The 130,409-nt window shown below is 41.2% G+C and overlaps 1 protein-coding gene across 1 annotated transcript; it reads left to right on the plus strand.

The window, feature by feature from the left end:
* Nucleotides 1-46,607: 46,607 nt before the first annotated feature.
* On the plus strand, nt 46,608-119,371 carry RASEF (RAS and EF-hand domain containing). The gene is made up of 17 exons (XM_046664688.1): nt 46,608-47,276; nt 77,435-77,581; nt 81,311-81,401; nt 87,618-87,713; nt 90,442-90,519; nt 92,581-92,696; nt 94,764-94,832; nt 96,461-96,545; nt 97,751-97,839; nt 100,994-101,228; nt 101,536-101,673; nt 101,790-101,937; nt 103,201-103,282; nt 104,523-104,637; nt 108,788-108,907; nt 111,324-111,400; nt 116,095-119,371. The coding sequence occupies exons 1-17, from the start codon at nt 46,846-46,848 to the stop codon at nt 116,198-116,200; spliced, it is 2,223 nt and encodes a 740-aa protein (XP_046520644.1). The 5' UTR covers nt 46,608-46,845; the 3' UTR covers nt 116,201-119,371.
* The last annotated feature ends 11,038 nt before the right edge of the window (nt 119,372-130,409 follow it).

Below are 130,409 nucleotides of genomic sequence, written 5' to 3' on the forward strand. Positions count from 1 at the left end.
CAGTAGCTATCGTTCTCCCACACTCTGGGGAAGGAATTACCCACCCACCTAGTACGATGACCAGTAGCAGATGGCACCTGCACAGAGGTGCTCCAAACTTGCAGGATTACAAAGGGACTGATGAGGTTTGACTTCTGTGCCCTGAAGGCTGACCAAGTCAAGGGTGGGCGGAGTCCTCTGATAAGGTGGCATTAGAGGCCTGTGTCTGGTCTCTCAGGGCAGCTGCTGCCGCTCCCACACCCTACAAAAGACATTTAAAAGGATCCTCATGGACAGCAATGTGGGCTTCTTCCATATTTCTGAGGTGAAGTGATTTGGAGGGTGACAGTTTTTATTCCTCTAATTTGAGTCTGCTTCTGATTTGTGGACATTCCAAGAGCCTGATGAGTCTCGCCCAGTGTGGAGACCAAGGTGCGTTGGATTTTATGTACAAACAACTTCTGGACAAATACAACTTGTATCTTGGTCACTCCCTGTAGAGAGAGGATGCTGCCTTCTCTCCAACTTTTTGTTTGTTTTTTAAATAAAATTACCCAATGTTATCACCTTGGGAAAGTCTAAATGAATAGTACATTAGATGTGATCGTGTGTTAAAAACATGGCAGCTGATGGCTCCAAAGTGAATTGGGAGTTTGGTACACTCTCAAGAATCTATTTGAGACATCCCCAATTCAACCAACTCTCTTCCTTATAATTTTATAAATCATGAAGCATAGGAATAAGTTCATATCTTGTTTTTGGAAAGAGCAGCTGAGAGACTCTAGATATTTGCTTAAGATGGTGCTTGTTTCTGGTGCCTTAGAATTTCTACTTTATAAGGAGAAAAATATTCTACAAACTGATCCAGGTAATTGGTCTACTTGTTATGAGGAGGAAGTATTATTAGAGGGAATTTAATTTGTTTGCAGAATATTTATCCTTTTACCCATTGACATATTACTCATTTTTTCCTCAAAACTTTACTTCTCTTTGAAGCCATGTTTGACTAGTAGGAGGAGAAAAAACCATGGGAGTCATATAGACCTGTTCATTAGTTATGTGAATTTGGGACAGTTATGTACTTTCTGAACTCTAGTTACGTTATTTATAAAGTGTGAGTCATAATGATTATCAGGGAGAGTGTTTGTGAAAATTAAGAGATAATATAAAACTCTCAGTGGCTAGGATTTAGTATGTGCTCAATAAATGCTACCTTGTTTTATTGATTATTCCCCTCTGTGAATGTCTGTAGCACATAACTTTATTTCCCAGCATTTCTATTTATTTACTTATTATTTATTTATTTATTTGTGGAAGATTAGCTGTACGCTAACATCTGCTGCCAATCCTCCTCTTTTTGCTGAGGAAGACTGTCCCTGAGCTAACGTCTGTGCCCATCTTGCTCTACTTTATATGTGGGATGCCTGCCTCAGCATGGCTTGATAAGCAGTGCATAGGTCTGTGCCCGGGATCTGAACCGGCGAACCCCAGGCCACTGAAAGCGGAATGTGCGAACTTAACTACTATGCCATCAGGCCGGCCCCCCAGTATTTCTATAATGATAACCTTGTCTGCTTAGACAGCTTTTAAAGCAAGAATACCTTTTGCATCTGCAGGATCTGGCACAATGCAGGAAATAATTTGGGGAAACACCATGAATCCCAAGGTCGACAGCCTGTGAATTGTGTAATAGCTTGTTTGGTAGAAAAACACCAAGGAGCATAGCCCCTGTGATAAAAAAAAAAACAAAAAACGCTGTAGCTGGCCAACAATAACCTCATCAAATTGAATTCTGATTGGCAAAGCATACAAGTAAATTAAAAAAGCTAACATTTCTTAAATAAGTTGGCAGCAGGCTGTGGTTTCTCTGAATTATTTCAAGTCTTTTGAATTATAGTCCTTGGACAATTTTGACATAAGTCAACATTAAGTGGAAAGATAAAACTAGAAATGAAGTCTTGGCAGGGAATTCCAAAACGGTTCCTTTTGCCACAGTTTCAAAGCTCACCTTCACTCACTTTGGAATGTTAATGTCAACCCTCTGGTTTAGAAAAGGTCCAGTATATTTTTTTCGTTTCTTTGTTAAAACTGTTACTATTTGGATATATTTTCTACTACTTGTTTTTAATGCATAGGTTTTTTTTTAATAGTTGTAGCTTTTTTATCTTTAAGAGCATTTTACCAAAGATTTTCCTACACTATTGAAAACTTGCCATTAGCATCATTTTAACATTTGCAAAATTTATTAGCCATCTCTCAAGTATTGAACAGTTAGAATGTTTCTAACATTTTAAAGTAAATGCTGTCTCAATGATACATCTTTTTCATGGAAATTCCTACCGTCCCTTCAACAACTGTGCATTTAGGCCAGAATCTCCAAAGTGGGATTTCTGGGTCTAACCACATGAAAAAACCTTAAAATCTTGACTCACATTTCCACATGTTGTCAAGGATTGAACTAATTTATACTCCATCAGCAGTGGAAGAAAATGCCTGTTCCTCATAGCCCTGCCAATCTCTGTTCTCGGTGGCCAGGAGGGGAGTTGAGAGGTGGGGGCAAAGTGAACTCCGCTGATTTTATAGGGAAAAAAAGATGTTACACTGTTGCATAATTGCACAACCTCTTTAATACTCCTGCTTTGATTATTTGGTTTTATCTTTATCCATATGTTAGCTATTATTTGTACTTCGTCAATTGTAAATTTTCTGTTCAAATCCTCTTAAAGGCATAGTGGTTTTTGTAACAAAGAAATTTCATTCATTAATTTTAAGCTAAAACAGTTCTTTTCTATCCAGATGTCAGATTATTATATCCATATTTTATTTTACTTCTTATCTATTTGTTGCAAATTGACTCAAATCTGTTGGGATATTAAATACAATGCTTATTTTTATTTATTTCTTTCTTTTAAACAATTTGTTTTAAAGATCTTTATTTTTTCCTTTTTCTCCCCAAAGCCCCCAGGTACGTAGTTGTATATTCTTAGTTGTGGGTCCTTCTAGTTGTGGCATGTGGGACACCGCCTCAACGTGGCTTGATGAGCAGTGCCATGTCTGCGCCCAGGATTCGAACCGACGAAACACTGGGCTGCCTGCAGCGGAGCTCGCCAACTTAACCACCCTGCCACGGAGCTCCGGAACTTAACCATTCTGCCATGGGTCCAACCCCCAATGCTTATTTTTAAAATATAAGAACAATGTATCTTTTAAAAAATTAGAACGTACAGAATTAAACAAGGAAGAAAATAAAAATTGCCCTTAATTCTACTACCCAGTGATGAGCACTGTTTATAGCATATGTATTTCCTTTCAGTCCTTTTCTATGTGTGAAAAAAAATGTTTTAAAACAAAACCATGACCACAGGACACAGTTGTATGGTATTTATTTTCACTAACTAAACTGGGAAGAAATTCTCAATTTAAATATCCTTTGAAAGCATAATTTTTAATGGTTGCGTAAAATGAATGTAAAAATTTACCAACAGATGTTTGGGTGGTTTCTAAATGTTTGCTATTACGTGTAATATGATGAAAAATCTTAGGACAGAGTCTTAGAGATGGAATTACTGGATCAAAGGCCTGAATGTAAATACTGCAAAATAGCTGTCTAGAAAGTGGTAACAATATGCGTTCCAGCAGACTGTAAAAGTATAATCTAGCCTCGTTTTGCTAACATTGAGCATTACTTTACTTTTAAATAAAAAAATTGCTTCTTTGACAGATTTGTTACACATTATGATTTTGTTTTGCTGGTCTTTGATTGCAAAGTTGAACATTTATCAGAGCATATATTTATAGTAAGTATATTGATTATTTGCCTCTTTTCTTCTGTGGAATACATGTTCTTATTGTTTTCACACAAATATTTCAAAGGTTTTATTTCTTTTGAGAGCTCTAAATATAGAGGATATTAACCGTCTAACACAGCTATTGCAAGCATTTTTTCAGTTTGCCATTTACAGTTAAAAAGTTTTATTTATCTTCAGAATTATAAAAATTATTTAGTCCTATATTAATGTCCTTTACATTTCCTCCATTTTTTTAAATTTAAAAAGGTTTTGATTCCCCAGAAATTAATTAAATATTCACCAACTTTTTCTATTTTAAAATATTTTTTCTCAATTAACTCAAGATATTATTCTTTGGAAACTAAAAATGTACAAAGAAATCTAATTATATGTATTCTTAGCACCCCAAATTATCTATTAATATTTTTTCATTCTTCCTTTTTCTTATCTTTTCAAGGAAAAAGTCATCTACTTATGATTTTTATGCTCATGATACATGATTTATTTTGTTTTTCTCCATATTTGGAGGATTGCTGAGAATTCTCAGCATTTTGTTGACAGCTCGAATTCTCGGGGTGTGGATGGGGTTAGGGACCAATCATACCAGTCCTTCTCTGCTCCAGAATCTATTTCTTCCTTTCAAAAGCTTTTGAAGTTTATTGCATTACATGACCTTGTTTTCTTTTGGTTGCTTTTTTCGGTTGAAGAGTTTTAGACGTTTTCATCTTTTTCATGTTTTTGTTGCTCATTTCATTGGCTAATGGGGAAAAGAGATTCAATGTTATAGTTACACCCCAGAAAGTCCCTTCTCACTCTTATTTTTGTCACCAAAGGTGAGGATTTGGTATAACTTCTGTGACCTGGGCCAATTTTCCAATAGTACTGGCTAGACAGTATTAGAAATATTTCTAAATAGCATCCTGTTGGTTTGGAAAGCTTTTTTTTAAACAGATAATAAGTTTTCCTCCTCATCAGAATATATTTAATGGCTATTCTATTACATTAATTTGTCTGTCAATTATTGTGCTAATATCCCATTTTTTCTATTATATTTTTATTAAATTTTCTGGTATATGAAAGAAGCTAATTTTATTTTTAAACATTTTTTTCCTATTCTTCCCTGTTTGCTATTCTAGATAATACTTAGAATTGTTTTCTCAATTTCCTTGAAAAATTCTCTTTGAAATTTTCTTATTAAGTTTTTTTTTAAACTTCAAGTTATTTGGGAAGAATTGATATCTTGTCAGCATTTGTAAACATCTGCTGTCTGCATTTTGTCTGCGGATGTTTTTCTCCTTCATTAATTCTTCCATGGCATGCAATTTGCCATTTAATCCATCAACTGAGTTTTAATTTTAATTATTACATTTTCATTCTGAGAAATTTTCTTTTTTTTTTCCAAATCTGCCTAACCAAGTTTAATAGTTTCTTATGTGCTCACACTTTCAATACTCTCTGTTATTTCTTTAGTTATTTTATGCGTTCTTATTTTGTGTTCTGCATCTAAAATTCCAGTACCTGCAGGCTTTGCACATCTGACTTTGCTACTTCTTGTTTCTGGCAATTCTTGCTCAAGGTGCCTTGTTTCCTCATGTGGTTTGTGATTTGTAAATGTCAGCTTCTGTTTCAAGCTCCCTTGGGAACACCTGGAGCACTAGGTGAACGTACATTTCTCCAGCAAGGATGTGCTTTTTCCTCTTCCTAGTTCCTAGAATATTGCTAACCCAGAATCTCTTTAAAAGAAATTCTGGACTTAGGGCTTTTCAGAGCAAACAGGTGATACAAATTTAGGCCACAAAGTAGTGTGAGGGCCAATTTATGATTATAAATACTCAGGGGAGATGAGCAGTTTCTGTGGTGTCTTCCTTTGGGGGTGAGCATGATTTATTCTTTGACTGAAAGTGGAGATGTTTAGGATCCTGGCTCTGTGGGCATATTTCTCTTCTGACTTCCCTCTTGTACACACCCTAAGCTTCATATCCTGTCTTCTGTGATACCTTTAAAATATAAGGTTTGAGGCAAGTACCCCCACCTTCATTCTAAATCAAGTTGCTAGACTCCCCACATAGGACACAATGAGAGAGTGTAATATTAGTTTGGCAGGATTGCAAACACCGACTCTCAGCCTTTATGAGAAGAGGAGGTTGAAGAGCTGGGAGAAGGAATTTTTTTTGGAAAAAGTTATTGGTATCCTCTGATGGGACAGGGAAGTGCCCCTCAACCTCAAGTCAGGTGGGAAGCAGTGGTGAGAACCACCAGGAGAGTTTGACCCATGTCCCCTATGGTTTAGGAGCTGTAGGGACTAATGTCTGCTTTGTATTCTTTTGAGTCCATTGTAGCTCCTCAATATGGTTGTTTTGATAGTCATCATCTGTCCACACTGAGACGGCCACTTTGCACGAGCTGATGGATGCCAATTGCTCTGAGGCCTTAATAATGGTAACTGCAAGAAATGAATACAACATCTAATTTTCTTTAAAAATATAAGTGTGTAAGCAATAAAATGCTTTTTTGGATAAACTTATAGGAGTTCAATGTCAGCACAGATGTGTGGATTCTTATCAAATTGATACAAAAAGTAGCAAAATGGACAGAAATATGTTCCTTACACTTTGGAAGTTGATTCATGGGAATTAGAGAGATTTAGCTTCTTGATGAACCCATAAAATCTTTCTACTGTTGGGGAAAAAGCATTCACTCTTATTGAGGGGAGAATGTAAAACATTGCATCTGGGAAGAAAGTATGATGGGCTAAAGTTTGAACAGTGGTAGAAATGACAATTTTTGATTAACAAATTGTCACCATGGGGTACATTCCTTCAATTTTTGGCAATTTGAAATTCCAGGATTAATCAGCGTTTATAGAATGCCACCCACTGATCGCAGAGCAGGAAAGAAGGCAGCAAATAAAAATTGTACAAGGAGCATTACAACAGAGATCATGCTGATTAGAGTGTCTTTATTTCATGTGAAGACTTTTTAAAAATTATTCAAGAATTAGTCAAAACATGCCATGTCTTCATCCAATGACTTCTGTGAGTTCTTTCTTTCAGGACAATAAATGGTGTTAACAAGCTGGCAGGCCTCCCACAACTAGACCTTTGAGAGATGTTGTGTGAGCACATTACTATGAAATCACAATTACAGAAACACAGGGAGTGTTCCCCACTCCTAAGTGTCTTTTTTCTGCAATGCAAAATAAATCAAACTATCACACTGCTCCCAGGAAGCCTAAACCATTTATAAAATAATGACTTTTGTTTTTATAAATTGGTTTAATTTGTTCATTTTCTTTATTGCTTATTAGGTTCCTACAACATATAAGGTGCTGCAGGGACTAAGGAGATGCACAGGCGCTGGTCCTGCTGTAAAACTGCTCACAGCATCCACATACGCTCCATCGTTTGGTCCACATGTTTTCACTTCCTCTATATTCTTGGTCTATATTCTTCCTCTATATTCTTGGTCTATTGAATAAACGTGCCTATATTCTTCTTATGTGAATGTGACACTGCTCACTCCTCTGTCTGTAATCTATTGTTGGTGCTTTTTTCTAGTACTGAGGCTAGGAACTGCCAGTTCATCACTTCTGGTGTCCTTGGTCTACCTCGGTACCAAACTATATATATTTTCAGAAAGACTTCTCAAGGCTAAGGAGTATATTGACTGTCACCTAGAGGGAAAACAAAATTGACTGATTGATACAGGATTGGATATTGGGCAACTCTGTTATTGGCTATAACCATGAGTAGTTCCACGGAGCTAACAAGAATGTGAAATGGGAGTTCAGTCATTTGCGGTTCAAAGAAAAGAAAGCCAACCTGTGGATTGTTCTCAGTAGAGTGGTTGAATAATTTGTGATGAAAACTTCAGACAGGGGGTCTTAAGTTGGGATTGTGACTGTGCTTCAGAGGATACATGAACTTCCTGAAATTATAAATAACATTTTATTTTTAAGAAGTTGTGTGTTTTCTTAAGGAGATAACCTGTAGCTTTCACTGCATTCTCTAAGACAATCGTGAATCCCTAAAAAAGTTATGAACTATTGGACTAGGTCAGGATTTGGTGAATTTTTGCTGAAAATCCCCAGATAGTGAATATTTTAGGCTTTGAAGGACATACAGTCTCTGTAAACAAATGGGTGTGGCTGTGTTCCAATACTTTATTTGCAAAAACAAGATAACCCAGGGCCCGGAGTTCTTCAACCTCTGCCTTAGGCTATGATTTGGTAACACGGAACTTTCAAAATACTGTGCTGAAGTACATTCATTTTTTCCCTTTTATAAAAATCATATTTAATATATGAATTGTATTTATTTAATTTTGTTTTTTCTTTCTCATTGAAGTATAATGTACATGGGGTAAAATGACCAAATCTTAAGTGTACAACTCTATGAATTTTTACATATGAAAACACCCACATAAACACCCACATCAAGATACAGAATGTTTCCCTCACTCCATTAAATTCCCTCATGTTCCTCTTTAGTCATAATCTTCTCCCTCTCCCTGCAAGTAACCACTCTTCTCTCTTCTATCACCATAGTTTAGTTTTACCTTTTCTCAAACTTTATTTAAATGAGATTATAGAGCAGTATGTACTTTTTTGTGTGTTTGGCTTCTTTCACTCAACATAATGTTTTTGAGATTTATCTGTGTTTTTGAACACACACAGATTTTTAACATAGATAGCCTGGTTCATTTATATTGTTGTTCCTAAAGACCCTACTTGCTTAAATAACAAGAATTTGTTGGTCCTTTTGGTGTTTGTAATGTTAGACTAGGAGCCACAAGAAGATGGAGGAGAATTCCTGTTTCCACCCTCCTACCACTTAGTTTTAAACCACAAACACAGAAACTGCAATTCAAGAAATCTTAGTCATAAATTTAAAGGTTTAAATGTATTCTTAACAAGTGAGGGCTCTTTTTTCTCTTTACCTTCAGATCAGAAGAAACTACTTTGGTTTTATGCTACCATTGGCCCATAGAATTGTGAGGAAATTTCTAATGTCCTTTGGTCCAGTGCTTCTCAGACTTTTATGTATATATGAATCACCCGAGGGTCTTGTTAAAATGCAGATTATGACTCAGTTGGTCTGGGTGGGGGGCCTGAGAATCTGTACATCTGGCAAGTTCCCACATAGTGTTGATCTGCCTGCATGTTTCACACGCTTTGAGTAGCAGGGTTCTCCTCTGGTAATCATTATTGATGTGGTTTAGACCAGAGATGATGCTATCCAAGGGCAGTGACAGTGAAAACTCAGAAAGAAGTAAGATATTTATGAATTAAAATGGGTAGAGGTTGCTGAGAAACTGGAATAGAGCGTGAGGAACAGAAGATACCAAGGATGATTCCTAGGAAGCTGCTAATGGAATTAGATAAATCCGGATTGCTATCTAGCTCGGGATTGCTTCTGGCTCTGGGTCTTTTGCAGCCATGGGAACTTAAGAATTCTGCTTCCTGCTGGAGCAACATATATTGTCCACTATTTCTATGTCTAAACTTTAAAGATCTGAACACTCTTTGTTTTCCTCTATTGGCTTTATTGTGGATTTTTTTTCTCTAGTTGGTTCTTGTGCTGCTATCTAACCACTTCTGCTTTTATGTAGCAAATATTGGCATAACATATGCTTTTAGATCGTTAACACATTTTAGGGCTATGATCTTCAAGTGGACTCATGTCGTCTCACCTTCCACTGCTGTCTTTGTTAAGTAAATATTACTTCATCACAGACACATTTTTAGACCCTCCTACAACAGGAAGATATTTTTACAAAAACATCTGATTTTGATTTTAGTCTGTTGCTTCAGCTTACCGACAATCATCTCCAGGAACTGTTGTTCACCACAGCTCATATTCATGTATATGTTACCTCTCCGCTGAGCCCCAAACGCACCCATGTTAATTATTTAGGGACTTCAATTACACAATGATTGTGCTTACTCATCCCATATTTTATAACAAGCACAGCCTAAATGAAGAGTAGCAGGTTGTACAGCTCTTTTGCCTCTGATACCTTTCCTCCCCTTCTCCACAATTCCAAAGCTCTGTTTTCAGATGCTTATGTAAATAGTACATTTCCATCACAAGCTCTTAGTTTTATCTTTTAGAAAATTGTGTGTATTTGAAAAATCGCTTGCATATAGAATGATATTTGTAACATACAATTTAAAAGATAATTATAAGGCATAAAGACTAACTGGAAATCACTCATGTACCTACCACCTATCTTAAGAGATAGATTATCATCTGTTGCATACGAACCCTCTATGCACATCACCCTGCCTCTGGAATAGACCATCAATAGCCTGACTTTGTGAGAACCATTCTCCTGCTTTTATTTACAGTTTTTAACACATATGTATGCATCCTTAAAGAATAGCTTAATTTGGCCTCTTTTAAAATTTTATATCACTGGAAGCATTCTGTATATGTTATTTCGTGATCTGCTTCTTTTGTTTAATATTGTTTGTGAGATGCACTGATGGTAAAGCATATAGTTATGGTGCATCCATTTTAATCAAAATATAGTATCCTATTGCATTGATACATTACACTTTTTGTATTTATCAGGTCTGTTATTGACGGACATTTAGGTTGTCCAATTTTGGCTTATTACAAGTAATGCTTCTATGAACAGACAGAGAAAACTTGGAAATGAATGTTATTTGGGGAGGAAAGATTTGAGAATTTTCTTAGCTATACTGAGTTGGAAGTGCTTTGGGATATAAGTGGACATGTTGAGTAGGTATTAAGATGTAATATTCTGGAGCTCAGAGCAAGATCTACCTGGAGATGTAAGTCTGAAAAGCTACGGCCATGGTTGACATCCAGAGAGAGATTATAGTGTGAGGGGGAAGAGGGATCTTGCCCTTAGCCTTGAAAAACTCCTGTAGTCAATGATCAGGTAGAGGAAGCTGAGTTTGCAAAGACACTAAGAAGGAATAACCAAAGAGATAAGAGGAAAACCAGAAGAATGTGGGTCTTTTCTAAAAAAAGGAATAAAAAAAATAGAATGTTTTAAGAAATAAGCAATGGTTAACAGTGTCCACTACTGCTTAAAGTATACAAAACGAGGATTTAAATAGGTCTGTTGGATTTATCTACTAGCAATCATTAGTGACCTTCATGAGAGTTGTCTTGGGGGAGTAACAGAGTGAAACACCACATTGGCATGAAAATGAATGTATGAGAAATAAGAAAATGGAGATAGAAAATAGAGATTTTGTCTAAAAGGGCAGGAAAGTGAGATCAAGTGATGACTGGAAAGGAAAATGAGGTCAAAAGAGCCTTTTGGTTTTTCCTTGATGAGATTTGAACATGTTCAATTCCAGTGGAAAGGATCCATTTGAAACAGAATGATCAGATATATGGCAAATGTATAGGCAAGGTGTTAGATGGGGTAGAGAAGGGATTGGTTGGGTCAGGGGCCTAGAAGTATCAAGCAGAAGGGATGAGAGTGGAGAAGAGAATGGATGACCAGAGCCTCATACTTCGGGTATTCCTGGTGAAAATGCATGGTGGGTTTTCAGTTAATGTCTTTGAGGAGAGTTGGCACTGGGCCTCACGTCCAGATGACTTTACTTAGATGAGGTTAGTCCCAGCAGCTGCAATTTCTGCAGTCACTTGGCCTTGGGGGGCTGTTCTTCTGGGCTGCAATCTTGCAGCCAAGGCATGGGATGGTGTAAAACCGTTACTGTTATTCAGCCTACAACCAAAATTCCTGACTATGATTATTTTCAGCTTTTATATCCTAGCATCATACTCACTTGCGATAGCTGGCTGGGATCTATAATAATGCCATCACTCACTTGCATAGTGTTTACAGGCTTTAGAACAGTTTTCAAGCACATGATCCCATTTAACACCATGCATTTTTCTTTTATAAACACAAAGCTTTTCTCTTATGTATTACTTGAAATTCGGGGAAAACTTGGCTGAGAAAGGAGAATTTTATTTTGGGTTAATAATTTTAGTTAGGTTAACTGGTTTATCAAGCGGGGACAAAAAGCACATTGAGGGGGATTAAGATTTGAAAAGTAAGCTTGGGGAGTGAGAGATAAGCTGTGCCCCTTGTCAATTTTCCGTGACCCTGAATGGGTGAAGTTGAAACTAATTTTAGCAGGTGGGCCTTCACACTGTTCTCTAGACTTGATGATGGCTTCCTTCCAGTCTTTATTTTCTCACTTTTAACATAGTGCTCCTCAGGGCAGGCATCTATATTCTCTCATTTAGCTTTGTGACTCTTCAAGACTGGGGGTAAGTGGCAGATATTGTGAATATTTGACTGGTAATGTAAAGCTCAGTTTGGCCTTGGAAGTAGCAAAAAGAGGTAGCAAGAGCATAAGATTTTGAAACTTAGCTTCTTACAGATGCTCAAGCATGAGCAAGCTACATAACAGCTCCAGAACCCCATTTTCCTCCCTGTTAACAATGAACATTATGAAACCCATTTACCTGGAACAAGGCAGACGTTCAATGAATGTGAGGCTTTCATTTCTTTCTCTTCCCAGCACTACTGTTTACACTTGGTGCTAATGTTAGGTTTCAAAGTGTAGGATGGGTGTAAAGAGGTCTTTTGTCCAAGGCAAACTAACCTTGGGAGTGGGCAAGTGTTAAATAACGTGACCTGTTTTATTTTACACTTTCTGGATATCCTGATGCTACTTTGAGCAGTTAAATGTTCTTAGAAAGCAGACAACATTTTACTATCATTGTAGGCTATATTAAAGTACACAAAGTTAAATGAGAAGTTTGAAAGTTGGTGCAGTCTACCAAGAATTTAATCATTTGGGAAATGCAGAATTATTCGGTGAAAGGAAAGAATTTTTCAGGATTCATCACTGAGATTTTCTTTTATGGGAAGAAAAAGGAAATAATTTTTTGTAGTTTGGGTGGACTGATACCACCAAGTACATGTGTGTGGATTCAGCCTCTCTCCTTTCCTCCAGCAGACACATTAATTATCGTGTGCTGTTGTTCCATGCAGCATTTTGATTCAAAGGTCTCTTACCTAGCCCATCTCCTTTTATTGCGCAGACTGACTCAATGTTTCTACAATCTCTTTCAGTGACTTTACAGATACCATGAAAAGAAGACTCAGAGAATTGATTCTTTTTTTTAATTTCCTCTGTTGATTGGCTTATAGTTATGGTTCATGGATTTTTTTTTTTTAAGTAACGAATTTGGGGAATGTTTTCTCAAGCAAAAAGTTGGACAATATGGAAATACTTACGTAAACCCAATACCTAGAATGTGCCTAAAGAAAAATCCGTTGAGTCCATTAAGATCAACATATTTTCCTTTCTCTTCTGTTGACAAGTCTTACAGAAATTATCACACCAAGATTTCTGAGTGCTATTTGGAGGGTTCTTTCATCAGCTTGGCACAGATAGAAATGTCATCTTGACCTTGTTTCTGAAGGATGTTTTAACCTCACTAATTAAGCAACCTCCACCACTATTCAGTGAAGCTCTCTTGAGAGTGAAGGGCCTTTGATTAGGGAAATTCCCTAATTGGATAGGACCTCTCATCATAAAACAGTCATAACATGTTGATTATAGTTTTACCATTAGGAATTCCATTGCTTAACATAAATGGATTATAATAAGAATTTGATTAACCAAAGTCAGTTTTAGCCTGGAGATACTTGGAACCATTGAAAAGATCAAGTTACCTTAGCAATCCAGGAGTCTAAGGAAAGATTCATGATAGCAAAAATAAACTTTGTACAACAGAGTTTGGGTTTTTATAGAATAGCAATCTTCCAGTGATTGCTAAAGTCTAATACTTCTTTTCCCTATCTCTCCCAACTTGCATTTAAATTTTTTATTATGAAAATATTCACAAATACACAAAAGAATAGTATAAAGAATTCCCTTGTACTCATCATCCAGCTTCAAAAATTACTAGTATTTTGTCAATCTTGTGTCATCAATCCACTTTTCGGTTTGTTTGCTGGGATGATTTAAAGGAAATCCCAGATAATATTATTTCATTCACAAATACTTCAGTATTTGCCTCTGTCAGTCTATTTTTATGCTGTTAAAATAACTATAAATGCTAAAATTTACACAGTGTTTTATAGTTTTAAAGTGCCTTATCTCAGCTGGTTATCATAAAAAGTTGATATATATCACTATTGAGAAGATTGAAAAAAACCCAGAGGTTTTGAGTGGTTAAATGGCATTCTCGGGGCCTACTGAATAGTGACAATGGATTTCAAACATATGTCTCCTACAAATGTTTAACTCAGTTTTACACTCTGTAGCATATATGACGATGTTAAGTAAAAGGCTATATTCCTTGGGGATTTGACTTCAACCACCATGAGCAGAGGCTTCCTTCTTTCGATAGTGTCTTACCTGGGGACCAACTAAAGGAGGTTGAGGATAGCCAGAAGACAGTGGCCACTGGAGGTGTGTATGAAGCATGTCTTTATTCTGATGCTTTGCTATCCGGGGCCTTGCTGACCCTAAGGAGACTGTCCCTCCCAGGGCTCCATTTCCTAGAGATAGTTAAGGACTCATCTGCAAGTGTCATCCTTCACACAAGTGAAGTGTTTTCATATGCAAACCAACCAATCCAAAGCCCATCCCCCCCAACTACCTCCTTTACCTACCTCTTCCACTCCAGGCCACTCTCTGCCTGTTCTAGTAACCGCAAGGCCAGGTACAAGACAAATGGGGACACCCCCTGTGCCCTAGAGCCCTCCAAAATTATTCCAACTAGTCAATCCTAAACCTGCTTACTGTGCCTCACCCATTCCTTCCTTGGAAACCACAATAAAGGCTCTTGCCCACATTTTTCCCTTGCTCCCTCTGCCTCTTGACTGACCCTGGTGCTCCCCCAGTGGCCCACTGTGGTGTGGTGTGCCCCCTCCTCTTGGGAACTGTGAGTATAATGAACTCTGTTTTCAATGGCAGTCATCTCCTGATCTGTTGGCCTCACCATACCTGGATAGTAATAAAACCTACATTTTAAAACAAGATGGTAAAGGCTGAGTAAAATCTCTTGGGACTAATGTCAAGGCCATGCTGCTGGAAGACCTTGACAAGCTTAGTAGGAAACAGGTGAAGGTCCCAGGTCAGGTAATCAGGTTGGAGATCTAACTCCTCTGTAAAAGAATCACAATAGGGGACAGGCAATGAAGTCAACAGCACACGGAAGACATCATAACTGAATGGCAATGGGAAATCGTTCAGTCATCTTGCTGGCTTTCTGAGGTAAGCTGGATTCCAGGGGGAATTATGTTTCTGCTTAGATATGAATATCATCTCAAATACATTCCCTTAGGACTATAGGAAAGAAGTGTTCCTTTGCACCCTGATGTTGATGCCTCCCCAGTATTTCTTCCCTTGGGCTGCCATTCCTGCTGGTCCTGTATTACCTACCCAATCTTGCAATAGTCAACAGCGAAGGACTACAGTCATGCACTGCATAATGATGTTTTGGTCAATGATGGACTGCATATATGATGGTGGTCCCATAAGATTAGTAGCATATAGCCTAGCTGTGTTCTAGGCTATACCATGTAGCTTTGTGTAAGTACACCCTATGATGTTTCATAACAATGAAATCACCTAATGACACATTTCTCCAAACATATCCCTGTCATTAAGCAATGCATGACTGTATATCTGAGGCTCTCGGTACTCGACTCCACCTCAAGTACTTCTTCTCTGAGTCTCTAGTGCTCAAGCTAACTCTTACATTTCCAGCTCACTTTCTACCTTAGGTAGAATTTTACATCAGACAACATAGAGCTGTCCAAATCCAGTATCTTCATTTTGCAGATGAGGAAACTGAGCGTCAGAGAAATAAAAGACTGGTCCTAAGAACACGGGCTGCAAAAAGGGGAAGGCCTTTTGACACTAAAGGACACATTATCTTGCTATGCTGATAATTTTCAGTAATATCTGACTTCTATTCAATATAGACCATGTCTCACCATAACAAATTCCAGTGGACTATGAATTACTTGGCTATAGCACAATCAACATAATAAATATTTATCTAGATAACTGGGAAATGATTTCCTTATGAAAAAATGTTCTTATAATGGTTTATGTCATATTTGATTTTAATTCAGATGCTGTAATATGCTGGATTTTTCTTTCTGACTTCTGCTTGCATATACACAAATACACTCAACACACAACCACACAACATAAACACACCCCACATCCAAATACTCACTCTCCTATTGCCGTTAACAAAAAAATTCTTTAACTCAAATTAACCTATATAGATGGATGCAGCAATAAATTAATAGGCCATATGTTAAAACACTTCACAATAACGCATTAATTTTAATATGAATTGATTTTAAATAATGTCCTAAAAGTCTACTATCAGTTTAAAGAGGTATTTTATTATTTTGTGCTGGTTCTGAGAAATATATGATTAAAGCTTCATTATTTAGTAATGAACTCAATTATCCAAGATGTAATCATGGACCCAGGACCCACGCGCCTTTGTTAACTACTAAAGTCACCTGGACATGATTAGGAAGATTCCTGAGGTCAGTGATTCTTAAGCTAGACAGCCATGAGAATCACCTGGAGGGCTTGTTAAACCAGCTTGCTGGCCCCACCCTCAGAGGGTCTGATAAATTAGGTCCGGGGTGGGCCCCAGGTATCTGTATTTTTATCAAGTGCCTGCTGATTGAGGAACCACATTTGGAGAGCTGCTCTCTTAGTTAATCGTTTACCTGAAAGTCATACAAAAAAAGGAGCTGGTGGGAGTTTCCTGATTCCTTCAGAGCCAACTGATAGGTTTACAACCTTACACCAAGAGAACAATGTTATTACCTATTATCTTCCCTGTGCCTTTACTATGACCTGAAATTTTCCAAGAAGAGGCTCCTAAAATACATGCAAGTAGCAAACCAAGTCAGACAAATAGGTGATAAATATGCAATAGCGCCAGCTACTAGAATAGATACAGTAACACCTGCAAGCCTTAAGGCTTTTAGGCAATCTGACAGGTTTTATACGTCCAGTAATTTGAGAATGAGGGACGGTTCCAAATTCTTGTGCACTATCAATTTGTAAGAAATGTGAAAATATTTTTGATAAACCTCCACTAGCACTGAGCATGGCTATCCTGTAACTTAGGTGTCACTGGCACAAACTAAGGTACTGCTGCTTCTATTGTAAGCTGCCTTTAGCCATATATGCTATTGCTATTTTAGCGCATTGATATTGTCGATCCTCATTATTCATGGATTCCATATCTGTGAATTCGTCTACTTGGTAAAATTTATTTGTAACCCCCAATTCAACACTCGTGGTGCTTTTCTGGTCGTTTGTGGACATGTGCAGAGCAGTGACAAATCTGAGTGGCCCAAGGTGTGTGTTTTCAGCTGAGACCCAACAGGACAAGGCTCCGCCTTCTTCTTTCAGCTCTCTTACTGCAAAGAAGTATCCTTTTTGTGGTCTAGTTAGCCATGTTTTTCACATTTTGTGCTTTTTGTTAGCAATTTTGCTGTAAATGGCCCCAAAGCATAGTACTGAAGTGCTGTCTAGTATTCCTAAGGGCAAGAAGGCTGAGGAGTGCCTCATGGAGAACATCTATGTGTCAGAATAGCTTTGTCTAGGCATGAGTTATAGTGCTGTTGGCCACGAGTTCAATGTTAATGAATCAATAATATATATCAAAGTAGGTGTCTTTCAACAGAAACACAGAAAACCAGGTAATGTGTTGATCAGTTGATAAAAATGTTATGATCAGAGGCCCACAGGGACCTAACCTTGCATTTCACCTGGGAGCAGTGATTGGGTATTTGCTAATCCAGTGTTTGCGGCAGCTTTATAGAACATAACTATCATGAATAAGGAGAATCAGCCTGGCTTGAATTTGCTGAGGATACCACACTTAGTGAATTTTATTCATCCGTTGATTAAATTTACCAACTCATTTCATGTTATCAGCACTATACATTCACTTCTCAAATATGACATTAAAATGCAGATTTTCCACATGAATAAGTAAAAATGTCACTCAGGTGACTTTAGGGATCTGCTTATGTGCAATGGATCAGGGAGCACAGTATGATATTTTACTGACTTTTTTTTCCTTTCTTAGTCTTCACAAAATAGAAGTATTTGGCTGTCTTGCTCTTACCACCAGGAGTGTACATTCCCTGGCCCTACAATGTCCACACCTACGGACCCTGAACGTCAGGAGAGTCCCCAAGGTTTCTGAGGCCTGCCTGGTCAGAAGCCTGGGGAACTTACAGGAAGTCACTGCGCTTAATGTTGCTGGCCTCAATATGGTGAGACTTCTTGGACTCTGATTGACTTTTTCATTGGTGTCTATATTCCTACGTTTTCACAACATAAAACTAATAATGCTTCCATGGCTATCCTACCCCATCATAAGTAATGCTCTGAAATGTGCATTTACGGGGAGAAAGAATCGCACAGTTCCTGTGTGATAGAAAGAGTTTGAACATTGGATTATGCCTACTCAAAAGAAGAAATATTTGAGACTGGAAGAGTAAATATGACCTCCCTAAGGAAACACTGCTATTTTGTTAGGGAGTAGGTTATAGGATCTTTTGCCACTTTTGTAACTGAACTAATACTTAACAGTAATTCAATCAAACTATTGAACAAATAAGAGATACGGATAAGAGCTATCATTTATTAAGCCCTTCCCATGTTCCAGAAACTGTACAAGGCACTTGTTACATACATTATTTCATTAGCTTTCCATCTTCCCTGTGTGAGAAGTAGCATTATCCCCACTTACAGGTAGAGTCACTGAGGTTTCAGGAGTTTAAAGAGATACAGTACAGGTCACAAAGCTAGGGGGCCTGGACCCAGGTTTGCTGATTTTCCCTCACTATATCACACTGGCTCCCATCTATGTGGAAGGAGAGGGAGTCTGACTTCTCGCTCCAGATATGATCAGCCAAATGTGATGTGACAATGGGACACAGGCTGATTTTCACAAATTGAATGCTGATTGCAATTCTGTGAACTTGGAGTGGACAGTACTTCTGGCTGAGAATGGATTGTCTTCCTGCTTTTTGATACTGGTTGATTGCAAGCCAGTGAAAGGATGTTCTGACGTAAGCAGTTGAATTAAAATTTTTAAGTGCTTCGTTTTCTCTTTTGTTAGCTTCATCTTGGGCTCTGAAGTGTTCTTGCCTTGAACACTACTCTGAATAAGGTAATGAGAGAAGAACAATATGACATTTCTTTTTTTTTCATCAAAATATCAAGTGCTTGAAAGGAATTCTCCATTAAAAGTTGACAGTCTGCTCTCAGCTTGCTTAATGATGTATTTAGATATGTTTGGGCAAGTCTTTCACAAAATCAAAATTTGGTGAAGAAATAAGTTCTCATTCTTCACCTCTTATTATTCAAAACAGCAAACTCACTTGGCAACAATAGCTTAATCTTACTCAATTTCTAGGCATTCACATCTAATTCATGAAGAGCTCCTACATTAGCCTTATGTATGCCATGTTAGATTCCTTGATATCCTAAATAAGATGATGGGTGCTGTACAAGGGCAGAGCCTATTGCTCAAATTATGTGAGTCTGGTTTAATAAATGCTGTGTCACTATAATTTTTGAGGTTCCTTAGTTAATCTAAGCACAATATGGGATAAGCAATTCCATGACTCTCTAACTTATATATTCAATGGGGATTCCGTAGATTCTGGCACTAAAACAGACATGCAAGATCACAGACTTGGAGCTCAGCCACAAAGGTCTTTGGGGCTGTAGATGTTGATCATGAAGCAAAGCACAGTTCCTGGCACATGGGCAGTGCTCCGTAAATTTACGTTAACTTAACCCCTGGGGTGACACCAGGCTACAAAGGCTCTATCACAGTACATGACATGTCAGTTGAAATTTGCTAAATCAAATCTCATTTTGCATGCATAGCAAGGGCTTGTTATATGTAGGATCTGTGCCTGGAATTATTTGTACAATGAGTAGCTACTTCCTACTTTGCCTATTCCGTAAGTTTGACTTTCTCTTATATAGGGTTTCCTTGAAGTGTGGATCACTGGAGTGTATGAGAAAATGACTTAGCATAACTAGTATCCTAGACAAGATCTCTCCTGTGATTTTCCATCTTTTTATGTCCTGGAAAGTCAAAGACCCTTTATGATATTCTCTGGATGTCCATCTTTGCAGAAAGTTCTTAAGAGAGTCACCATGAAGAAGGGCATTCCCTCTTTGCTCTTGAGACCAGCCTCTGAGGTCCAGATTGAGTCCAAGGTTTGCAAAGTGGGCTTTTGTACTCACTTCTTATATAAACAGCATAAATGTGTATAGGCACCTAAATCAGACTATAATGGGTAAAGGGAATAAATATTACAGCACAATTATAATACATCATAAGATTAGACAGATAGATGATAGAACACAGATCAATACAGATATATGTAAAGACAAAGAGATGGATAGTAAGAGTGGGTGAAGGATGTAGAGAACTTGATTTCCCCTCTTTGTGGGTGTGTACATTGGTGCATATACGAAAGAATAGGGCTTCTAAGATCCTGCTCTGTTATAAATAATGAGAGGGAAAATCTGGGTCTGTTCAGTGCCTAGCACCATCCTAGTTGTAATTACGTGCTTATGAGTGATTTTTTACAATGATGATATTAGGGAGATAAATGAAATCTTCCTATTAATAGAGTACTACATAGTCATTAACATGATGGTTAAAAATTAAAAACATAATGAGCAGTGGTTAAGATAAGCAGAAAAATCACATAAAATCTTGGGGTTAATCTTATATTTGATTTGACTTTCCTAAGTTTATCAGGTTCCAGCTTGGTACATTTTGACCCTTTATAACACTTTTCAGTTTCTCAGTGCTTCATAACTCATTTTACTCTAGTAATAATTTAAAACTGAACCTACTAGGCCTAAACTTGTCATTCATTTTCAAATCTTCTAATTCCATTTTATATCATCAGTTTAGCAAGGTCTCCTTTGCTGATTTTATTAATCAGCTGGCTGACTCATCAGTTCTCAACTGAACGTGCACTACAAAAAATACAGGTGTTGGAACCATCAGCCCTAGATTTGACTGTTAGCTTTGCCATTTACTTAGGGACAATCTCAACAAGATGTTTAACTTTCAGACCCACAATTTCCTTATTTGTAAAGTGGGGATATTAATATCTATTTTGTAGGACTACTGCAAAGATAAGAGCTAGTGCGTATAAAGTGCCTAGCTCAGAAACTGACACGATTTAGGTACTCCTCAAATGAGAACTATTAATAAGCTGATAATGATGATTATAATGCATCTGACAAAATGCACATTTGTGTCTCTAACACACTTGATCTATTGCCCTGTTATCTCTGTGCAGAGAGACCCGTGCTTGAAAATAAATTCTTGATTGTTTCCTCCTATAGGTGAGAGATCAGATCATCCATCTCATTGTGATGCAGTGTCCTAAAGTGGACAGCCTAGTCCTCAACTCCTGCTCTCATGTAACAGACCTGAGCTTGGTGGAAATCAGCACCTATCTGCAAACCCTCAGGCACTTCCTCCTCTGTGAGCATCCTACGCAGATCCGACCACGCCAGTCACATTGTTCTTCTGGACTGTGACTTTGGTTTTTAGATTTTCTTTATTTAAACCACCAGAATGGCCAGTACACTCTTGTTGATGGATGAGTTAGAAGCCAGGATTCTGCCTACTACACTTTTGTGCCTCGGCAGAGCAGCCAGCATCATTCTGTGAAGCGACCTCACTCATCAACACTGACTGGAATGGAATGAGACAGAAAGGGATAGATGCACAGTCTGGGGATGTATGAGATTTTGTTTGACCAAAGATTTTTTTTTAAGGAAAAATTTAGGATATGATTTCAACAACAGCTGTGACTATTCTAGATTCCTAATGGGCCTGTCTCACAATATCATTAAATGGTTCTACTGCTTCTTCCTTTCACCATCACATATAGGCAAGAGCTGGGGTGATGTGATGATGGGAAGAGGGTCGAAGAAGGCAGAGCAGTCAGAGAGGAGATGCCCTCCATAACAGAGGCCCACTGACCCAGGAGTATTCACCAGAGAAAGGTGTGGCACTTCAGGAGGTGGTCTAGAGTCTGAGTACTATTTATGTAATTTATTCCCATATCATGACCCTTTTCCTCACTTTCTTTTAACCCAGAATTACAGAGCTGCAAAAAACATGGAGAACAACCTCCTATATTTATATAATGTGATATTATTAGTCTCTGTTCTAGTTACTATTCTGCATAATAAACCACCCGGGAATTTAGTGGTGTAATAACCATTTTATGAAACTCACAAATTCTGTGGTTTGTGAATTGAGACAGGGCATAGGAAGGATAGCTGTCTCTTTCCACATGTCTGGGGCCTGTGATGTTGTGATTTATAATAAGAAATATATATTTGGGCTTTGACCCAGTTCCTGGCACAGAGCCCCTAAGACCCTTGGAATTTCCTGTGATAAAAGTGATTGGGGTGTCCTTTGTTATGTTAATGAGGTGACTAGTGGAAAGCCCTTACGTACCCTAAGGTTGGGGGCTTGCTGCCAGAGGAACCAAGCATGTGATTAGAAGGTTGGAACTTTCAGGCTGACCCCTAACCTCCGGGAGGGTGAGAGGGGCTGGAGGTTGAGTCAATCCCCAGTGGCCAAAGATTTAATCAATCATGACTATGTAAGCCTCCATAAAAATCCAAAAGGACACAATTTGGAGAACTTCCGGATTGGTGAACACTGGGAGAATTGGGGAGAGAGGCACATCCGGAGAAGGGAGGAGACTCCGCACCCTTTCCCCATGCCTTGCCCTATACTGACTGTTCCATCTAACTGTTCCTGAGTTATATGCTTTTATAATAAACCAGTGATCTAGTAGATAAAATGCTTCTCTGAGTTCTGTGAGCTGCTCTAGTAAATTAATCAAATCCAAGGAGGAGCTGTGGGAACCTCTAATTTATAGCCAGTCGGTCAGAAGTACAGGTAACAACCTGGACTTGTGATTGGCATTCTGAGTTGGAGGGGGCCACTGGAACCTCCAGTGTGTAGGTGGTCAGTCAGGTCAGAAGCACAGGTGACAACCTGGACTTGCGACTGACATCTTAAGTGGGGTGCTGATGGGAAGGGGAGGGGCAGTCTGGCAGGACTGAACCCTTAACCTGTGGAACCTGATGCTATCTTGGCTAGATAGTGTTAGAATTGAGTTGAACTGTAGGACACCCAGCTGGTGTCCCACAGAACTGCTTGTTGGTGTGGGGAACACCCCCCTAATATTGGAATTGGGTCCAGAAGCTGTTTAGTCCTCAGCTGGGAAGACTCAAAGGCTGGGGTGACTTAAATGCTGGGTCTAGAATTATCTGGAGGCTTCTTCACTCAGATGTCATGGCATCTGGACAGGGATGACTTGAACTCTGGACTCAGCTAATGTCAACCGGAGAACCCACACACGGCCTGTCCTATGGTCTGGGCTTCCTCACAGCCTGGCAGCCTCAGGATAGCGAAACTTCCTACATGGCAGCTCAGGCTCTAGCATGAGTATCCCCGGAAACAAGGAGGAAGCTGCATCATCCTGTAGGAACTAGCTTCGGAATTCGTGTAGGGTCATCTCCTCTGTACTCTATTGATTGAAGTAGTGACAAGTGTGCCCAGTTTTACAGACGAGAGCACACAGATCTCACCTCTCAATGCCAGGAATATGAAAAAAATTTGTGGTGATTTTAAAAAAATGGCCACTGCCCATTCCATAGTTGAGGTACCTGAGAGTCAAAAAGGATCACTAACTTATAACTTCTAAATTAATGATAGACTTAGAATTTTTGAACTGAAGAAAACCTTAAAGATCCTCTAATCCAAACACTTGTTTAAAAAATGAGGATATTATCGAGATACAGAGAAGTGCAATGACTTGCCCAAGCTCACACAGCTAGGCAATGGCAAAGCGGGATTCAGATCCCCAGTCATCTGACTGACAAGTGCTCTCTCCACCACAGTGAATGGGTATTAGCAACTGAGCAACACACACACCAATCAACTCTCTCCGTCACAAAAGAGAACTCTGGGATGGCAAATGACACCAGCAGTGGCATCAAGGACTATACAAAATAGGCACTCCCGCCATTACTGAAAACCTGTGGGACAGAGTAACAGCTGGGAAACCCATCAGTCTGCCACCTGTCTAATAAGATTGCCTTCTGTTTGATTAGCACTCACACAGATACATGTATAATCATCATAGCGACTCTAAATGATAAGCATTTATTCCTTTTTCTTCCCTAAGGGAAACCAGGGCTCAAAGAATTAAGTAACTTGCCTAAATTCCTTTAGTTAGTAAATGGCAGGGTAGGCCTCTACATCAAGTCATCTGGCTGCATATCCTATGCTATTTTTTCCTAAGTGGGAAAACTGTTTTAATCTTTAATTTGCAACATAAATAGATAGGGGTACCCTGGTTCTGTGAAAGCTTGCAGTCTGAGAGGGAAGGGAGTGAATGTCGTGGAATGCATCGTAGAACAAGGATGCAAAGCCAATACTTTTGACCCCATCATCTGAACCCATCTAGCAAACTTTCCATTTCTCAAGGGTGTCCTCTTCCCTTTAGAAGAAGGAAAAGGGAGTAAAAGGCAAGCAACTCCATTCCTGCTGCCAGCAACACAGCCCTCGATACAGGCTCTAACCGATGACTCCCATCCAAGCCAAGCAGAGGCTTTCAGAAATGGGTGTTTGCTTTCTTGGAGAAGCCAGGCAGGTAAAGTGTGGTGGTTTTTGGAAATAAGACCCTAGAAGAGAAGACCCTGGAGGTGATTTTTATCTTATAAACTCAAAGCGTCAAAAACTTTCTCCACAGGGTGAACTTAAGAGATGAAGGAGGAAAAGAGATTAAGAATATAAAATACAAATAATATAAACAATACAAAAGTAAAATAGTTATTATTATTACTATATCTGTATAGATGTTGGTTTACAAGCTCTTGCCTATTATGAAAGCTGAAGCTATTTTTGCTCCTGTAAAAATGCAACAATGATTTCTCAAATAGTTTTACATTTAGAAAAGTCTTCATTCTATTTCTTCATTTTGATACTTAAAATACTTAAATGAAAGCAGCAAAAACATTTGAGCTTTATTTGAACTTTGCTCATGGAAATGTTGTTTATATTATCTTTTTAAAATAACTTTTTAAAACACCTTTTTAAAATAACTCTCATGATCAGAACATTCTATGAAAATTTAGGTAAGGCTAAACTTGTTTAGATATTTAGAGCCCATGGTACTTCACCAAGCAGATGTGGGGAGCACAGACGACAGAGCTTTTTGTTTAGGAAAGTGAGACTTGGGGCAATGCACAATGTGATTTGAATTGCACTGATGTATATCTTCTTTATAACATCAAAGTCCACTGGAGTTTCCTCTCAGCTAATTAGTTAAATATGAAGCTAATGTTTCTGCACATAGAATCCCACCAACTCTTGTCCTGCTAGCTAGGAGAGGGGAAGCTGGGTGTGCCCATTTGTGAAAAGGCCCTACTAAAGCCTTTTTACTTAAATTCTCCAGGTATCTCAATGTGAGTGGATGCCGACAGGTCACCAATGCAGGAGTCCACGCATTGGCAAGAAGCTGCCACCAGCTCAAGTATCTGGACCTAAGCTCCACAAGGAGAAGCAAAAGAGGATAGAACATTAGCAGATTATCTTTTTTTAAAAAATCCAGTTGCTTTAATAAAACGAGTCGTTAGTTATGTATATATTTAAGTTTAAGGAGATTTAGCCAATCAACTGAGGGGAGAATTGTCTGCTGAGAAGGATATACACAAATGGTATATTGTGTATAGTCTGTTGTGAACTACTCCACAAGCTTGGAATTAAAATAGTGTCATATTACTTTACTTTTCTGACTAATTGCTTGTTTAAGCAATTCCTGTCTCTTTTATAGGAAATCCATTTTCTTCCTCTTTATTTTGCCTCCTCACTAAATTATCCTGCAACTCTGGGGGCTTACATAGTCTAAAGAGGATGGAAGGTCTATCCAGCTTCACCCGAGTGAAGAGACTGGAAGCTCATGAGTCCACTACTGCTGTTACTTCCTGCTTCCACAAGGTGGGGGATGCTGAAGACTGGTCCTTCCTGGTTCAATAGATTCCAGGGTCCTCTGCTGCAGAAATGTTATGGATCCAGATCTCTACTGAAGCCAGCTGAGTTCTTGGAGGGAGAATGGTCTCAATACCTCAATTCTAAGCAGTGAGCCTTAAGACTGGGATCTCAGGATTGTTCCTATTGATATTCAGTTTCTTCAAATACCTTATGTAGCTACCTCCCAGGGTATCACTTGACTGATACAACTGGTTCTGACACCTGACAACTTGTGGTTCCTGAACCACCATCTTTCTTTCCTTCCCAGGCAGCATTTCTTTTTAAACCTCAAATCATAATTGCCCTTCCCCAAGATATTGGAACTAATAGACCACTCTTCCACTCGAGACTACTTCAGTCATTCCAAAGGGCCCTACATTTACCCATCTGAGGGAGATTCTCAACTATGCCTGGACACAGGGCAACCTTCAATAATGTTAACTAAAGTCAAATGTACAATGTAAGAAACAAGTAATTGTAAGTATCATTGTCAGAGTGCATGTCATTCCTGTACGTAACGTTAATTAGCCGGAACCCTTGTTAAAACAGCAACATATATTCAGCTATAATTGATCCATTTAACATTTAGAAGTGCCAGCCCCAGGGCAAGAGGTATTTGCTAACCGGACTCTCCTTTTTGAATATCTTCATTACGTTTTGGTCACATTTGTTGATTATCAGGATTCTTTACAAAGAAAACTCAGTATTAAGGAAATATCTTGATTTTCTGTGTCTCTCTCCCTTTTTTATTTGCTGAGGAAGATTAGCCCTGAGCTAACACCTGTGCCAATCTTCCTCCACTTTATATGTAGGCCGCTGCCACAGTACAGTTGATGAGTGGTGTAAGTCCATGCCCAGAATTTTAACTGGCGAATCCCAGGCCGCCAAAGCAGAGCATGCAAACTTAACCATATGCCACCGGGCCAGCCCCTCCAGTGTATATTTTATACTTATAATGCATCTCAGTTAAGACTAGCCACATTTCAAGTGGTCAAGAGTCACATGTGGCTAATGGCTATGATTTTAGACAGTGCAATCCAGAATGACAGAATCTTAGAGGACAGGAATGACATCTCAGACAGTGTGTCTGCATTAGTCTTTGGAACACCAGTCCCACAAAGCACCTGCGGAAAAAATAGTTTCATGTTCAGGTAAATTTGAAAAATGCGGTGCATTATCTTCTGTGTAGAGATTTATGATAGGTGACTTGTGTATCAAAGTCACTGAGAAGTCCTGCAATAAGGAAGTTTGTTAAACATTGTTCAAACCAATGTTATATAACTTACCTGATTATGAGACTTTCTTTGGTAAAACATCAGTTAACATTCAAGGAGATATCATTCTGTAAATACACTTTCAAAATGCTATCTCATTGTAGAACATTTTATTATCTGCCATTTGGAGAGAAATGGTTTGCTCCACATTTGAAGATTTTCATAACTGAAGTTTTCCAAGATGCATCAGTTAAAACTGGCAGAGCAAAAACCTTCAAAAATGTGTCCCTCCAACAAAGCAACGAAAAACTGGCAAAAATTGTCAACCAACTTTTTCAGAACTCTGACCTGAAGTAACCCTGGGTGCATTTATGCAAAACTAAAGAGTTGAATCTTTGTAAGAACAGTGAGCTTTGTAAGTATTTTAACTTACCCTAGTCCCATCCTCCTTCCCCAGCTCAGTGGTCACCTTAAAAATAACAGCCCACGTTCCTGGTACTGGAAGGAGCAGACAGGACCTCATTCCCAAAGAAGTGTCATCTTCTGGGCCTCTGCCACTTACTTCTTTCTCTAGATGCTAGGGAAATCTTTCTATTTCTTGGGCATAGCTTTTTATAAGTCATTCTATATGGTTTCTTGAGCTCCTAATGATGTAACCCTCTCAATTTTACCATCTCTTGGGGTTTCTAGAAATACAGTTTTTGTTTTATTTCAAATTTATCTCACCTCCAGAGAGCAAAGAAATGGTGTGCCCAGAACCACTGCTTCCTTATGGCACTCTGGCCTTGTAGCACAGTCTAGCATAGGCTAAACCGCTTCTAACCTAGGGTGTGTGTAGTCTGCTCAGATTGCCATTACAAAACACCATATGGCTTAAATAATGTAAATTTATTTCTCACAGTTTTGGAGGCTTGGAATTTCAAGAAAAGGGTGTCATGTCAGCATGGCTGGGTTCTGGTGAGAGCTCTCTTCCTGGCTTGCAGATGCCCACCTTTATGCTGTATTCTCACATAGTAGAGAGAGAAACCAAGCTCTCTGGTGTCTCTTCTTATAAGGGCACTAATCCTATCAAGAAGCCCTCATCCTCATGAACTCATCTAAATTTATTTACCTCTCAAAGGCATCATCTCCAAATACCACCTCAGTGGGAGTTAGGGGTTCAACTTATGAATTTGGGGGGGGTTGTCCAATCCATACAAGGGTGACTTTCTGATTTTTGTCTTCAGCGTTCCTGCTGTTCCTCCCTGTAACCTGGCTTCTACTGCAATACCCACCCCTTGAGAGTCAGATATATATACTTCTACCTTACTGCATTCCTGGGACCCAAGCTAGTCAAGAGATTTCACAAAATACTTGTTTTAAGTGATTCTGAATATTCTATCACAGCTACTCTTTATGGTAGCCAGCTTCCAAGATAGCCCCCAAAGGTCCCCAGCCCCTGGTGTTCACACCCTTGTCATTCCTTCCAACACTGTATTAGCCTTGGTCTGTGTAACCAATAGAGTACAGAAGAAGTGATGGTATCTCACACTTGAGATTAGGGGATTAAAGACAATGGCTTCCACCTAGAGTGGCTCTCTCGCTGTCTTTCTGTCTGTCTCTCCCTCTCTCAACACATCCTCTAGGGGAAGCCAGCTGTCATATCATAAGGACACTCAGGCATTCTATGGAGAGGCCTACATGGTGAGGAATTAAATTCTGTGGCCAATGGCCAGTAAGTAACTGAGGCCTACTTGCCAACGATAATGTCAATGAGCCTGGAAGCAAATTTTCCTACAATCGACTCTTTAAATGAGACTACAGCCCTCCCAACAGCTTGACTACAGTCTCACGAGGCACCTTGAGACAGAACCACCCAGCTAAGCTATACCTGGATTCCTGACCCAAAGAAAAAGAAATAATAATACATGGTTATTGTTTTAAGCTGCTAAATTTTAGGGTAATTTGTTAAGCATCAGATAACTAATACACACTGGAAAGTGTTCAGGGCTGGTATTATTATTTCCACTTACTGAGTAGGACATTGATGACCTCTGAGCAGTTGCTACCTAAACCCATATATCAAATCTGGTCCCTTTGATGGATGTATATTTTAATAAATATGTTCTTGAGCTCTGAATGGCCATCTTGTAAAAATATGTATTTATGACATTTATTTTTGTTCTTATCTCGCTGTTGGACTTTTCCAAATGCTTGAAGTTGCTGTATACAGTGCCTATGATTTTAAGAGATTAATTCTACTTCTTCGCATCCCTCATGACACCTAGCACAATTAGTACACCACAAGGTCATTACTGGGCAAGCTCTAAATAATTATGGTTTACTTAAAGCATCTTCTTTGCCAAGGACACTTGAAAGCTTTTTTTAAAGACAAAAATACGAGGGGCCGGCCCAGTGGCACAGCAGTTAAGTTTGCATGTTCTGCTTTTTGGCCGCCTGGGGTTTGCCAGTGCGGATCCTGGCTGTGGACATGGCACCGCTTGGCACACCATGCTGTGGTAGGCGTCCCATGTATACAATAGAGGAAGATAGGCATGGGTGTTAGCTCAGGGCCAGTCTTCCTCAGCAAAAAGAGGAGGATTGGCAGTAGTTAACTCAGGGCTAATCTTCCTCTAAAAAGAAAAAAGATAAAAGTACTGAAGAAACATAGAGGGGGTATTGGTTTGGAATGTGTGCAGTATGTAGGGTCACAGCCACATCATTAATTACTGTTTGAAGCTTTACTTTTTTTTAATGATGCTTAAATTATTTGATATCATGAAAATTGAGATTTTTATATCTGTAAAACGATAATTGTTTAGAATAACAGAATTTATAGAAAATCAACTTCCTAATGATTATAAGAGGTCAAATGATTCCCCAGGTTCCAGATATTAACATTATTGCTATTTTTAGTTTGCAGCGAAGTGCTTACTATACATATTTGAATTTCACTTATAAATGTCTGACTGAAATATAATGAAGAAAACAGTGAATCAAGGGAATGCAGGGGCTAATGATAAGCCACTGTTAGATTTTTACTACTGATTTGTCTGCTGAGACAAAAGTGGCTCCCTTGGGTGATGTAGAACTAACCAAAGTGTTGTGACTCAGCCAGAACCACATTTGTCCCTGGGTTACCAATGGCGGTGGGCTTCCCTGAATGACAGATAGATCAGGTCAACTCGCTAATGAGGAGATAATCTTCATTTTAGAAGAAGGCTGTGTCTCTAATTACACAATATGCAACAGAGGCTCCAGAGAGAGCTTCTTAAGGATAGAATGCCGCCAACAGGCAGAAGTGAAGACACTTTTTTTCATTCTGGCTTGTTTCCAAAGTCAAAGATCACGCTAATTACAGTGCAGAGGCGAGAATGACCCCAGATTTAAGAGCTTATTTTGCTGCATTTTCAATATCTTACTGACACTGAGATTCTAAGCCTGGTGTTTCCTGGTATCTATGGCAACATCCCCGTTTTTTGTTGGCTCTCCTGGCACTCTCTTACAGGATTATCCACTTCATGCTTCCTCAGTATCTTCCATTTATATTTTCCTTCCATATCCTCAATAAAACATTCAATTGATTCAGATGTGAATTCAAAACCAGTCACACTGCATTGCTTATTGCACCCAAGCCAGAACTTGAGGAGTTTAACCTACAGCAAAGCGATCAGGTAGGTAAATACACAACAGGCACCCGGACCCTTGGGTCTCATTGTTTTACGACAACTCTTGGAGCAACGGTACCCCTTGAGCAGAGCCTGGTCTATTTTCACAGGATTTACTCAATTATGAGAGAAAAGAATGCTCTATTTTAAAAGTGATAGTGATGGGGTCTTCCAATGGTGGTTGAATAATTCGAAAGAAACATATCACAGCAATAAAAAATCTGTCCTTACACTGCCTTCCTCACACGAGTGAATTTGTTGTCTTAGAAGAAAACATGAAACACCCTTCCTGTGCTCATGCAAACACTCCATAGAAACCTGTGTCTGCATCCTATGACGCAAACATGAGGTTTTTATGTTGTCATCTAGGTTCAGGCCAGAAACAGACAAGAACAATTATACAAAAACGGAGTCACGTCCACTCACTTACCCATAGACTGTCAGGAATGAGAGGCAGAGTCCTTTTTGGTGTGAAGCTATATCTAACTTAAATAGTCAGGAAAAGACTTATAACATTCTTGTGTGAGTAATCTGAATCGTTTCTTTCATTCGAGAGGCTGGATTGACTTGGAGTGTGAGCCCAACTTTGAAGCCCAACTCCCTGGTCCCAAACACAGCTCTTTATTACCTGTGTGACCTTGGGTAGTCACTTAAACCTCTTTGTGCCTCATCTGTAACATGAGGATGAAAATAATAGCACCTACCTCAGGATCACTGTGCAGACTGAGTTAACGTAGGAAAAGATTCAGGAGTTTGACGGATAGAAAGCCCTCTGTAAGTGTTAGGCATTATCACTTATTTATAATACTATTAAATTTTTCTTTATTCCATATAATAAGTATTATTCACTGTACATAAACTTCTGCTACTGATTTAAAGAAAGGTGGTTATTTTTTATTTTAATAAGCATATATTTAAAAAGAAAGTAAAACTTAGTATTACTCAGTTTGAGTAAACCCATTATGAAGAATTTCGAATTTTCATAATTATTGCATGAAAGACTTCTTTCTTAGTTGGCACCAGTCTAATCCCTCACTAGAACCTAATGAGATATCAGAATTTCAGTATTTATAGATATTACCATGAAATTTAAAGTACCTCCAATTTTTCTGTTATTAATTCAAAATTATAGAAAATGTCCATTTTAAAGATGAGGACAGCAATGAGGGTTCTGTGTATGAATAATGTTTCTTAACATTGAAAGGCATAGATTTCTTACTAGATACATGTGTTCTCACCTTACAGAAACCTGGAGAATTACTTTAGAGGAAGTCAGTGGAAGCTTTTCCTTGCCCTTGTTAGTATTAAGAAGCACCCTTCTTTGCAACAACGTGGATGGATCTTGAGGGTGTTATGCTAAGTGAAATAAGCCAGATGGAGAAACCAAATATCGTATAATTTCACTCATATGTGGAAGATAAAAAAAAAAAACCCAACAACACAAAATAACCTCATAGATACAGAGAACAGACTGGTGGTTACCAGAGGCGTAGATGGGGTGGAGGTACGGCGAAAGGGGTTAAGGGGAGTATTTCTATGGTGACAGATGGAAAGTAGACTTTTGGTGGTGAACACGATGCAGTATATACAGAAGTCGAATTATAATGATGCACACCTGAAATCTACATAATGTTATAAACCAATGTCACCTCAATAAACAAACAAAAATCACACAAAACAGAAGCAACTTCCCTGGGAGGCTCTGTGAAATGTTCAAAATCTCTAACCCAGGTCATCTTTGACTGTGTACAGGCCACAAATACCATGCGGTTCCATCATCTGAGGAGCAAAGATCATAGGACTAGGATTTAAATTTGAAAGGTGCTTGCCTTTAATGGTGGCATGGCGATCTCTATATGGGACTATCTCACGTTCTGTGTCTACTCTTCTGAGATTGACGACTGTCCCCTTTATGCAACAGGTCTGGGGACGTGGAAATGTTGGCTACAAACCACTTCCCCTGAGTTCTCCTCTTTCTTGCTATTCTCCACTCTCAACTGTCTTCCCACAGTCCCCTGATTTTTGTATTGAAATATGGTAAGTAGTCTAACAGAAGAGTTTGAAATGAACAGAATTAATGCTTTGGGAGGGCATAAATATAATACTGAACATGGATTTTAAGTCAGAAGTATTAAATTATTTTTAGGAAATTCAACCTGAAGGCCAATTACAAATGTTGCTTAACAGAGATTTTTGACTTTTCTGCCTGTCAACTTATTTTCACTAATTTGTGTCTCAGAAGCATAATTTGTTGAGGTCGGTGCAATTGTTGAGAATGATTCTCTGGCATCTGTATGTTTTTAATCATCACGTCACCAGTGAATCTATTATGTGGCCAAGGCTGCAAACCATTGTTTGAGGTCAGCGACTCTCAAATTTTATGTGCATCAGAATCACCCAGAGGACTTGTTAAAACGCAGATTGGTGAACCCCGTTCCCAGAGTTTCAGGTTCAGTCAGTCAGGGCTGAAGCCTGGTGATGCTGATGCTGCTGGTCCAGGAGCCATCCCTTGAGAACTAGTGATCAGCTTATACAGAGATCCCCCATCCTGGAAGAGAGCATTTAGCAATCCTCTTAAGATCTAGGTAAACGTTTGCTTAAGGTTATCAAAATTCCATGCCTATGATTTGGACAAATTCTGGGGTGGGACTTACGCTCTCATGTCCCCTCCTGCCTCCTGGGCTCTGGCTCCCTCTCACATGGTCAATGTTGACGACTCCTCTTCTTCTAGTTCCTTTATGAGCAAAATAAACCTCACTAAAAATGTTTCAGGGAATCCTAGGAGGGGCTTACATCACAGCTAAGAAAACACTTTCACAAGCCCTTCAACTGTCTCAGTAATAACTTTCACCTTGCGGGCTCCATCCTCTCTCCATTTTTCCCTTCTCTCCTCTGTCTTCCTCACCTACCTGTCAGGAGGAAGAAAAACCTGTCCCTGTCCATGAAAAGCGGCAGAACCGTCACATATTATTTTGCAGATTCTTTTCTCCTATAAGAGTCTATCAAGATATTATCCCAAGCAAAGATGGTTCCCTTCCAGGAGTAATTCTGGTGCCAGATGTTAAGATAATGATTACTTTCACTTCATTGTTATTAAATACACATCACTATGATAACACTGTAATCATTATCTGGACTTGTCTACCATTAGCATTTCTCTAAGATTCTCAAAACGAAACTCTGATATCTTTAGATCTTTGCCCTTGTTGTCTTTACTCTTTTGCTTGATTTTTATGGCCTGGAAATTTTATGAGGTGTGTTCATTGTGTGTCTTTCTTGCAGGAAGTTCCATTTGCACTCTCAGCCTGGTTGGGAGGGCAGCAGCAGTAGGGGAGGGGGGGAATGGGGTAGGGTTAGTGGATACGCAAGGCCAGGGTAAATTTAAGGGTTAAATTTTTGAAAACTTTGTAAAAAGTGCATTTAACTATATTTAGTCTAATAATTTTTCATCCTCTTTTTCCTTTTCAGAGTTTGTTCATTGGCTAATTATTGTCATAGTAGTTTGGAGTGTGTGAAACTCAGTTTCCGCAAGAATGTTATCCTGGATGTGGTTAAAAAATTTGGCAAGAACTGTAGACGGTAAGACATTGATTTTGCCCACTTTTGTCTCTTTCAGTCTCAAATGTCATCACAAAGGATGAGGAAATTTGCTATTAGCTGTGCATTGGTTTCTGTTTATTTATAATTCCTCATGCTTGTTTCCATTTTATTAACATAGTGTTCTAGCAATCATTCACTATTACCCAGAAAATAGCTTCTGGTAACTCATTTAAGACTGAACCAAGTTTTCGTGACCTCTCAAATAGCAGAAAATGTATTAGTTCCTTTGTACTTTGGATTTCACAAATAAGTTCATAAAAAATATTTGGAGAAACCTAAATGAAATATCTTTCAGTTATGTTGGCCTTTGTCCTTGGAATACCATTTACTAGAATTATACACTAATCCAGGGAAAGAAAAACATTTCTGGAGTGATCCAAGTTGAAGTTACCATTTCAAGTGTCCTATATTTGAAAAATTATTTGATTAGTCCTAGTCCACTCTGTGAAATCTGAGCATTTTGAGTGAAGTCTAAGATTTTGTAATGACTTAATCTTATGAACTGGAGAAATGCATAGCACAAAATACTTTCATGTGGAGTCCCGGACTTTTGTTGGTTTCAAAACAAACAAAGTAATGGAACAATTGGAGGAAGTTTAGTTTGCCAATTGTAAACATCTTATAAAAAGTTAACCAGTAATTTGGTTATTACTAGAAAGCATGAACCGAGAGCTTGAAAGATATAATGAAATCGACATTGTTTTTAAAAAAAATCCTCTCTAAAGGTATGGCATTTCAACAAATATGTTGGTGGGCAAAGAAATCTGTTTTTTTTTTCACTAGCTCATTGTATGATACAAATGTGACCTCTTAGTTTGTTTTTTTGTCTTTAAAGCTAACTTTCTTGTTTACTGACCCATCTTCTATAGCATTAAAGACTTTTAAATTAAGGAATACATGTAACACCATTAGAAATCCTGATTCTGTATTTCCAATTACTACATTAATAAAAAATTAGTGTCGTAGTTCATCGCTAACTGAGACTCTTGGGTATTGGTAAAAAGAGCCTGATTTGAATATTTCACCCTTTGCATACTAAATCACTGAATGCTTTCCCAGGGAACAGGACTGGTTTTAGAATTTTATAGATCTCTTTCTGACTGATCTGGTTTGTTTCACTTTGTACTTCTGGGAACAGGAGCTTTAATCTTCTTTAGTCTAAAAAAAGAGATTAATATTTTAACATCTCCTCATATTACAGAATTGGGAACTGCCTTCATGTTGCATAGAGATGTACATTTCTCCATTATTCTGGATGAATATAAATGTCTCTCTGATCTAACAATACAGACGCTGCATTCCCTGGAGCTAAAAGTAATTTTTGAGGGTTTGAGATCAAATTCATAGGCTTCACTAGGAAGAAATCCATTGTGGTCTTAGAACGTGATCTGTCTGTTGTTGGAATAAGGTTTGGGAAAAAGCTGAGTGTATCCTAAGTAGCTCTGAAATAATTAGTAAATTAATAAAAGGAAATATTGACGTAGTTGTCATTCCACTATCATCAAAACATTAAAATGAACATAACTACCTAATAGTTGTTTAAAATTATTTGTAATTTATAAATCCTGTCTACTTTCAAAAAGGCTTTGGGATTATTTATAGTTAAAAACACACATATATTACACACATATAGCTAAGCAATTCAAAGTTATACTAAGAAAATATTGGACCCGAAACCAGCCAAAGATAGAGCAGAAATGGAATTGAGGTCAAGCTGAGTACTATAGTTTAATACTAAATGTAAGTTGGAATTTGGTGGCAGGTAAGGCAAAACGGGAAACACCATGAAATCATGGTCCTTTTGCTTTTTACAAGGAGGCCTGGCATTTCTTCATAAAGGACAAAATTAACACATTCTAGAAGACTTTATCATAGGATCCTTCTATAATACTGAGAAACTGAGGAACTTAACAATAGTCAGACAAAAATGCACAAGATTCTACAGATGCTGGCGAGCCAGTATTTTCTTGTTTTTAAAAATGTGAAATAAGTTACCAATGATAGAATTTCTAAACTCTTCCTTGATCTTATCACTATTCCCTTGTGATGACTTGACTTCTTTCCCTATAGGTTGAATTATTATATTTTTATTGAGTTTGAAGAATTTTTAGAGGCGCTGAAGATAGAGGACTGGTTTGAAAAGAAGGAGAGCTTTGCCAATGCATTAAGTTAACTTGCACTAAGAGAATAAGCAAAACACACCCTACCTTCACTTCTTCATATAGAGCAGGGTTGGCAAACTTTTTCTGTAAAGAGCTAGAGAATAAATATTTTAGGCTTTTCAGGTCATATGTGTCCATTGCAACTACTCAGCTGTGCTCTTGTAGTATGAAAGGGAATGGCTATGACTGTGTTCCAATAAAACTTTATTTATAAACAGTGAGCATCTCTCACAGTAGAGCCCAAAACTCTTTCCTTTGGAACACAGCTGGCCTTTAACTTCAGATATTCTCATCACTCCTTCCCTAATGTGACAAACTTAAAAAATATACCTGTTATTCTCAAGTTTGATGCTATCTTTCTCTTCTGAGAAACACAAAGGTTATTTTACAGGCTTTTCATGCATGTATCATGCTTAGAATCTAGACTCCATTGTATCTACTCCACATAGTCTGTAGTCTTTTCTCTTCTTTTTTTTAGATTAAAGATTCTCCATCTCTATGGCTGCACCATCACTTCTGACCTGTGTGAAATAAAAGAAGTTTACAAAAGAGCCAAAGTATTTCATGACATTTCTGCACTTACCTGCTAGCATTTTCAGAAAAATAGAATTTTTAGCAACAAAGACTTTGAAAATACACTTAGCTAAATATGCCCAGAAATTTTCCCAAAGTGAGGTATAAATTATTTTTGAGTTTAGATGGAGATAATCAAGGAATAATTGCATGTGAAATTTTGACATCTCATACAGAAATAATACATTTTTGTACAGCAAACATCTCCCCCCCCCCAAAAAAATGATAAAATTAAAAGTACAAATTTTAAATACTGGTATTTGCTTACTTGCTTGTATTATTTGTTTGTAATGTAAACTTTTACCTGAGATTACTAATTGGCATATTGCAATCTACTTCATTCACTTGGTGTATTACGAGAGAAGAATATGCAATCTACATTTCTTTAGTCACTCAATGTATTATGAAGGAAGAATAAAACAGATAACTCTGAAAGGAATAGTTCTCTTTCATATCCAATAAATATTCAATTGTATGCACGGTGGTTTTATATGTACTACAGCAATGTCAAATGTGGTGTTGATTTCTGCAGGATTTGTGTCAGGGTATTACAGTGGCTTCCAGGTAGCACATGTATCCCATGGGTCCTTTCTCAAACTGTAGACAATGCCACACCCTTGGACTTGAGTCTCTGTAGAGAATATTCCACACCAAGGAAGTAGTTGTGCCCTGCCTTCAGCTGGGGGCAGGTGCTGAGATGAGGATTCATGTGAATGTGGAAGGTTGGAAGACTGGGGTAGGTAGAACTGGGAAGGGAAGGAGGATAAGCAACAGTGCAACACCGACATCAAGCAATGGCACCCAGTGGGTGACTTTATCTCAGTCCCACTGCCGAAGACTGTGCAGGTCAACCTCAAGAGTTGTTTTACATAGAGGGCAAGGGAGCTGGGGTCATTATCCCAGCATTCATTGTTCAAGGTCTACTTCTAGAGGAGACACAAACTGCCAGGCACAGGCAAAGCAAACTCCAGCAGCTTGAGGGCAGTCCTCCAACAGATGACACAGGGTCTGGTTGTAGGGTGGAAATGCACAGGGATCAGTAGGTACGGGGCAGAGCAGGATAGCATCTACCACTGCAGCAAATTTGAGTCAGGTGAGCTGGGTTGGAATACTACTTCTACTAGCTGTGTCATTTTAGTCCTACTGCTCGATCTGAGCAATATGAGAGTTTTATGGTCTCTAAAATTGGGAAATCTACCTCATGAAGGATGTTTAAAGGATTAAGTATGATTGCATTGTGGCAAAACAGGGAAAGGATCCTGGGCAGAGGGAACAGCATGGAGGAAGCATAGAGTCTTAAAAAGGGTGCTTAATGTTTGGGAAACAGGATGGCTGGAGGGAAGGGCACCTGTGCATTAAGTGTGGGAGTGGGAATGGGGTTCAAGGGGACACTTAGGAGGGAGGCCTAATCTCTTTTTGGAAGGTCAGGGAAATGATACCTAAGTTGAGGTCTAAAGCCAAGGAAGAGGATATGTGGTCAATATGGTGGACTGAGCTGAAGTGAAAAATACTCCATCCTATCCGACTTCAAACATACGTATAGAGAGGCAGGAAAAAATACAACAAAAAGGGTGCAGTATGAAGAAAAACTCAAAGCAAGGAAGGCATAGAAGATTAAATATGGCCACAAATTCTTTACTACTCCTCTCATTGAGAGGTGGTGACTATTTACCCTCCCCTTGAGTCTGGGTTAGCTTTAGTGAATAGCTTGACCAATAGAAGGTGGCTGAACTAACATTCTGGAACTTCTGAGGCTGGGCTGTAAGAGACCTTGCAGCTTTGGCCTGAGATTCTTTGAACACTCATTCCTGGAGTACTGAGGCACCATTTAAGAAGTCCACTTCTCTTGAGGGAGAGACCATGTGAAGAAGCCCTGAGACCACATGGAAAATGAAAGTTGGATTAAAATTTGAAAATTCATCAATATAATTCACCAGATTAATAGAATAAAGGAGGAAAAAAAACCATTATCATCTAAATAGATGCTAAAAGCATCTAACAAAACGCAAAATCTACCAATGATAAATATTCTCAGCAACGTAGGAACAGACAATTTCCTAAACCCAAAAAAGGGTATGTACGAAAAAACTTATAGTTAACATCACAATTAATGGTGAAAGACTGAATGATTTTCCTGTGTGATTACGAACAAAGCAAAGAGATCTGTTCTTATTATTGTAATTCTACATTGTACTAGAAGCCCAAACCAGTGCAATAAAGCAAGAAAAAGCAATAAAAGACATACAGGTTGGAAATGAAGAAGTAAAACTATCCATTTCTTCCTACAGATGACGTGATTGTGTATGGAGATGATCTTAAGAATTCTACCAAACAGCCAGTAAAACTAATAAGTAATTTTAGCAAGGTCTCAGGATACAAGTTCATTATAATACCAAAATCAACTGAATTTTTATATGCCGGCAACAAATAAACAAGAGATATATCACTTTTATTGTTGACAGACTAAATATTAAGATATCAATTCTCTCAAAATTGATCTATAAGATTCAAAACAATAACAATGCCAGGATATATTTTTATATAAAATGAAAAACTGATCTTAAAATTTACATGGAAATATCCAAAACAATTTTCAAAAAGAATAACAAAGTTGGAGGACTTATAAGATTTGATTTTGAGACTTATTATCAAGCAATGTAAGTAAGGCCACATGGTACTGGTGAAAAGATAAGACATACAAATCAACAGGACAGACAGAGAATCTAGAAATAGGCCCACACATCACAGGTCATTTGATTTCTGATAAAGGTAATTCAACAGGGAGAGGATAGTTTTTTCAAAAAGTAGAGCTGGAAGAACAATATATCCATATAGAAAAAAATAAACTTCAACTTTTACCTCACCCAATACACAAAATTAACTCAAAATTGATCATAGATGTGATAGCAAATAATAAATCTGTATTTCTAGAAGAAAACATAAGGAATATCTTGGTAACTCTGGGTAGACAGAGGCTTCTTAGATGGGTCACAAAAATATAAGCCATAAAATAAGACACTGATAAATTTGGATTTCATCAAAACTAAAACCATCTGCTCTTGAAAAGAACGCCATTAAGAAAATAAAAAGACAAAGCACAGAACAGGAGAAGATTTTCACATACATATAAATGACAGAGGACTTGCTTCCAGAATATATAAAGAACACTTACAACTCAGTAAAAATGGCAACCCAATAAAAAATGGGCACGTGATTTGAACAGACATTTCATTAAAGAAGACACAAGAATGGCTGATAAGCATATGAAAAGTTGTATAACATCATTAGTCTTCAGGGAAATGTAAATTAAACCCACAATGGGATACTAGTGCACATCCATTAGAACTGCTAAAATTAAAAAGACATACTACCAAAGGTTGGCAAGAATGCAGAGTAACTAGACTTACACTTACACTGCTGGTGGGAATGTAAAATTGCAAGTACTTTGGAAAGCACTTAGTCAGTTGCTTGTAAAGCCTTTAAACATATACCTACCATGTGAGCCAGCAATCTTATGACTAGGAGTTTACCCAAGAGAAATGGACACATATGTTCCTTCATACAAAGACTTGTACCAGAATAGTGAAAGCAGGTTTATTCACAATAGCCAAAACCTGGAAATACCCTAAATGTCAATTAACAAAGTAATGGATAAACACCCCGTGGTATATAAAAGCAAATGTTTGGTAAACAAATGTTTGCCATGCTATGGAGAGACAATGGAACACAGAAGGACTTTGATCGAACATGCCTTGCTAGGTTTTCCCCAGCCTACCACGCCTAGCTCATGTTCTTTGTAGCTATCTCTGGGGATAGCTCTTTTTCCTGGAATAAGCCCTTTACCTAAATTCTTTTAGGCAGTTAAGAGGGATATAAAAAGAAAAATTTCCTGAGTCTTTTGTTTCTTTTTTTTTCTTTGTTTTTTGAGGAAGATTAGCCCTGAGCTAACATCTGCTGCCAATCCTCCTCTTTTTGCTGAGGAAGACTGGCCCTGAGCTAACATCCGTGCCCATTTTCCTCCACTTTATGTGTGGGACGCCTACCACAGCATGGCTTGCCATGTGGTGCCATGTCCATACTCGGGATCCAAACTGGCGAACCCCAGGCCGCTGAAACAGAACATGCAAATTTAACCGCTGTGCCACCGGGCCGGCCCCATGAGTCTTTTGTTTCTTAAAAATAATCAGCCTAAAGTAATCTTCATGTCAAAGAGACACATTTTGGGGTGGCAAATTTTGCTCCCCTACAATATTTAATATGAAACCCAAACTTTGCCTCGACTGATAGGAGCAAGATGGATGAGACACACAGTTTGCTAATATGGGAAAATGACATAAGAGCTTTGCTTGGTGATCACATAATGGGATCAGAAGTTTGAAACTCAATACTTCTCACTCAGTTATAGGACTGAAGGCCTACTCTGCTCTTGTCTGAGAAATGGTGTTTGATATGGTTCGGAGCATTATAGAGACACAATTCTTTACACTGAAAGATTTACCAAAGTCTGATAACTCCCAGCACATCCACAGCACTGCTATATACTCATCACAGAAACAATATACACTCAAAGAGGAAGTTCAACGGGGTCCCTAATGCTTCATTTTAAAAAAACAGATCTGATGCAAATATGATAAAATGTTCACATTTGCAATTTCTGGGTATGTAGGTATATTATTGTTTTCTCTTTTTTCATATTTACATAAAGAGTAAGTAAATCACTATGATGTAAATTTGCTGACAAATTCTTCTTCGTAAAGTGTTCAAAATTTTCCTATAACTTCCTCAGGAATAGTAAGCCATGAGTAGATATTCAGGCGAGAACTAAGACTCAAGTTCTTGCAGGGGTGCATATGTTTGAGACGGTTGCTGAACCTACATTAATTGGCCCCTCAAGGATATACTATTCCTTGGATATCCAGTTCTATCTTAACAGGCTTATCGAATCTTTCTGGGACAGAATAAGTGCAGTGGTAAGCCAGGCTCTGAGGAAGGCTCCTATAGCTGAAGGAAATCCTATAGGGTAGATTACAACAGGGTTCCATTAAAAGCCTCTCCCATTTACTGGGTGAAGAGGAGGGTAAGAGGTGGTGCCCATTCCCCATTACAGGAGGTTGGGCCAATTTATGACGTAGTGGCAAGGGATAATTTCTCATGACTCATCACCCTAGTCATTGTCTATCACGAGGTTTCCCCAAGTATGCTCTCAAGAGCACCAACTCTGTGGAATGCCCACAGAAACTGAAACAAAAACAAAACAAAACCCCAAACTGAAATCTTCTATAATCAAATACATTCAGGAAATAATAAACAAGTACAAACAACTTTATCTCATCTAAGAAGGGATACAGCAGGATTCTCTTCCAAATTTATTTGTGTTTTAGAAATTTATTTGATCACAATACTATCTTTTCACTATTTTGAGAAACACACTCTAACCAGATTATCTCTGATTCTTAAAATCCTTGAGCAGCTACAGAGCAAGCTGATCTTTCTAAAAGCCATGCTGATAACTGGAGGCAAGCTCTCCTTACCTACCAATCCACCAGCTCTCAAAGGCTGCTCTGTTATCTCCAATTCCGGGCTGGCTGTTTCTGGATGCTCAAAGAGAAAAGAAATGCCTCGTATTTCTTTCTTCTTCTCTCGTTCTTGAAAAAATTAGAGACAGCTTACATAATCTTGGCCTCCCCCTGAGTATACTGCCAGGTTATTCAGAAGCATTCCTCAGCACCTTCTGAGTGGCTTTGTAGCGGCATCTCACATTTTAAATAAACAGGGGCTTTCTTACCATTTCTCTAGATCAACTCCTATTTTCTCACTGATTTACATGACAGTTTCAGATGGACTGTCAATATGTACTTGTTCCTAACAAATAAGTCTTAAGCTTCACTGCCTTCTTCCTTCTTTCCTGGAGTCTTCTCTGCCCAGTTTTTAACAATGTATAAATAAACACTTAAACATATGAAAGACAAGCCAACAGGACTCCTTTAGGAATCTTTTTATAAGCTGAAGAGTCCTTTCAAAATGTGAGTGATTCCTCAATAGAACAGACGAGAAAGTCCAGAAATACACCCAAATACACGCAGGAATTTCGTATATGGTAAAGGTGGTATTGAAATCCATGGGGAAGAGGAAGTTGAATAAATGGTGTTGAGACAGCTAGGTAGAAATTCAGAAAAAAAGTAAGGTTGAAATCTACAACTCACGCCTGACCCAAAATAAATTCCAGATGATCAGAGTTTTAACATGAAAAAGACACACACACAAAAAAGCATTCCTGTGACCTGTTACTTGAGTTGACATAATACGTGTCCTTGTACCCAAGAGGTCACAATGAAATTGTGGAAACTTTGGTAGGAAAAGCAGGATCCAACTCTTCCAGTGAGGCTGGGAAATGGTCAGGCAGAAGAGAGACAAGCAAAAGGATGTTTGATATTTACGTTTTGTCATGACAATAAGGAGCTATTATGTTAATCACGTAATCAAGTGTGGCAAATTTGGGGGACAATAGGGGCCCGGATGCAGACTAAAGGGAGAGGTGTTTGGATACATAAAGTGGGACCAGATAGCAGAGGACTTTGAATGCCCAGATGAAGAGTCTACCCTTGGTTCTCTTTTTATTGGGAGACCTCTGGGGGTTTACGAGCTAGGGTGCAAGCTTTCTCAACCTGGGCACTACTGATGTTTTTGGCCAGATAATTCTTTGTCACGGAGGGCTGGCCCTGTGCATCATAGGATGTTTAGCAGCATCCCTGGCCTCTACCTACTAGATGCCAGTAGCATCTCTCTCTTTTCAAATTGACAACCAAAAATGTCTCCAGATATTGCAAATGTTTCCTGGGGAACAAAATTATCACTGATTGAGAACCCCTGGGCTCTAGAATGAGCGAATAATTGGTGTTTAAGAAGGACTGTCCAGCTGCGGTTGTGCAGAATGAAGAGGAGGGCAGCAGGATAGGGGCCCGAGAGAATGTATTAGAGGCTGTTCAGTCCCACCTATATGATATATTGTTACGTAAGGGCCTGCAATAAAGTATATCTCCCTGTATCCGTGACCTTGTACAGTCCTCTCCCATGGTAACTTAGGGCTTGGCCATGTGACTTGCTTTGATCAATGGACTATCAGCAAATATGACACAAAGGGAGGCTTGAAAAGCATTTGTGCATTGGGACTTACCTTCTTGGAACAGTGTCACCCTATGACAAAGCTGGTACTAGCCTCCTGAAGACACATGGTCCAGGTAAGGGCCAGCACCAACTTCCAGACATATAAGTGAGGCCCTCTAAGACCATGCAGCCATAATTAAGCCCCCCGCAACTACATGATCCCAGGAAAGCCAGCAGGAAAACCACCTACCTAAGTCCTCCCCAAGCTGATGATAATGAAATTACGAACAAATAAAATGGTTGCAGGTTTAAATCACTGTTTGTTATGTTGTTACGCAATGATAGATAACCATAATAGTAGGCCTGGAGTAGATTAATATCAGTGGAAATGAGAGGATGTAGACACGAGACATTTGGAATAATCCATATTTCTTGATGACTCTGCACTGAAGGGGTTCAAGGGAAGGGCAAAGCAGGTCAAAGAATGCAAGAATTTAGAAATGAGTGCAAAGGCCCGAGTGAGTTCAGGAAATGAAGCTGCACTAGCAGTTTTCAAGAACCCACTTTGGCCTAAGCAGTCAAAAATATTAACTCATCTATTTTGAAAAATACAGATATTTATTAATTGCTAACAGTATAATGATTATATATATATATGTATATATTTTTTTGTGTGTATGTGAGAAGACTGGCCCTGAGCTAACATCTGTTGCCAGTGTTCCTCTTTTTGCTTCAGGAAGATTGTCCCTGAGTTAACATCTGTGTCAATCCTCCTCCATTTTTTGTGGGATGCTGCCCCAGCGTGTGTGGCTTGACAAGCAGTGTTACGTCCGCGACCCATCAGAATCTGTGGACTCCTGGCCACCGAAGTAGAGCCGGTGAACTCAACCACTATGCCACCAGGTCAGCTCCAACAATACTTTAAATATCCAGTTTAATTTGTAAAGATTCAGTATATTTGTAAAACTTTAAAGGCATTACCAAGCTTTATATGAAATTAAATTTTACTTTATATGAAAAATCAATCTTTAGAATAAACAGGAAAGCACATAAACTCAAAATCAATTAACAATTTATACTGAACTAATGATAAAATTCATTTCAATGTATTAGCTGTCCACTTGCATAGAACTGTATTCACTGAGCAATTAGATTGCAAAACCAAGGCTTCTAATGGAATGCCTCTCATAATTTACCAGTTAAATCCACAGATGGTGATTATCAGTTCCATTTACAGCTTGATAGATGCTGTGAGTGTTGACGGTGTTTATTGCGCTATTCATGGAGAAACAGTTCCTCAGACTTTCAGCGCTCAGCTCTCTGTTTACGAACTCTAGCCTGAGGGAATGGGCCAGTCAAATCTCCTACTTTATTTTTTATCATATTAAAAAATCAAAGTAATAAGCAATAAAGAGAATCCAGAACAAGACAAAATGGAAATACAGTCATAACTAAAAGAAATGACAGTAAATTAAAGAAAGCCTAAAAAGTGGAGCGAATGGATAAGGTGAATAAAGTAAACATAACTCAAACGCATTTCATAGGCTGTAAGAGTCACGGAAGGGAACAGACGTAAGTCAAATGACAGAATGAGGGTCTCTCGGAGATGGAAGGACAGGATTTAAACAAAAGTTCAAATGGATGAACTTGAAAGATGATGTACCCATAAGCAGTATTAAAGAAACAATAGCATTGTTGAAATAAGTGTTAAAGACCAAAGCGTAACATACATTTGGATATGTAATTTCCATAAGATTGGTTCGAAGAAAAAAAAAATCTACCCCAGTCTTTGCTTAAATATTGTCATCTGCCAAAGATTTTGGTTATTACCTTTCTCAGGTTGAGGAGACAAGGACTGAAAAAAATTAGTTGGATGTGGAAATCTGGAAGATCTATGTGATTTCTAACGTGTCAACTATTTGGACCTTCATGTTGGCCGGACAGGCGTTCAGGAAAGCCAGGAAAATCAGAGATTGGGGCCTTGTGGTAAATCTCGTACTTTGACTTGTAAGAATATTTGTATCTACAGAAGTTTACCAATTTTCCCGAATTAGAAGAAAATAAAGTACATATAACGTCAACCAATTTGGGATCCTACTCCCACCTTCCTTTTCTGTTTCTGCTAGTCAGCTTCCCGCCCTCAGGCCAGCTCTTGCCTTTACCGAGCAAACAGTGTTTACGCCGAAGGGCCTTGCAAGGCTCCTACCGCACCCCCAGTTCCGGCCGGGTCCCCAACTCCAAGACCCCGAGCCAGGCTCGGGCCAGGGCCCTGCACGGGAAGCACAGGCGGGCTCCCGGAGGCGTGGGAACGGGCGCCGCGAGCTCCTCCTCCCGGGCTGGGCGGCGCCGGGCCCGCGGGAAGGTGGCGAGGGCGGCCGTGCCGGGCGCTCAGCGGCGGGCGAGCGGGCGGGCACTGCGGAGAGGGCGCGGAGTCGGGGCGCGCTCACACCACTTGGGGCCGGGAGCGCGCCGCCCCCACCCCGCCCAGGCGCCTGGCCCCGCCCGGGCATTCCCGCAAGTCGTCGAACCAGCCTGACTGGCTGAACTCACCGCGGCTCCCGGCGGCAGCAGGTGGCCCCGGACGTGCCGCTGTCGCCGCAGCCAGGACGGGCAGCGCGCCCCATCGCGCCCTGGAGCCCTCTGGGCCGCCCCCGCCGCGCTGGATGGAGGCGGACGGGGACCGCGAGGAGCTAGCCCGGCTGCGCTCGCTCTTCGCTGCCTGCGACGCGAACCGCTCGGGGCGCCTGGAGCGCGAGGAGTTCGGCGCGCTGTGCGCGGAGCTGCGCGTGCGGCCGGCCGACGCCGAGGCCGTGTTCCAGCGGCTCGACGCCGACCGCGACGGCACCATCACCTTCCAGGAGTTCGCGCGCGGCTTCCGCGGGGCACTCCGCGCTGGGCGGAGCGGGGGCTGGGGGTCCCCGGAGCCCGCGTCCGCCGCGGCCCGGGCTGGGCTCCACCCCGGTGACAGCGTGGAGGACGAGGGCGACGAGGACGCGGCGGAGGCGCTGGCCGCCCCCTGGGGCCCAGCGAGCCCTGGCCTGGCTTGGCAGGACTTCCAGGCGCGACTCGGGGACGAGGCCAAGTTCATCCCCAGGTGCGTGTGTGAGTTGGAGGGCGGGAGGTGATGAGGGTGTTTCTTGTCCTCCCGGGTGCGCTGCCATCTCTGCCTCTGACATTGTGGAGTATGCAGACCCACTGGACCCTGCTCTACTCTGCGAGTTGCCTTTCCCCATTCCGTGACTCACTTTAACTTTTCCGAGAGGAGATCCCCTAGAGTTAAGGAAAGGGATTGCGGCCAGAGTCAGGGTTTGGGGAGAAAGTTTCTCTTGCTCATTTCTGAGTCCTGCACCTGGCACTTTGTTAATTACACGTGGCCACAGTGAAATCCGCAGTGCCCTGAGAGTCTCACGGGACACCGCTTTAGGAGCGCTCAGCACATCTCAAGGCGGCCTGCTGACGTCACCTATTCAAGGCTTCCGGGCTACACTCCAGAGCCAAGGCCCGGAGCGGTGACCTGGACTGTTTGCCAGTTTGGCATCCTCTATAGTAATTTTGCATGTGTTTTCCTACGACTAAGGGGAAAAAGAGACATTGTTGGGCATTTATATTGCTGGACACATACACGAATTCGTTGATGCCTGCTGTGTGTTTCACAGCGTTCATTTTTTTAATTTTCTTAGTAGCCTTGGGGGTTGACTTTTTTATGTCAGATTGATGGAGAAACTTAGCCCAGAAATTTAGACTTAAAGACGTTAAGGGACTTGCCCGGTTTATAAAAGAGCAGGGATTTGATCCCAGATGTGAACCGAAAAACTCTCGCTTTTTATATAACACGATAAAATGATAAAATCATACAATAAATTCTCTACTCCTATGATTCCGACAAAATAACATAATATCAAGTTACTAACTTAATTCCCAAGAGGAAAGGGGATGCCTGCAGGTTCAGGGCATGTAGGGAAAGTTACTCCGGTTTTATTCTTGGACGTTAATTTGCATCTCTCCATGCCTTGGTTTCATGGTGTGTCTCCAGTGCTACTTGTGCTTTTTCCTCAGGCTCTACAAACCTGTTAATGCTGTAAAATGTTTTTCTCCTCCTTGTTTGAAATTTTATGGAGCTCTGGCTGTCATTATGAAGAAGATCTGAAAGGCATCATTTTGGTTGGCAGTTTACATTTGAGACATGAGACTCAGAAAACAACATAGCCCTGGGAGGCATCAGTGGCCTGCCTCACCCCTTCACAGCTTGGACCTGAGGGCTGGGAGGCCTCACTTCCTCCTCCGCCCAGCTTCTCCCTCCAGTTTGGAAAGTGTGGGGAACACTGGGCATGGAGAGTGACTCACTGCCGTTTAAGAGGGATTGTGTAGAGAAAGTGGGTGTGATACTCACCTTTTCTAGTGTTTACAAATGAGTTAAAATGGAATGTCTCCACCAGGGAAGTAGAAAAATTTAAACGTTGCTATAAACAATTCTTTGAATCATCTTTCATCTGTAACTTGGTTTGGGTCCAGCTGATTAGAAAAGGTAACCATTTTAGGAATAAGGAAAGGTGAGCCCACACCATATTTTTTACACACACACACACACAGATCTTGACACAGTTGTCAAGTCTCAGTAGCAAATATTTGACACTTAACCTTTAAAGGATTAAAACGACCTTAGGATCAGCATAAAAACCGGCACTTAATATTATCAGTGACAATGTTATTATCACGATGCCTTTCCAAACTCAGGTTATTAAATTTAATGGGCCCCGGTGTCACCTGGTAGACTTGTGTTCTAAGCCCCACCTCCTTCTTATGTGAGATTAACAAGTACAATATTTGCCTTCCTGTACTTGTTTGAGTGGAAAAGAACTAAACGGAGTTGCTTCGTCTGATTGTTACCATGGCAGCCATTAACTGTTTTGGTAAATTGGATTGATTCTATTCCGCTTCCTCATACAGCTGCTCATCTTCCCTTCCTCTTTTCCAAAAGTGACATAAATTTTGTTATTGATAATGCTGTTACTATTATTTCAGCCAAATGAATTCTGCAAATGTTATTGAATGCCTGTTTCGTGCCAGACACTATCTCAGGCACTGTCTTAGGTCCTTGGGAAAAAAGAGAAGGATGAGATATAGTTCATGCCCTCAAGAAGTTTGTAGTGTGGGTGAAACAGTTCTCACAAATTTCATCAAAGAACATTTAAAGGCAAGAGGGTTATTTGCAGGAAGCTCCATATATTGTGAGCAGAGCCCAACAGATGGCTGCAAGCCGGAGCTTTCCTTGAAGTCTTGAGTTTTATCTTTAAAAAAATTCATTTATTTGTTTGTTTTACTCCATAATATATTGGGGCTTGTTTTAATACAAAATGTTATATTTTCTTTTAATGGGAAAATTGTTTCTCCGAGAAGATGTGCCATTTCCGCTAGTGGCTTTCTTCCCACCTGGCCCTCCATCTTACCCCTGGTGGCATGCTGTCCCATGCCTATCCCACGGGGTATTCATGTCCTGTAATATAATAATGCAAATAGTGAAAATAATCAATAATACAAATAATGAAAATGGTCTCTGGGATGTATGTCAAAACTGAGGGACTTCTTCCTTTAAAGGCTGAAAAGGGACTGTCCTGAGCAGTCTTGTGACCTGTTAACCTGAGCTGAGCAGATGCGAATGGTCTGTAGAGTCAGGATGGGTCGTAGCCACTTCCTAGTAAGCTGGAACGAGGTCAGCCAGCAGGTGAAACTAGAACGGGCAAGGCAATGTGGTTATGTAAGATACTCAGGAAGGAGGATTGTACCAGGCCAAGAAAAGTCCATGAAGTGGGGAGAGAATGTGCGGTGAGAGACAGACAGCAGCCTTGTACTAGCCTCGCCTAGCTAATTTCTGGTGCCAGGGGCGTTATCTTGGTGAAAGGGAGCTTTGTACCCAGTAGGTACTCAATAAATGTACTCAGTGTTTACTGAATGAATCGAATGAGCCTGTGTTCTTCAATTCTTTGGTTCATATACTGAGAGTACAGTTAATTCATGCTGTGTGCATTTTCATCACCTCTTTTGTAGGTTCCCTCCCTGCCCGTTTTTTTAAGTTTCTGGTGTGAGCTGGTCATGGTGTTAGGAGATTGGCAAGGAGAGAAGGAAATAGGGGGTGTGTGTGCCTTGAGCATTTGACTGGGCAGGGGGATGGTGGGACTCATCTCTCTTCTCTAGTCAGAGCTGAGGCCTTTCAGAGTTTTCTCAGCTCCATTTGTAGTGATTTTGAGTATCATTTGTGAATTGATTCACTTTGTTAAATTAACTTAGAACCCCACATGCTCACAGACTGAAACATGAGGATCCACCTGGCATTGGAAGCACAATGAATTTGTGGATGGGCGCAGGTTCCTCACAACAGCTGGATCAGGGACAGACCCAGGGTAGGGGCCTGTGATGGAACAGGTGTTTGTCTGATTGGTGACCTGCCACACAGGGCTAGGGTGAGATTGGTTCAGATACCAAAATTGGTCCTGTGCCGTCAGCTGTTTCGCATGGTTTGTGACCATTCTACAAGTTCCAAGGGAAGTCTTTTATTTAATAATTTAGAAACAGGAAATTTAATAACCCAAGCCACCCACGTGTGAACTGTATACAGATTGTCAAAACAGTTGACTTCAGCATGTCCGTAGACTATAGTGAGGATTGCTAAAATTGAAAAGGAAAGATGGACAGTTGAACACCATACCACTCAACTAGGACACTTTTAAAAACATGTAGCTGCACGCAGGCAGAGCCTGGTTTCAGGACTGGTCAGGCTTTCTTTTCCATTTCCCCTTCCTGGGTTCTGTGTTAGCCCTTTTCGGTCTGTCTGCTTTCGTGGTAACGTGGTTGCTTCGGAAGCCTGCTTCACGCACCTGATATGGGGCTTGGCAGGAAGGGAAGGGAGGGGACAGAGAGGCAGAGAAAGAGGTAAACTCAGAGAGAGGCCTGGAGACATAGAGTGAGAGGAGGTGAAAGACAAGGATCCAGAGATAGATGGACAGACACTGATTGATTGATTCAATAGTGCCTCAGTTTCCCCTCTCTTCCCACTCAGTGAGTTTATGGCCCTGAGCCAGCTTGAGGGGGAGAGGCAAACCAGTCTGCTCTGTTTGCTCTCAGCTCTTGCGTATCTTCCAAATGTGAGCATCTTGGTGCTTTGGTCTCTGTTTGTAGTGTTTGAAGAGGAATATATTGTTTTCACTCATATGGCCAGTAATGTGTGGTGCTCATCGAAGGAGATACAGATTTGTTCCAGCCTTGAGGCAAGATGGTGGGTAGGACCCCAGTCCTGGAGGAGGTTCAAGAGTGTTTGGAGTGTGTGTGATGTTTCCTTCTGCACTGGCTTTGGGACCTACCTGTGCACCAGCCACAGCTTTTCCCGAGATTGTCTGCCTTTTCTGGATTCAGAACTGGGGACTGTATATCTGTTTTCTCACTATTGCTGGCCTGTTGCCTTTGTTTTTTCACTTTAATGTGTCCTCTGTCTCAATTACGTGTGTCATTACCCTGCTGCTGAGTGGGAGAAACCTGTCTGTTAAGGAAACCACAGTTTTACCTGGAACCTTCCCAGCCTTGCCCCCGGGGCCTGGCCAGAGTCCGTGCATGGCTTAGTTTTTATGGACTGTACTTGCTGGTGGGGTCTCCTTCTGGTTCTGATATTTGAATTTCATCTCAAGGTAGTAATTTCTTTTTGGATTTCTGGTCCCAGAAAGGTATTCTGACCTTCCTGTCCTCAGAGGGCTGTCAGTTTTGGCCTTATGGACAGTGGCCTTCTTTGACCCTCACATCTCACTGATGGTTCAGAGCTTTGCTCTCAGGTTTTGATGAGAGATTATTTTCTGTCCTTATGGTGTGGGCAGAAAGAAAAAGGCTTAACAGGGGGTGTCATTGGGAAGCCTGCACTCCAGGAACCATAGACTCTTCTGTAGCTTGTCTTGTCACCTAAAATGTTGATTTACTTCTCTTCCAAATCACTGTTCACATTCATGGTCATGCTATGAATTTGCACATATAAAAACCTTTACCTGTTTCCTGATTTCTACACGGTTACATAGTCTTATTTCACTTGTAAAATCAAAGTGGCTGCATCACGCTAGTGGGCCTTGAATGGAGCTTTGGAAGCTGAGGGCTGAAAGGAGAACCTTTAGATGACGGGAGAGGTGAGAACGCCATGTGAGTCAAGTGTTTGGGTTTTTTCTAGGATGGTGTATACAATATACACTCTTGCTTTGTGTATATCTCATTAAGCTTAGGTAGCACTTGACTGCGGTTTGTAGTTGAAGGAAGAAATGGAGAGAGATTATTTATCATGGGTGTTCAGGCTGCTCATCTGACTGTATTAGTCCCATATCAGGTTGTAAAATGGAAAGTAAACACCATTTTCCAGAGGGCAGTTGTAATGGTGGAATGCATTTGTGACACTTATGGATTCCCTGAAATTATTTCCTCAAAAAAACAATTTCATTGCTTCAACTTTGTAAATATTTGGGGTCTTCCAAATCAGCATTGCTTTTGTCAGGGTAATTATAAAAAGAGAAAAGTGAATTTTAACCCTTGAGGCCTTACTGTATGTTTCTTATAAAAGCAGGATACATAGATGCAGTAGCTCAAACAGGTTTCTTTAATTCTCTAATTCACTCACTGTTGACATCCTGCGAGTGTCCTAGGCACCAGTGAGACTTCATAGACCTGATCCTGACCTTCAAGAAGCTTATTGTTTCACCTTCTTAAGTCTCTAGGAGTTTCTGCTGCCCGAAGGACCTGGGATGCAGTATAACGAATGGAAAAATACCCCTGGCACATATCCTGGACTGAGGACATTTTATGTCAAGAGTGTTTCTCAAATCAGGGCCACAGACCCTTTGGGGTCTTTACATATGTGCTTGGGAGTCTTGGAAGACTGAACATTTTTGTTTTCATTTTAATGAAATATAAAACAATTACATCTGAGCTCATTTGGAATCACCTGGATGACTCCTGCGTTACAGATTTGGCTGCACAATTTCAGAAGCTGCCTTTGTGTTTAAGATTGTGCAGCATCCCACAGCACTACATTCATTGTTGTCGGCTGGTGAGGAGGGCCGGGCAGTGGTCTCCGGTGTGAATGAGGTATTCATGGAAATGGAAAGTGACTGACAACACAGAGTGTGGGGTTATCTGTGGTCTCAATAGAAAAGTATGGGAGAATGGAATTTTGATCACGTAAGTGTGCTCAAAAGAGCCACGTGCACGCTGAGGGTACCGTGCTGGTGTTGGCCATGGTGATTTTGTTTCAGGTAGAAGTGCGTCTTCTGTCAGATTAGATGAATGTTGCTAATTCTGATGTCATTGATTTTGTAAATGTGTGTTGGCCTTATAAATGTTCTGAGCTATAAGTATAAGGAGTTTATATCTGGTTTATGTTTGTTCATAGTTAAGTAATGTGATAGAAACAATATTTACGTCAGCTCTGGAGTCCATAGGAGATATTTTCTTTAATAAGGTCTACATGTTAATCAAGTGTGAGAAACACTCTTCTAAAAGGACTTGAAGTCCTTAAGAACTGTATAGGATTGAAAACTTTTAGTTTCTCTATTTTTCACTACTTATCGATCTTGTCATTTAAATTGAGGGTGTAAAACTGTGGAAGTTCATCTTAAATTGCTCCCTGTCTTGTCATTTTTCCACAGAAGAAACTCTTCTTGCCTTTTTCATATGTCTGTCCTTTCTTTCCTTTCTTCCTTCCTTTAAAAAACATTTTTTCGTCTCCATCTGTTCCTGGGACTGTGCTAGGCATTGAGTGCTTTAAAATTGTATCCTGTCAAAAATCAGAGTTCCTTGGCCAGTTTCTCTCTATCCAGAGGTGACAACTCCAATGGGGTATATAGAGTGGGAAGAATCAGGAAGTAGACGGTCTGGGTCCAGCTCTCTCGGGCCATCAGAAATCAAGCAGACCAACTAAATTCAGGGCGTTTCCTCCTCTCTTCACTAGAGCAGTTATGTCTCTCTATCCCCTGTGGTGGTGGTACAGTTCCGGCCGGAGAGACTCTAGGCCCCTGTCAGATGATGTCCACGTTCCTTTCTCTTTCTGTTCCACAGGTGACTAACGTAGTTGAGGGGACTCGCAAACGCAGAGGCATGTGGGGCCGGGCAGGTAACATTGATCCAGGGAGTGGTGTCTGGGCCCAGTGCTAGTCTCTGCTTTGTCTGCTGGGGTGATGGACAGCTGCTGCGAGGCCAGATAAAGGCCCAGTGTTGCTACGATGCCAGCTTATAAAAGATGGTAGAAATTTCCAATTTTGCCTGCTCTGTGGAGTTCATAGCATGGAGGTGGGAAAGATCCCTTTTCCAATTTGTGTCCTGTTTCCTACCTGTGAATGTGCCCTGGTAAATTCAGGTGTCAGGTGTGATCTCGCTTTGAAGATCAATGTGGATGTGGGCATGGGGTTCCACGGCACCCTAACTTCACACTTCAATGATGCTACTTCCCCCTCTTCCAAGTTTGTGGGATAGTATTTTGACCCAAAGATAGTCTATCTTTACTCTCTTTTTTGCTTTTGGATGTTGTTGTACTTCTCAGAGTTACCTTGTTCAGGCTCAACAGATGTGGCTGTACAATATTTTCTACCTCTAGGTTAGGCTGCCCTTGTGGGTGTGTCCTTGGGGGAGGAGAGCTGAGCTCTGAATGTGCTGGAACGTCCAGAACACCTTTTACCCTGATGTCTATTTTTCTTCATTTGAAGCTGGAAGTACTTGGCTGTCACTGTTTTAAGACATGTAAAAAACCAATTGGAATGGAATGATTTCTGGTTAAAAGTAAGCGAATTTAATTATGAGAGATCATTTGGAATATTTTGTCCTTCAGGCAAAAAATTTTTTATGGGAGTGCAAAGATGCTCAACATCGCTAGTTATCATAGAAATGCAGATCAAAATCACAAACCACAATGAGCTGTCACCTCATACCTGTTAGGATGGCTGTTGTCAAAACACAGAAAGTAGTAAGTGCTAGTGAGGATGTGGAGAAATTGGAATCCTTGTGCACTCTTGGTAGGAATGTAAAATGTTGCATCCACTACGAAAACAGTATATAGGTTCCTCAAAAAATTAAAAATAGAGTTACCATATGATTCAGCAGTCCCACTTCTGGGTATATATCCAGAAGAATTGAAATCAGGATCTTGAAGAGATATCTGCACTCCCATGACCATTGCAGCACTATTCGCAATAGCCAAAGACGGAAACAACCTAAGTGCTTATCGATAGATAAATGGATCAAGAAAATGTGGTGTATATGTACAATGCAATATTATTCAACTTTAAAAAGGAAGGAATTCCTGCAGTATATGACAACGTGGATGAACCTTGAGGACATTATGCTAAGTGAAATAAGCCAATCACAGAAGGACAAATACTGCATGATCCACTTATATGAGGGATCTAAAGTAGTCACACTCTTAGAAGCAGAAAGTAGAATGGTGGTTGCCAGGGGCTGGGGAAGGGGAAATGGGAGTTGCTGTTCAGTGGGTATAGAGTTTCAGTCACTCAAGATGAAAAACTTCTAGAGATCTGCTGTACAAGAATGTTCAAATAGTCAACAGTGCTGTGCACTGTACACTTAAAATTTTGTTAAGAAGGTAGATTTCATGTTTTCTGTTTCTTAACCACAAGAAGAACAAATGTTACAGAAATATGGCTTTTTTTTTTTGCAGAGATAAGAAATTTGAATAGTTACAAAAGCTCTATGTCTTGTATTTTTTTGGAGCAGTCCCAAATAGAGGTTCTGATGACCTTTGCCCCTTACATGCACTCATACCTGTCAGGCCTTGTCTTGTTTTTAGGTGACCAAGCAGAAGCACTGGAGATAATGACACATTCTGAGCGCTCTGCCCAACCACAGACGCCCAAAGGGCAACCACTCTCTTCAATTTCAATATTTTAGATTTAGTTTTGGGACATTTTGGTATGTTCGGCCATGATACCCCATTGTGATCTTTTACAGCTATAAAATTATGTGGCCCTTTTGTTATAATGGAATCTTTGACCAAGAATGGTTTTTGAATGTTTGGATTTGAAGCAAAAAAGTGCAAATGAGTTATTTATTCTGCAGTGTGAGTGCTGGGGTGAAAGGATTGCCTGCTGTCAGCCACCTGTGCTGCCTGGTCCAGAGGCAGACGGGCTCGGGGGAGGTTGGGGCAGCATTGGCTGACTTTTCGCCCATCTGCTTAGGTGTGCTGGCTGTACTGTTTCGTCCCCTGACGTGACACAGTCGCCTCCTAATTCTCACTTCTGTAGCACAGGGTTACAGTTTGCTCTGAGCTGAGGTGGAAGAATTCCTGGAGAGTCAACTGACTTTTGCTCAGAAAATCCATATTTTCAGGACGTTTGTATGTCATGTTTTCTGACGGACACACGATAAACTAGTGTTAGTGTTTGTGACGCAGAATACTTTCCCTTTTCCTCCTTGGGCATCTGTTGGCATAGCTTGTACTTCAGTCTAGCAGATATAGCTAGCTTGTGGATGTTAGTGAATGAGTGATGGTGCAGGCATTTCTGCTCTAACACAGTGTCTGCGTTCCAGAAAAACCTAATATTCTGCAGACATACACAGGGCATATGACAAAAGAGTAAGGATGGGTTGACCACTTAATATCTATACAACTTTATAACCAGAGTACTCAAAAAGCCAGTAACAATGCTAATAAGATACTAGCACAATAAGAAAAAAGGCCACATTAGATTCTTCATAGACATAGAAATACAACAGTCCAGAATACCTGTAGATGTTTTAAAAAATAAAAAAATAAGATTTTACAGTTTTTTATTTTTTGAAGGTGAGGGTAGCTTGATGGAAGGAGGTGTATGTGTTGTGGCTGCTGAGTTATGGGGACAAGGACAAAAAGCACAAAGATCTGAGGGAACCAAGACAAAACACATGGACATTCTGTGCCCAGAGGAGGACCCCAGGGCTAGTGGGCATTGTGTCCAGCTCTGTGTTCACCTGCAGCCCGCTGCCCTCAGCTGTAGTCATGGACTTGCATTTGGCGGCTGTTACTTGGGGGCACAAAGCATTAACATGCTGGGAAATACAACTTCCACTTTAGCATCGTTCACCTACTGACCTGGGGAATAAGCTAATTGATGCTGTAGGAACGTGCATTGTGGCAGAGCAGTCCTGTCTTGAGTACAAATTCATGAGAGGCCCAAGCCAGACAGAGAGCCTGGGATGAGTGTCGATTGATTCTGTGTGTGTAGATTCAGAGGGTTTATCCTGGTCTACAAGGATACGCATTGTCTCTCTCCTAGGAGGGCCCAGTGAATCAGCTGTCTTCGGGCCAATAAGAATCTGTCAGTCTACAAAAGTCCACAGAACTGTCCCACAGGCTGGTACAATACTACTGAACCCTGGCGAGGATTCAAATATTATGGTATAGCCAGGCATTTGGGGCCTTGAAAAGTGACCTCTGTCACATGGTATTTGTTATTAAAGTTCTTTTTCAACAACTGAATACGAATTCAGTTCTTATTGAATTCAACTTATTCAATTGAATAAGCTGAATAATCTTATTCAGTCCTTTTAGGCAGTGCTACATATCTTCATTGTGAAGCTGGTACATTTGTTTATATGTGATTAGCACCAAGGAAAAGTGTGATGATTTAAGCCACTGCCTACTTTAGGGTTCTCTAGAGAAACAGAACCAATAAGGGGTGTGTGTGTGCGTGCGCATGTGCGTGTGTGTGCATATCTATGTGTGTGTGTACAGAAGATATGTATGTAGAGACATATATAGATAGATTATCTGTATAAGAGAGAGTGAGAAGGAAATTTATTATAAGGAGTCGGCTCACATGCTGTGGAGACTGTCAAGTCCAAAATCTGCAGGGTAGGCTGACAGGCTGGAGACCCGGGAGGAGTCCATGTAGCAGTTCGAGTCTGAAGGCCGTCTGCTGGCAGAATTCCCTCTTTCTTGGTGGAGGTCAGTCTTTATCTTAAGGTCTTCAACTAACTGCCCACATTATGGAGGGGTCGTCTGCTGTACTCAGCTCTACTGACTTAAATGTTAATCTCGTGTACAAAATACCTTTACAGCAACATCCAGATGTGTATGACCCAATGTTTGAGTACTGTAGCCTAGCCAAGTTGACACAAAGAATTAACCATCACAGCCACTAAGAAACTTTTTCAGATATTCTCAGTTTTTGTGTGAATCAATTTTGAAAAGATCAGAGAGCATTTTTTTTAATGCTTACAGCTTATAAAATATAAAATATACTAGAAAACTTTCAAGTATTTATTTGAATCTGGAAAAATCCCTGTGCATATATTATGTTCCTCCTAAACCCCTTCGATATGCCTAAATGCATCAAAACAACATACTGAATTTCTGGGGCGACTTTAAGGGTGTTAACATTTTTCTTTCTGCCAAGAAGGGGCTTGCCCTCCCGGAGTTTGTGACTCTGAGATGCCCCGGTGGGACAAGAGGGCCTATCATTCACCTTGTCTCCACCCTTCCATTCTCACCCTCCAGTCTTACTCTTCATCACAATGTCTGTAATTCTAACCTGAGCACCTCACGGAAGAGGCCTCTAGGATTTGAGCAGGCTTGGCCATCTGGAGAGCCAGGCCAGCATTTTACTCTGCTGCTCTTCGCCAGGCGGACTGACTGCTTGTGCACTTCCTTTATGGGAAATGCATTATGCTAAGCAGTCCAAAGGCTGAAGTTTTAATGAGAAACAGTAAAAATTCCTTAGAGCGGGACCAGCTCCTTATTCTGCCGTCCCCACCTACTAGTTGTCCTTGAGTTGGTAGTTGCTAACAGGGATGCAGTTTGAGAGGCATGGGGAAGCCCAGACGTGGTCCACCAGATATAGGTCCTAAAATCCAGCCATAAGAAAGCTGCTGGTTCCATGCTCCTGTCCCCAGGATGGGGCATTATCACTGCCCAGCAGCTCAGCAGACACTGGTTCTAAATCCCTCTTTTCTCGGGCGTTGCTGCTCAGACCAGCAGCGTTGGCAACCCCTGGGAGCTGTGCTAGAAATGCAGACACTTGGGACCCACTACAGACCTCCTGGTGCATCTGCATTTTAACACGATCCCTGCGTGGTTTGTGCACGTATTGAACTTTGCTGAGGAAATGAGAAATGAGGGTATGTGATGTGGCGACGTGTGGTCGAGACCTGCTTTAAAAAATTTACAAAAGACCTAGAAAGAGAATGTCCAACTGAGGTAGAAAAGGTAAAACTTCACATACTTCCAAGTTTTGCCTTGGGTTGCCTCTGGCTATTTGAAATCTGAACTGTGAAGTGTTCTTGACTGAATTTACCATGAAGATAAGTAATTTATACTTCATCAAGTATATCGTGTATTTTGTGACTATTCTTCAAAGACAAATACACATACAGCAAAGTGCTCAGACCCTTTAGTGGACAGCTTGCTGCATCTTCACAGACGAAATGCTCGCATCCTCAGCATCTGGAGCAAGAAGCAGGACATTTGCAGAAGCTCCTCAGTGCTCCCTTCCAGTCCTTACAGCCCCCGCCCCCAGGATAGTCATCATCCTTTGTCTGTTTTCTTTCTTACATACGTTGGCTTGGCTTCTTGCATCAGCATTATGTTTGTGAGCTGGTATTTGTAGATCTGTCATTTGTGTTGCTGTAGCTTCACTGTGTGAAGATACCACAATTTATTTATCCATTTTACTATTAATGGCCACTTGGGTGATTTCCACTTTGTGGCTGTTACAGATGGTGCTGCAATGAGTAGTCTGTCACATGTCTTTTGGTGAGCATGTGGCCACATACAATGCAGTGCTTTTAATAATTGTTTTCAAAATCATTTAAGTTTTCCTTGCTGATGCAGGGTCATCATTATGAAGTCTGGCGTCATCCTGGCTGCAGTATAGTGATATCCCCAGTATTGCAGAGATGGTAGCTCAGCTTGACTTGTTGAGTTCCTGTATGCATTTTCTGCTCTTGCTCTCAGGCTGCCAGGTTACAAGGCACTATTGTCATTTCCTCCCTCTTTCCTAGGTACCTTCATTTGCTGAAGATTCAGAGAGCAAATGATCAGATGTATCAGAACTGCATTTTAAACCCCTGCTTGAATGCAGGTTACTCCTTTGCCAAGCAGGGGTGTCTCAGAGGCTGTTTTTCATTCTTTCCTGACTTTCAACCTTCTTTTGGATTCCACGTGGAGCCTGATACCTGAGTTTCAGATGGCTGGAGTGTTGCCATCATTTTGGAATTGTTATTTCTGTTTGTCTTCATGTTTTAACTCCTTTTCCCATTTTGTGCATATTGAAAGATCCCCAAAGTAGACTCTGTAGTTCTAAGTTATCCTTGTAGAAATTATGCCATTTAGAAAGACAAGCGCACAACATGGCTTTATAGCATTGTGAATACATAGAAGAAGTAGACATCTAGCCAGGAGTGGGTGTGGGCTTGTGTTGAGATGCACCCATGGGAGTCTGGCAAGATGGGGGCTTGCACCTGTGTCTTGGGTCCCCAGCCCAATAATTGGTCATTGAAATTATTTTTAATGCTCACTTTTTTGAGTATTGGGGACATGCTACAAACACTATCGTGGAGGCAGACATCCTGCTGCTCTGTGGGTTCTCCTCGTCCCTTCAAGGGAATGATTGTAGTAACTTCATTACAGCTCCTTCTTTAGTATTTCGTTGGAAAGCAGCCGTTCAGCATTCATTTCCATTTTGTTTAGTAGCTTTTGGGCCACCTGTACTGCCCGGAGGGGATGTCATCCATGCAGGTGAGAGAGGAGGGCAGCTCATACCAGAGAACCAGAACTGGAAACCAGGGAAGAGTAAAGGTTTGGGATGAAAAATACAAACTGAGATAAATGTAAATACCCAGCTCACTGAAATTGCTTTTTCCTTATCTGATGACCCAGTGAGTTAAGATGATGACTCAATTAAGAGAAGACCGGTTTCTCTTTTCCTGGCTCTCCTGAGGGCCTGAGGTCAGATTCCATCAGGAGATAGTGTTTGCAAATCTGACGGCTGTTTGCTTTTTAGTGGCCTGTGGCTCTGGGAGCTCAAAATGGACTAGTTTTCGAGACAGCTCATCCTGGAATAATGTGAAAAAGTCAGATTTTAATAGGATTTTTGGCTACCTTCTTTTTTTAATCACATTGCTGAAAGTCACCCGTCAGTTCTTCAGAAAATCAAATGAAAAACTAATTACACTTTCCTGCCGGCTGCTGGGAAAGCAATGAAACGGACAGTTGAGGAGCAGTGGGGTGTATCTGGGGAAGCTCCTACCTTGTGGAAAATACGCCCCAGGCACCATCGAACGAGACTGGAAGCCTCTCCAAGGGGCTTAACTGTTGAAATGTTGAATTAAGGATGTCAACAACATTTTATTTTAAAGGGGAAACGTGTTCAAGAAAATTTATAAGAAAGTCTCTACTACTAATTTTGCTTTAGTTTAATAGTTTTGATCTGTCTCTTTGCATAGAACAGAGAGACTGGAAAACCATTATTCATTTCAATGATTCTTAAAAGTAGATTTTAAATAATTCTTTCTATGACTTTTTTTGTACAGTAACTAAACAGTACCATGTATACAGATAGTTTTAATTTAAGATAGTTCAAAGATGTTGTCAGAGAAAAGAAATTCTTGTTTAATTACATGCTCTTTCACAGCAAACTCTTGTAATTGTTGAGAGGGGCTTTTAAGAAGGCCAGAGTAGGTTGTGTATAATCTCCAACAGATTTGCTTGCCAGAATCATCTGTACTCTATATGGTCAATATTTAGCTGTTGACGAAAATGTGACTATAGCTTAGGCACTAAACAGTTATCCTTCTATGATATCAATAATAATTTACAGTTAAATGTCAATCATTCAATAATTAGTAGTTGGTGTTCAAATATATTACATGTTAAGTCAAGAAATATATTTGTGGTATTGGCATTAAAACAGACACATAGAACAATGGAACAGAGTAGATATCCCAGAAATAAACCCACTCTTATATGGTCAATTGCTTTACGACAGAGGAGCCAAGAACATGCAGAAAGGAGAAAGGAGGGGCCAGCCCGGTGGCGCAGTGGTTAAGTTCGCACGTTCTACTTTGGCAGCCAGGGGTTCGCTGGTTCAGATCCCAGGTACGGACATGGCACTGCTTGGCAAGCCATGCTGTGGCAGGCGTACCACATATAAAGTGGAGGAAGATGGGCACGGATGTTAGCTCAGGGCCAATCCTCTTCAGCGAAAAGAGGATTGGCAGCAGATGTTAGCTCAGGGCTAATCTTCCTCAAAAAAAATAAAATAAAAAAATTAAAAAGGCGAAAGGAAAGTCTCTTCGATAAATGGTATTGAGAAAACTGGACAGCCATGTGCAAAAGAATGAAACTCGACCACTATCTTAGACCATACACAAAAACTAAGTCAAAATAGGTTTAAGACTTGAACGTAAAACTTGAAACCATAAAACTCCCAGAAGAAAACGTAGCCAGTGAGCTCCTTGATGTCAGTCTTGGCAATGATGTTTTGAATTTGACTCCAAAAGCAAAGGCAACAAAAGCAAAAATAAACAGGTGGGACTACATCAAACTAAAAAGCTTCTGCACAGCAAAGGAAACCATCAACAAAATGAAAAGGCAACTTACAGAATGGGAGAAAATATTTGCAAATCATATATCTGATAAGGGGTTAATATCCAAAATATATAAAGGATTCATACGACTCAACAACAAAAAATCTGATTAAAAAATGGGCAGAGGATCTGAATAGATATTTTTCCAAAGAAGATATATAGATGGCCAGCAGGCCTGTGAAAAGATGCTCAGCATCACTGATCATGAGGGAAATGCAAATCAAAACCACAGTGAGCTATCACCCCTCACCTGTCAGAATGGCTATTATCAAAAAGACAAGAAATAAGAACTGTTGGCGAGGATGTGGAGAAAAGGGAACCCTTGTGCACTGTTGATGGAAATGTAAATTGATGCAGCCACTTTGAAAATCAGTATGGAGGTTCCTCAGAAAATTAAAAGTGGAACTATCATAGGATCCAGCAATTCCACTACTGGGTATTTATCCAAAGAAAATGAAAACACTAATTTGAAAAGATATATGCACCCCCATGTTCATTGCAGCATTATTTACAATAGGTAAGACATGGAAGCAACCTAAGTGTCCATCAATGGATGAATAGATAAAGAAATTGTGGTATATATACACAATGGAATACTCCTCAGCCATAAAAAAGAATGAAATCCTGCGATTTGCGGCAAACATGGATGGACCTTGAGGACGTTATGCTAAGTGAAATAAGCCAAACAGAGAAAGAGAAATATTTGTGATTTCACTTATATGTGGAATTGAAAAAAACAAAACAAACAAACAAAACAAAACCAGACTCATAGATACAGAGAACAGATTGGTAGCTGCCTGAGGGGAGGGGGGCTTGATGGGGCGAAAGGGAGCAAGAGGTACAAACTTTCCGTTATAAAATTAAGTCTTGGGGATGTAATGTACAGCATGGTGGCTATAGTCAATAATGTATTACCTTTGTGTGATGACACAGGATAACTAGACTTATCGTGGTGATCATTGTGCAGTGTAAACAAATGTCAAAGCATGACGCTGTACACTTGAAACCAATATAATATTGCATGTCAATTATACTTCAATAAGTAAACAGAAAACCACAAATCTGAAGTGGAAGTGACTGAAGGGGCCTCTGCATATTAGAAAAGTTAGTTACAAATCCCAGCCGGACAGAGGGTTTCTCCAGTTGACAATTTTTGACTCTTTCAGTTTTCTTAGTATGGATTATATAGTAAATATTGGGCACCTCTCCTGTTGGAAACAATGTGAAAGGAGAAAAGGGAAAAATAAACGAAGGAGAAGGCAGCCAGCAGGTGGAAGAGTATTTGTGTACGCTCTTGCCTGTGGAGTTCAGAAGCAATCTGCTGTACTTTCTAGAAACTCCTCCTTTCTCACTGTGTTCAGAAGTGAGACACTTTTTAGATTGGCAGTCGGATTTCCCATAGTTCTCAGCCCCAACCCTGTGCCAGGCAAGGTTCATCTGTGCCTCCACACTGCTGTCTTCTTTACCCTCTCTGAGTCAGAATCCTTAGGCCGCCTCAGATCCATTTCAAAATCCCGCCTTCTCCGCTTCACCCCCCATTGAGTCCTCCTTCCCAGGCCTCTGTCTTTCATTCATTAATGTAGGATCTGTTGCAGGTCAGATATCTGGGTGCTGCAAGGGGAGTGGAGGCTGATATGGTGACCAGGAAGGTAAACATCCACAGAAAACTCAGTACGCAGAGCTTCAGATAAGTGTAGCAGGGGATCTGAACGGAAGGATTTCTTGTGGTTGGAGTAGTCAGGGCAGGCTTCCTGGAGGAGGTGACTTTCGGGAGAACCTTGACTGATGTGCAGGGTTTGATTTCTAGATAGGAAATACAAAAGGTATTGATTTTGATCAGAGACTTAGAATAAAATGTACTTCGACTAGGAAGGGATAAAGCTGTTTTCCAATCCTTTTCAGTCTCAAAGATTGAAAAAAAGTAGTTAAGGGATGGGATGATGTTGAATTAACCAAGGTAACATGTTTGATGTTAACATTGTCTCCTTTGTTGAACGTTGTGTGTTGAGCATGTGCAAAATATTTGAGGACCATGAGTGCCTAAGGATGCCTCAAAGATGAGAAGGGTGAAGGAAATGAGATGGGAAAGTAGAGTGGCCATAGAATTGATTCTCCAAACCAGAATCTTCTTGTGAATAAAATCAGAGGAACTACTGTGGTTACACTTCTCTGATTTATTGAAGTATTTTATATCCTGACAAATTGCTTTTATTATATACATGGTCCTATAAAATAGTTCCATTCCAAAAGTTAAAAAACAGTTATTTCTAAAAGATATAAACATTTTGTGTGTGTTAAAATAAAGAAAATCTTTATATCACTTATGTGAACATTAAAAAATTGCATAAACAATAGTTTCAGAAAAATGTTCAAGTATTTTAGTCAGTTACTTTGCATATCTCTCTCTAATACTTTTCTGAAGAATACATCTTTTTTCAGTGTGGTCTTATTATGCTTTTTTCCTCCATAAAATTGCTTGTAATCTTCTTTAGAGTTACATAATTGTTGACATCAGCAATTGACTCTTCTCTGTAGGTCATAATGTTTTTAATTAAGAAAACATTCTCTGTATAAGTGCTGAGATAAAAGTGTAGAGAAAATTCTGATAAATGGAGGATGTTCTCGATTCTATTTAGTTTTGGTATTGGCGTGTGTAAACATTGACATAAGTAAATATTTCAGCCCATGGTTGTCACATGCTCTGTTTTTGCCTCCCTTCTAAGTACTTTCTTTGACAAATATTTGACGAGTTTCCTAACTTTTGTAAGATAGGACTTGTCAAATAAGCTCTCTCCATTGATGAGGCTTCAATGTTTTCCCATGCTCAGATGCTTCAAAATAGTAGGCCTTTTCAATTTCATCTTATTTTGGTACAGAATGTAAATTTAATCAAGTGAAAATAGGTCCATCAGAAGATTTTTTCCCGTAAGTTGAGATGCTCCAAATTGTAATTATGAAGTTTTGGAGTTAGATTGTGCACCATTTGAGCTCTCATCATTTAATCTGTTTCGTTCCTCAGTATCTTCCTGTTTTCAGCCTTAGTTTAAAATTTATTCCAATCTGTTTACAGCTTCAGAAGCTGAAGGTAGTTTTTATGGCTCCCCTTGTTGACTAATTTGATAAAAGTTTTCCAACAGATTTTGAGCAGAAGGTAATGAAAATGTAGAGGACTAGTTTACAAAAAAACATGGAACGATTTGCTAAGTAGTTCTTCAGAGATTCAGACGTTTCCAGAACCCGACTGATGCCAGGCCGCAAAGAGAGACAGGAAGCACCCTGGAAGTGTTCAGACGCTGCAGCTGTGTTGCAGCCAGTCCAGCTGGTAGGATGTCAGAGCCTGTTGGGATGCGCTGAGAAGCCCCACCACCAATTCCGGGTGCGATTCTACTTCACAGATTTCTTAATTGAGTAAAAGTCTAATTTTTCCCACAGTGCTTTACTCCTGTTTTTCAGTGAATTTATAATAGTATCCATAATAAGGCTGGATGTTTTACCTTCAACAGGATGAACTTCCAAAAGCTTTACTTTGATTCCATAAAGTGGATAGAAAAAAATCAAACCATTATTAACTGGAGTTAACTGATTTTCTTTTTGAGGCATCTGATCAGACTGATCAACTACCCTCGTTTACATTGTGAAGTTCTTTTTCTGCTAGTGGAGATAACATAGACAGCTATCTCCTCACTGTCTGCGTTTGTACGAGAAAACTTGGAATTGAAAATGGGCAGAATCCGTTTAGAGGAACCATCCTTTGATGGAAGGAAAAGTCGTGCTTCCCAGGAGGTGGTATGTGAATCTTCGGCAGCTGCCCCGGGAATTGCAGACTCCCAAGAGAAGCATAGTTTTCTTAAGATGGAGATGCTGAGGCCTCTTCAGGAGATTTCTGGTTTTCTCCTTGGTTTTCTTGTGGTTAATGATATCAGTCTAGTCTGCTATGATGTAGGATAAATGTCGACAAATATTTTTTTTAATAAGTTATTTTGTTTTGGAATTATGTTAGATTTACAAAAACACCGTGAAGATAGTACATAGAATTCCCATATAACCTGCACCCACTCTCTCCCATTATTAACAGCCTGCATTGGTGTAGTACATTTGTTACGGTTAATGAACTGATGTTGATATGTTATTATTAACTAAAGTCCATACTTTATTCAGATTCCCTCAAATGACCATTGTTTTAATCCCATCCAGGATTAGTTGTCATGTCTCCTTAAGCTCCTCTTGGCTGTGACAGCTAACAATAACAACATTTCGAGCAAGTTACACATTTATCACCGTCTTTCTTGAGAAATTGGAATTTGGTACTTTTTATTAAGCACACACCTGTGTTTGTTTTTTGAGGTCATTACTGCTGAAATGGTTTATGTTATTGCAAAATCTAAAAGCATTACCATCTAATAAAATGACTAGTTATACATTTTAAACCGTACTAAAAATGATTATGTAGGAAATCATTATGATTATGTAGGAAGCGCATTCCAGTTACTCTCCATTGCTCTGTGGCAGGACTGTCCAACTTGTGTTTTCTGTACCTATTTCAAGTACACTGTGCCTGTAATGTGCCTGTTTCGAGTTGATTTGGCCAGACGGCTGCCTGGCAGCATTGCACCTCTTGCAGGTAGCGGCACAACTGGCTGGTTCTCCAGGTGGCCTATAAGCAGCCAGCTCCAGTGTTTCTCCATCACCTGAGACCTGAAGGAGTTATCTGTCCCCAGCTTCTCTTGTCTGAGCTTAATTTGTTTTATCAGTGGGTGCTCTGTTTCCTGCTTCTGAAAGGAAGGTCTTGGTTACATTGTGTCTGGAAAGGTCAGGAAAAGGGAGATGAGTGTATCACTGATTGTCTTCCTAGATTTAGCCACATATTAATGAGAAGTCTTTTCATTGCATGGTTGTTTCACACACTCCTAGGCAAACGCTGGAGGTAAACAGTGCGGATCCACTAATTTACTCTGGCTTATTTTAATGCAGCAGTTAAAAACTTTAATGCACAGTTAGTACACAGTTTAATAATAGTTACTAACTGTGACTTTTTGATTAAAAAAAAGAGAATTCTGGATAAATGCTAAAGTAGACAGGATACAGGACAACAAGTGTAAACTGGAATTGTCCTCAGCAAATCTGGGAAGGAAATGGATATCTTCTGAAGGGAAATTTTGCATAGAAACTGATATGGCACTTTTTATTCTCTCCCCAACCCCTATCTTTCTTGCCAAAATAGAAAGAAATTTTCAGTGAACAATAACTATAATACACTTACTTGCACTAACATTCCTAGATTATGCCTGCATTTAACTTAACTCAAAGTAAACTGATGGAAGAGAAATAATGGGAGAGTGAATGTGCATTGTAAGATGAGTACTCAAGTAAAGAGGTGCATATTCTCATATATACATGTATGCACGTATAGCAAATTGATAATGTGATATCCATATATAAAAAAGTTTGATGTGGCCCTGGGGCAGGATGTGAACAAAGGCTAGTTGTCCACCGTATAGAAGGATTAGGTCTGTATTGCCCCGTCCCCATTCCTATGCTCGGGGCCTTATGTTAATAGACTATAATAGGGATTAAAATAAGGCCCATTTGGCCCTCTGCGTGTTTGTGTAAATAAAGTTTTATTGGAGCACAGCCAAGCTCATTTGTTTATCTATCTGTTTATTTGTGAACAGCTATGGCTGTTTGCATGCTACAGTGGCAGAGTTGAGTAGTTGCCACAGAGATCATAAATATTTTCTATCTGATGCTTTATAGAAAAGGTTTACTGGCCCCTGGCCTGTGAGCTTTGCAGGCTGACCTAGGGCATGACCCCGTTCTCATTTTCCAGTTTGCCCTACACTGGCACCTGTAGGACAACATTTCTGTCCATGGGGCATCCACACCACACTGCTTTCTTCCTTTTAGCCCTTTCACAGAACATAACACGGACACAGGCAGGAGAAGATCACCTGCTTCTTTCTAACTCATTCAGGCAGAGGAGTCACAGATCATAGCAATGGCTAACATTTATGGATTGCCTGCAATGTGCCTCATGCTGTCACATGTGCTTCCGTCGGGGTTCATCCTCATGATGTCATGCGGTAAGTTCCAAAACTCACTTTGTGGCTGAGGAAACTGAAGCTCAAAGGGTTAAATATTTTGCCCTGGGGCACGAAGCCGGGATGTGGTGAAGAAGCATTTGAACTTAGCCAGGCCATTACACCTATTCCGTGCACTATTCACTCAGGACTTCAAAAGCCCTCTGTTTCAAGTGTGCCTTCTCTGAAGCTTCATCACAATGCCTCTTGCAGTTTCTCTCTTCCTTCCTCCACTGGCAAACTCCCAGTTACTAAATGTCAGTGATTTTAAATAGGAAGCAACTTGCAATTTGAAATGTTTCTAGATTTTGCATAAATCCAGTTAACACACTCATCTTCCAGAAAGTTTCCATTTTAAAACCTTTTGGGGAATGTTACCCAAATAAGTACCTAGGGACATAAAATATTTTTCAGGGTGATGTGAATCTGGAAGGAGTTTTACCTGCAGGAGGTGTCTTTGGGCAGAGAGCCGTGGATGAGGCGCTGGTGACTGAGTACCTGAACTAGATCATCCCCTGAGGGAGCAGCCGCAGAACAGCCAGGGAAAGTCCAGGCCACCGGACTGGCTTGTCTGTCCCAGTCTGCAGGTGGCAGGACCAACTTAAGAGACCGTTGTTTGTTTTCTCTGGAAGGCAGAGCCGGATGACCATTCTGTAACTGAGTTAATGAAGAGCGAGATGTATTGTGAGATCTCAGACTGGAATCACTTCCAGTTAGAGGCAGCCGGCTCGAGGCCAATAGCTGGCAGAGGCACGTCCTGTCTAGAAAGAAAGACTTGAACTTTAGAAAGAGAGCTAATGCTGCCCTCTTCTAGTGGCACAGCTGGATTTGGCTGTTGGAATTTATTTCCTAGTTAGTTGGGGTTTATGCTGGAAGTATGTGTCCTATGTAATAAAGTACATTTTGAAATCAGTCATTTTTACTTAACATCTATGAGGAAAAGGATGTCTTTCCACTTACTGACTAAATCACAGTATGGTGTGTTCAGGTCACCTAGCAAGATCAGCTGGTGTCACCTTAGTGGGAATATACTCATTATTTTTACCCACAAAGAGAAATAAACTATCAGAGTAAAAAAAAAAAAAACAAAAAAAGGGAGACAGACTATTTTTTAGAGCAGTTTTAGGTCCCCGGCAAAATTAAGAGGGAGGTTTCCATATATGCCTGCCCCCACGTGTGCACAGCCTCCCCGATTATCAGCAACCCCCACCAGAGTGACACATTTGTTACAGTTGCTGAATCTATATTAACACATCAGAATTACCCAAAATCCTTATTTTACACTAGGGTTCACTCTTGATGATGTACATTCTGTGGGTTTGGACAAATGTGTAATGACGTATACTGTCGTTATAGTATCATACAGAATATTTTCACTGCCCTAAAAATTCTCCGCCTATTCATCCCTCTCTACACTCTCCTCCAACCCCTGGCAACCACTGATCTTTTTACTGTCTCCAAGTTTTGCCTTTTTCAGAATGTCGTATAGTTGGAATCATACAGTATACAGTCTTTTCAGATTGGCTTCTTTCACTTACTACTATACATTTACGTTTCCTCCATGTCTTTTCATGGCTTGATAGCTCATTTCTTCTTCGTCCTGAATAATGTTCCATTGTCTGGATGTACCACAGTTGATTAATCCATTCACCCACTGAAAGACGTTTTGGTTGCTTCCAAGTGTTGGCAATTATGGATAAAGCTGCTATAAACATCTGTGTGCAGGTTTTTGTGTAGGCATATGTTTTCAACTCCTTTGGGTGGATACCAAGGAGCGCAATTGCTGGATCATATGGTAAAAGAATGCTTAGTTTTCTAAGAATCTTCCAAACTATCTTTCAAAGTGGCTGTACCATTTTGCGTTCCTACCAGCTGTGTATGAGAGTTCCTGTAGCTCCACATGCTCGTTAGCGTTTGGCGTTGTCAGTGTTCTGGATTTTGGCCATTGTAATAAGTGTGTAGTGATATCTTGTTTTAATTTGCATTTCCCTAATGACATATGATGTGAAGCATCTTTTTGTATGCTTATTTTTCATCTGTTTCTTCTTTGGTGAGGTGTCTGTTAAGGTCTTTGGTCCATTTTTTAATTGGGTTGTTTGTTTTCTTATTGCTGAGGTTTAGGAGTTCTTTGTATATTTTGGATAACAGTCCCTTTTCAGATGTGTGTTTTGCAAATATTTTCTCCCAGTCTGTGGCTTATCTTCTCATTCTTTTGACGTTGTCTTTCCCAGAGCAGTTTTTAATTTTAATGATGTCCAAGATATCAATTATTTCTTTCATGGATCAGGTTTTGGTGGTGTATCTAAAATAGTCATCTCCATACCCAAAGTCATCTAGGTTTTCTCCTGTGTTATCTTCTAGGAGTTTTATAGTTTTGGGTTTTACATTTAGGTCTGTGATCCATTTTGAGTTAATTTTTATGAAGAGAGTAAGGTCTGTGTCTACATTCATTTTTTTCCATGTGGATGGCTAGTTGTTCTAGCACCGCTTGTTGAAAAGACTATCTTGGTTGTATTGCCTTTGCTCCTTTGTCAAGCACCAGTTGACTATATTTATGTGAGTTTACTTCTGGACTGTCCTGTTCCATTGATCTGTTTGTCTATACTATCAGATTTTAGATATCTGTACTTTTACACATTCTATAATAAGGGAAAGTGGAAGCTAATGAAAACCTGATGTCCCATATTTCTGGATTAAATTACAGTGGACTTAGATTTACCTTTATATCTGCAAACTTGTTTCAGGTTCCTTTGCTTAATTCTCTGCTTCAGCTAAAACTTTGTGAAGATGGGAATAGTTAAGATGCGAACTTGGTCATGTCATCTCTTCCTTTAAACCTTCGGTGTCTTCCCGCCTTCCCATGTCTTTACTGTGCTCTCAAGCCCTGTGCAGTCATCTAGCTCCTGCTAACTTCTCCCGCTATCTGATGCCGCTGTTCCCTCCCCTACTTTGAGCTCTGCAGCCTCGCCAGTTTCTTCCAGTTACAGGAACTGCTGACCTGTCCCCAAGCCTCTCAGCCTGTAGTTATTGGTTGCTGGGACAGGCCACCCCACTTTCCTCACTTTCTGCCTAATTGACGTCTATTCATCCTCCGGTTATCCCCCAGGACTTGGTCACATTCGCCTGCTTTCTGCTGTCAGAGCCTCTTGTACTTAATCTTCCTGGTGAGCCTAACGAGGGAAGGGACTCAGTCTGTTTCTCATCATTTGATTTCCAGAATCTAACATGGTGCTCCTCGGATGGTACGGAGGTTTTACTTCCCATGCTCAGATGTAGGGTGACTGTGTCCATTTTTTTATGGCAGTTCCTAGTGTAGAACGAGGGAGATATTTGCATTGAATACAGTTGCTTTGGTTCACAGAAAAGTGTTTAGGGTTTTAGATCTATACAACTTATAGTTTGAATAAATAGCTTTGCTCTGTATTTTAATGCTTAAAACACCAAGTCTTGAAATTTAAAAGCCAGTTTTCCTAACAGCCTTTCTGGATCACCATGTTCCTTAACGTGGAGTGGTGGTGTCTGCACTTGACTGTTTCCCGGGGATGTCCTGAGGCCAGAGGAGTCCAGGCATTCTAAGTACCAGCCTTACCACACCACACACAGAGAAACAGAGATAGATGTGTGCTCCCCTAAGTAAAATGTTAATCTTAAGAAAAGGTGTGACCTTTTAAAATTTTTCTGCACCTCAAGTATACCTGTTTTTTTCTTTTAAGTTCATATAATAACCCTGTCAGCTTCAGTGGGAATATTTGCAATCTAAAATGCTTGTTTCCCAGAGATCATTTTAAAACTTTAAGTTCTGAGTTTTTCATCAGTAATTAGCCATTACCACTGTCTTTCATACAAATCATCTTGTAATTTATTGAACGAGGAGATGAATAGGCTCAGATTTTAAGCATCTAAAACTGGATTGAAATTCAGGGTGCATTTTTCTTGAGACATCAATTAGATTATTTTTAGCGTGATGGGCTTTGTCAGCACGGAAGTAGAGACTGGTTTTTGTCTTGGCTGACTGACATGTAAAACTTGACCCTTAAACTTTAGTCTTTGTCAAGTACACCTGTAAACAGATCTACATGGTATTTGTGAATCCAAGTGTAATTGCCTTAGATGAGGCCCTGGGCTTCAGGAATTAAAAGTGCTTCAACCATTGGCACTCCTGGGCACCCTTGTCAGCACTCACACGTGCCACACTGGGTCAGCCTAGAAGGAAACGGAGCTGTGTGTGAGCGTTGTGCAGCCTCTGCTTGTTTAACCTCTGACGTCAGGAGTAAGGACAGCCCAGGAGGCCAGTGACTGCTGTACTCTCAGGAGCGGAACGGAAGATTGTCCTGGCACCAAGTCTCTTGAGCTGAAGAATCCGCAGGTGTTCAGCTGTCTGTGCAGGGCACAGCATTTAAATCTTCCACAGAGGGACCTGGGGTGACCTCTTGTTACAATAACATATTTTTTGGTTTTATTTTTTTCCATCAAGTGTCAAAATTGCCAAGTGCGTTATGTTGCCGTCTCTTGGCATAATCTGGATGATTCTCTCCTTTCACAGATACAAACCACATGAAGCACACAGGCAGATAAGGGCAGGGCAAAGAGGCGAGTGTGCCTTACTGTCTGCAGTAGTGCTTTCCCCCAAAATAGCTTTAGGTGAACAGCATTTTATAAGGTTATTTCATTTTAATCTTAGTCATGCCTTCATTCTTTAAAGGAGTCCCTTTGTAATGTGGACAGTCCTTGTATCTGTAATACCTATCCTCCTCAAAAGTAGTTTTTAAATGGAGACAACACTTGGGGCCCCTGAAAGACCAGTTCAGCACTTACTTTGGCACAAAGGGCTAGTTTCTCTGTGGAGAGCTGGCCCTGCAGCCAGATGGCTGAGTTGGAATTCCAGCTCTGCTACCCAATAGTACTTACCTCCCTCCCTCTGCCTCAGTTTCCTCTGTGGTAGAGAGGACACTAGTGATAACTTCTTCATGTGGTCGTCATGAGGATTAAGTGGGCAGTGCATATAAATGCTGAGGTCACTGCCAGGACTGCATATGTCAGGTGCTTAATAAATGTCTGTTTCAGTATATAAATGCTTCAGAACAGTCTCTCGTTCCCTTGAAACAGAGTGGGTGGTGGTGATACAGACCGACCTGGTCATAGAAATTTTATTACTTAGTTAATATGAAGCCATCAAGGAAGGAGGTTAGGATATAATTTAATCCGGAAGAGGATGATAAAAAAGCAAAACAGGAAACTATAATGGTAACTTTTTAAGCTCAGAATCACTGTAGCCAACAACTTCCAAGTCTTGGTAGCTTTACAAATTACAAACTTACTTCTTTCTCACATGTCAGGCAGATGGTCAGGCAGCTCTCCTGGGCAGTTTCCCTCACTCTGGTGATTCAGGCATCCAAACCCATCTCCTCCCATGGCTTTGCCATATTGGAGTTATTCACTTCAGCTGCAAGGATGAGAAAGAGTGGGGAGAAAGGAGAGAGATACACAGAAGGAAAAGGGGTGGAGGGAGAGAGGCAGAGAGAGAATGAATGAGAATGAATATAAGTAAAATTCCATGTAAGGCCAGGACCAGCAAAGGACCCAAGAGAATTTCCAAATCATTATCTTTCTTTCTTATTTTAGAAATTTGCAGAAAGTCAGAGAATCTACTGGAACATCCACTTCTGAACATATTCCTGTTGTGCAGTTAGCCAGTAAACAAGGACTCAAGGTGACAGTTTCTTAGTGGCCATCCCTGACAGGCAGGTTCCTATTACTGAGAAAGTTTTTATGCTTCATATCCTGCTGGTGGTCAGTAAATGACAAAAGGCAAAGAAGTTAATGATCCTGTTGTGTATTGAAATTACATTGGACAATCTCAGAATAGAATTTTTTTTTTAACTCTGCTCTCTAATAAATCTGGCTCACACCTGCAATGGGTATTTGTGCTCAGTTCTGATGGGTAGGATGATGACCGCCATCCAGTGTCTTTTATTGCCAAAGTGATTGACTCCTGCAGGGTTATTATTGTTTCACTCGAGCAGCTATTTGAATCATAATTGGCCCCTGCACAGATCGAGCAGGTCATTTATAAGAGCAAACCTGGGAGACTTTATAGCTGCATGGGCACACCTTGGGGCTGTGCTTAACTAAGCTTTGGGTTAATATAAACCTCACGTTTTGCAGTTTCCTAGTTCTGTGGATTGATTTTGAATCCCATTTCTTCTGCCAAGGTTCAGCTGTTTCACACAGTTCAGAAGCAATATAATGTAATGGTTGATCACATGGTCTCCAGCATCAGACTAAGGTTGAGTCCTAACCCTGCCACTCAGTCATGATGTGACCTTGGGCACTGTATTCATTTTCTGTGTTCACCTAGGTATTTGTGGTAACGAATACCAGACTAGGTGGCTTAAACAATGGAATTTTACTTTCTCACAGTTCTGGAGGCTAGAAGCCAGATCAAGGTGTCGGCAGGGTTGGTTTCTTCTGGGGCCTCTCTTCTTGGCTTGTAGGTGGCTGCCTTCCTGAATCTTCACATGTTCCTCACTCTGTGCACGGCTGTGTCCAAATTTCCTCTTCTTATAAGGATGCTAATCATATTGGGTTAGGGCCCTCCCTAATGGCCTCATGTTAACTTAATCACCTCTTTAAAAACCCCTTCTCCAAATATAGTCACATTCCGAGGTCCTCGGTTAGGACTTCAACATATGAATTTTAGGGGATACAGTTCAGCCCGTAATAAGCACTTAGCCCTGCCTGATCTGCAAAATGGGTCAATACAAGTGCTTCATAGGGTAGTTGTGTGCTGAGTATTCAAAGATATGATGCATGCAAATTGCCTAACATAATAACACATAGTGAGTACTCACTAAATCATTGTCTTATTATGTCTAGCTATGTCATGTATCCAACTTGGGAGATGGCTGTATGCACAGTCTTTCAATTATAGAGGCCTAGGATTATTGTAGTCTTTCTTGTATACTTATAGCATTGTAACAGGCTGCCTTCAACAGAGTGACAGGGCAGAAGCCCAGGGGTTGTTGATCGAGTGGATGCGTATGAATTTGGTACTAGGATTTCTGAGTGGTCTTCATTGGTTGTCAGTCTGGTGTCACTGGCCACCATAAATGACTGTGAGATGTGTTCAGACATCCTGGTTCCTGTAGGGGCCTGCCCAAAAGTTTTACCAGAGCTAGAAAAGCACTGGAGAAGAGCAGTCTCTCTCTGTTAGGGCAGGCAACAGAAGGATTTTTCACATTGTCAGGGGAGTAACTATACAATCCAGGCAGTAGATCACTGAATGTAAGAATTATGCGAACACTGGATGATTTTTAAATAACGCAACGTGTGAAAGCGGTTAGCTTTCCTATGATTGTTGGCTCTACTCATCACTTGTAGACTTGGCGAGAATTGATAGAATTCTGTAATGCTGATATGATGATAAGTTATCATCTCAGGCCCAAATAAGTGCCTATTATCTAAATTCCTGGCATCTCTTCTTTCAACTGGCAGAATGGTCTCTCTTTTAAAAAAGTGCTGCTACTGTGACAACACCGTCACAGCTTGTGTTAACTCTTCGCAAGCGTGGCTCTCTCCTAGGGTCAGAAGAAGGAAGGCCAGGGTGCACGGGCTCTGTCGGGGGAAGCTGTCCAGAGAGGACAGTATGGGTCCCTCGATCCAGAGAAGCTTTGGATGTGGTGGGGAGTCAGGCAGTATTACGTCCCACACCGCAGCGTGCAGTGATGGTGGTTGACTTCTACAGGCACGTTCTTCAGAGACCACGCCACATTCCATTTAGCACACCAGCTGCTAAACTTGAGTCAGGGGCACTGCTAGCCAGCTGCCAGCCTTATCAATTTTTGTTTTGAAGTGACTCTGAAATATTTGTCTTTTAATAAAAGTTATTAAATAACAAGTGTGAGGATTGTCAAATATAAATACTTACATAAACATGAATTTATATGAAGTAATTTTTAACTGGAAAATAATAGGTATGTACTCTTATGATCATAAAGCCTGAAATACACTTTACTGGGGACAAAACCAATCTTTCCCTATGTGCATTTCCACTGCCCTTATGCACTAACATCTTCTAATGTTAAATCATCACATTGTACACCTTAAAAACATCACATTGAGAGCCGGCCCTGTTGTCGAGTGGTTAAAGGTCTGCCCGCTCTACTTCCGCATCCCGGGTCCAAGGATTCAGATCCTGGGCATGGACCTACTCCACTCATCAGCCATGCTGAGGAGGCATCCTGCATACAAAATAGAAGAAGATTGGCATAGATGTTAGCTGAGGGCCAATCTTCCTCACCAAAATAATAAAAAAAAAAATCACATTGTACAACCTAAATATATGCTGTTTCTATTTGTCTATCATACCTCAATAAAGCTGGAAAAAAACTAAAGCTGCTATTCCATTGTAAAAAATATAGAGAATAATGCAACAGGATCTCTGACTGCTGTCTTCCCTCCATTCTAGTCATTCTACTATTGCTGCTTTTTTCTTCCTTGGTTCTTTGCTTTTTTCCTAAAAGTCTGCCTTTTTATTTTTTACTTGGTTTAATTTAATTTTATTATTATTATTTTTTTGCAGGAAAGAGCAAGTTAGTACCTTGTACCAAAACATCAACCTCGTGGAGCCCAGACTAATTCAGCCGTATGAACATGTCATAAAGAACTTTATTCGTGAGATCAGACTTCAGAGCACGGAAATGGAGAACCTGGCCATTGCTGTGAAGAGGTACTGAGGTCCTCCTTTCACGGGGTCCCCTAACCGGCTCTCTGCCCCGGGTGCGCACGGGCTGGCCTCATTATCACAGTATGACGTGTGAGGACTTCTGATCCTCAGGAATCTGGAGCCTTCTAAACTAAGCCAGTGTGAGGTTAAGTTGAGTCTGGCAGTACTTCATAGGGTCAGTCAGCAGTTCATCAGCAGGTCCCTGTGACCCTGTCACACAAACTCTTCAAGGCCGTGCTTCCACACAGAACAGTTCAAAGAGATTTATTATCTCACGCCCAGCCGCTTGAAACATGCAGGAAACTTTCATCCAGAGAGGGAGCCAGGCCTCCATTTGAAGCCTGGCTTTGTTGCGGGCAGGCGTGGGACTTCGGGCAGGGTACTTTATCTCCCTGAGTCTCAGCTTCTGCGTCTGCAAAATGAGGCCATAAATATTCACCTCCTCAGGGTCGTGTGGGGAGCCCCTCGCAGGGGCCCAGCACATGGCTGTGCTCAGTCACGCTTCTTTCCCTCTCTCTGGCCCTCGTTCCCCAGCCTGAACTGAAAGCCTAAAAGTGTGCAGGCCTTCCTGTTACACAGCCGGTTCGCGTCCGCCAGAGCAGGCTTACGAAGGATCTCTTACTGCTTCAACAGCAGCCCAGTACCAAAGAAGAATCACGTGTTGCAGTCCACGTACCAGCCTCTTGCTCCCTGGAAGGACCACACTCCTTTGACATATATTGGGAAAGAGGGTAGTTTGTCACAGTTCCTGGGTGTTCTGCCCCACAGGTGCTTCTCGCTGCCCTGTGCTCCACCAGCAGCTCCGAGTGTGCTGTGCACCCTGCTGGTCTCTGCCCAGAACTTGTAAAAGGCCCCTTTGATTGGATGCTCTCTGTCTGCTTGGGGGTAGGCAAGGGCTGCTCCTCTCTCTCTTTATTCTTCCCTTCAACATGATGATGAAACTATTTAGTTGACCCTTTGGAATAACTGGAGGGAATTAAAATGTAGAAGAAAAAATGTTTTAAAATACTGATGCTAAACGGGACTTTTTCTTTTTCTTTTTTGCTGAGGAAGATTGTCCCTGAGCTAACATCCATTCCAGTCTTCCTCTACTTTATATGCAGGATTCTTCCACAGCACGTCTTGGTGAGCAGTATGTAGGTCCACACCTGACATCTGAAGCTACGAACTCCGGGCCGCCGAAGTAGAGCATGTGAACTTAACCACTGTGCCACTGGGCCAGCCCTGGGACTTTTTTTTCTAATAGTCCTAGAGTTGTGCAAGAGTTGGACTGTTCACAGAGGGTTTCTTATGGACATTTTCAGTTCCTGCCTGTGATCTTTTCCCTCACGTTTGCCTGCTAGGGGCTTTCAGTAGGATAATAGAGTGGTCCTCAGAGCTCCAGATTCTGTAGAGCATTGTGGAGGATGCTTAGAGCCCCACAGTCGGCCTCCTCTGAGGGCTGACTAGCAGACGTGCAGACTGAGTCTTCGAGTGTCCAGGAAATATCTGTTAAAACAGACAAACTCCCATATACACACACACGTGTACATACCCAGGTCTACACCAAGATATGAGGGGGACTCTCACACTCACACTCACACAACCGCTAAGGGTAGTACTGTGTAGACCCACAAGGGAAAACAAGAATGGTGTTCTTTCTGTTCTCATGGCCAGCAGGGCTGCTGTCCCGCTGTGGAGTGAGTGTGTCACATTTTGTTGAGCTGTCAGTGCTTCTCTCCTCCTCCCATCTGTGCTCTCTAGGTGGGATCCAGAGTCAGGCTGTGTCCTGAGCCTGGGCTATCAGAGACCTCGCTGCAGCATTTAAGTGACTGCTGTGACTCTCTGGTACTTTCTTAGGTGAGGACCCTCTGTCCTCACCTCTGTTTTGGTTGGGGGAGGGTCTCAGTCCTTGCGCTCTGTACCTGGACCTGAAGAATGGGTTCCCAGTGTCCTGGTAGGAGCCCTGGACTGGGTTACAGGGGACATTCCCAACACACCAGACATTTTCCTAGCAATTAGGAATTGCTGGGGCAAACACCATGTCATTGTAGACTACCCAGATTTACCAAAAAAACCCAAGGTTGCTCAGAAGTGGGACAAAGCAGTCCCAGAGCCCAGATGTTTGGGACTGGATGTCTAGAAGGAATGGCTGGAAAAAATCGTCATAGCAAAGGGAGATGGGAGATGTGGCTTAGCTACTTACAGTTCCAGAGTTGACAACCCCCCCAAAAAAACCCCACCAAAATAGGGGCCGGCCCAGTGGCGCAGCAGCTAAGTTCGCATGTTCTGCTTCTCGGTGGCCCAGTATTCACTGGTTCAGATCCTGGGTGTGGACATGGCACCACTTGGCACACCATGCTGTGGTAGGCGTCCCACATATAAAGTACAGGAAGATGGGCTCGACGTTAGCTCAGGGCCAGGCTTCCTCAGCAAAAAGAGGAGGACTGGCAGTAGTTAGCTCAGGCTAATCTTCCTCAAAAAAAAAAGATACACAGCTATGTACCAGGGAGCTTTGGGAGAAAAAGGGAGAAAAAAAATCTTAAAAAAACAAAACAAAACACCAAAACAGAGTTGCTACAGAGATATACAATTGCTAGACTTCAAAATAGAAAGTATTTATAAACAAATTAGAACTAGCTGGCTTACCAAACTTAGTTAACATAATCTTGGGCAGGTGATAGGTGAAGACGAAGTAAACAAGAGCAGAAAATCATAGTAAGTCACTCACAATTTACTTTGGGGGTCTTCCCCACATACCTCAGCGTTTGTTTGGAGCTTCCTGAGGAAGTTAAACTAATGCCTGAACAAATTGTGTTGCGAGGGAGCAGTTAAGTTGAAGCGGGTGGGATGATATGGCAGAAGCCCGTCGAACTGGGAAACAGGAGGTCTTACGTTTCGCTCTTGTTCTCCGCTTGTTATTAACAGCGTGTCATTGATCAGGTGAATTGATCCCCTAAATCTCGTGGTGTCTGCTTTGAGGTCACTTATAATCTAGTTGAGCAGGCACGACATATGCAGTTGAGAGAGAATAAAAAATACTTTTTTAGGGTTTAATCTGAAGCCTCAACACCTGTGAAGTGACAGACATCTCCCTATAGACGGTTGCTAAATAAAACCATCCTGGAACTCTTCTCAAAGAAATTTTCCCATTTCTAACTTTTTGGCAAATCAGTATGCTATGCCTCCATAGAGATGTGATTTATTGATTATATTAATAAAAGAAAGAATTTTTCTAAGGCTAACCGTGTCTACATTCTAGAACTTTCAGGAACTGATTAGAAATAATTGTTGAGATCCCCTCTTTTTTTCCTTTCTAACTATAGCATATAACATTGCGTGTTTCATAAAATACAACTTCAAAAGTATGTCTAACCACCTCTTTGCCAGGGAATCTTTTCCTTTGTTCAGGGTTGTGGCTCGGTCATGGCAGCAAAAAGGATTTTCAGAATTTATCGAGAGCCTCTCAGCAATTTGGTATCTTTATCTGTTCTTTGCCACAATCTAGTTTAATACAATTTTATCTAATCTATTCCATTTATTTAATATTTAGTCTTAATGTCCTTTTACACTCAAATGATCAAATTGCCAATCTCATTTTATTATGCGGAAGGAATGGGGAATATTATTTTAAGTAGTGTGTTTCTCCTCCTCTGTAAAGTAGAGGGCTTGAAATAGATGAGGTCGATGTTTTCTGTTCGTGTTACAAGTCCAAGAGTATGATGAGAAGGTGCACATCCTCTTGAATTTCAGGGCCCAGGACAAGGCCGCCATACAGTTGAGTGAGTTGGAAGAGGAAATGGATCAGAGGATTCAGGCTGCAGAACACAAGACGCGGAAAGACGTGAGTTTGTGGGATGGGCCCTGATACGATGAGTCCTTATGGGGCACCTTTTATGGAGTGAGCACCGGGCATCCTCTGAGTGCAGTGAGGCCAGGCTCCCACAGGGACTGTCAGTGAATGCGTGTTTTATGGTGGTGGTCTTTGGGGCATAGGGTAGGGAGAGAGAGATAATAAACAAGTAATCAAATGAATAAAGCAGATAACTTCAAATAGTGACAAGCGCAGTAAAGAAACAGCATGCGTGCTGGGGCTGGCCCGGTGGTGTAGCACAGTTGTGTGTGCACATTCCGCTTCAGCAGCCTGGGGTTCCCCGGGTGCGGACATGGCACCACTCAGCAAGCCATGCTGTGACAGGCATCCCACATATAAAGTAGAGGAAGATGGGAACGGATGTTAGCTCAGGGCCAGTCTTCCTCAGCAAAAAGAGGAGGATTGGCAGCAGATGTTAGCTCAGGGCTAATCTTCCTCAAAAAAAAGAAAAGAAACAGCATGTGTGATGGACAGCAACTGGGTGAGGAGGCTGCATCAGGTTGAAAGGTCAGGGGCCTCTTTGGGGGTGACGTGAGAGCTGAGGCCAAGGGAGAAGGCAGAGCTAGGGTGGCTGGACCTTTACATACCACTGTCTCACTGCCCATGTCCACTGACAGCCTGAAATCTAGGTTACAGGGAAATTGAAATTCTCTCTGTGAACATTGGTGTTTTATAGTGGAATATATTTTTATTCATCATTATAGGAACTCTTAGAGTTGAAAGTTGGATGCTTCCTTCAGTGATTTCCATAGAATAAATAATTCTCTGCTTCCTTATAAAATATGTTTGGGTGATTAATGTTTAGGGAAAACAGACCTACTTTTTGAGTAGCTCGTTAGGATGAACATTGCATTTTTTTTCATTTATTTTCTTTTTGGTGAAGAAGATTGTCCCTGGGCTAACATCTGTTGCCAGTCATCCTCTTTTTGCTTGAGAAGATTGTCCCTGAGCTAACATCTGTGCCAATCTTCCTCTATTTTTTGTATGTGGGACACCACCACAGCATGGCTTGACAAGTGGTGTGTAGGTCTGTGCCCGGGATCCAAACCTGCTGACCCGGAGCTGCCAAGGTGGAGCATGTGAACTTAACAGCTGCGCCACTGGGCTGGCCCCTGAACGTTCCTTTTTTCGTTTTTTTCGTTTGCCCTGTTAACTCCGAGAGGCAGCACAGTGGAGCAAGAAGGGCCTGCATGTGGGCATCCCATTAACCTTAGTTTGCCTCCTGGTGCCGCCCTTGTCCAGGTTAGGTGCGCTGGGAAAATAACTCACCTCTGAGCCTTTGAGTGAGATGATGCCACCTCCCTGCGTTAACCAGGCTTAAGCCTTACGATTTGTATGGAGCGCCTAGTGCAGGGCGCGAGGCGTGGGGGTGCACCGTGGCTGTGCTGTCCTGCTCTTTTCTGTTGCTCTGTGTACTGTGTGTCCTTTCAGATTCTTCATCTTAAACGATTTGACCACAAATTTGGCTTTGGGTCTCTTGGTTGTCTTTTCTCTTCATAACAAGTTGAATAACTGTTTGGATGTCGTATGCAACAGAGCGAATTGGTTCAGAGTCCATGGTCCAGCTTTAGGGCAATGGCTATCCCATTCTTGTGCTAGCACTTTAATTTTTGTAGTCTAGAAACATAAAATCATATTTTGTCTGCCTTTTTTCTTCTCCATCCATTTAATCTGTACACTCATTCATTCGTCAAACACTTATCAAGCACATGTATTACTCTGTCATCAAATCTCATTGCTTCTTCCAGCTAAGTACTTCCGACATTTGTTATTGGTAAGGAAGACGTTATAACTCGTGTTTTGTTAGTTATAACCTCTGCCTTGGTTTCCTTGGCTCTGGCACAGGGGTGGCAACTGTGTGGCATCCACACCATCGTTTCTGTATTCCATGGTGGTGGCGTACGTGGCCAGTCAGTTGCTGGATGGATGTGGTCTGTGAAGCCTCAGCACACCAATGCCCACTTGCACTGGGATGGCACCTGTTTGCCAGCCCATCCTAGTCTCCACCTCACACCCTTCTAAGCAGTCTCTTTGGAACCACACATGCAGGATAACTGAAGATTTTCCCTGACTTCCCTCTGTGAGCCCAGCTCCCCTCGGGTGCCTGTGGTTCTTCACCCTACAGATCTGGCCTGGCTCGTTCTTCTGCTTCTCTCTGGCTGTCTTCTTTGCCGTGATAACTGTTGCTCCACTCCTTTCCTCTTTCCTAAGTTCATCACAGCTCAGAGAAAGTCTCCCTTTCTCCTTAATGCCCAACCCTAATCCTCTAGCCTTGTTCATCTCTTCCCGACTTTGACTGCTGTGGCACATAGAGTGTATCTTCCGTTGTTTCAGTTAGCTTTTTAAAATATATTGTAACAGCTTTATTGAGGTGTGATTGGCAAGCAAGAAACTGCACACATCTCAAGTTAGAATATGATGTTGGGATATACTGTGAGACCATCACCGCAATCAAGATAATGGTTATAAGTTTCCTCATGTCCCTTTGTTATGCCCCCCTTCTTTGTCCCTCCTTGTCAGGCCACCATTGTATATCTTCTTTGATGAGGTCTCCATTAAACTCTTCTGCTCATTTTCAAAATTAGGTTGTTTTCTTATTGTTGAATTATGAGAGTTCTTTATATATTCTAATCTATGAATATTTTCTCCCTGGCTGTGACTTCTCTTTTCATTCTCCTAACAGTGTCTTTTGAAGAGTAGAAATTTTTTATTTTAGTGAAGTCCAATTTGTCAATTTTTTCTTTCATGGATTGTGCTTTTGGTATTTTAGAAATCTTTGCTTAACTCAAGGTCACAAAGATTTTCTCCTGTGTTTTCTTCTGTAAGTTTTATTGTTTTAGGTTTTATGTTTAGGATCCGTTTTACATTTTAGGATCCGTTTTGCAAGGTATGGATCACAGTTTGTATGTTTTGCATGTGATATCCAGTTGTTCCTACACTGTTTGTTGAAAAGACTTCTCTGTTCTCCAGTGAGTCACCTCTGCTCTCTGTCCGAAATCAGTCCACTGTATTTGTGTAGGTTTATTTCTGGGCTCTCCATTCTGGTCAATTGATTGATTTGTCTATCTTTATGCCAATATTACATTATCTGGATGACTATTGCTTTATAGTAAGTTTTGAAATCAAGTAATATTCATTCTTACCTTTGTTCTTTTTCAAAGATGTCTTGGTTATTTTAGGTCCTTTAATTTCCATAAAATCAGCTTGTCAATTTCTAAAAAAGAAAAAAGGAAAAGTACACACACACACACACACTTGCTGAGAGTTTGGTTGGACTTTGTCTCATCTATAGATCAATTTTGGGAAAATTGGCATCTTAATAATGTTGAATACTCTGATCCACAAATGTGATGTAGTCTCCATTTATTTAGGTCATCTTTAATTTCTCTTAGCAATGTTTTGTAGAATTCAATATACAGATCTTCCTTGTCTTTTCTCAGATTTATTCATAAATATTTGATATTTTAATGCTAATCCAAACAGTGTTGTTAAAAATTTCTCTTTCTGATTGTTCATTGTGAATATGTAGAAACACGTGATTTTGTATATTGGTCTTTTACCCTGTAGCGTCATTTACATTGTTTGTGCTCAGTTGCTTTTTTGGTAGATTCCATCAGATTTTCTAGGTAGATGGTTATGTAATCTATGAATAAAGACAGTTTTACTTCTCTTTATGATCTGGATGATCATTTTATTTATTTTTCTTTCTTTATTGCACTGGTTAGAAGAAGAAAAGCGACGCGAGCAGCATCCTTGTCTACATTCAGTCTTTCAACAGGAAGTGTGGTGTTGGTGGCATATTGTTCGTGGATGTCCTTTATTAATCTGAGCATGTTCCTCTATTCCTGGTTTGCTGGGAGTTGCTGTTTTCATCAGGAATAGATGTTGAATTTTGTCAAATGCTTTCTCTGTGTCTATTGAAATGATTGTGTTTTTCTTTTCTTTTTTAGAATATTAATATGATGAACTACATCAATTGAATTTTCTTTTTAAAGATTGGCACCAGAGCTAACAACTGTTGCCAATCTTTTTTTTTTTTTCCTGCTTTTTCTCCCCAAATCCCCCCAGCACATAGTTGTATGTTATTTAGTTGTGGGTCCTTCTAGTTGTGGCATGTGGGATGCCGCCTTAGCATGGCCTGACGAGCAGTGCCATGTCCATGCCCAGGATCCGAACCAGTGAAACCCTGGGTCGCCGAAGCGAACTTAACCACTTGGCCTTGGGGCCAGCCCCCATTGACTGACTTTTGAGTGTTAAAACAAACTTGCACTCTTGTGATAAACCAGACTTGGTTATGATGTATTATTCTTTTCATATATTGTTGAATTTGTCATTTTTGCATCCATGCTCATAAAAGATATTGGTTTATAGTTTTCTTGTAATGTCTTTCATTTTCTTTTTTTGAAGCTGGCCCTGAGCTAACATCCATTGCCAATCTTTTTTTGTTTTTCTTCTTCTTCTCCTCAAAGCCCCCCAGTACATAGGTGTATATTCTAGTTGTAGGTCCTTCTAGTTGTGCTATGTGGGACGCTGCCTCAGCGTGGCTTGATGAGTGGTGCTAGGTCTGCACCCAGGATCTGAACTGATGAAACCCTGGGCAACTGAAGCGAGCGCGTGAACTTAACCACTTGGCCATGGGGCCAGCGTCTAATGTCTTTGATGTTTGTGTCAGGCTAGTGCTGGTCTCATAGAATGAGTTAGGAAGTGTTCTCTCTGTTTCAGTGTTCTGGAAGGCAGTGATGAGTTGGTCTGAACCACCACCATTTCTCACTCACAGTACTGTGACTTCCTCCTGTCTGATCTCCTGGCATCTACCTGTCACAGGTTGGGAATGGAAAAAGCTAGATAGTGATAATTTCCTTTATTGAGCTCTGAATAAAATACTTTTAAACCAGAAAAGTTATGTTTGAAGCTGTGGCCACAGATTTAGTGAAGAGACACTGAATGGCATCCAAGGCCGTTTTGATGCCAAGAAGGCTGCCCACGTTCACACCTCCTTGTGAGGCCTCCCTGTCCTCACCCACCTGTACAGGGGGTGACACCTGATGCCTTACTTGTAAAGCTGGAGGAAGTCAAGATACTCGTAAAAAAAGGTTACCATGAGTGAAAATGTTGCTCTTCTCCTAAGCATTCTTTCTAAGCATTGATTATTTAATTTACATGGATTATCTAATTTATGTGGATTATTTAATTTACTTAGATAATTAATGTAATCCTCATGATAATCCAATAAGGAAATGGTGGCACCCAGAAGTTAAGTCCGTTGTCCCTGCTGACAGTCGGTCATTGGGCAGTAAGACCTGTAACTCTGGCAGGTGTTCAGATGTGGGATCAGGCCACCTCTGCAGAGGCGCTGCCTGACCCCCATCTGACTCGCTTCCTGCCACATCTCCCTACTTTATCTTCTTCTTAGTGTCACTTCTGAAATCATCGATTTTCTGTGTCCCCACCAGGATGCATGAGAGCATCTGCTCCTCTGTTCCCCGTGCCTAGAGCCATTCGTGGTGTCTAGCAGGCCATCGTCGGCTATTTGTACACTCAGTTTCCCCAGATATTCATATAAAACTTTATTTGAATACTGAACCTAGGATATAAAATTCCGTAATTTGTTAAGAGAGAAAGGAAACTTGAAGATGTTCGGGCTCATGGGAGCTTCAGCCACTGACCTCCTGGGGGGCCCTTTTGCCCTTCTCTGCTCCAGGGGGACACCTTCAAGAAATAGCAGCCTATAGGGAGGCACTCGGCATAGAAATTTGCAGATGATATGATTTGAATTTAGGTAAGGCATGAGCTCTTGGAAAAATGGTAAACCCACCAGGTCTTCCTGCATCCTGATGACATGATAGGGTTCAGGTAAGCGCTGGGGCCCTTGGCTGTGCCATACCTTTAACTAATAACAGCAATAATTAATTAACTAGTTCCTTGATGTGCTGCGGCCCTCCATCACCTGTGAGTAATAGCGTTAGAGGTGTCATTCCAGGTGATGTGTGGATGGAGGTTGTGGGTCTGCAGTTTTCTCACTTTTGTAGGTTTCAGCTCTGAAGTCATCCGGTTCACTTCCGCCATCCTTCCCACCCTCCCCTGGAGGAGATTTGGGATCAGCCTTAGTTTGACACAAAATGATTTTCCCCATGGGGTTTTGAAGAACCTATTTAAATCAACAAAATCTTTTTTTTTTTCTTTTAGGAAAAACGCAAAGCTGACGAAGCTCTCACTGACCTCAGACGTCAGTATGAAACAGAAGTAGGGGATCTGCAGGTGACGATAAAGAAACTCAAAAAGGTAGGTTTGTGACAGCTAGACTTTTAAGAATAGCCTCAGGATATCAGTGTTATTACCAACTAAAACATTTGGAATCATATTGAAACAGTAGATGGAATCAGATTTCAGAGTCAAATGGGAATCCTTGGAAAGACTTTTTTTTTAAGGGCTTCTGATTTCCCTTTTTGTTTCCGAGGGCCACCTGTCTTTTGTGTAGATCTAATAAATATATCTGATCCCTTGGACAGTTGTCCCTCAAACCCGAGTTTTCTTTCCTCAGTCTTCGCCAGCCAGGTGCCCTCGATCCCCACGTGTCCAGTGGACTGTCTTCTCATGACAGTCGGGGCACTGTCTTTCCTGGTCATGTGTCCCCTGTCTCCCTACCCCCAGCTTACTGCAAGGTGCATGGTAGGTATTCAGTGAATAGTTATTAAAGGAAATGAGTATTCCTCTTCTGTGTAGAAAGTTCCAGATCTCGGGGACCCCTGATCAGTGAGAGGCAGGAGAGAACTTGCTGAAGTGTAAGCAGAGGTGTGATTGGGTTTCAGCCTTTGCTCTATTTGGTTTCCAATGAGTAGGGTACATTTCAGCCAGTCGTGTGCTGGTAGATGTTTAACAGCTGGCTCTAGAGTGGGGAGAAGGGGAGAGGGATTTGTAGCATTTGCCGATTTCTATGGTATAAATACTCCGACGGTGACTGATTTCAAGCCACCAAATTGACATCACTAAATGTGGAGTTTGGGAAGAGATGCTTAAAATAGGCTCTCACCTGCCCGTACAAGTTGTCTCCAGCACAGTATTGGATCCACTTCTTGTATGTGGATTTTCTTCATAACTAAGGAAATATCTTGGCTAAAATGATAAAGGATACTTAAAAAATAGTTACCCCTGAAGGTGGCATTGTGAGTTTGGGCACATCATATTGTTTCTCTGGTTGTTCATATGATAACTTTTAATGCTCCTTTCCTGTTTATAATCAATAACATTAAGGGGCAATTAACTGTATTTTGTAGGCTATTGCAATTTAAACTTCTGGAATTACTGAGAATTCTTCCCAGTAGCCTTCTTTGAAAATTACTATCATTGTCAACCTTTTATTTAATTTTCAAAGATTGTTAGACCATACGTACCTGCTTGTATTACAGAATTTGAATGGACCAATCCTTTGTTTATGCCAGAGTCACGGATTCTCCTAGTCATTGTCCTTACTTATTTCTGTCTTCCCAAATCTTTAGCCTAAGAGAAAGTATGCAAGAAGAGATACCGAGTTTCTTATCCTGATACAGTATATGATGAAGACCAAACAGTCAGGCGTGATGAGACCACAGTCCTTATTGGGACTGTGCCAATTTCTGCCTGTAACACCTGGGACAATTGGCTTCATCTCTTTCATCTTTAGTTTCTCATCCGTAAAATGGGATTGGTAATTAACTGTCCTGCCTGATCATAATAACTGATATTTTATTGACTTTATAGTTTATTAAGCTCTTTTTTATAATTTTAAAATCCAATTTTTGAACTTTCTCTGAGGACGGTGTAGATATCCTACTTTGACAGATGAGGACACTGAGTTCCAGAGAGGTTAAATAACTTGTTCAAAGTCCCACAGCTAGTAAGTGATGCATCGTCTTACTACATGGTTGGTGCCTTCTCATTTGTACCAGATTTCTGCCTGCTTGATAGGGTTGTTCTGCAAGGGAATAAGAGATGATTTATGTAAGAGTATGTTAAAGACTATAAAGAACTATAGAAAAGTTTATAAATTTATTATAATTGCCATTAGCTTATGCTGTTGATTCTGAGAAACTGATTTTTCCCACAGTTGCTCTTCTCTGAAATTGGCGTGCATCTTAAAATCAATGGCCCTGCTCAGTTACAGCCATGGCATAGTTGGAAGTCAGGATGTAGTTATGTGAGTGAAAGCCTTCAGTTGATGCCATCTGGCAAGACGAAGAAAGTCCAGCGTCAAAGTACTTAGATTTTTGACTTAGACTAGAATTGATAAAATATAGTATACATTTTGATCAATGCATAAATATTCAATTAATGGAAACCCACAAATCCCTACCACTCCCAGGGAATGTAAGCTATTTATAGGAAAGACATTTTTTGTTGTCCATGTTGTGGGTGCTCCTGAGACAATTTAGTCTGGAAATACTAATGAGTCAACCACCAAGCAAGGCTCACGTGTGTATTTATGTAGTTTTTTATGTATGTTTTGTATGTATGTATGTATGTAGATATGAAGTTTCTAGCTTCATATCATACTTAAATTTTATTGATTTCACTTATTTGATAAGCATTTTTTGAAATCACCCTGAAGAAAACGTAGGTGCGTCTGACACTAACTCTTCTCTCAAAAATCTTTGGGAGGAGAGGTGAGACATTCATAAATAATTATAACGCAGGATAGAAAGTGTTAAATTCAGAGAAAGTTCTTGGTGAATATGAAAGTCCAGACTGTTTTTGCAACATAACTGAATCAGTGAAGATTGGGTTGCTTAAGTATTGAATGGTTTCCCAAAAGGACTTTTTGGTTGTTTCAAGGAAAATTCATTAAACAATAAAACCCCTTTTTCAAATGTTTAAATTATTTAAAGCCACTTTTCAAATCCTTATGGATTATATGTCATTTAATGAAATTGAAGACTTCTAAAATTCCAATATCCATATTCAAGGATATTCCCAAACTTAACCAAATCAATTCAAAGTGAGTTTGTAAATGCACAACTTTTATTTGCTTTTTCAGCTAGAAGAACAATCAAAACACGTAAGTCGAAAAGAAGATGTGGCTGCATTAAAAAAACAAATTTATGATTTGTCAATGGTAAGAATTACCTTTTCACTTACAGAAATATATTTCCTGTTGCACTACTGTTTCCTCCATATAACCATGCTGTTCTTTCCGTGGTCCAGGAATAGACGCTTAAAGAGAAGTTAATACCATAGATAAAGAGTTAGAGAAAGTCTTTGAAACACCTTTGACCAAAGGTATTATTCACGAAGGCTTTTTCCCTCAATGATACCTCACCTATTGTGAATTCTTTCATTTTTTATTCAAAGCAATATTGATTTTAAATAGTTAACCCAGCATTCTTACAACATCAACTCCGGTCTGCATCCCTGGCTTTGTAAATGAGGTATTATTGCCCTGTCCTTCCTCCAACCTTCCTCTTTCTCTCCCTTTTCCGTCTTCTGCCAACCGTATCTTTAGTCCTTCTGTTGCCAAAATTGGTTAACATTTACATCTGTTATATGATGGTCATTTTCTCTATTTTGTTTTCAGCTTGACTCTAAAAGTTGAAAGCCAGTAATGAACATTTCCTTTCTTATGACTCTAAACATTCTCACTGCAGAGTCAAGCATGAGCTAGCGTGAGCTGGGATTGCCTTTCTTTCTCTCCGGTCATTATCCCTGTGCTACTCAGAAGAGAAGGCTCCCAGCTTCATGGTCGGATGAATCCCGTTTGTGCACTACCAGTTCCAGATTCCGCCACATCTTAGTTGCTTTTGTATGTGGATCATGACTTTATAGAGCTGCTTGTTTTCTTGGATTTCCTGGTTTCTTGTAAAAAGAAACTCTGTCATCCCCATGATATCACCAATTCTTTACAACAACTTATATTTCTTCCCAAAGCATGAACTTTTTTCTCTTTGAAAATATTGATTTTGGAGTCGACATTTCAGTTCTTATTGGACTGCTTGTTATTTAATCTTGCTACCTGTATGTCATCTGGGAATTTCTGGTCATTTTATGTCACTGGTGTAGGATTCCTTTGCGGCTAGATCAGTTGATCTGTTCACTTCGAGGCCTCTCCCCTGAAAGAGAGTCTCCCTAGGAGCTTCGTGTGAAGCTGGCTGTCAGACTGTGGGACCAGCATGTGTGGGGCCTGCGTCTTCAGAGGGAAGCTTTCGTTTTCCTTCCAGGACTCATTCAGTTCTTTGTAAAGAGACAAGCCCTGTCTTGTTGCCTTTGGAATAAACTCTGGCTCTCCGCTGTTCTTTGCTAGGGCAAGAGAGGGGCTGGGCTCTAGTCGGGGGGTGGCTTAATACTCAAATCTAATCTCTGTGTTCAGCCCCACTTCTCATTCTCGCTCTCCAGGGCTGTGCCCGGTCAGTTGCCTCTCCCTTGTTCTACAGCAGACCCTCCCACACACATCTTCTGGACCAGCCTTTCTCTTACTCTTCCCTTTGTGAGCACAGTGTCATCCACTTTCCATTTTTCAGAAATGTATTCAAGTCACTGGACTGCTGATGGGCCCTTCTTCCATTCTTTTAACTTTTATTGGTTTCTTTCCTTTGACATTTCATGTTAATGGGGCCTCAAAAGAGAAAGAAGACAAATTCATGCACTCAGTCCACCATCTTGAACCGGAAGCCTCCAATGAATTTTCCTTCTTTTTTTTTTAAGAAAAGGATAGAAATTTCCTAACCACACTGGTTTACTTTTAAGTGTAGAACTTAAAAATGTTAGGTGATAGGATTTGTTGTAAAAAGTAGCCCGTCTACCTGGTAATAGGTACTATGAATTCCACAGATTATTTCTCAGTAGTTTCATGGCTCGCATTCAGTAAAACATTTAAATGCTTGGTCTCAGTTAATTTGACAATAATATGTTAAAGGTACATCATGATGAACTCTTGACTATTATAGTTTGGTATCAAATGTCAATTGTTAAAAAAAAAACTTTGACAATTTAGATTTTTGACACTTTAATACTTTATAATAATTTCAAATTACCTTGAATTGATAATTAGTCCTTTGAACCAAGATTCGAAGACTGTGGAGGGTGAGGGTGTTGTGTGGGACGGTGACACGCCGCTGAACTTCACTTCTCCCGGATGGAGGAAACTCTGAATCTAACGACCTGCCCTGTTCCTTTTCTCTAGGAGAATCAGAAAGTTAAGAAAGATCTTTTAGAAGCACAGACAAGCATAGCCTTTCTTCAGAGTGAATTAGATGCTTTGAAAAGTGATTATGCTGATCAGAGTCTGAATTCTGAAAGGTATGAAACTTCACATTTTGGTTTTTAGTTTGAGTGGAATGTTTACTTAGATAACCATCCACGTGACTGAAGCTCAGCCAGATAATAATAAAGGGTTAGTTATTATCTTTGCTCCTAGGTTCTTTGCTTTCTAAAGATTTTACTTTCAATGTCAGATTTCCTAGTGATTTTTGTGTTTTTAATTTTCTTAAACAGATTAATTAATTTGATTATTGGCTGTGTAGGACAGTGCAGGGCTTAATAAATGTTTGAATTAACTGGGACCAGAAGGATATACCTAAAGTGTCAAGAGTCAGTGCTAATTAAAGTGCTTTGAAGGTAGGAACCCAGGCCACACAACATAAGAGAAGGGAGCAGTAGACATCTTAGGCAAGTCAGTTTACTTTGCTATGCTTTAGTCTTGCAGTAACGTGTTAGTAACATAAGACCTAACATACATGCACACAGAGGCATGTACTCCTACATAAGGGATATATACATGGATGTTTCTATAGGACCATGTAAATATCAAACGCATATATATGCATTTGTGTGTATCCCCTAGTACATGTACACTAGGGAAAAATATCTTGTTTTTTGTTTGTTTGCAAACTTCAATCAGAATTAAGGTCTTGTAATAGAATGCAATGAAACGTTTATGAAATACTTACTGTACGCAGGGCCCTCAGCTAGATAAGGAGTTATGAGCGTGGAGTATATAAAAGAGAAAAGATGTGGTCTGTGCTCTTGAGAACTTCAGATTTAGTTGGGAAAAGAAAAAACTAAAAGGTATGAAGTTAAACCACTTAAGAAGTAAATAGTCTCAGAAATAATACCACCAGCAATGTCACAGGTTAGGTGCATTGGCATGTGATTGTAGGCAAAATGTTCCTTTAGTTCAGAAGCGGTGAAGGACTTTGCTAAGGAGGAGACGCTTGAGGTGAGCTTGGGGGAGGGGTGGGTTGTGCAGGTCAGGGGAGCCGAGGCACCATCAGCAGGCAGTGCAGGGAGCACCGCCATCTGCCAGGCACTTCCTTGGTACTTCACTGACACTAATGCACTCAACCCACAGAATATCCTATGAGATGGGCACTTCATTATCCCCATTTCACAGGTAGGAAAAGAGAGTCTCAGAGATGTTCCAGGTGAGGCAGAAACCAAAGCAGGGGCAAGAACACAGGGAAAGATAAGACTTGTTTAGGAAACAGTGGTCAGATCATAGACGGAAAAAGATATTTTGAATGGAAAGGCAAAAGTTAAAAGAAAAATTAAAAAGTTTAAAAGCTACTTTAAGGCTGTGATCTAAGGGCCCAGAATTTTTGGCTGAGGGATTTAAGTTCCTCTAGACAATTGGGAAACTTTTAGCTTTATCATGCAGAGATCGAATGGACAGGTTCTGGTGGACAGAACTTGATAGTTGAGAGTTTTTGGAAGCTAGTGATGGGGCTTGTCTGCTTAAATGGGGCCAGGGTGGTGTAGGGGCTGGAGGTGAGCGGCTAATGCTCTGAGTGGACATCGTGAGGAGGAGGCCAGGGCTTTGTAATAAAGCAACAGAGCAATCGCCGAGTGTGAGTTTATAGCAAATCAAGAAAGCCTGGTGTGTGGATTCCTCTGTGGTTTAGGGTGAGGAGAGGAGGGCCAAGGAGAGGAGAAAGAACCGCAGGACGGGAGAAAATGGCCGGGGCTGGGGTTGTATAAGTCTTAGAATGAGCAGAGAAGAGTCAGAGGTGAGAGTGAATTGGATTGAAGTGCCTGGGGGGAGGAGGCTTGGCAAAAAGTCAGGGTCATTCTCAGGAGGAACAGAGCCAGGTCAGTGGGGTGGGCTGGAAGAACAGTTGGGGGCTGCGCGGGGTGAGGTAGAGCAGAACGTTGCACAAGGCAGTGGAGCAGGTGGCTGTGCTCATGGAGGGGCCGGAGGAGGGGAGGCTGCTGAAGGCACGGGAGCCGAGCAGGAGCACGGCGAGATAGATAACCCTGCTCAAGGACACACGTCTTTGACAAAGGTGAACAAGGGTGGGGGCGGGGTAGGTATAGGTAAGGAGCACTGAACACCTAATTCTCGTTCATACATAAAATGTAATTTTACAGGGATCTGGAAATAATCCGAGAGTACACAGAAGATCGAAACAGTCTGGAGAGGCAAATTGAAATGCTCCAGTAAGTTCTCATATAATATCCTCATTACATTTACATTCTACTTACTCTTTGTTAATAAACCACGTGCCACGTATAACATGAGGTGCGGTATTCTGAAGACGGCGTCGCAGGTCCACGCGTGTTTCCTCTCGCTGTGGTGCGTTCAGCACATCCACTTAGCTTTCTGACGCTTCTAATCCTAAATAAACTGTTCAGATCCAGGGAGTAGAGTGTAATTCTCTAAAAGTCCTCGCAAGTCGGGTGATGTGCCCAGTGTGTCTTTACTGTAACTCTGTAAAGAATAACAGCCTTGACCTCAACGGCTTTCTCTGCAGCTCAACACATGGAGAGCTTGTCAGGTGTCCCACGGTCGTGTGTCAGAGCACCGGGCATGAGCTGTCATTCTTTCACAATTTATCATGCTTGGTTAGAAGTATGTTTTCCTTAGGGTTTTTTTTTTTTTTGAACCCTATTGGAACTATTACACCTGCTCTGTCAGCTTCAGAACCAAGTTGCAGTAACTCCAGCCTCTGAGGGCCCTCCCCAGGAAATCTGCCCTGCCCTTTCTCTCTTTCCTGCCTGTGCAGTATTTTCTTCTGGCTTCAGTTCTCCTAAATGGAGTAAGGTCAGGCTTGACAAATTTTTTTCACCATTTTTGGATGCTTGTTGAGTCTCTCACCTGTGGCAATTATAGAATTGACAGAATACTGTAATCCTATTTATTTATTCATTCATTTATTCATTCAGCAGATTTTATCAGTCAGGTATGCCGGGAGCTCAGGATAGAGTGGAAAGTAGGAGGAAAAAGTCTTTCTCCTTATGTGGCTAGTCTAGGGGAAGAAGATGGAAACGGATCACTAATTGCAGAAATAAACATAAAATGCCAAGGAAGAGAGGTGGGACTCAGGGAAGGGACATGTACCCTGAGGGCACACAGCAGAGAGTTCCGCCTCACCAGAAGTCCAGGAAGGTTCCCCGTGGGAGCAGTGATTGAGCTGAGATCTGGAGGGTGAATAAGCCTTCAGTAGGGAAAGATTAGCCCCTCTCTGAGGCAGAGGCTCTGTTGTTATCCTCATTTGTAGGTGAGGTTGCTGAGGCTCCGACAGGTTAAGTGACTTCCGTAAGTCGTAGGGAAAGTATGTGCCTGAGTTGGGATTTGAACTCAGAATCAACATCGGAGCCTTTAACTGGTAGAGGACAGTGCCTGGTGGGACAGCACCAGGCCATGAGTAGGATGCGGGAGTAGCCAGGAGAAACATGATGTATAACACGTCACACCCACGCCTGGCTAGGATGCATGCAGGGGAGAGAGCAGCCCTGAGGCAGGCCAGGTCGGGCATTTAGGGAGCAGAGACCTGCAGGAAACCCATTCAAACGACGGAGCTCCCCAATTGAGCAGGGGGTTCCACAGCACAGCGCGTTCCTTCCAAAGATGCCTGAGAGCTTTAGAGAGAGGTGATCCATCACATAGGCTGTAATCCTAGTAATAAGTTATGAGCTCAGTTTATGGGTTTGAAGAGAGGTGGTAGAAAGTTGCAAGAGGCGGTAATTCCAGGTTCGGAACGTCACAGCCTGGAAAGAAGGTGGTGACATTTATCCCCAGGATACCCTCCTCGCCTGTTCATTTGTTTCCCTTATTTCCTCTGTAGAAAAGCCAACAGGAAGCTGCATGACAGTAACGACGGCCTGAGGAGTGCCCTCGAAAACAGTTACAGCAAGTTCAACAGGTCCTTGGTATGCAGCCGAATTCCATGACCCATCCTGTCCTCTCCTGTGGTAGAGTGTTGTGATGACAATCTTGCATTTTCTTAGAGGAGAGCTTCGTGTAGAGCCTTCTAATAAGAAGAAGCTCTTCCATATGATATAAAAGGAGGAGCATTTTCCCAAATTAAAAAATGTTACTTCTCTGTAGAAATAAATGCCTCGATGTTAGCCAGCTCTTTTGTTAGTTGTTCTAGGAAACCAGAGAAAGATGCGTCAGATGTGACCCATGTCATATCAGAGAGTTTATAAGGTAGTAGGGAGTCAGGATGTGCACGGACAGCAATCACATAAGGAAAAGTGGGAAATCCTGTGGAGGCACAAATAAAATACCTCCCGGTGGGGAGGCGGGGGTGCTTCTGGCTGAGGAGAGTGTTTAGACACACTGAGTATTCTTCCTGATAGATTATCAGAGAGGAGGCCTTGGTTTTTTTTTTTTTCTTTTGAGGAAGATTAGCTCTGAGCTAACATCTGCTGCTAATCTTCCTCTTTTTGCTGAGGAAGACTGGCCCTGAGCTCACATCCGTGCCCATCTTCCTCTACTTTATATGTGGGACGCCTACCCCAGCATGACTTGCCAAGCGGTGCCATGTCCGCACCCAGGATCCGAACTGGTGATCCCCTGGTCTCTGAAGCAGAATGTGTGAACTTAACCACTGCACCACTGGGCTGGCCCCAGGCCTTGGATTTTAAACCCTCTACAGAAACGTAGAAAAGGCTATGTCCCATTTGGAGTTTTGAGGACCTCCCCAGGCGGCGTGCACCTGAAAGGCTCTCCTCCGACTTTTGGGGGTCAGCTTCACATGTGGAGTTCCAGCACTGTAGCTTTGGTGTGGACGAGTCAGTCACGAAGTCAAGTCCTGGTTCGAGGAGAGAGCAATCCAAAGTAGTTGGTATTGCAGAGTCCTGGCACGACTGGGGAACCAGGGTGCTCCTAACGGCCCTTCGTGGCTCAAGCAGTAGACTGAAATACTATGTGTGGACTTGAAATACGATGAAGAGAGAGTACTCTGGGCAGTTGTCTTGTTGCAATTTTCCTCTTGATTTTCATGCTCACATTTGCTCTTGTAGGATCCCAATCTTTTAATTACATTAGAAATTAAATACTGTGCTACAGTTAAAGTATATATATATATAATGTTTACATGAAATAACAAAAGGTTACTTATGTATTACAGCGCATAAATAATATATCACCAGGGAATACGCTTTCCAGAAGCAGTCCCAAATTTAACCGTCATTCTCCTCAGCCTCTGGGCTATGACAGGTATGTTCACACCTACTTAACTTTTTGTTTCAATTCTAGATCAAAGTTAAAAGAAAAGTAAATTTCCTTTAAGGTGAATTAAAATAATAGAATATATTTTGGGCATTAATTTTTATTTTCTACTATCTTATTTTAAATTTCTGAAACATGAAACATGTAAAAATTAAAAGTAAAAATGTTTCAGAGAGGGCAGCATGATTCCATGAAGATGCTGTCATGACTTGGTGAACTCACCCTTTATGTGAACTCACCCTTACCTCATCCCTACTCACGTCTTGTTTCTTAGAAGTGGCCTCAGTCAAAAGTGTCTCAGGAGAACAGTGGAACCGCGGTCTAGGATGTTGTGGTACATGTGGTATATGACGTTGAGACTCTTGACATCATCTGTAAATGTTTAATAACTCAGCATAATATGTAAGCTATGTTCAAGGAAAAGGAAACTTCCAGAACAAATAGAAGTATGGCTAGTAGATATTTGTGAGCTACTGTATTGAAGGAGTCAGAGAGGCTTACCAGAAGTGAGAATTTAGCTCTATTTTTAATGAAATGAAATGAAATATTGGCCCTGCTGCAACTTGAGAGCTGTCAGTAAAAGGTAAAGATCACTTTTGTGCATGCGTGTGTGTACATACACATATGACCAGTGTTGCTACTTAACAAGGTAATTGTCGAGTATGTCAGAGTTTGAAAGTAGAAGTGAAGGCATAAACCATACATTTCCAGCTCTCCGCTTCTGATGCGACTTTCTAATCCGAGTTCATTCCCTTCTCATCTGGGAACTTTGGTCTAAGGAATAATGTACTGAATATCCTGGCGACAGCAAAATGGTCGGGGTTCCTCTCAGGAAGGTCTGTTAAACCAGGCTTCTTGGTGATCACTTTTAAGAAAATTCTATTCAGGTATCAGATGTTTTTATTGTTCCCTGATTTGTAAAATAAAAAATTTTAATGGCTTATTGATTCATAGGCAGCCGGCTGCTCTGTTATTGAGAAATAGAGATTACTTTTTAAAAATGTGTGGTGTGGTGCCATTTCTCTGGACTGATATTTAAGATCAATTCTAAGGAAATAGGGGGAAAGATACATAACTGAAAATTGTTTCAGAAATTTCACGATGATGAGAAGATGCCATGAATAAGGCTTGTAAATCCTGGACTAATTGCTCCTCAGCAGTAGGTTCAAAGAGACAAAGTCCTCACATCCCAGCGGCTCAGAGAGACAGGATCGGAGGCCTCATGCGCTCATCGCTTTGAACTGTAACCAGAGCGCCGCTGTGGGCTGCCTGATGTTACTTTTTGAGGTGTCATTAGTTTGATGTAAGAAGTTAACCTTTTATTTTCTTTCTGATGCTAGTATAAGAACTTAAAAGCATGTGGGAAATGTAGTTTTATGACTTTTGTGGCCTTATTGGATTTTAACTTGTGTATTTGTTTTGGATTTGTGGTTTTTATAAGGTTTCTAACAAAAGTATAACTTGTTTTATATTTTTACGTATAAATTGTAATGAAGTATTCTTTGGGCAAATAAGAATAGTTTAGTTTTAAAACGGTATGTATCTAAGTGGAGTTTGAGAAAGTCTGATCTGTACCTATATTTTTAATGTAGAGTCTGGATATTCTTGGAGGTGATTTTTCAATTCAGGATTCCACTTCTCCTTACTCCTTATCAAAATACAAATAGGTTAAAAATAATAAAGTTCTGACCAGTAATGATCTGGAGCTGAAGTACTTTGTAGTATATTGTAATGAGAATAGTTTCCTTAGGTTCTTACAGATAGACCTAAAATCAGTTGCAGAAGGAGAGTTTCATAAATGATGAAACAAACAAAAAAATGTACACACACACACACACACACAGCCAGCTAGGTAGATTGGGGTATAGTATGAAATTCCTGCCCCAGGATCAAGACTTTATAATTGAGCAACATATTTAGAGAGAGTTTAGTGTTAAATTACCTTTTTAATTAATTTTAAACATTTGTTAATGGCACCAAAATATTTTTGACTTCTCAGATTTGTATGGCTTATTCTTGTATCTATATTGATCACCCTGCCTTTTCTAAGCGTATCCATCTCTTATTTCTTGTATCTGGAGACCTGTGAGCCCTGCCCATTCCCCCTTTCAGATGAGAACATGGGTGCCAAGTGGCTAGGATGGTGCCCAGTTTGTAGTGGGAACTAAATAAGTTGCAGCCCCTGTTTTTATTTCAGTATAAACTTAGATTCTTATGAAAATCAAATGGAAAAGCAAAAGTGAATAGGGAAGATATGTGGTTTCTTTTGATTCTCCTGTTTACTGTTAATTTCTCCCTCACTTATAAAATGTTACTTTCGCAAATGGAAAGATCCATAGAAGTCAGTAGAAGTCAGGAGTTCTAGCCTTTATCTGAGGCACCTTCCTATGGAATCTCTCCTATAGGAGTCTTTCCAGACTGTGTGTCAACACTTAGTGGCAGAAATCTAATCTTATGTCAAACCATTCCAATACCACACATTTCTAATTGCCTGTCATTTTCACCACATTGAGTAGAAATGTGACTCCCAGAAAAGTTTATCAGTTGCCCTTATTTGTCTTGTGCAACCTGAGAGAATGTATGCTGCTTCTTCGTCTGTCAGCTCTTTGGGTATTTGCAGAGAGAAACCGTCAAGACTCAAGCTGAGTACATTGAACCATTGCTCACATCTGAGGGTTTTGAGTCTCACGTCATCGTAGTTGCCTTTCCCATCCAGATTCTCAGCATCCCTTTTAAGTAGAGATGTTATCCAGAAATGAACAAACTGTTCAGAATATGGTCTGATCCCATTAGAGTAAAAAAGTTCACGTGTTCTACATACATTTTTCTTAATGCAACTTGAGAGTGCATTTAAATCCCAGGTACTCTCTTTTGTATCAGATAATAAAGAAGATAATTTTAAAAATAGCTTCGTTTATTAAATGTTTGATTTGAGTATCTTTATCTTAATTGACTGTTGCATAGAATGAACTGATACTGCTTTGAACATCTTATTTCCCTTGATGCTTAACTGAGGTATGTTGTGGCTCTTGGCGAAAATGAGAATGTTGGTCTTCTCGATTGCATTGCTGTCTGACTGTTGCCTGTGTGGTCTTGAGCATCGTGAGCCCTCAGGTAGAGCAGTCTTCTCCTTTATCACCAGGTCACCCCGCTCTTCCTTCGTGGACGAGGACTGTGACTCGTTGGCCCTCTGCGATCCTATGCAGAGGATGAACTGTGAAGTTGACAGCCTGCCTGAGAGCTGCTTTGACAGTGGCTTGTCTACCCTGAGAGATTCCAATGAGTATGACTCGGAGGTGGAATGCAAGCAGCAGAGGGGGTTTCAGAGGTCGCACGGCACGCAGGAGAGCCTCGGGGGTGATGCTTCAGACACAGACGTAAGCCCCCGAAGTCACTGTTCTCCCAGGCCTTTTCTTTGACAGAAATCTGTCAACCTGTTTGACTTTTACCTGTCACGGGGATGTGTTTGAAAGGTTGTGAGTGTGAAGTGTAGTCAGTAGAATGTTTTTTGCCCCACCAAGTTAGGGAGAAGTTCTCCTAGATTGCCATTTTGAGGGCACTCTATTCCATAACAGCCTTGCCCATGTGTCGATTCAGCTGCATGTTTTTCCTCTCTTTAATGGATCATGTACATGTGTAATGAGAGACTTTGTTTTTTAACGGCTGACTTTTTTGAAAAACCAGGTTCCTGAGATAAGGGATGAAGAGACATATGGCTCAGAAGGTGTGGCTTCCGTCCTAGACTGGAACCCCCAGGGGTCAGTGAGTGAGGGCAGCACTGTTGGTTCGTCAAGAAAGCCCATCCCTGCACTTGCACTGCAGGTGGGTGGTTTCTGAGACACTTTTGTTTATGAACACTTTTAAGTTTTGAGCTGTATAACTCATTAGAAAGAAAACCGTCACTACCTTTGTCACCCACTGTGGCTTTTTTCCCCTAGACAGACGTGGTGGATGATAACTATAAATCTTCCAGCTCACAGAAGGCTTACAAGATCGTGCTTGCTGGGGACGCCGCAGTGGGGAAGTCCAGTTTCCTCATGAGACTTTGCAAGAATGAATTTCGAGGAAATACAAGTGCCACCCTAGGTATGATTCTGTTTTCACTAGATAATGGGAGGATGACTTTCTTTAGCTTGATTTTATTTTCTTTAAGGATTATTTACACAGGTCTCTCTTTCTCTTTCTCTTTGCACATACATATATATAGATATGTGTGTTTCTGTGTGTGTGTGTCCTTGTCTATAGAATAGTCCTCCTCTATTTTGGCTAAGGCCCGACTCTGGGAAAGGAAGACTGGCCAAGGACAGAGGTATCTCCTAGGGCAGTGAGATCAACCAAACCAAGTTTAGAGCCTGAGGTGACAGATTGATTTATTCAGCAAACGGTCCCGAGTCCTCCTGTGAGCCAGATACTGGTATAGGCACTAAGGAGACACAATGAACAAAGCCGATGAAATCCCAGCTCCCAAGGAGCTTACATCCCAGAGGAGGGAAATGGGTGAGAAAACAAAAAAAGATGGGGCATGGGGTTTGGGGAGAGGAGCAGTTTATGCTGGGTGGCTAGGGAAAGCCTTTCTGATCAGGTGTCATTTGATGCTGCTAAAGTGACATTACTAATGGTCAGTTTGTCATTATGGTCAAAATCAAAGGCAGCTATATCCTCCCTTCCGACTTCACATACCTCTCTCAGAACAAGGAAAGAGGTAGTGTCTTGATTTCCCAAATTTGCATAATAATCAGTAAAAAGAGTTGAAGATATGCAAATTATTATTTATTTTTCTTATTCATCTAAAGAGTTCTTATTTGGATAACCAGAAATGTTAGAGCGGATTGATTACCCTCTTCACAATGGGTGTCTTTGTAAATTTATGGTTCTCTGTTATATCCTTCAAGATAACCGAGTTGAAAGTTACCTTCAGGTTGATTAAAAAAAAAGACTACGGTATTTGGTTGACTTGCTACAGAGTGTGCCATATACACATACAGATACATATACACATGCACAGACACATATACATATTTCCGTGCACGCGTGCACATGGACACACACGCACAGATATAACCGAGTTTATCTAATTACCTGGGCAGATAGAACGTTGATTTTGCTTTTGTGTGTGGATTAAGTCCTTCCCCAAGTCAGCCGACCTGCAGACGGTACATCTGTGTGCACGCGTGTGGTCTGACTGTAACCAGTACATGCCGGTCCCTCTCCGTGAAGGCCATGTTCCTTCCTCTCTACCTTGCTGAGCTTTGGCTTATTGGGTTTTGTGTCATCTAAGAGGGCTTGAGACTAAAAACCGATGGAGTTACTTACATTATGTTCTCTACGTTCTCTTATGTTCCTTTTCAGGAGTCGATTTTCAAATGAAAACCCTCATTGTAGACGGAGAGCGAACAGTCCTGCAGCTCTGGGATACGGCCGGTCAGGAGAGGTAAGTGCTTTTCCTAATGCTTCGCGCTCTGCTTCGGTTTGCACAGACACACCCTGGAGGACACTTGGGGTTTTTATTCGCATATAGTATATTAGAATTTAATTATATAATATCCTATATATTATATAATAGAATTTCAAGAATGCTCACTCGCTGCCACATCCTTTCCTCCTTCACTTATCTATCAGTTGTGCAAGAAGAGGATCTTTAAGCTTCCTGTGAACTGGTGTTCAGCTGGGAAAAACTTGCTTCCTAACAAGCGAGTTTAGATGAGGCCACACTCCTGAGTGCAGTGGCAGTGTGAGGAGCTGCTTAGCTGGGGTGCCATAAAGGATGGAGAAGAGAGCCTGTCAGCTCCCTTGGGTTCGAGGGCAGAGGCACAGACTAGACAGCAGACTCGCATCTGGTGACAGTACCTTATCTTGCATTCATTGCCAATGACCAGAAGCATTAAGCATAAGTTTTAATCTTATCTAACTCTTTGGGAACCGAATCTACCCAATGTTCAACAAATAAGCTTGGGATGCCAGCCTACTTCTGTGCCAGATGCCAGTCAGGGGGCTAAGATTCCACAGTGGACAGACACAAATACCTCCCCACAGGGAGCTTACATTCTCCAGCAGACTGGGAGTTTCACCATTTAAAAAGTATTTGTGATTGGCAATGGCCCTATTTAAGATACTGTCACATATAGCACTTGGTTTAGCATTAGGACGTGCATGTTGAGCTCTGCTGTTTCCCCAGCGAACCCCCCACAGCTCTGTGTATGTACAGTTCCTGGCACGTTGTGGTGTTTTACATTGTTAGTTCTTCCACCCGCCCCATAATACTCCCTACCCACCACCCCCACAATAATTTTTCTCTAATGTGCATCTTCTTCCATCCTTCTCTGTGTCCCACATGCGAGTTCTGGTAGCTTGTTGCTGAGGCTGAAGTTTTTAGGAATTATTCTCTCAACCTAGTCCTGGTTATGCTTTGAGGTTTGTAGACTTTCTTGGGATTGTTTGGTGGAGAAAATGATTGGCTTTTCCAAATCAGTAGCCCAGATTCTCATCCTCTTAGCTTTGACTGGGTCGGCCTAGAATGACCCATCTTTACACTAAGATGTTGCCATTAGAGTCTTCGCACTCAGGGCCTATTTTAGAGGGTGAGAAAAAGTGAGCATAAAAGACATGAAGAATGAGGCAGCACTAGAGACTGACTGATGAGACCGTCGCTTACGTGCCTTTCTCTTTTGCAGATTCAGAAGTATTGCCAAGTCTTACTTCAGAAGAGCAGATGGTGTTTTGCTGCTGTACGATGTTACGTGTGAGAAAAGCTTTCTTAATGTACGAGAATGGGTGGATATGATTGAGGTAAGAGACACAGAATTACACCGGGGGAGTTATACGCCCACTTGGAAAATGCCCTTTCTCTTCTTTGTGGAAGGGAGCCAGGTTGGAGCCGTGGATCCAAGCTCTCAGGAAGAACTGGCTGTCAGAGGCAGAGTTCCCGACAGCACTTGGCGCTATTGGTTTTTTCCGCAGTAGCTGAGCGGGTTCCCTCAGGGCCAGGGGCGCTGCTAACAGGAGCTTCTGGGGATAAAACTTCTGGGTTTTCTTACAGGTAAAATCTGAGCCCCGTTGAAAGCAAGTGAAAATGCAAGTAACCTGAGAAGCAGCAGCTCTTACAGATGAGGGGGTGGTGTGACTGGGTGTGTAGTGCGGTGGGATGCGTGTACGGGCTTCCAGAAGGTGTACTAGAAGCACAGGTGAAAGAGCACCTGGGTGTGAGCAGGTGCCAGGCTCAAATTCTATAGCAACTGTGTTCTCAACTTTATTCTGGAAGTGGTTTGGGTGTTCACACACCCCAAGATACCACTGAGATCCCAGTTGGTATTTTGAGCGTGTGGTAACATTGGTGCCTTCTTGTGGTTAAATGAGGTGGTGTCTTTCTTCTGAGCAGCTTTCATATCCTTCAGTTTCATGGTAAATAATTTTTAAAAGTAGGAAATGATTTTGACCACAGGTAGTATGCTACCAACAGATATTAATCGACATAAAACGACACTTCAAGCTATAGTTCAGCATACTCTCTTGGAAAACAAAACAAAACTAATGACTAATACAGTTTTTCAGGTAATTCTGTTATCTTTCATTTTTAATAGGCATTAAGTGCAGAGAACAAATTGCTGTCTAATTTCAAGTTAGCCTCTAACTTCTTCAATTGGGCCTATTTTATACCCTGTAAAAAAAAACAGAATTAATGTTCTGTTTCTAACTAAAGAAGTGATATAAGAAATGACTGATTGCAATTGGCTATATGACTTAGGTAATGAGAAATAAATGTGCCTTTTGTTCAGTTGAAATATCATGGCTTAAAATTATTATAAATACAATGAAAGTGTGTTGACATTTATGTAATATTTTTATTTCATAGAATTTTCCACGTTATATTCATCTTTGTAACATATATGAGAAAGGAAATAAGAAATGTAATGTCATTCTCACTTTTTATGGGAAACCTGAGGCATAGAAAGTGTGGCTCTGGTTTGTAGTTATTTAGAGGTTAGAGGTGGAAGGGGGAGTTGGGCCTCCTCGTTCAACACTGGTTGCTTCTTTGATAAAGCACCAGAGTGAGCAGCAGATTAAGAAAAAAGGCTTTTGATGTAAGAAATCATTCCCAAGGTAGAGTTAGTGCATAGAAGAGAGACGTCTACTCGAGGGGACATGTGGACCTCCCTGGGGGGAGAGAGCAGTGAGTTCAGAGGATAATGGATGATCTCAACTAGCTTAGACACACAGATAGTGAAAATCTATGGCAAAACTTGTTACTGTTGAAACTATTGGGCTTAGTCTTCAGATTCAGGTTTTGGATTATGCTCAAGAAAAGGAGGCATACTGTGCTCAGCCATATGAGCTGTGAAACAGCCCTTAGTGCCCAGCCGTGGCATGTGTCAGGAGCCCCATTGTAATACTTTGCTAAACACCTGCATATGGTAAATGACCTTTTCAGCTATTCATATCACCTTTCATCAGGTGTGAAAAGGAAGAAAACTCTTCAAGGTGAATTCTTGGGCCTGACCCCGGGGCCGAGTGGTTAAGTTCGCATGCTCCACTTTGGTTGCCTGGGGTTTGCTGGTTCATATCCTGGGTGCGGACCTACACACAGCTCATCAGGCGGTGCTGTGGAAGCGTCCCACATAGAAAAACTAGAATGACTTAGAACTAGGGTATACAACTGTGTCCTGGGGTTTTGAGGAGAGAAAAAAAAGAAAAGAATAAAAAAGGGAGGAAGATTGGCAATAGATGTTAGCTCAGGGTCAATCTTTCTCACCAAAAAATAAATTTAAAAAAAAGAAAAAATGATGAATTATTGAATTTGCTATGGAGAAAAAATTAAATACCACTTGGCATTTGACTTTCACTTTCTTTGAAAAAAATGGGCATGATGAACCTTTGCCATGGTTCACCTTCCTAACTTGAGGAAATTCCATAGGGACAATTTATGTGGCCACGTAAGTAGGGTAGAAGCTAATGGTGTGATCGTTGGGATAGGCCAGAGGATTGAGAAGCAGTAGTATGTCTTTGGTGCATTAATAATCAATACACTTCAATTGAAGACCACTGGGTTTCAGAATCTCGTAATAAAATTGTGGATAAAATAAGATTATGGCCATTTACTTACCTGTCATGAATAGTTTATTGATTATTTGGGTAAAAGTTGAATGGAAACACTTGAGATGTGAGATCTTTTCCTCACTTTTACACCTGAGAAATATTTTGGGATACCTACTCTGTGCTTGGATGGTTCTAGAGCTTGCAGTATATCTGTTAATAAAACAAAGAGCCCTATCCTTATGCAGCTTGTACTCTCGTGGAGGAGACATACCAAGCAACAAACATAAATAAAATAGGTACATAGAATGGTAGAAAGTGATAAATGTGATAGAAAGAAGAAGAGGGCAGGGTACAGGGCCTTGTGCTGAGGCAGTGGGCTGCAGGAAGTGTGGTCGCTGGAAGGTGACATGGGAGCCAAGACTTGAAGGAGATGCCGGTGTTTACCCATATGACTTTGGGAAGCCATTTAGATGCTCAGATGCTTGACATCCTTAAGTGAATATTTGATTAATGGCTCTCACATGATGCCCCCTCGGCTCCTGAGCAGTTTGCCAAAGAACACAAGGAATTAACCCATTAACTGTTGGGATGTCTAGTTTTGGGAGGGCCTTTCATTCCCTTCTCCACTCTGCTTTTACTACACTCTGGTGCCTTTCTCTGAAAAGAAAGGAGGTCAAATATGATCTCATTTTTTTTTTTTTTTTTGAGGAAGATTAGCCCTGAGCTAACTGCTGCCAATCCTCCTCTTTTTGCTGAGGAAGACTGGCCCTGAGCTAACATCCGTGCCCATCTTCCTCTGCTTTCTATGTGGGATGGCTACCACAGCATGGCTTGCCAAGCGGTGCCATGTCTGCACCCGGGATCCGAGCTCGCAAACCCTGGGCCGCGAAGCGGAACGTGTGAACTTAACCACTGCGCCACCGGGCCGGCCCCTGATCTCGTTATTTTTAAGGCTCATTTCTTGAGCCTGTGTCAGGCGTAGCAGCAGACTGAATGAGCACCTGGCTCTCTTCAGGTGCGGCAAAGAGGACTCTCCCCATGTCTTCATCGGGGCTGCTGCTTCTGTCGTGTAGGAACCAGAAACCTGATTTTCTGTGAGAGTCAGGTTATCTTCTTTGGTTCTCATCGTAGCCTGCTGAGGGGGGATATGCGCTTACTACACCCTTCATTTTACAGATAGGGAAATTGAGGCAGAGACATGGAGACTTCCCTGGTTTCACGCAACCCCAGGGTGGCCAGGTGGCGGAGGGGCAGGTCTTTCACTCCGCTCTGCCTTTCCCATCTCACGGTCCATCGCTAGCTGCACTGTGCATCCTGCGACAGTGTGACAGTTTGCATATGCTGATTTGGGAGCATTGTCTTCAGAATCTGTTACTTTGGATGCTTGCTAATTGACTCCTCATAAGAACCGTGTCGGCCTTTAGGATCTTCATATTTTGCTTTTGAGGTAGAGCAGGTAGCAGTGAGTGTGGAACTTTCGAACTCCGTTTTTGACCCCTTATAGCTGAGGGATTCTTGTGTGTTTTGTTTCTGAGATCACGAAGTTGGCTTGTAATCACGCTGTTTGGGGTGAAAGTTGTAGAAAATGACGTGGCACCATAGCCAAAGGCACTTCTGTGCTCCTGCTTCCAGAGTTTATGCTGGTTTGTATGGTGGGAAGGCTCATGGAGTCAGTTAGACCCTGGCCCCGGGCCTCACAAGTTTTCATTTACTGTCTCTGAACTTCAGTTTTCTCACCTATTGACGGGAGAAAGTCGGGTTCTTTTTAGAGACTGAAGTTTAAAGATATTATCTATGCACCATGTGGCACCTAAGACGCATTTGGAAAATGGGAGCTGCTGCTCTCGTCGTTGTAACTTGTCCATGTTTGATGCATGCACAATTTCTTTTCTTTTCTTTGTGGTAGGATGCAACCCATGATCCTATTCCTATCATGTTGGTAGGAAACAAGGCTGATCTTCGTGACACTGCTGCTGCAGAGGGACAAAAATGTGTCCCAGGATACTGTGGAGAAAAACTGGCGATGGTAAGAGTGAGAGTGGCTCCAACTGGGATAGACCCTAGTTGTTGACCCCCTTGGAGTCAGTGGCTTCTCCCTTTTGTCTGCCTTTGCTGTTTGATGGGCTTCTCTTCTTATCCAGGCAGAACTCCCAGCGGGCCCTCGCCCTTCCATGCATATAAGTAATCGCACTAAGGATTAAATCCCTCACAGAGTTAAAGTGATCTTCTGATCATTTTCTCCCAGTGAGGAGCGTTGACAGAGAGGGGCTAGAATTATCCTGTCTTCCTCCTCACTCTCACTGGGTTCCTGGAATCCTTCTCTAGTCCTGGAATCCAGGTAAAGGAAAAAGAATGGGTGTCCTATTTCGAGGAGGTGGCTTTGGTTCTGGTGGGTTACTATGCCAGGGAGCAGAAGATGGTACAGTGTCACCTGGGTGGAAGAGACTTAGAAGACTTGTTTTTTTCTCTAAGATTTGTGCTTGGTTGGAACAGTCTACAGTTATTTTTGTTTTGCATTTGTGTAGAGGATGGAGCTCATTCCTGCCCAGATTTTTATTGTGGGCCATAGTTATTCTCCCATTACTGTCATTGTGTCAGAATGCTGCGTGGCCCTCTTGTGACCTGTCTTACCCAAACAAGGAATCAGATGTTCCCGGGGTCGAATAAGAAGTCCATACCTAACAGTCTGATTTGATGTTGCTGTCATTGTCGTCTGTCATCAGCACCGTGAAGGGCCTGCTGTGTACCATATACATATGTGAACTTTAAAAAGAAGTTTCAATTTCACTATTTTAAATTGGAAAATCTTTTTTGTTTTACATTTTAGAACTATGAACCAAACATGATAAACATCAAAACTAGGCAATGATATACACAAGAGATTCATTCAACACATTAACTTTATGCACCATGTGACAAGCACTGCATTGTGTGTTGAGCGAAGAGTAGAGAACAAAGCAGACAGTCCTTGTCCTCATGTAATTTATTGTCTGGGGAGACAGACATAAGCCCATGTGATCCACATGCTGGACTCTGGCCTGCACATCCTCTTAGAGATCTCATAATTCCAGGCTCCTTGCCGGTTTTATTCCCTCCTCACGATTTCTGAGTTCCTGAGGCTTCCTTATGTGTCTCCTGACTTGTACCCTCCTGCCCCTCAAAGGCATTCTCTGTTTCACCCTATAGCATCCTGTCTATAGAACTCAGCAACAGCACTACCCATTTCTACTAGAAATACATTCATTTTGTGATTTTTATAGGTTTTCTGTAGATTCAGGGGCTCATGGGTAAAGGTCCCACTGTGGAGTCTTTCCCCATTGTCTGATTCTTCTCTCTCTCCCTGCCTCAGAGCAGCCCTCACATCCTCCCCTCGTCCCACAGAGGCCTGCTTAACCGACACCCAGGCCCACAGCACATGCAGTTCTCTTTCCTAAGGGAAATTGTCTCCAGTTTGTTAGATGAAGATACATAAAAATAACTTCATCAATTACAATTGTGGCAAGTGCTGTGTAGGAAAAATACAGGTGGCTATGAAGTTTTATAATAGGAAGACCTAATCGTGACTTTTTAGAGTTAGAAAACACTTAATGCTAACTTCAAAGGAATATTACCTAAAAATTCAAAAGGTTGGTAGGAGTCAGCCTGCAGAAGGGGGTTGATGTAGGTAGGGGATAACCTAGGTAATGGGAACAGCAGGTGCAAAGGTCCTGAGGTGGGAGGGAGTTTGGAGCATTGGAGAAATAGAGGAAAACTCCTGTTAACTGGAGCATTGTGAGGGAGGGAGAGTGGTGGCACATAAAGCTGGGAGGTTGGCGGGGGCCGTATACAAGCTAGGCCTTCTCAGCCATGGTGAAGCGTTTGAACATTACTTGAAGAGGAATGGGAAGCATTGAAGGATTTGAAGCAGGAGAGTGATATGATCAATGATCATGTCCGTATCCACGGGGAGGTTGGATAATAGAGGACTAGAAAATGTCCACTGTCTTTAGCAACAGGCAGGCTGCTGAATTGTATAGGAAGAGATGATAGTGTGAAGGGGACGCATGTCAGCTGCTGGCCAAAAGGAGATGTACTTTTGATGAACATTTAATTCATGAGGGGTTACCTAAAGCTGTCATTTTTATCTCTCGCAAATTATCTGATAGAGAACATTTGGTAGCACTGTTGGAAATAAGAACCTTAAAACATGAAATTTTGTATTGTGCTTTTTTTTTTAGTGCAAAGTAAAAATCTTCTGACTAGAAACTGTTCCTGGAATAACTAGGGTCAAGCTTGTCTTTGTTTTTAAGTGTTGAAACGCTGAATCCAATTTCTTAGCTGGTGGTCACTCTTAGCATACTCAACAGGAAAATATTTTTATTTTATTGATTGATTTTAAAAGCTAAAATTCCAAGAAACTTAAATAAAGATTTCATTTAATTGTGTATATTTCTTTTCTACAGACCCACGGGGCGTTATTCTGTGAAACAAGTGCCAAAGATGGTTCGAATATAGTAGAAGCTGTTCTCCATCTTGCTCGGTAAAATTCTGCCTTATATTTGGAAAACTGAATGGAGGGTTGACTTTTCACCTCATTGGTGCATGTGTCAAATTTCTTGGCCATAACCTGAATGTACATTGGAAAACACTGTGTTGTCTTCGCTTAGTGGTTGGAGAAACAATTAAACATGGATTTTATAAAAACTGGTAATGCTTCCTGTTCCCTGTGAACATTGGCAGAATACCTTTACTGCCAAACAAAGCAGATGCATCTGGCTCGTCACTGACATTTCTGCAAAATGTCACCACAAAGCTAATAGTTGACTTGCATGAATCATTTCCAGGAAACAGATTTTAAATACAAGAGACTATTATGAATATAACTGTCTGACATTTTCTGGGGTAAAGGGGAAAAAAATGCAACAAAGCAAATTGTATATATATCATGCCAGTGGAAAGCACTTTGCTAAAATTATTACCCAGGTAATTATTAAGCAAGGGCAATGGTGTTAATAATAAATGACACTTGAGAGGTAGATTAGAATGACAATTGCATCATTGGAGAACTTGGATATAAATGTGAGGGTTTTAATCCTTGGCGTATTCTTAGGACATAATGTTATCTGTTAGATTTATCTCTTCTGCCTAGTTTTCTGCTGCAAATGAAAAGATGATTCTTTACTGGCCTAAAGAGATTAAATATATATTAAAAAAAAAAACCCAAAATAAAAAATCAAAACGTGCGTTAATAAAATCCAGGTCAATGATCTTTAATTGCTGATAAAGCAAGAACATAATTTTAGGTGTGTAATTCTTTTCCTGATCGTTTGTGAGGTTTTACAAGAATCTTAACTTTAGTATGATAATTGGCCTCTTCTGCTACTATATATTGACAATTAAAACACTTTGCAGTGTTTTGAAATACTGCTTTTCTACTAATGACTTGGTGGTTGGTGTTTATAGTACTTCCTAGAATAAAACTCTGTTAGGAGAGTCTTGGGCTGGGCCTCGGAGAGACCAGGCCCTCACCTGAGAGAGGAGACGGCCCCGGGACCTGAGGTCGCCTGCGTGTCAGGTGCCTGGGCTGGAGCTCAGTCTTTGAACATTATCTCCTTTGACATCAGTCCCAGAGGGGGAGTCACCTCCCTGCACCACACTGGAAATAATCTTTGTTTAAAGCCAAAACAGTGCACACTTTGGGTGTGACCTAGAACAGGTGGAAAAGAGGCAAATGTTGAAAGATGTCTAGATTCCAGTGAATTCCTTGTTTTTTGTCTGTGATTAGTAGAATCGTGGGCTAATATCACATTTGTCAAATGAGAGCCAGAGTAAAACCTTTATAAATTGGGTGAAATAATGGATTCCATGCACCTTTGAGGTATAGGGACCACCAGCCATGTTGGCCAAACAAGATCCGTTCAGTAAAGAGGGGGGAGATTCAGTGAAATGCCCTGAAGATGGAATAACTGCTGAATTGGTAGGTCTTTTCACCTTTTCGGATGGTTGTGTTGATGTTTCACTGAAACGTACCTGCAGATTCCTGGATGGAAGAGATGTGCCTTCTGAGGCATGGGGGAGGACTTGCAGGTCTTCAGAGCGTGGTTGGGCCCAGGCTGGACTGGAGCTCTGTGCCGCCATAGCCTTAGGCAATGGGTGCTGCATCGCTGCTCTGGCCGAGCAGGAAAGGATGCTGCAGGCAGGGCCCTCTGCGTGCTCACTGTTGCTGCCCAGCGTACTAGAGGATCGTGGCGTCAGGAGGCTCAACGTCCAGTCTGAAATCTGCCCCTGACTAGCTGTGGAGTCTTGAACAAGTCCCTGTCCTCCTTTAGGCATCTGTCGTCTATGAAGTGAGGGAGGGGGCTGAGAAAATGACCTCTAAGGTCCTCTCTGGTTCCAACAGTGTGTGATTCTGTATGTAAGAGCCTGTACTCCTCTGAGTAACATAATCTCTAATGCTGAATTATCTCATGGGGTCATACTAAATGACTCCAGATTGCCACATCACACCCAGGGTGCAGAATCGATCCTCTTTATTGTGTCGTTAAGATGGGAGAGGTTGTCACCGCCTGTGCTGCACTGAGTCAGCCAGGCAGGCCGCCCTGTAGGTGCCACACAGACTGGTGTTCAGTTACTTAAACCACCTTTGCACAAAGGTGTTTTGATGATAAGGCCACTTCTTGTGAATCACTTATCAAGGAGTTTTTAGTGCTGTTATTGCATTATGACCTGGTTTGAGGCCTCTAGCTTAGTTATGTTAGTGATGCGTTAAGTATGAATAAAGCAAATAGGTAAAGACTTTAATTTGCTTTATACTGTGCCTTCAGGTTTTCTTTTTTTTTTTTTTTTATTTTTTTTTTAAAGATTTTATTTTTTCCTTTTTCTCCCCAAAGCCCCCCGGTACATAGTTGTGTATTCTTCGTTGTGGGTTCTTCTAGTTGTGGCATGTGGGACGCTGCCTCAGCGTGGTCTGATGAGCAGTGCCATGTCCGCGCCCAGGATTCGAACTAACGAAACACTGGGCCGCCTGCAGCGGAGCGCGCGAACTTAACCACTCGGCCACGGGGCCAGCCCCGCCTTCAGGTTTTCTTGTCGAAGTACCTAAGTCTTAAATGGAAACAATATAGTCTCCACAGGTGAAATTGTCATTTTAGAAAGTTTCCCAGCCTTTAGAAAGTTACATAGAATGCAGAACATATCAGTCCTTGATTTGGATCTCATGATTCCCAACACAGGTCCTTTCACCCCGTGTCATGTCTTCAAACTTGAATTAGAAGAGTTTGTGGGAGCCAGCCCATGGCCTGATAGTTAAGTTTGGAGCACTCTGCTTTGGAGGCCCAGGTTCAGTTCCCAGGCGCAGACCTACACCACTTGTCAGTGGCCACACTGTGGTGGTGACCCACAAACAAAATAGAGGAAGGTTGGCACAGATGTTAGCTTAGGGCCCATCTTCCTCAAGCAAAAGGAAGAGGATTGGCAATAGATGTTAGGGTGAATCTTCCTCAGGAAACAAAAAAAAAAGAGAAGTGTGGATTTGCACTGTCTGAAACAGAATTCATTTCTGAAGGGAGACCATAATGTTTGGTTAACAATCTGAACGCCTCTCCTGCTTCTTGGAACATATCTCAATCTGAGGAAAAGTTCCTCCTGGAAATGCAGTTCCCTGTAGTTCTCACAGGTCGTCTGTCACAACCAGTGTCCGATGGTAAGTAAATCTGCCATGACCAGAACCACAGGCTCTACACATTCTGCAATAGATTCACATTCGACAGGGATTTAATTGATCAATGGCCTGAAATTTGAGAAAAACACAAAAAGCTCCGGCTGATCTGTCAGCTCAGCCCAAGTGCCAAGCCCATTGGGTGTGAATGTGTCCAGAAGACTGAGTCATTAAAATGCAGCCTTAAGGATATGGTAGTTTTTGGTGAGGTAATTCAATTTTCCCAGCCTTAAACCTGTTTTAGATATTGGAAATTTTATCCTTCTGATTTCCTTAAAGTGGGATATGCCTGCATTTTTGGTAGATTAAAGAAACTAAAGGCCAGATGAAAGATGGGAGTACCTATTTTTCTCCCTTAATATTTGCTTTCAGGTTCGGTAATGTCCGCAGTATTATGAGCACTCAGCATGTGAAAACCCCACACTAGGTTCAATAGAGATATCAAAGGGAATATAAGACAGCTGTGCAATTGAACCCTGGTCAAGAAAACATGTGACCAGGCAGCCATACGATATGTAGTTGATAGAGGCCATTGGACCTCCCAGAGGGGAGAGATGTGCGGCTCTCTGTGATTGTCTTGTGGGGATGCTGTGATTATTATACCCATTGTACAAATAAGATAATTGAGATCTAGAATGCTTAATCAGCTTGCTCAAAGTGACACAGCTTCTAAGTGGCAAGGTTGAGAGTGGCACAAGCTCCACCTCCTGATGGGGAGTGCCAGGCACTGACGAGGGAGGGCAGAATTGTCTGGGGCCATCTGGGGAGCTCCCTCACCCACAGCTTGTCACTCAGCCTGTCGAAGGTGGGACTTAGAATCTGCATATTTCACAGCATCCCCAGGGCTGCCTTGGGAAGGACGCTTCCTTAGGGGCTTTTCGTAAGATCACGGAGGTCTCTCGGTGTGGCCCCTACTGGTTCATTCTAAAAGTAACTTAGGAAGAGGCAAAAGGAAGAGATTTTTTGCTGGATTTTAACCATTCTTTGTTATCTCCATGCTCAGGTTAATGAAAGAATGGCTATAGAGTCGTTATTGCTTTTGCTAAGGTCGGCAAGCATTAGTTGCGGATGGAAGCCAGGTTCTAGAGAGTTAAGGAGTGAGCTGTGTATGTGGCACACTATAAAGCAAGAGAGAGCAAGAGTAGGCTGTGAGTGTGTGCATGCACATGTGCATGTGTGTCTCTGTGTGTGCTTGTGTGTGTGTGTGCACATCCTGGTGCTCAGAGGGCAGGCGCAGGAGCAGTCTGCATGGTTAGAATCCCAGCTCTGCCACTTCTCCAGCTGTGTGACCTAAGAGAAGTTTCTTAACCTCTTTTTGCCTTCATTTCCTCACGTATAAAATGGACACAACAAATTCATGTGGTTCTTGTGAAGATTAAAGAAGTCAGTACCTATGAAGCGTTTAGAGCAATGTCTGGATGGCACACAGAAGCACTCAGCCGTGCTGTTTTTATTTCTCCAGAGCCATTTGTGGTTTCATTTTATACCTCAGTAATCCTTCCTCTCTCTCTCTCTAGGGAAGTGAAAAAAAGAATTGATGAGGATGACAGCAAATCCATTACCAATCTGACTGGGACCAATTCCAAAAAGACAATCCAGATGAAGAATTGTTGCAATAGTTAAATCTCAAACATCCTCGGCCAGTGAACTCCTTGTGTCCAGAGTACCGAATTTGTGTGACTTGCTTGCTTCTTAGAGTGGTGCATCCTTTGGACACTGTCATATGGAGTGTACAGTGTGGGAAATCTGAACTATGCTCTTGGGTCCCTCCAGAACCCCGGCTCTTCTTCGCTAGTTTCAGTGAACAGTTTGGTCCCTCAGGTTAAATATACTTGTCTTGTCCTTACAGTCTTAAAATATAACATGTAAATATTTTTAAAGTGGTAAATAATCACATGCTCAGATCAAAGCTGTAGAAGAAACTCACTGATGTACTTAGATTCATGTGGTAGCTGACTTTGTAGATAACCTATGATGATGTTTACTTCAAATATTCAATACTAGAGTACTAGTAAAAGAGGGGTATCATCCTAGCTTTGCTGTTAACTAGCCTTGTGGTCTTGGATAGGTCCCCAGCCCACATTAGACGTTTCGTCTCTGTAGAATAAGCAGCGTGGCCTGGCGGGCCTGGGCTGTCTCAGATTCTGTAGCACCTGAAGCAGTGGGAGGAGAGCACCCCAGCCCACACTTAGTAAGGACTCTGGTTATTCATACTTTGTAAACATTGGAGTATGGATTTTTCTCACTTCTGAGGCAAGAACAGAATTTAATTGAGAAAAAGTGGTAGTATTTTAGGCTCCAGTGGAGACAGAAAAATCTATTTTTTTATGTATAAAGGAAACATTTTTGTGACAAAAATAGCTGTATATAAAAGAGGGTATTTTATAATCTCAGAAGACTTATAAAGTCTGTGGTTTAAATTCAATGTTAAAAATTCTAGTGAAACCGTATAAAAATTCTTCAGAAAATACAATGCCCAGGAAGGTTGTCACTCTTCACTTAAAAAATACACAGCGAGTTGTTGCCAGGGGAGAAGGAGGAACTGGGAGTGACTGTTAATGGATATGTGGTTGATTTGGTGGATGATGAGAAGGTTCTGGAATTAGACAGTGGTAATGGTTGTACAGTTTTGTGAATACACTAAAAAACACTGAACCATGTCCTTTAAAAGGGTGAATTTTATGGTATGTGAATCATATCTTACTAACAAAATATGCCAGTACTTAGAATGATTTAACATTCTGCCAAATGAAAATATGCGTGCTTATTTCAAAGCTTCCCATGATTTAAAAACATAATCTCCAGTATAATGCAAATCCCGACTCCCTAGTCGCTGGCATTTAGTTCCTTCAATAATGAACAATGAAAGAAATGGTACGTGTGGTTTTGGAAAATAATCTCTGTAAAAGAAGAGTTGCGGCTGGGAAAGGTGAGTCAGTCCTTTGTTTAATGTGACTGATGACTCATCCTCACCAAGGACCTGGTTGACCTTGCTCTCCTTCTGGAACCTGCAGTGCCTCCCGTCTTCCCCATTGAACGTCTCCAAGAGCTGAAGGAGTCCACGTCTCTAGAGGCCCCTAGTGGCGTCAGTGAAGCCTGGTTTTTGGTTTTCGGTTTTCAGTGCCCTGACCCAATGAAGTTATTCCCAGCCGGAGATTTCAACTCACCTTGCTTCATATAGTTCAAGCCCCGGGGAGCTTGCTGGCAAAACTCAAATAATAGCTGTTATTTATTGTATTATATAAGCTAAAAACATTCCTTTTTGTTGAATTAGAACAATTCCTTGTAGCAGTTTTTCTATTTATGATTTTATGATTGAAACAAATTCTCCCGCTTCGTTTTTTTTCATGAAATTGACAGATATGTTACACATGCAAATTATAAACTGCCGTGACGTCAGTTAACTTTTAAAAGCATGCCTTCTCTCTGCGGACGACATCTAGGTCTTTCACGGCAAAGCTGAATCTATCCTTAGCACCTCTACCATGGATTCCTGTTCCTGTTTCATGTGTTTTGGTCCCAGAAAAAAAGTTTACATTTTTGACCTAACAGAATGCCTTGCTTGTGAGGCACTGTCACACTGTGGGGAAGGAGGGCTTGTTATTTTTGTGCTGCGGTGAGACAAAAGTTTTGCCACTGCTCTTTGCCTTGGGCATCCGTGGAGCCCCGGTGAGAAGGGACCTGATGTGTATGTGTTGACATATGGGATGTGTGTTTAGGGCTTTGGTGCAATTGCACACATGTGTTAGTATGCATTTTCTTGTGTTGCCTTTATTTATTTTCCCCAAAAGTGTCTCTGTATTTGTCTGACAGTCTGTACATAGAGTGTACCTTTGCTACAGAAGTGTTACCTTGTCTCTGTCTCTGGATTGCCTGGCAGTGCACCCAAATTGGGAGATTTACAGAGGCCCCCTTGTTAGACAAAGCAATTATCTTTAACTGTTTGAACCCGGATAAATATTTTGGCAGCAGAATCCACATTAGAGATTTATAGCTCTGGTTAGCAATCTTGATTAAAGAAAAGCTACTTAAAGCTCTTTCAGCTGCATTGGTGGGAAATCATAATTGTTACCAACATTTGATTTCATGAAGGTGTTCTCAAATTTAAAGTGTATTTTCAGTAAGAACAACAATATTTAATATTTTTAGCTTAGACTTAATTTGATACATTTGCATAGTTCCATGCAAGTAACTCATCTTGACTCAACTTTTCCTTTGAGAGCTTTTAAAATCACAACTGTACTATGCTAATTTTTTATGTATCCTGACACATTGGATAATATTTTAATTTCATCATGGAGAAGAGCATTGGATAACATTTTTCACTGTTAACTTTTAACCTCATACATTTTCATAATTTATTTTTTTCCACTTGCTGCTTTGTATGACGTATGTGACACTTGATTATTTAATACTAAATGTGATTTGCATAAACCCAAGTCACACAGCCCTCTTGCCGAAGATAAAGTTGAGGTTAAAGATAAAGATTTATTTTCATATTTGTACAGTGATCGGCTTCAGAGTGATGGTTTTTGTGGGCTTTTATTGTATACGTGTGTAAGAAATTTCATAGGTGTATATTAAGTAGGCCTCTGAGTATTGAGTAATTGTTTTATGGTTTTGATTTATATGGTTTATATTTTCATAGTATCGGCCATATTTTGTTTATACTGTTTATTTCTCTTCAAACCATTAATAATTATACCACAAAGTGTAATTTTTATAGCAATGCAAATGTCTAAGGAACTACAAATACTTTCTGCGTTGTAAGCTCAATAAAGCACGCTGCCTTTGGCCTTCTGGGGGTTCCCTTCAGCTTTATCGCCGGCGTCCCTGAAGTAATTTTAATTCTACGACGTGCCTACATGAACCTGTGCCTCTGAAACACTGTCTTTTCCCGCCCAGGCAGCTGGCTGCTGGGAGAAAAGCATATGTCCTTGGTGTTGAGTGCTGCGGCCTAGCAGATCATCTTGGCCAGTGGGCTGCAGGTCTCAACCAGCTTGAGACCTGATGGCCAGGAATAGTGAGGCTTTTGTGGAAAAATTTCAGGATGTGCTCTGACCATCCTCAGGACCTCTCAGTCAGGGGTTAGTCCTTTCCTCTGACACTCACTCCTGTTCCTCGTGCCCCACTGCCTAGCTAACTCCTGCTCATCCTTCTGTTTTAGCTTAAACATCACGTCCTCAGGACATTTCCTCCCTCAACCCAGAAACTAGGATGAGGCTGGCTGCTCTCACTTTGTAGCATCGTTTTAATTGATGAGCATCCTTACTGCCCTTATACTTGTTTACCTAGACCCATGCCCTGGGCCCTGAGCACTATGGTCTGCTGCTGCCTCCCTCTGCCATGCACAGTGCTTGAATGGGTGATCAAAGAATGAATTGTTTCAATAAAGCAAGCTTTGCAAAGAGTTTCTGCAACACACACAGACACACAGTCATGGACAATATAAATAAGCGGCAGCATGTTTTCATGACCATGGGTCTGAGCTCTGCAGCCAGCCTGCCTGGCTTTGAACCTGGCTTCATATACTTACTAGTGGGGTAACTGTGAACAAGGGGCCTAACCCACGTGTACCTCAGCTTCTTCATTGGTAAAATAGGGATGATAACAGTACCTTTCTCGTGAGGGGGGGTTATGAGGACTAAATGAGTTAATGTATACAAAGGGCTCTTTTTTTTTTAACTTGGAAAATAGTAATCTATTTGTAAATAGAGAAGCAATTTTCAACACTAAGAGCTCAAGCTACCTTCATTTGTTAAGATATATCAATGGGATTTTAAAAAAAATCTCTCAGTCTTGCACTGTGATCACCCTCAATTAAAAAAAAGTTTTAGGGGCCAGCCCGGTGGCGCAGCAGTTAAGTGTGCACGTTCTGCTTCGGCAGCCCGGGTTTGCCAGTTTCAATCCCGGGTGTGGACATGGAAACTGTTCCTCAGAACTGCCATGCTCCCTCTCCTCCAGCCCTTTACTCAGGCTCTGCTTCTGCCTAGAACTCCCACTCTGTCCGCTTGTGGCATTTCCCTACCCAACTCCTGTTCTCCCCGCACATCTCAGTTCAGAGACTGCTCTTCCCAGCAGCTATTCCTGACCGTGAAGTCTGAGCCAGACCCTCTCCTCCATCCCTGCCACCGTGCCCATCCTAGCACTTCATCAGACTGGCCTGTGGTGATCAGCGTACTGTGTACCTAGCATGCAGGATGACTGCCGTCACCCACAGACCTTTACACTTCACCAAGTGGGTACTGGGGTACTGAGCACCCTTCTCTGCTGGGGTGCAACCTCCTGCAAGCTCATGATCTTCTGATCCCTCCAGACCAGGGTCTCAAGTTTTCTATGTCACAGACTCCTCTAAAGCTCAGGAACCTCTTGCAATGATGTTTTTAAATGAATAAAATAAAATGCATAGGAATACAAAGGAAATCAATGATATTCAAAGACTATTCCCAAGATATTTTAGAAACACTGTGATACTTAACAGCATTGGTGCTGTGCTGCTTTATTGGCATACTAAACTGCACGATCTGATGGTGGGTCTAATAGCCACCCTAGTTTTGACATAGGGATGAAGGTGAATGGTATTTTGAGACATCTGCAACAATCTAATGTAAATTGTAAATATCTGATTTCTATGGATGACACAGTCACAGGTACCGATAATACTGCTGGGGTTTGCCACCAGCATTTCATATTATATGAAATGCTATGTTTTAATTAGAGTTTAGGAAAAATAATTTTTTTCCCCATTCAAGATGGAAATATGAATTTCTACCCATAGACCCACTGGGTCCATGGCTCCACGTAAGAGCCCCTGCCCTGGGGGAGAAGCTGCAAACAGTATATGCAGGTGAGAATGCCCACATAGTAATCAACACCCCAAGCTTGACTTAGCGAGGTTAGTCTTCTCCCTGCTCTGGCTCAGGCCTGTGGCAGCCAGGAAGCCCCCTGTGGGAAGGGGGCTTGGTCTCTCTGCTTTGTCCTGCACCCCTAATCTACAACTTACTACTGATGCACTCCTCTTGATGGGCCAAGCAAGGGGAGCATGGTGCTAACACCATAGATGCTATTTTATATGTTGGCAAGACAGATCCCACAGAAGAAACAGAATGCACATGGCCAGCAGTTCTTGACCATCCAGTGTGCTGAAGTTTAAGGACAGAAGTTACCCTTGCAGGACTGTGTTGTGGCCCACTTCCTGCCTTGTAACTGTAGCTCTGAAATGATCCTGATGTAATTATCCTGCATAGAGCCAGGAACACTGGCTGAGGAAGTAAGGAAGGACTAAAGCCCTCAAAACAAAAGCAAAAATAAAACAAATCCCACAGCAAAACTTCCACAAATGGGCACACTGTACGTAAGAGTGAGGATAATCAGGTTAAGAATCTGAAATATTGAATGTTTTCTAGGGTGAGATGGCATATCATTTTTCTCCTCTCTAAAACTAGAATCTAGAGTCAAATGATTTTTCTTTTAAAGATATCAACTCACAAGGACAGAAGACAATAGCAACAAAATTGTGAAGCTGGAAAGTAGATGGGAAGCTGGGAACTGAGTTAACCTAACAAAGCTGAATCCTAAGCCAGCAGTGTAAGAAAGCTCAGAACAATCTAGATTTACACTGTGAATTTCACAAAGGGCTCAGGACTGGTGGAAGCAGGTAGCCGTGGAACTGGTGGTATGAGGGAAACAGGGTGAGAGCAATTTGAGAAGCAGTTCTGTCCTTAAGTATCATTCTCCTATGCTATGTCACTGCTACCCTGACCAAAGTCTGGAGTAAAACAGAGGACTGCTAGGATGGGTGATGGATGCCAGGCACAGCTGAGTGTGTTGGTGCTATTCACAAAGAAGGGGAATTAAGTGACAATATGTGTTGAGTGCTCAATGCTAAAAGTTGATACTCCCCACTCAGCTCTCAGGTCACTGACACCTTTATCTTCTAGAGATTGAAAGACTTTTCTCTGGGGTACTGAGCAGCCAAGAGGAAAGACCTCAAGGTAGTAACATCAGTCATCTTTCCAACAAATGTACCCCCCTCCCACCATCACCCTATAATAAAGTTCAAAGTTGGCAAGTTGCTCCCCACACTCAGAGCTTTCAATCAGGGTTTTAGCTCCCCTGAACAATCCAGGGATCACTGGATATTTGTGGACAGCCTCTAACATGGAAAATGGAGACATAATAAAATAGAAAAATATCAACTTGGGGAAACAGCCTATGCAGAGGAAAAAAACCAAACTGTCATTAATATATTGAGAGAGAGAGATGAAACTGTTGCAGCCATGAAACAAGAACAAGGTATGATCAATGAGGAACATTCATAGAGCAAAAATAAGCTCTTAGAAATTAAAAATATGACAGCAAAAGTGAAAAAAAGAAAGAATTTAAAGTTTAGAAGATAAATTTTAGGAGTCTTCCAGAAAGAAAAACACAAAGAAAGAGAAACCAGCAGAGAAAATCCAAAATCCAAAAACAGCTGTTCCAGAAAAAGACAACAGAGAAAGCAGGATGACATAATCAAATAAAGTAATTCAAGACAAAATTTCCAGAACTGAAGGGCATGAGTTGCTAGATTGAAAGGGCCTACCTAGAACCCTGGAGAATGGTTGTAAATAGAGAAGACTGTCATTGGGCCCTATGCCCAGGGAAAAAAATTCTCCAGGCTTCCAGAGAGAAAAAGAAAAAAAAAATTAGGAAAAAGAAATTAGAGTGTCTGTGTATATAGCAACAGAAACACTGAAAACAAAAAGATAAGCAATGCCTTCAAATTTCTGATAGAAAATTATTTCCAACCTATAATTCTATACCTAGCCAAACGATTAATAAAATGTCAATAATAATGACATTTTTGAGATATTCAAGGTCTCAAAAAACCTTCTCTCTCATACATATACACCTCTTTTAAAGAAGCTCCTGGAGGACATGCTCCACCAAGGGAAGTGTATGTAATAAATATTACAGGAAATAAGAGATTCTGCACGGGAATGATATGAAACCCACTCTCCAGAGAGCTATTGAAGAGAGAGCCTAGAGTGCGAGACTTCCTCACTTGTAGAAGGGTTCTGGTCCAGATTGGAGCAGTGTGGCTTAAGAGAGCTGTCACCACAGAGTGCTGGTATCCCATCTTTTTATCTGAGGACAGAAGGCCTGGGTAAGCCTGACGCCGATTCTTACCTGTGCTCTCCCGTCCCTGCCATGTATTGATGAAGTTCTACTCTCCCCTTCATGCCCTGCTGCTTGGATTAGCCGCTCATTCTACCCCATAGGAGTATTCTGTTTTTACCTCTCCTGAGAGATGCTGGGAGGCCACAGGGAGCTAGAAAAATAGCAGAGAGAGAGAGTGAGGGAGCGAGAGAGCGAGAGTGAGGAGCACACTCTCCCTACCTACATTGTCGCAAACACCTAATAGGCAGCTCACACTAGAGTCCTTCCAGATTGCCCATCTCTGGTAAGCTCTAATTCCAGAGATTAACCCATTAGATTCTCAACTGATATACCCAGAAAGAGGGAGAGAAGAAGATAGAAAGGAAGGAAGGAAAGAAGGGAGGGAGGGAAGGAGGGAGGGAGGGAGGAAAGAAGGAAGGAAGGGAAGAAGAGAGGGAGGGAAGGAAGGAGGGAGAGAGGCAGGGAGGGAGGGAAGAGGAAGGTTAGTGTTATATGGGACACAATTTGAAAACATTCTCTAACTTGGATATTTGAATTTCGTTCAAAAAATTTTAAATCACTTGCCTAGGTTTTTCATAACTACAGACAAATGGGTCTTCACAACAGTGTTTTAAATTTCTTGAGTAAATGCTATGCTGGATAATTCAGATTATCAGACCCTATGGTAGGAATTTGTCACTTTCATTTCTGCCAGCGTCTGAACACTCTTCTCTAGGGGGACTCTCACACCTTGTGAATGTTAGTGGGAAGCAGAACTCCATGGATCCTGAGAGAAGCTGAAAGGAAGAAACATTCCCTCTCCCCAGCCCGTAATACCCAGGGTGTAGGTATATGACTGACAACTCCTCATATGCTTTCTGCCAGCACCTAGCTCTCAAGGAGTGACACAGACTTGAAAGCTGTCCTTCGATAGTGCACTCCACAGTGGTGGCAGTGGGGCTGCAGCAGTGCCACATCTCGACTGGACCTCAGGCTCTCTGGGCATGGCCTCGGCTGTACTCCCCAGGGCCTGGCTTCCCTCAGTTGCTGCTCCTCATAAGTAATCTGCACTGAGTTCTTGAGCCTCCTTATTGATTCTGTCAGGTACCCATGGCCTTTGGATAAGACCATTTTCTGCTAAAGTTAAAAATAAAAAAAATGTAGAATGCAATTAATCCATTCATCTTTATAGTTGGTTTACATGTGGCATCTCTTCATTTTGATGTCAAAAACCAAAATAATTATATGTCTTGTTTTTCTACTTCATCTGTTTTTAGTCCCCTATTGCTGAGCTAACAAATTACCACAACCTTTATGACTTAAAACAACACAGATTTTTTTATCTTACAGTTCTGGAGGCCAGAAGTACGCAAATGAGTCTTACAGGCTAAAAGCAAGGTGTTGGTGAGATGGCATTCCTTCCAGATGATCTAGGGGAGAGCCTATTCCTGGTGTGTTCCAGCTCCTCGAGTCTGCCTGCATTCCTTCATTCATGGCCCCTGTCAGCAATGACATCACTCCAGCTTCTGTTTCTGCCTTCAGTTCTCCTTCTCTGGCTCTGACTCTCCTTTCTCACTCTTTCACTGTAAAGATTCTCGTGAATACATTGAGATGATGTGAATAATCCAGGATATCTTTTCTGTCTCAAAATCGTTAATCACATCTGCACAGTCCCTTTGCAAATAAGGGAACATACTCCCAGGGTCTGTGGCTTAGTCCTTTGGCAGGCCATTGTTCTGTCTGCTGCAACATCCACAATAATTTTGCACCATTATCTTTTTATTTTCAGAATTCCCAATTATTAGGTTATCTGAATTTTAAAAAGGAATAATACATTACTCTTTAATAGTTTGCCTTTTAATCTTCTAATTTTGAAAACCTAAATAAGTACACAACCAAAATTTTTCAGACTTTTTTTTCCTATACGATGTGTTTGTGATTTTTAAAAATTCCTAAGTGCTCTTTGAGAATTGGATGTGAGCATTTATCATTTAAAACATTAAGTTTATCCAAATGACCACAACTTGACATAGAGTTGGCCGACTAAACATTTATACAGCACCGATTAGGGGGCACTCCCTGAAAGGCTGGGCAGAAAAAAAAGAAAAAAAGGTATGCTTCCTATTCCTGAAGAACTTATCATTTAGTTGACAAGATCACAAAAGAGGCCATCTGCTCAGCAGCTAGAGAAAATGGAACCATTGATAAATTCCAGCTGTGTAGTAACTGGGAGAATGTGTGTTCCCACGGGTTTCTCCGCCAGCCACTGGGTTAATGTGTACTCTGTGCCTCTTATGGTTTTAGAGGCTGTTCAAATGGCTGTAAACAGATATGGTCCTTGGAGGAGTTTATAACTCCTGAGATTGTAGACTTGATGGAATTTCAGTGGGAGCACTGAGCAAGTATACAGGTGGATTACAGAAAATACGTGTCACGGCATGTACAACTGACCTTGTGCAGATGGTCTATCATAAAGTGTGCTGGATATCTACCAGAAAGTACCAGTGGAGCACCACACAGACTTGTGGTTAGCTCAGCTTCAGCCAGGCAAAGGAGGATGTGCATTTGTTATTGTAGACAGGAGAACTAGTATTTCATAAGTGTTTAGTGTATCCTTCAAGCTTTTTACGTTTTCTCTTATTTTCCTTACAATAACTCATTTTAACAGATGAGGAAACAGGCTTAACCAAGTTGAGTGACTTAGCTGAATTGATTCAGGGCCTAAGTGGCCGAGCTGGGATTCAAACCCAGGTCTGTTTGAATCTTTGCACTATAGCAAAGACTGCCTCAGACAATGTATATCTTAAAGATCATCCAGATTTATTGAGTCTAAATGGTCTTGGAGAAGAAAATATCTCACGACTTAAGGATTATAATAGTACCTAAAAAGAAGCTGGAAGCATCTTTTCTTGCTATTTTCTTGATTCACTGAGCTGAAATGCCTGGAAGGAGCAGGTAGTATTGTAGTGTGGCTAACGCTCTGTTTCAAATTGAAGATGGCCACCTGAATGGCCTTTTCCCTGTGGCAGACCAGGACTTTTGCACATCTTGTTTTAGAATGACTATGGTTTCTGTAGGGTTTTTGTCCCTCGGTCTTAAGTATTGGAAGCTCTCAAGTTGTCCTAAGAACTGGTTCTTGATTTCTCAACTGGATGGTGGGCAGAAGAAACACTCTCCTCTTGATGGACCTACTCCAGTGAGTGGACACCCAGGATGGATTAATGCCGATGCTAAGAGAGATTTTACAGATTATTCTAAGCAATTTGTTTTCAATTGGTGAGGTAACTGGTATTTGGGGACAGACTGTGACTGTCTATGTGGTTTCCCAGCTGGATCCAGAGGCCAGGTCTCCTGTTTTCAGGACAACAATTCAAGATGCCATACTTCCCCCTACTTTGTAGGACTGGGAACTGAGAGTGTGGGCTGGATTTCTTCCCCTCTTTTCCTCCCTCTTCCTTCCTCCCTCCCTCCCTTCCTCCCTTCCTCCCCTCCCCCCCTCCTCCCCTCCTCCCCTCCTCCCTTCCTCCCTTCCTCCCTTCCTCCCTTCCTTCCTTCCTTCCTTCCCTCTTCCTTTATATTGTCCAGTGCAGAGGTGAAGGCACATGGGGGCTCTGCTTCAAGGCACAGAAGGAGAGAAAGATAACTAGAGGCATATGGCCTGGTCGCTAGTGGCTCCTCTGTTAAGCATAGAAGTAAAATTCTTTCCCTCAAAAGCAAACAAGTAAATAAGACCCTAACCCAAGACACTTAATGCAAAGCACTGGCTATCAGGTAATTTTTTAAAAAAATAAGCAACCTAATAGACAAAAAACTTAGAAAATTAACCACTGGTCTTAGGAGAAAAGAACTGTTCATGTGAGTCAGTTATATGAGGGAATACAAATCACATAATGACTCATCAGAGAATAAATTCAGGAAACCTAGTTGAGAAGGCTTTTTTCTTCCTGATGTGATACTTTAGGTCTTATGGAAAACAGTGTTTTCCTAGTTTCCTTCCTTCCTTCCTTCCTTCTCTCCCACCCTCCTTCCCTCTTTCCTTTCTTCCTTCCTTTTTCTTTCCTTCCTTCTTCTCTTCTTTCCATGAAGTATGCACTCACTTACTTATTCTTTTCATTAAGTCACCGTTGTGAGTTAAATTGTATCCCCTCAAAAGATATGCTGGAAGCCTAAACCCTGCATGTGAACTTACTTGGAAAAGGGGTCTTTGCAGATGTACTCAAATTAGGATGAGGTCATACTTGAATAGGGCGGGCCTTAATCCAATGTTACTGGGGTCTTTAAAAGAAGAGAAGACAGAGAGACACACAGGGAGAACGCCATGTGATGACAGAGCCCAAGATTGGAGTGATGCGTCTACAAGCCAGGGAACAGCAAGGATTGCCAGCAACCCCGAAGCTCAGAGGAAGGTACGGAACAGCTTCTCCCCTAGAGCCTTCAGAGAGAGCAGGGCCCTGCTGACGCCTTGATTTTGGACTCTGGCCTCCAGAACTGTGAGAGAATACATTGCTGTCGTTTTAAGCCCCCTAGTTTGTGGTCCTTTTTTACAGCAGCCCTAGGAAGCTGATACGGTCCCCAAACACTTCCACAATTCTTGTTACAGCCAGGCGCTGTGAGTCGAGTGTGTGATAGGGGAAAGGAAGACCAAACAGGTGACTGTGACACAATTCGTTAGCCTCTAGGAACCCACAGGCTAGCACTGAGGAACCTCAGTGAGTCCCCCTCCCACCCACAGGTACGTCCACTTTTCAGAACAGCAATCAAGGACAGGTGGCACCTATGGTGATGTCTGTGTGTTACACTTTTAACTCAGGGACTGATCACAGGAAAAACTGTGACGAGAGGAAATGTTAATAAGTCTTTAGAGTCAGACAATAATTGAGATGGCTTTGGAGAACTGAGGCCACAATTGTAAATTACTAAAAGAACAACGGTAATATTTAGGGTTCTGTTTTGAGTCGTTTTGGGGTCCTTAGTGAAGATTAAAGGACGGAAGAAATCAAATAGAAGGGAGTAAGAAAGCTCTGTCTGAAAATACTTTGAGCCAGGATTCAAGGGGAAGATGTGGTGTGGAGCGAGATCACTAGCTCCCGAGGACCCGCATCCCTTTCCGCTTCTCTAGCAACAGCCCTTCCTTCTTCTCTCGCACACACAGTAAATTCCTACTGGATTGGCTTGAATTAAGTTGTGATCATCTCCCCAGCTCTGATTTTCCATAAAGAGTTGAGCTGGTAACGAGTGAGGAGGGGACTTGCAATGCTCTGCTGGTTTTTGTCCTATGAGCTTACCCAGGCTGGCCTTGTACCCTGAACGCTGGTTCAAACTATTTCCTATGAGGACTTTGGGGAAGACGGAAAGAGGGGAAGATGGAGAAAACAAAAGCGTGTAAAGTCTGGGGTAGGGTAGAGCAGCAAGGAGCGGTAAGAGTGGGAGGAGCAGATGGTTTGTACCCAAGCAAATGGTGGCTGTCAGCCTGGCTCAGCCCAGGGGACACTTGCATACAAGTGCTTGTACCTGGATTGAGCCTGACTTGAATGCTTCCCACCCTAAACTTTGTAAATAACTATGAGCTGCTCCAGTTTTAAAATCAGCTGCTCAGTGATTGATAATTTAAATTTAGCAATGCTTAATTTGGAAGAGCTTTATATGTCTAATGGAAATAGCCAAACAGGCCAAATAGGAGACAGCATGATACAGTCGAAGGCACCAAAGACTTGCATCTGGGATGTTCTAGATCAGTGTCTCTCAACTTTTTTTCATTATCATCCATGAAAGAGTCATTTTAGGCATATTTTCCTAATTGCCTCCCGCATGAAATTATAATACCATAGATATCTTACATATCTGTTTACATACCGTATGCATATCTGTGGTTTATGTATTTAAAGAGTAGGAAGCCCTCCCATCTCAAGAAGCAATTTCTCCTGCCTGGGGGCAGTATCACCCACTGAGAATTCCTGCTCTAGATGAGAACTGACTCCAGGACCTAGGAATCCCCGGGTGAGGACAGAGGCCTACAACTGCAACGTCTTCGTCCAGAGAGCATGGGTTTAGAAATCTGTCAGACCTTGCCTTGAATTCCACTGGTGCCCCTCCTACCTGTGACCCTGGGCAACTTACATAACTTATCTTGAGTGTTAGTTTCCTGTCTATATTATCTATATTAAGGGTGATTTAGATAAAAGTAAAGCTAAGTACTTTGCACTTGTCTGACATCTAGTCTGTGATCAAAGTAGATGATCTTTCTTTTGAGTTCTTTGCTAGGCTGTTTTCCCCAGCTTCTGCTTACTTGCAGCAAGTGAAACCGGCCTGGGGCCCAGTGTGCAGATTCTACTGAGGGTCTGCACAGGTGCTCCAGGGGTGGATGTTTATAGGAAATCTGTTGGGTTTTATACGTTAACATTGCTTCTTGCTGAATTCTCTTATTGTTTCATAAATTTTTGTGTTAAATATCTTGGATTTCCATGCACATAGCGACAAGTTTGCTTGCTTTTCGCTGACGTTTATAATTCTTTGTCATTCTTTAGCAAATTACAGATAAAAGCACAAGAATGCTGGTTAAACTATATTAAATCAATCATAATAGACTTTAACATAAAGAGCACGAAGGAGAGAAAGTGGTCACAACATATGTCATTTAGCAAACATTTATTGAAAACTGACTGTACAATCGACATCATTCTAGGTGCTGGGA

This window comes from Equus quagga, chromosome 6 (genome assembly GCF_021613505.1).
Source record: "Equus quagga isolate Etosha38 chromosome 6, UCLA_HA_Equagga_1.0, whole genome shotgun sequence".
NCBI lineage: Eukaryota > Metazoa > Chordata > Mammalia > Perissodactyla > Equidae > Equus > Equus quagga.

Bases quoted from the DNA above. Each gene is read 5' to 3' on its own strand.
- RASEF (XM_046664688.1), top strand. From the start codon at position 46,846: ATGGAGGCGGACGGGGACCGCGAGGAGCTAGCCCGGCTGCGCTCGCTC. The intron at 96,546-97,750 runs GTATGCAGCCGA...TATGTATTACAG, and splicing joins GCAAGTTCAACAGGTCCTTG to CGCATAAATAATATATCACC. The intron at 108,908-111,323 runs GTAAGAGTGAGA...TCTTTTCTACAG, and splicing joins GTGGAGAAAAACTGGCGATG to ACCCACGGGGCGTTATTCTG.